General features: G+C 43.9%; 2 protein-coding genes across 2 annotated transcripts; one reads left to right on the forward strand and one right to left on the reverse strand.

Annotated features, from left to right (window-relative positions):
* Nucleotides 1-21,107: 21,107 nt before the first annotated feature.
* On the forward strand, nt 21,108-31,173 carry CLEC3B (C-type lectin domain family 3 member B). The gene is made up of 3 exons (XM_045007864.1): nt 21,108-21,344; nt 25,660-25,758; nt 29,147-31,173. Exons 1-3 carry the CDS (start codon nt 21,239-21,241, stop codon nt 29,545-29,547), a joined length of 606 nt encoding a protein of 201 aa, XP_044863799.1. The 5' UTR covers nt 21,108-21,238; the 3' UTR covers nt 29,548-31,173.
* A 26,943-nt stretch (nt 31,174-58,116) lies between these two features.
* On the reverse strand, nt 58,117-107,290 carry CDCP1 (CUB domain containing protein 1). Its single transcript, XM_045007800.1, has 9 exons — nt 107,161-107,290; nt 84,760-84,969; nt 81,531-81,887; nt 79,559-79,927; nt 69,521-69,748; nt 68,316-68,696; nt 67,497-67,862; nt 63,253-63,337; nt 58,117-62,153 (listed from the first exon to the last, which is right to left on the reverse strand). Exons 1-9 carry the CDS (start codon nt 107,231-107,233, stop codon nt 61,691-61,693), a joined length of 2,532 nt encoding a protein of 843 aa, XP_044863735.1. The 5' UTR covers nt 107,234-107,290; the 3' UTR covers nt 58,117-61,690.
* Nucleotides 107,291-134,620: the final 27,330 nt, after the last annotated feature.

Below are 134,620 nucleotides of genomic sequence, written 5' to 3' on the forward strand. Positions count from 1 at the left end.
CTCACCCAGTTTTGTGAGATCACTTTAACTTGCTACAGTCTTCTTATCTTGACTAACTTTGTATAGTGTGAAAACTTTGCATTTTACTCTTCACTTGACATCTAACATTCCTTGTCCCTACATGATGATCTCATAAAGCAGAATCTGCTCCAAAGTAGGTTTTGCAGGAAGTTAAGACATCAGTTCATAAGTTTTGAGTTCACTCCTTAGCTGAAGTTCTCAAAACTCAGATGCATATAGGAGAGTAGATGCAGGATAAAATTGTACAGTACAACATAAGCCTTTAAGTCACAGTAGTTTGGACAATGTATGTGCAGCTTCTGTTGGCAGACATAGCTACAAGAATGAAATGTGCTGCATTCAACAGAGAGGAGAAAGAGAAGGCTGGAGGGAGAAGTTTAAATAAATAGTTTGAAGAAGCTGATTCTTTCAGCCAAAAGCATACAGATGTTTGGAATGATCCTTTTGCATAAACATTGAGGCAAAGCCACTGCTATCTGCCAAAAAGCAATTAACATGCTTTGGGGCATGTAATCAAAGTTTGTTTTTTTTCCAGTTTCCATTATTTAAGCTTCCTAACATTTTTAGCTTGACATCTCACAACTCAGAATTAAGAACTGAAAGAGAGGTTTCTTTCCGTGGGGGTGGGCTGTAGGATCTTTTGCAGACCACTGTGTTTTGGGTTAAATCAGAAATCTTATCCATGTTTTCTAAATGATTAGAAAAAACATACTTTCAAATCTCCATGAATCCTTTTCCTACCCCCTCTCCCACCCCCATTGTTGGATAAGAGTTCATCTTAAAATAAATATAAATGCAGCCCTATCACCCATGCTGCCTCTTTGGTCCTCTGACATTCAGCTGTAAGAGAAGTTCTGGGAAGGTAAAAATTGAGGCCACCCAATGGGCTGAAGAACACAGGTTCAGTATAACATTCAGGCTTTCAGTACCTGATAGCAGAAGATTATAATAAGAAAAGTGACTTCTGCCAACACAAGACAAATATTTCATCTCATTGCTTTTCCTTGTACTACAAAATTGACACATCATTAATGAAGTCTGTTGACATAGAACAATTCAGTTGCAGGTTTATTTTGTGCAAAGACTTATTTGATGTGACTAGCGACTATAGCAGGGGTGGCCAATTTGTGGCTCTGGAGCCACATGTGGCTTTTCAGAAGTTAATATGCGGCTCCTTGTATAGGCACCGTCTCCGGGGATGGAGCTACAGGTGCCAACTTTCCAATGTGCCGAGGGGTGCTCACTGCTCAATCCCTGGCTCTCTCACAGGTCCTGCCCCCACCCCACCCCTTCCTGCCCCCTCCCCTGAGCCTACCATGCCCTCGCTCCTCCCCCCTCCAAGCCTCCTACACACCACAAAACAGCTGATCAGGAGGCGTGGGGAGGGAGGGGGAGGCACTGATCGGCAGGGGTGGGAGGTTCTGGGAGTGGAGGAGGGCTGCTGACATATTACTGTGGCTCTCTGGAAATGTACATTGGTAAATTCTGGTTCCTTTTCAGGCTCAGGTTGGCCACCCCTGAGCTATAGTGTGTTCCTTAGCCTGCAAGCTGCAGGGTAGGATGAGTGTGGTGGTGGGGGGAAACCAATTAGCTCATGTTTGTATTTCATAATAGGTTTCAAAAACAAAAAACATGCTGTACACATGACAGCAAGCATCTAAATCTAGCTGCAAACCTTTCAAGCCATGGAGCCACCAGCATGACAGCAGCAATTGGTCTGACTGGCCCATTATGCTATCGATTAATAGTGAGGTACCAAAAGTTGCCCACAGGTATTTTCAGAGTGAATTTTGTAATCTGGTGGTGATAGTCTGCAGTTAGATAGCATCTCAACATGCTTTACAGGCATTAATGGATCGATGCAGCAGGTCACTCGTGTACAAGGATCCACAGTTGTCAGTTCCTTGCATCTTTGAACAGTATGTACTGGAGAAGACAAAGTTTCTATACATGGTACTGTTCAGAATCTTAGCAATAGAAACTTTAGGCACCCACTCATGGAAAAATTTTGGCTAAAAGTTAGATACCTAAATCCATGTTTACTTCAATGGGAATGACAGGAGCTCAGCACTTTTGACCATCAGGCCACTTATTCAGGTGCATTTTTAAACAAAAACAAACAAACAAAAATCCCACACCTCCTCCCAGATGTTGTTGCCCAAGTTTGAAATTGTATTAAAAATAAAGGCCAACATAGTATTTTGAGGTGCTGCTATGATAAAAGATTTGCTTTTGTGAATAAGGCACTGAATACTGTGTACAGATGTGGTCTCCTCACCTCAGAAAAGATATTCTAGCACTAGAAAAGGTTCAGAAAAGAGCAACTAAAATGATTAGGGGTTTAGAGAGGGTCCCATATGAGGAAAGATTAAAGAGGCTAGGACTCTTCAGTTTGGAAAAGAGAAGACTAAGGGGGGGACATGATAGAGGTATATAAAATCATGAGTGATGTTGAGAAAGTGGATAAGGAAAAGTTGTTTACTTATTCCCATAATACAAGAACTAGGGGTCACCAAATGAAATTAATAGGCAGCAGGTTTAAAACAAATAAAAGGAAGTTCTTCTTCACGCAGCGCACAGTCAACTTGTGGAACTCCTTACCTGAGGAGGTTGTGAAGGCTAGGACTATAACAATGTTTAAAAGGGGACTGGATAAATTCATGGTGGCTAAGTCCATAAATGGCTATTAGCCAGGATGGGTAAGAATGGTGTCCCTAGCCTCTGTTCATCAGAGGATGGAGATGGATGGCAGGAGAGAGATCACTTGATCATTGCCTGTTAGGTTCACTCCCTCAGGGGCACCTGGCATTGGCCACTGTCGGTAGACAGATACTGGGCTAGATGGACCTTTGGTCTGACCTGGTACGGCCTTTCTTATGTTCTTATTATCCAGTCACACCCCACACAGAAGAATTGTTCATTCACATTCATTTGAAGCAGTGCACAGGCGACACATCCTTACCTACAAAAATAAGGGGTGCAAGTGACTATAGCTAAAAGCATTACAAACAGCTGTCAGTTGTCCTTGCTGCCCTTGGAGATTTGCTGATGTGAAGTCATATCCCAAATGGACCATCAAATCTCCTACTTACTGGGGAGAGTCAGAAGGACATATTTAGCCTATGTCACTCCAATGGATCTTTATGGCGCTGTTCTCACACACCCTGCAGAGATTTGGCTCTCCTACCAACTTCTGTTTTTGAGGCATGTATTTAACAACAAAAACAAAGCACCACTCTAACCCAACTAGCACTCATTTTCTTCATACAAACTCCTGTTGCCTTTTGGGTTGATGGAAAGTTCCATATGTTGCTGTGCAGATATTGCCACGTTTTCATTGACAGGAATCCAGTAGAACTAAAAGGAAACATCTGTGGCGCAGGCGAGCTTAGTGTTTGTCCCAGAAAGTTTTAATTGCCGTTGCTCAGAGTGTAGATAGTCCATAAGCTGCACATTAGAACGGAGGATTCTAACAGCACCTGATAGGTTGGGCCAAAAATAAATGAGTAAAATAAAAACAAAATGATCTCTCCCCTCGTAAATAGCTTACCCTTGTTTTTCTGCTGCTGCGTATTCCAGCCTAGTGCCCATCTCCGAGCACAGTGTTGGGGCTTGTCTACACAGCATACCACTTAGGGCTGCCAGTTTTGTTTGGATGTAGTCCTGGAGGTTTCATTACATGACATAATTAAAGATTAATCTTTAATTCCAGGACAACCCTAATACTACTGCACACTAGAGAGGTATCGTTTCTAAAGCATGTTGATGTGCTGGACACGTGCTGGACACTAGCTGGCCAGTGTGGACCCTGCTGGTGCACACTAAAAATTCCCTAGTGCTCGTTAACATAGGGCTATTTGCAGTAGGGACTTTTAGTGCATGCTAGCAAGCCCTGCATGTGCCGGTTAGCATCCAGCATGTTGGTGTGCTTTAGAAATCACACCCCTCTTGTGTGGATTTTCAGGCCATTGGGCTATCCCTTTGAAGCAGAGAAGAGGGGCTGAATGTAGGTCAATAATGCTGTGGAAGGTGGTTTTTGTTTTGGCTTGGTGGAACAGGGTTTGGTTTGATATTTCCAGGCTTCTATGTGTATGCATACACAGATTTAAAGTACTTATAGAGCAGACTCACCTAGCACAGAAATCTTTCCTTTCCTTAGCTTTTCAGCTAGAGTAGCAGCTCCAGGGTCATGAACCCTTTTTGTGGTGGCTCATGGCAGAGTTAGGTTTTGTTAAAAGCTGTTTCTATATCCCTAGCACAATAGGGTCCTAAACTTGGTTAGGGCCTCTAAACCCTTAATTTATTACAAAATAGAGACAGCACCTAGGTGGCCTGGGTTGCTTTAGGGCTTCATCCTGAAATCCTTCTGTATTAACATTAACGGGAGTTTTGTCTGCAGAAGTTTTCCAAGCTCTGAGAGTATTTTAGGCCCAGGTCCTCAAAGGTATTCAGGTACCGAATTCTCATTGAAGTCTGTGAGAGATGCCTAAATACCTTTGAGGATCTGGGCCTTAATAGACTACTTCACCAGTTCTTTTAACCAGGTGATGTCCTCACCCACTACCTGACACCACTTAAAGTACCACATAGTTAAGAACTATAGGGGAGAGAACTGTTGTGGGAGCTCAGGAACTGGAGCACCAAAACTTTGACCCTGATTCAGCATGGTGCTTTTTCACATGCCTGACTTTAAGTATACAGATAGTCCCATTGAAATTAATGGCCTTTCATGTGCTTGAAGTTAGGCATGTGCTTAAACACCATCAGGGTTTCTCTGATACCAACTTCAGAATAACGGCTCCAGAAAAATCCATAGATAGGTAGGTATACTCCATGTAAATCCTCAAAATAACTAGGCAGACTGCATATTAAATCATGGATATAGATATGCCATAGTATACATTTTTTGTCACCCTTATGGAGAAATAGAGCCTATAGGGAAAGGAAAATTTGTTTTCCCAGCTGTCCTTTTATTAACATTGATGATCCATCTGGACCTACTGTTAAACAATCAGAGCTGTGGATAATGAGACTCCTACTCTTTGAGACCATGGGTACTGTGACATGCTATACCTTGGGGGAGTGCCCTATAACCCTTATATTCCTCATTTATATATCATTGTGATCTTGCATATAAAGCAGGCCATGTGAGGTATCGGGGAAAGGTTATGATCTGCTGAAAATCATTTTTCTATCCATATATGTGTACCATTAATGCATATGAAGTTATGAGAATTGTGTTTTATGGTGGTCACTAAAACATGCTGTAAGTTGGGGAATCAGTCAGATATTAGTTCCCCAGAGACAACAGCAAGGAAAGTAACCAATGCCCCGGTGGGGTGTCAAACAACCCATCAACAGTCATTGTCCAACAAGAGAACTACAATGCAGTGACTCACTTGCATGAGGACACACCAGAGGAATTGCTCAACCTTACCTGGAGACTCAGCAATGCCCCCCAGACATGCCGGGACTTCTGTTCCCCAAGCACATGGGACTGAGGGTATAAAACAGACACAGTGGTCACATGCTTGGCCTTTCGCCTGCCCCCATCTATGCTGCAAGAAACAAGGACACTGAGAAGACTTAAGACTCAAACAGAGGAGACTGGCCCAGGTTTCAAGGGTGAAATTTGTGTACTATGAACTGCAATATCCAGTGGGGTGAGAAAAACTGCTCAATCTAGATGTTGCCCGGTCTAATAGGGTTGAGAGTTTAGACTACATGTTTATATTTTATTTTGGTAACTAACTCTGACTTTTTGCCTAGCACTTAAAATCTATTTTTGTAGTCAACAAATTTGTTTAACTGTTTATCTTTACCTGTGAGTTCGTATGAAGTGTGGGGCAAATCTGCTCAGGTTTGCAAAGGCTGATGTATATCCACTTTCCATTGATGAAGTGGTGAACCAATTCATAAATTTGCACTGCTCAAGATGAGCAGTGCAAGACGGTATATTCCTGAGGTGGTGCTGGGAGCTGGGGGGATTTGGCTGGTGCCTTTCCCTGTGTGATTCATGAGTGGCTCTGGGAGCATTCATGCAATCCACTGGGCGTGGGGCTCCACACGCAGTTGTACTGAGTGATAACGGCGCCTGGAGAGGTTTGCTGCTTGTCACTATCAAGGCATTGTGAAAGACAGCCCAGGTTGGAGACAGTTAAGTGGCTACAGTGGTCCCACAGTCCCAAGCTGCACCTTGGGAATCCTGCCACAGGTACCCTGCAGACCGGGACACCAGATCAGCTAGTGCATGCACACATTTCTTATTGCTAGCTAGTAGCTATGCTGGTAGCGCTATCTGTTTCTGAAAACAAAATCAGGATTAAATCTGTATTCTGCAGAGAATCACCACTTGGGTAACTGAAGCCAAATGGAGGAACTAGACATGGGTCTAGGTCTTTATGGCCTAATGAAAGACACAGTGCACCCACAACTCTCATTAAACTAAAGTCATCAAGAGGCCTGTCACCTATGCTAAACAACCTGGGAGTTAAGCTAGATCGAGTTCAAATCCCTCAGTGACAGACCACAATTGTCTGTAACTACTGACTGGCTCTTATCTTCAAGGCAGAATTGGAAACGTTGAAGGGCTGGTCCAGACCCACTAACAAAGTCCCTTATTCACTGAAGCAACAACCTTGACTAGTTGGTCCTAATGTCAAAGGAAATCTGGAGCCTAGACTGCAATTTTCTTAAGATGTCACTGAGTCCTACTGCACCTATTAAATCACACCACACACTTTCCCTCTTAGGGGCACCACACCCACAGTAAGGGGCTCATTTGGTTACCTCAGAGAATGAGGTAATTAACTAATTGATCCCATTTAAAAAAAATAGGAATTCATGTTCCAGGGCTGGTAAAATGGGGACCATTTTAAGGCTGCAGAGGCTAAAGTTAGGTCCCTGAATCCATATTTAGGTAACTGGTTTTCAGAAGCAACCAGTTACTTCTGATTTCAAGGGGATTTGATAGGGAGACCACTTGCAGCTAGGTACCCAGATCTGAACCTTTGGAAATTTAGGCTCTGTCTATTTTTGTTAGTCAACAGTGCTTCTGGATATTGAGTAACAAGGAAATCCTTGCTGTCCTTGCAAAAAGATGCCAACGCTCAACTATCCGGCTGTTTAATGATTCCCAAATGACATTTTTCAACCACAGTTCCATCCACTGGAACATTTTAATAAGTACAGGGTTATCTTCTGAGCTCTATGCACACCTCTAATTGACAGCTCCCATCATCCTGCTTCAAAAAGAGAAGAGATGGACCATATGGACTTCCAAAAGATTTCATGTCATATTTACATTTGTGCAAATAAATTGATTCTATCTAAGTTTTGATGTTCTTGCCTGAGGCACAACAAGTTTTATTAGAAAAGCTTCAAATGCCACAGCTTGAAAACAAAACAAAAAAACTTAGCCTTTTGCTGATGTCAAATAGAGACCCCTTTTGCTGGGTCTCTATTTGATCAAAAAGTAGTGACTGTTCTTTCATCAGGCTAGTTCTGTGTGGGTGTAAGGTACAGCCCATGAACATCAGACCTTGTTAAAATAAAGTGTCTATCTCTAAATTTTGGAGAATGTTTTGTTTGATAGTCCCATCATTGCCAAGCCCAACAGTTCAAAACTAAATTGGGATTCAGCCCCCTTTAGCTCCAAAATCGCGAGCTTTTTTTAACTACATTTTTGGGAGGGGGTTTTAAGTTTGTTTTCCTTCTGGTTTCTGAGCCTATCAGGGGGAACTTGGTCACATTTTCAAGCTTTACCTTGTAATCACAAGGGCTGGAAACTTACTTTTATTTGTAATTGAAAGCTGGGCTTCTCCTGCCATCTTCTAAGTCCAACAGCTGGGGCTTTAAGCAGAGACTCACAAGTATTGAGAGACTCGTACTAAGATGGAGAGTTGGCAATGGTGTGGTCCACTTCTCTGCTTCAGGTGTCGATTTTTGTTTAGATAACGACTTGGCTGTGCTGATGTTAAGACAGAATGTTATTATAGTCCTGGCTAACTGTTCCAGTGGTGCCTCAAACCTACAAGCTTCCACAGGGTTTTAGAGTTGGACTAAAAAATCTGACTGCAGCTTTCTGTTGGCTTTAGGACGTGGTGAGCTGGCGTACAAGAGAGAGGAAGGACAATGCAGAAAGAACAAACTTGCTTCCTCACCACAGGAATGGGCGGGGGATTCCATCAGCTGAGCTCCTTTGGAAGCAAGGAGAACTGAGAGGCTGCAGAGCTCTTGCACTTTGCGGATTTCAGCTCTTGGTAGGATCCCTGTGGGCAGTGTATGGGTGGGTCCAGTTTAGGAACTGAGGCTTCCCCTCTGCCCAGATCCTTCTGACTTTTGCCTGTTTGAGAATGGAGGTAGGTAGGCTATAGAAACTGCTCCAACCATTAGCTGAAATAGAAGCCCCAGAATGGCTCCACTGCTTGCTCCAGGATTTGTAGAGAAGGATTCCTTTCCTCTTGCAGAGCTCCCCTGCACCAAGGCAGATCCTTCAGACTGGGGATAGAGTTTTGGACTATGTACCAGAACTTCAGATCTTCCACCGTCATTCACAGACACCATCCATTTACCTTAACATTGTTGCATTCATACTTCTTTTTAAGATGTCTTCTCCCATTGGGGTAGCACTTATGAGTTCAACTCTTCTTCAGATTTATTCCTCTCTCCACCCCTTGCTTTAAGTTCTACATTTGTATAATTAGCCAGCTGCCCTATTTTCCAAGCCGCTGTCTTTGGGCTTGATCTTACTTGCAGCAGTATAAATCAGGAGTTCCGCTGATTGGAACACAACAGTATTAGCTTAGCTCAGACAATGGTCGAGTCTCGTGATTTTCTTCTAACCTATTTCTTCACTGTCTGGTTTGGAATGTCTGCTGCTACTTCTCTCTCCTTTGACAGCAATGTTGTGCTGTTGAGACAGAAATCCTGTTTATCCACAGAGCAGATTTGAAGTGCAGGCTTCCTCACACTGGCCCGGCAGTGTGCCTCAGCCCTGCACTGAAAGGACTGTCTCTCTCTCCTTCCCCTTGGCTCCACACCCATTCAGTTCTTTCCGTTTTGGTTTAGATCACCAGCAACTGTGCTAATTAACTCCATACCTGGTCACCAATCTTTGACTCATCTAGTTCACCTTACTGCTTTTCAGCCAGAGGCATTCTATACCTGCTCATTTCCTAGGACTAAGCTCAAAATAGCCTCCGATCTCACTGCCCATTTCCTGACCTGGCTGGGCATGAAATCACTGGTGTCTCCCATCACCAGAACTCGTTAACCTCCTTTCATTCGTCTTATTCCAGTCATTATCTTGCTATCCCTCCACATTCAGCATCCTGATCTATTTATTGAGTCCTTTCTCACCCACCCACACTCTCTCCCAATTGCTTTATTCATTTCATCCTGCCCTGGAACACTTTCTACACAGACATTTTATTTGTCACTTAATTCCATCTTTCATCTCAGACTGCACTTTCTCCGCTGTTGTTGGTCACCGTGTATTTGACCAGCAGACTTGGCACTATGTCTCTGGAAAGGGCTCACCTATTAAAGTGTGGATCATAATGATCTCACTGACATTATATCTGGACCAAAGAATCAGCTAATCCCATAAGACGTCATTGGTCTACATATTATTAAAATTGAATTGCAACCTATTATGTTTTGTTAGAAACATAGATTGTGAGCTCTGTGAGGCAGGCACTGTCTTTGTTCCACTTGTTTGTACAAAGTAGGGTGACCAGACAGCAAATGTGAAAAATCAGGACAGGGGGTGGGGAGTAATAGGAACCTATATAAGAAAAAGCACCAAATATCGGGACTGTCCCTATAAAATCAGGACATCTGGTCACCCTAGTACAAAGTTGCATATAGGTACCTAATGGATTTTCAAAAGCACCTTTAAAAATCTGGCCATGAAGCCCGTTTGAAGTTTTTTAGCCCTTATGTGCAGTGTTTTGCTAGACACAGAGAGCACCCCTAAATGTTCAGTCTAAAGTGACTTTTATTATAGAATAAGAAAAACAAAACCAAAATTAAGGCTTCATCAGAGAGCACAGATCATGCTCCTCTCTCTGCTGTAACAGGCTGCAGCATCTCTAAGAATAAGATGGGTGCAGTCTCTGCAGACCAGCTGAGCCCTTCAAAGCTGAAAGCTGCAGTACACAAAAAACAAGCACATCACTTTCATAGCTGTGCACACCATGGTATGGAGTCACCTGTGTGTAAACCAAACTGTTCTATTTGCTGATTTTAAGAGATATGCTTATTATTGTCATGAACAACACTATCCTCGGGAGGAAAGCAGTTTCAGTGCCATTCTGGGAATTTAATATATGTGGAATGGAGGTATAACAGCATCCTCTTAGAGAGAGAGAGAGAGAAAAGAACATTTTCTAGGCTTTTTTCATTGTTAGACTTTGTCTTGGATGTTCTTGCCACTGATGTAGTAACATAAAGGTCAAGGCAACATACAATGGTCAGAAGAGTGTTAAAGGGACAAACATGGGTTTTCATAAAACATTTCATTTTTGTTTTGTTTAGCAGTGTGGTTCTTTATGGCCTACTGGCTGCTTCTCTAATCATTTCTTAAGCCAAGACATAGATACAGGAGATGAAGGCAAGATTTTTTACTTCCTGCTCTTGGGCAGTGTGAGCCAGAGTGCAACATTTCTAGCCTCAACCCAAGGCAATGGAAAGGGTTAATCGGTTGTTCTCTCCAATTTCCTGCACTAAATGTTGTATTTCAGTGAATGACTTTGTGTTAATTATAGAATGCAGAGCTATTGTTTGATTTCTGATCCTCTGGAACAGAGCAGCAGATCTGCAAACGTGCAGAAGCAAATTACATTTCAAATAAACAATTCCTGCTGGTGTGGGCCTTGGGCCTGTTCAAAGCTGAATAGAGATGACTGCATGTCCCGGTTTTGCCCGAGAGCTTGATTGAATCATTGAGCTGTGATGGATTTTGGACAGGTGGCTTCTTTCATGATTGATTTAATTTCTGCACTAAATGCAGCCAGCAGACAAAATGACTTGGACTAAGGAATCAACATAAGGAATTAACAATAAGACAAATACAAATGTTAATACATTTCCAATGCCTTTTAGCTCTTTATGAACACTTTTTGCTGGCTTTAAAGCAATCAGGAAAAAAAAGTCTTGAAAGGAAACGGTAGGGTTCCTTGTAAAATTCTCATCAAAAGCTATATCCTGGTTATAATTTTCAGTCTAGCTAGAGTCCTTCTCTCTCTTTGGCCATGTCTACACCCAATCCAGTGGGTAGTAATTGATCTATCGGGGATCGATTTATCGTGTCTACATGAGACGCAATAACTCAATCTCTAGACGAGACACGATAAATTGATCCCCGAATTGATGCCTGTACTCCACCTTGGCAGGAGGAGTAAGCGGAGTCGACGGGGGAACCGCGGCGGTCGACTTGCCGCCGTGAGGACAGCTAGGTAAATCGAACTAAGATACTTCGACTTCACCTACGCAAATAGCGTAGCTGAAGTTGCGTATCTTAGATCGATCCCCCACAAGTGTAGACCAGCTCTTTCTGTACCTTAGTTTCCATAAGATGGGGGTAACATTAATTACCTATTTTTGTAATAAGCTCTGAGATCATCAGAGGTACAATATAATCACAAGGGATCACATGATTCAGATCCCTGTGATACTTGTAAGATATTGTAAGTCTGTCTGGGACATTGACAGTTACCATATAGTCTAGAGGTGTTGGGAGAGTTGAGCCTTTGAGTCTATACAGAAAAAGTCTTGTTCCTCTGGCAGGTATCAGACTGACAGCCTTGAAGACTGATGTCACCTGTGCACAGAAAGGGAACAGAATTAGCAGCACCAGCGAAAACTCCACCCACGCTGCCCTACAAAGATGCCTCAAGCCTGCCTTAGAAAAATCACCCCGTAAGTAGTCAGGCTCAGCAGAGACAAGACTAACCAGCACCAGTGCTGATCATGACATTAGTTTGGGGCAATTTTAGCACTTGTCTGCTAAGAACTGCGCTGAGACTCATGTTCACAGGACTGACGGTCTCAAACATTTTATTTACTGTGGGCTACTTTGTAAATACAGCTATTTCTAGACCACATTCCTTCCTACTGCTACACCTTTCCTGCCAGCACCTGTGGAAACATTATTAAAGAGACAAGACCAAAACAAGCTCACCTTTTCCACAAAGCTTTGCCTGGGGGATTACATTCCTCCACTTTGAATGTGTACTGTTGATAGCCTGTTCCTTCCTTTAAGCCCTGGTCTACACTATGAGGTTAGGTCGAATTTAGCCACGTTAGGTCGATTTTATAAGCAATGCGTCTACACAACCAACCCCATTCCATCGACCCAAAGGGCTCTTAAAATCGAGTGCTGTGCTCCTGCCCGGCGAGGGGAGTAGTGCTGAAATTGACCTTGCTGGGTCGAATTTGGGGTAGTGCAGACACAATTCGACGGTATTGGCTCCAATGTGATGGCTCTGGACAGCACTTTCAACTCCGATGCACTAGCCAGGTACACAGGAAAAGCCCCAGGAAATTTTGAATTTCATTTCCTGTTTGGTGAGCATGGCAAGCTCAGCAGCACAGGTGACCATACAGTGCCCCCAGAATCGCAAACAAGCTCCAGCATGGGGAGAATGGGAGACACTGCATCTGATCGCTGTATGGGAAGATGAATCTGTGCAGGCTGAGCTCTGATCAAAAAGAAGAAATGCTGATATATATACCAAAATCGCACAGGGCATGGTGGAGATAGGCTACAACAGGGACACACAGCAGTGCCACGTGAAAGTTAAGGCGCTCAGGCAAGCCTACCAAAAGACAAAGGAGGCAAACGGTCACTCCGGGTCAGAGCCCCATATGTGCCGCTTCTATGATCAGCTGCATGGCATTCCAGGGGGGATCCTACCACTACCCCACCACTGTCCGTGGTCACCTGCAAGGGGAGAGTCTCACGCAACACGGAGGAGGATTTTGTGGCTGAGGACGAGGAGGAGGAGAATGTGCAGCAGGCAAGCAGAGAATCCATTCTCCCTAGCAGCTAGGACCTTTTAATCACCCTGGAGCCAATACCCTCCCGGACCCTGAAGCCGAAGAAGGCACCTCTGGTGATTGCACATTTGTAACTACACTACAGGGTTTAAAAGCAATTGTGTTTAATGTCTGATTTTCCCTGAAGACTTGGGATGCATTCGCGGCCAGTACAGCTACTGGAAAAATCTGTTAACTTGTCTGGGGATGGAGCAGGAATCCTCCAGGGGCATCTCCATGAAGCTCTCCTGGAGGTACTCTGAAAGCCTTTGCAGAAAGTTTCTGGGGAGGACTGCCACCTGCCTTATTTCATCCTCCCTGGTAGGATACTACCACGCCAAGCCAGTAGCAAGTAGTCTGGAATCATTGCGGCACAAAGCATGGCAGCGAATGGTCTTGGGTTTTGGTCGCATTCAAACAACATTCGGTCTATATCTTTCTGTGTTAGCCTCAGGAGAGTGATATCATTCATGATCACCTGGTTGAAATAGGGGAATTTTTGTAAGGGAACAGTAAAAGGACCCCGGTCATGCTGGGCTGTTTGCGCTTGGCTAAAAGGGATCATCCTTGAGAATAGCCACGCAGTGGAGGGAGGGGTGAAGGAATCATCCCAGAGAATAGCCACGCGGCGGGGTGGGGGGGAGTTGTGTGCTGCCCATCCACCTGAAAACCACAGCCCCTCCTTTTAAATGGCAAACCCAACCAGCATTGCTTGCTATGGGAAAGGAGGATGCTGCAGTTTGAAACCATTCCCACATGTTATGAAAGTGGAAGAAGCCAACCCCGCATACTCTTTGGCTACCATGGCTGCCTGGAAACTGAATTCTGTTGCCCAGCCATGTGTGATGTGTCACCATACCAGCAGGTGCTCCATATAAAAGGCAAAATGCGACCTTGTACCTAAAGCACGTATACTGTCTGCTGTGAATTGCTTGATTCACTGTGAAAGAGTCTCCCTTTTGTTCTCTTCTTAAAAACTATTCTCCCTTTTTATCCCCCCCACAGGTGCAAATGTTTCTATGCTCCCCCTATCATCTCCATCCCAGAGGTTATCGCGGATTAGAAGGCGAAAAAATGCACTCGTGATGACGTTTTTCCGAGCTCATACAGTCCTCCTGCACTGACAGGGCACAGCTGAATGCATGGAGGCAAACAGTGACAGAGTCCAGTAAAGCATACAGGGAGCGTGATGAGAAGATGCAGGAGGCGATGCTGAGGCTACTGGGGGAGCAAACGGACATGTTCAGGCATCTGGTGGAGCTGCAGGAAAGGCAACACGAGCATAGAGCGCCGCTGCATCCTCTGTATAACCGCCTACCCTCCTCCGCAAGTTCCATATCCTCCTCATCCAGATGCCCAAGAATGTGGGGTGAGGGAGGCTCCAGGCACCCAGCCACTCCACTCCAGAGGATGGCCCAAGCAACAGCAGGCTGTCATTCAAACAGTTTTGATTTGTAGTGTGGCTACAATAAGCAATGTGGCCTTGTCCTTCCCTCCTCCCCCACCCCACCCAGGCTATCTTGCTAGTTATCTCACTTTTTTTTAATTAATAAAGAATGCAGGGTTTCAAAACAATAGTGACTTTATTTCCTTTGCCAGCTGTGAGTGAAGGGGGGAGGGTGGTTGGCTTACAGGGAATTAAAATCAACAAAGGGGGCGGGTTTGCATTGAGGAGAAACACACACAACTGTCACTCCATAGCCTGGCCAGTCATGAAACTGGTTTTCAAAGCCTCTCTAATGCGCAGAGTGCCTACCTGTGCTCTTCTAATCGCCCTGGTGTCTGGCTGCTCAAAATCAGCTGCCAGGAGATTTGTCTCAACCTCCCACCTCACTATAAATGTCTCCCCCTTACTCTCACAGCTATTATGGAGCACACAGCAAGCAGCAATAACAATGGGAATATTGATTGCACTGAGGTCTAACCTAGTCAGCAAACAGCACCAGTGAGCTTTTAAACGTCCAAATGCACATTCTACCACCATTCTGCACTTGCTCAGCCTATAGTTGAACTGCTCCTTACTACTGTCCAGGCTTCCTGTGTATGGCTTCATGAGCCATGGGCACAAGGGGTAGATTGGGGTCTCATAGGATAACTATTGGCATTTCAACATCCCCAACAGTAATTTTCTGGTCTGGGAAGTAAGTCCCTTCTTGCAGCTGTTCAAACAGCCCGGAGTTCCTAAAGATGCAAGCGTCATGCACCTTTCCCGGCCATCCCACGTCGATGTCGGTGAAACGTCTCTTGTGATCTACCAGTGCTTGCAGCACCATTGAGAAGTACTCCTTGTGGTTTACGTCCCCTTGCGGTTTACGTACTGGTTGGCAAGGTGGCCCAGTGCCAAGATAGGTGTCATAAACAGTTAGTTAAGGGTTAAGGTTTTTGTCTACCTGTAAAGGGTTAACAAGCAGTACCTGTGGACACCTGACTAGAGGACCAATGAGGGACAAGATATTTTCAAATCCCTGTGGAGGGAAGTTTTTTTTCCTGTTCTTTGTTTTTAGAGAGTCTCTCTTGGGAATTAAGAGAGTCCAGACATCTTAATCAAGTCCTCCCAGGTTTCTGCAATAAATTCTTCTATTCAAGCTAGTGAGTATTAGCAAGGAACTAGTATTCTTATACTTTTATTTCTGTATTTGCAATTCTGTGTTTTGCTATAGAATTTCTTTAAGTCTGTACTGTTATTGGTTTTACTGAGAAAGAAAGGAGGGGGAATTCTCTCCAGAGATTGATAAGTTTAGACCCTGTATATTGTTCCATCTTGGTTACAGAGACAGTGACTTTCTTTTTATTCTTTAATAAATTCTTTTCTATTAAGGACTTGGTTGACCTTTCCTTGGGTGGATTCTCAGGGAAAGGAGAAGGGGAGGCATTCCTCTGTAGTTAGATCCCGGTATCTCTCCTAGGAAAAGGGAGGGGGGAGAAAGCAGGGGAGAATGGTTTATTTCTCCTGGGTGTAAGAACTCCATAGATTTGGGGCTCTTGGGATCCCCAAGGATTTTGGGGAAGGACTGTGTCCCAATCCACGTACCTGATTGGGTGGTGGCAGCTTTTACCAGATCTAAACTAGGATTTTTAGTTTAGAGGGAAACCAGTGCAGGTCCCCATTTTGGAACCCAACAGCTCTAAGTGGGGGTGAGACCTATGACAATAGGGATATGTGTTCTGTCTATCACCCCACCACAGTTAGGGAACCCCATTGCAGCAAAGCCATCCACTATGACTTGCACATTTCCCAGAGTCACTCCCCTTGCTAGCAGAAGGTTAGTGATTGCATTGGCTACTTGTATCACAGCAGCTCCCACAGTAGATTTGCCCACTCCAAATTGATTCCCGACTGACCGGTAGCAGTCAGGCATTGCAAGCTTCCACAGGGCTATCGCCACTCGCTTCTCAACTGTCAGGGCAGGTCTCATTTTGGTATTCCTGCACTTCGGGGCAAGGGAAAGCAACTCTCAAAGTTCCAGGAAAGTGGCCTTACGCATGTGAAAGTTTCTCAGCCACTGGGAATCATCCCATACCTACAACACTATGCGGTCCTACCAGTCTGTGCTTGTTTGCCAGGCCCAGAATCAGCATTGCATTGTATCAACCTGCCCCACTGCTGCCATGATGTCCCAATTGCCACATCCCATGCTTTCAGGAATGTCTGTGTCCATGTCCTCCTCACAATCAGCCTCGTGCTGGTAGCTCCTAGCCAGGTTCTGCACATACTGCAGGATTATGTGCGAGGTGTTTACTATGCTCACAACAGCAGCGATGAGCTGAGCGGGCTCCATGCTTGCCGGGCTATGGCGTCTGCATGGGTAACCAGGGCCAGCTCTAGGCACCAGCATCCCAAGCAAGTGCTTGGGGCGGCAATCTGTGTGTTTTTGCCCCAAGCAGCGTGCCGAATTGCTGCCGCCGATGGCGGGAGCAGTCCGTGTGCCGTTAGGGCGGCTCGCATGTTTCCATGGCGGAGGCTATTCGGCAGCAGCTTCTATGTTCATCTGTCCGTGGCAGCACAGCTTCTGTCTTCCGTCTGAAGACAGAAGCTGCCGCCGAATTGCCGCCGCCACGGAAACGCGCGAGCCACCCTAACGGCACATGAACTGCCCCCGCCATCCGCGGCAGCAATTCGGCGCACTGCTTGGGGTGGCAAAAACAGTAGAGCTGCCCTGTAGGTAACCCAGGAAAAAAGACGTGAAATGATTGCAGTTGCTTTCACATAGGGAGTGAGGGAGGGGAGACTGATGACGTACCCAAAACCACCCCCGACAATGTTTTTGCAACAGCAGGCATTGGGAGCTTAACCCAGAATTCCAATGGGCAGCGGAGACTGCGGGGACTGTGGGATAGCTACCCACAGTGCACTGCTCCATGAGTCGATGCTAGCCATGGTATTGAGGCTGCACTCCGCCGACTTAATGTGCTTAGTGGGGACATACACAGTCGACTGTATAAAATCGCTTTCTAAAGATTGACTTCTATAAAATTGACCTAATTTCATAGTGTAGACATACCCTCAGGCTTTATATTTATTAGCAGCTAATTTCCTCATTCTCTGCAGCTGCAATTGCTCCAGTCTGCTAGCCACTTTGCAGGTAGGTTCTGTCCTCTGTGTGTGCGCCTCACTTGTTTAATGTTAAGGGCTCACAATGAAATACCTGACACAAAAAGACCCAAAGCAGCCACACAGAATGCTGAGAGGCACTTTTGTTTTAGTTTTATTTGGTCAAGGAAACCTTCTGACATCATAGGAGGCCTGACCTAGGCTACAATTGACTGTAGAGTGACAGCTACTCCACAGATCACCTGTGTATGATCTACACTGCAGCTGGAGACAGACCAAACAGCCACTGGATTTTCCTCCACTAAACAATATGGGCTGGATTAGGACTAAAACCTAGAAACGAAAGGCTCACTATCCCATAGCCAATCCCACGAGCCTTCTGCCCTCATCACTCAGGGAAGTTGTTTTTCCTTATACAGAAGAGTATTTGTGTGACTTTTTTCCCCTTTTATCACTTGAAAAACAGGTACCAATGCTATAATGCCTGGGCAAAGTGAAAAGGCCAACCCGTAGCTTGGGATCAGTATCTGTTCTGGAGTACAGAAGCTAGACAATTGTGAGGATCCAGAGAAGTGCACTAGGAGGCTGCTGTTTACAACACTGATCTGTCTTTTTGGTCGGTGAAATGCATAGGACCAATCCTGATGCCTTTGATGTCACTGGCAAAAACTCCAGTTGAATTCAGGAGGTGTAAGGTTGGGCCCTGGACTAGCAATTATTTAAGAAACAAACAGAGGAAAGGCATTACCAATGTACAAGCTAGAAAATGGTTGTCTTCGGTCAGGCAGCAGCATAACAGTGCTGTACAATGCAAAGAGCACCGAGCCACAAAGAATGCTTGGCATTACACTTCCTTTGATGCTAGGAAGTATGGTAAGAGATCACCCTGGCTTAACCAAGAGACCCTCAATGACCCGAAACTCAAAAGAGAGTCATACAAAAAGTGGAGACTAGGTCAAATTACAAAGGATCAATAGAGGGACAAGCATGGAGGGACAAAATTAGAAAGGCCAAGGCACAAAATGAGATTAAACTAGCTAGGGACATGATGAGCAACAAGAAAACATTTTACAAATACACTAGAAGCAAGAGGAAGACCAAGCAGCGTATTCCTATTACTCAATGAGGAGGGAAAGACAATGTGTTAAATGCCATTTTTGTTTCTGTTTTCACCAAAAAAAAAAAGTTAGAAGTGATCAGACAACTAACATAGTGAACATCAGTGTAAATGGGACAAGATCTGAAGCTAAAATAGGGAAACAACAAGTTAAGAATTACTTAAACAAGTTAGATGTCTTCAAGTTGGCAGGGCCTGCGAAATGCATCCTAGAATACTTGAGAAACTGGCTGAAGAGATCTAATGTCCTCCTTTGACAAGCCCTGTGGATAGGGGGAAGCAGTAGATGCGATATACCTTGACTTTAGTAAGGCTTTTGATACTATCTCACCTGAGCTTCTCATAACCAAACTAGGGAAATATAGTCTAGACAAACCTACTACAAGGTGGTGCTCAACTGGTTGGAAAATCCATACTCAGAGAGTACCGGTAGTTATCAATTGCTTACAATCAAGTTGGAAGGGCATATTGAGTGGGGCCTCATAGGGATCTGTCCTGGGTCTGGTTCTATTCAATATTTTCATAAATGATTATGGATAATGGCAGAGAGAGTACACTTTTAAAGTTTTCAGAGGACACCAAGCTGGGAGGGGTTGCAAGTGCTTTGAGGGCAGGATTACAATTAAAAATGATCTAGACAAACTGGGAAAATTGTCTGAAATAAATAGGATGAAATTCAATAAGGACAAATTTAAAGTACTACACTTAGGAAGGAACAATCAATTGCACAAATACAAAATGGGAAATGACTGCCTAGGAGGGAGCACTGCAGAAAAGGATCTGGGGTTTTTCATGGATCACAAACTAAATATGAGTCAACAACGTAACACATGTTTGCAAACAAAGTGAACATCATTCTGTGATATATTTGCAGGAGTGTTGTAAGCAAGACACGAGAAGTAAGTCTTCCACTCTAATCAGCACTGATAAGGCCTCTTTCAGAAAGACCTAGACAAATTGGAGAAAGTCCAGATAAAAGCAACAGATATGATTAAAGGGCTAGAAAACATGACCTGTCAGGACAGATTTAATAAAATTGGGGTTGTTTAGTTTGGAAAAGAGAAGACTGAGAGGGGGGACATAAAAGGTTGTTATAAAGAGGAGGGTGATAATTGTTCTCCTTATGCACTGAGGATAGGACAAGAAGCAATGGGCTTAAATTGCAGCAAGGGAGATTTAGATTAAACATTAGGAAAAGTTTTCTACCTGTCAGGGTACTTCAGCTCTGGAACAAATTACCTAGGGAGGTTGATGAAATCTGTGTCATTGGAGGTTTTTAAAAATAGTTAGAAAAACACCTGTCAGGAATGGTCTAGAATAATACTTAGTCCTGCTTCAGTGCAGGGGACTGGAACATATGACCTATTGAGGTCCATTCCAGAGCTACATTTCTATGATTTTATCATTTACCAATACAAAACTATGTTGAAAATTACACTAAATGCCCTAGAGCCAGATCAAGCCTTGTGCAGCTGCAGGCTCCACTGGCCCAAACGAAGGGGAAAAGGGACCAGCCCCCTTCATGGCATTATCTCCTATTCTTCCTGGACATAGTGAGCCAGCACATGTGAGGGGGTGGGATTGGGAGAGGAAAGGATGATGGAAACACACTGTTCCTCCCCTCAACCCCCTGGGGAATCCCACCCCTCAACCCCCTGGTCCAACTATATGAATTTCTGAGATGGTTCCCTAGGCACCTAGGAGATGGAACAATACTTGTTCTCCACTCTTCTCCTCCAACTCCCACTTCTCATGGCAACCAAGGGTTGCTGCCTGCAGAGAAAGCCATGGTGGAGAGTTGGAGAGAGCTGAAAGGGGGCAGATGGACAACATGGAGGCATGGGGTTTCCGTATGAATGGCCCTGGCTTCTAGTATCAGAGAATCTGCAATGTCTGGGGTCCAAAGCCCTCACTTTGTTGCAGGCAAGGAGCAGCCCATGCCAAACAATTTGGGGGAAATACCATGATGAGACCCTCCCAATGTTTTCCTGCTGAAAGGAGCCCTGTGGGGGGATTGTCATGGGAGGGGACAATCTGGGGTCCCAGCTATAGCCTTAAGAGCCAAATTTACACTGATTTTGCACTCCGAACTCCCAGTGATTCCAGTGGGAGTTTGGGATGTATAAGGAACACAGGATCGATCCCTTAGAGCTTTACTGGAATCCACAGGAAATAATTCAGGACACAATAAACATCTATATTTTTAAATCACTAACCAGGGTTAATTTGCCTCACAATCTGACATGCTTAAAAAAAACCATCCTAAGAAATAAAAGAATCATCCCTTTTTATCTGTGTCCACTGGAATTCTTTGAACTTTCTCTAAGCCCAGGATACTGTATTTGTCCCAGCCCTCAGTGGAATTCTTTCTCCCTCTCACCCCTGGAATGCTGTGAGTCTGGAAGGATTTCTTGGACAGACATTTTTGATTAAAGCCTGTGTTAAGAAGGCTGGCTCAGGGCAGATCAACGCCACTCCAAATCCACTCGGTCAGGAGCAGCAGCAGAATGGAGTTTCGAGGCGCCTGCTTGCTTCTGTGCCTCTTTTGCCTTGTGCAGGTTACAGTCCAGCAAGCTTCCACATTCAAGCAAAAGCCAACGAGCTCCAAGAAAGGTAGGGAGTTGGGATGGTTCATTTGGTGGGCCTGTATTTAACAGCATTTTATCAAAATTATTCTAAAAATGTGTACAGACTTTAATAGACCATCAGCTTTTTTTTTCTACAGGATTTTTGACCTATCCTGCAGAATTCTATAGCAAGGAAATTTAAATTCTATTGCTTGGTTAAAAAAAAATCTTCCCAAAGTTATTGTCTTCTATTAAATTCTACAGGATGTCCCCATAGTGAACCATTTGTTCTAAAATTCAGATAGCAACATACTATATATATTATCTCTCTGTTTCTACATTCTTTGTTTTTTCCTGCATAAAAATCTCATTTTAATGATCCTTAATCTCCCTCATTCCTTTTTAAGAGGAAAATAAAATGACAGAAGGAAAAGAATTGATGTAAATTCAGAGGCAGACTAGACAGACTATTTACTCCAAGAAATAGAGAAAGTACAGAATTTCGATGATTATATAACTTTAGTAACAAATACCAGCAGTGGTCTCCAAATCCTATTTTAAAACATTTGCCTCAAGTTCTTAACCATTTTTTTATGTGATTAACAAAAATTATACTTCCATGGCATCTTCCATTCTAGATCCTCAAAACTCTTTAGAAACATTAATGAATTTAGGGCATGTCTGCACTTGAAAATTCATTTGGATTAAGGTCGGGTGTGAATTTAAAGTCCACCAGCTGTTCCTGAAAAACTCTGCAATAAGAGTACCGTGCTGCTGTTTAGCTTAATCTACTTTCAAGCGTCCTAAATGCCTTTGCAGTACCTTAACTACACAACCTTAAACTAACCTAGAACAAGGCACTTTTATTTCGGCTTAAATCCCCACACAGAGCTTGATTGGGGAATTATGCCCTGTGCAGAGGAGCCCTAAGCCTCACAACACCCTCTGAGGGAGAATTGCTGTCACCCTTTGCAGATGGGGGAAGTGAGGCATAGAGGGGTTAAGACAAGTAACTTCCCCAAGAACCACACATAGTGTTTGTGGCAGAGCCAGGAATAGATGCCAGAACTCCTATGCTTTAGCCATAAAACCATCCTTCCTCTTTTCGTGATCATATGTTGGGTTAAAGCTACTAGCCATTACATTGCTAGGGAGGCTCCCTTACAAAAGCAGCTGTATTAATGGGAAGTTTCCCACGATGTGTTTTCCTCAAAGGTACCAAAATAATAACTAATGCTTCAGTGTTAATGGAACCCATTAAAGTTAATTGAGCAATGATTAAAGCAGCTCAATAAACTCCTCTTGATGCTTTTGTTTCCTATTCATGACACATGATAATCTCCACTGCTCGTCTTTTATAGGGCTTTCAGTGTTGCTTTCCAACTGATCTCATGTAGTAACTCTGCTTACTTAATCAATTCACCATAGCTGGCATTTCCAGGAGAGACCTGGCCTATGGTCTGCATGCACAGATTGTCACATTTGCTTTTACCACATCAGGGTCCCCCATAAAAACACCACCACATTTATGGCAGGAGAGGTATAGAAATAGTTTCTTGGAAGCAACTGTGTAGATACAGTGAATACCACCCCCTTATTGTCCTGTTTGCTGCAACATCAAAGGGATAAAAGCTCAATTATTTCTAAATGAGAGTAACCAGAGTACCAATTAGTAGCTGGTTACAGCAGTTGCAATTACTCTAACTAAGCCATAGATCAGTGACATTAGTGATAATGGCACATTTAATTACATGGGAAATGGCTTCATTAGAGTGGTAGGAGAGTACCAAAGAAGAACTAAATATTGTTTTATAATCTTATCACTCCTAAAGGCTAGATCACCCCCACACCCAGAAAACCCCACGTAGGGTACAGAAAATCAGGAGGGAAATCTCATGGAGTCTCCAGTGGATCACTTCTTTGGTGAGAGTGAGGTATGAAATCCCCATAGATGGACCAAATGATCTGGTCCCCAGAAAGAGACTTCCCATTTTTAACAGTGAGGGTCAATACCCATCTGGAACAGAGATCAGACCAGCTGTTCGTCACAGTCCCTTCTGGTCTTAAAATCCATGAAACTCATGGATCGCTATGGGGCCACTGAAGACAGTGGCCATCCCTGTGGAGACCCTGTAGCTTCTTGCTCCCTCCAACTGCTCTGGCAGGCCAGCTTCTGCAGAGCCAACACTACTAGAAAATTCCCCTTCTCTGGGTACGTTCACACGGCAGCTGAAGGTGAGATTTGCAGCTTGGGGCAGCATATTCCAGCTAGCTTTAATCTAGCTCACATTCTAAAAACAGCAGCAAAGACACAATGACCCAGGCTTCCTACTGAATACGGAGTCCAGTTCATGGTCTCTTTCATGACATTCAAAGCCCTCTATGGGACTAGCCCTAGCTACCAGTGAGACCTCTCTCCCAGCATGACCCTGGCCTATCATGAGAACTGCGCTCCACTGGAGCAACGGAAGTGTCATCCAATGGGGTGTGAGGTGACGCATGCTCATGGGAGACAAGGGAGACTTTCCCAGGAGCTGGACCAAAGATCTCAAGAGACAACAGCCATTACAGGCCTCAGTCTCTTCAGGACTAAATGCAAAACTCATCTCTCTGATTTGCCTCTCTCAAAAAGTTCTTCACACCCCACTTCAAGAAAATGAACTAAGCCATTGTCCCTATGGGAAAAAAGCAAGAGCACAAGATTTGGAGGGGAAGGAAGGGTACAGTAGTTTGGAGGGGCTCAGGAAGTATGTAGATAGGGATCATTAGATAAACCAAACTAGTTGGCCGAGGGTGGTGGTGGAGAAAGAGAAAGAGAGAGAGGATCTAACCTTGCTCAGGGCTCCTAGGAAACCTTTGGGAACTGGTTTAAAGTTTTCTCTGAGGTGACTTTCAATAAAAAAGTGGTTGAATATGGAGTAACAGGAAAAACAAAATTAAAAACCCTCAGGCTAGTCGGTCTGTAAAGATTGTAAGAGATATGTTCTCCAAAATAGAAATTCTGGGCTAGAGCCTCAGCTGGTGACAATCACCATGGCGCCGCTAATTTCAATACAACTATGTTGATTTACGCCATCTGAATATGTTTTGCTTGAGTTGCCATTAGTTGCAGTGCAATGTTGTTTGATCTTGTGCTGACTGTGCATATTTTAAATGGAAAACATCAGGCAATAATAAAAAGAATAAATTGGGCCAGCCCTGTGAGCATGCCAAATCTACCATGTTTGTGTCCTGATCTTCTAAGCCAGCAGGGGCTAGGAGTGCTGCAGGGAAATTGCACTTGACTCCAGAAGTGGGGTGCAGTGGGACTTAGTGCTTCATATTCTTCTGTACTGTCCACCTAGAATGGAAGCCGAGAACAGTGCTGATGGCCTCTGCTGAGCGTCCAGTACTCCATCAACAGTGGAAGAAAAATGGATCCTTGAGCATAGATAAGACTATTTCAGGGACTCTACTGAACACAGTGACTGCTTCCAAAATCCATTCTTCCCCTAAGAATCTTTGCTGTGTGGAATACACTACCTGAAAGTTTTGTTCATTCTCACTCATTGGCAAACTTTGTGAATTCTACAGTTTCTTTAACTACATGTCTAACCATGGTTTCTCTCTCAAACTTCAGTATGACCTTACTATTCCCCTATTAGAATTGTAGTGTATGGAGTAAACAGTCTTTAAGAGTCTGAAGAGTGAAACACATAACAGAATACATGAGTTTTAGGAATAGATTCAACTCAACCACACACACAGGAACCAGTGTTTTCTAAGCAGGAGAAACCCATTCCAGGCAGTTCCACCAAGGATACCGAAGCTTGATATGCTCTACTAACAAAGCCATACTTGAGAAGCATTACACCATTAGAACATGCTGTCAGCGGGCAGAGAACACTTGCTCAGAAGCTTCTGAGAACATATTAATCCTTTAAATTCTTTAAAGTGTATGGACAGAGCCAGAAGAACTCTGTTAAGGACTTCTTCGACAATTCCCTTCTGTTTGTATTATTGATCCAGGAAATTCATTCAAAGCTAATTGAAATCAATGGAAGGATTCTTATTGACTTCAGTGGGCTTTGGATCGGATCCATAGTTCCACACACTGCCCCTTTACTGTCCCAGAGTAGTAACACAATCAATGCCCCAGTGGGCAAATGCTGTACAGGCAACAGGTGGTAGTGTATAGGCCTCTATAATACAAATTCAGTGGCAGGTGGTCATCCTGCAATAGAATGCATTGTGGAACCAGTGTCTTTTAAGGAGTCTTTTGAAGGAGGAGAGAGAAGGAGCTCTGGTTACACAAATAACCTCAATTGCATTCATTATATGTACATGAGATGTTTGCGTTCATCTCTTGATTTGTTCCACAGATGGTGTGAGCCTCAAAATGATAGAAGATCTTAAGGCTCTGATTGACAACATCTCTCAGGAGGTGGCTTTACTGAAAGAAAAGCAAGCACTTCAGACAGGTAAAGAGCTCATTGATGAATACACAGTTATTGCTTTGAGATTGGTGCTAATTAAAATGTGGTTACAATCTCTCTGTACATGTTGACACGGGTGTTAAGAGAGGTCCTGGTGTATTTGGGCTAGAATTCCATCATTAATGATGCATTCATGATTAGATTAATGCTATGTGTGGTATTTTTACAACATTTCCAGACAGATGCAGCTGCTCAGACTTTTAATTGCATTAATTGTACAGTATATGGCTCAATACTTCTCATTAAAAATATTGAGAATTTTACAGTGGCACTAAATCAGATGGACAAGATCGGTGAGGTAATATTGTTTATTGGCTCAACTTCTGTTGGTGAGAGAGACAAGCTTTTGAACTTCACAGAGCTCTTCTTCAGGTCTGTGTAGCTCGAAAGCTTGTCTCTCTCACCAACAGAAGCTGGTCCAATAAAAGATACTACCTCCCCCACCTTGTCTCTCTAAATATCCAGGGACCAACACGGCTACAACAACACAGAAAGCTAAACCAGATGGTCATTTTTCCTTCATCAGTCAGAGGGATAGAATATAGGGGATCCGGTTGTGATGTTTTACTCCATATGTTTATGGAAATATGTTTATAAGTATGAATATGATGTAACTGGAATATGCTTCATGCAAAAGGTCTCTTGTAAGGTCTCTTGTAAGGTCTCATTATAAAGCTTATGATCTACTGAGTGTGCTCATCCTATTTGTTTGCATGTATTATTTCTATGTCTGGAGTTAGGATAATAAGATATAAACTTGTATTACTGACGTAAACATGTTAATTGGAAGCCATTAAGAATCAATGAACTGTGAATGGGTTTGTTTACCTGCAAGCCTTCCTATGTATGTGTCTTCCAGCTACTAGGTAATGAAGAAGGAGGCTTACTGTGACATGTGATCACGTCACCTGAACTGGAATCCATCTTAAACCTCATGCTTTTCCATTTAGAAGGAAGGGTGGAGAATCCAGAGAGACAAAAGGTTCCTGCCTTGTGCAAAAGCTATAAAAGGGGGTGGAACCAAACAAAGGGGGCTGCCAGTCATGAGAAATTCCCTAGTTACCACCTGAGTTGAAACTAACAAGTACTGTACCAGGGAAAGGATTGGGCCCAGACTAGGAAGAAGTCTAGTCTGTGAATAGGGTGACCAGATGTCCTGATTTTATAGGGATAGTCCCGATATTTGGAGCTTTTTCTTATATAGGCACCTATTACACCCCACCCCCTGTCCCGATTTTTCACACTTGCTGTCTGGTCACCCTATCTGTGAAAGAAGCTTATTGGAACATCTCTGAGGCTGAGATTTACCTGTATTCAGTGTCTTAATATATTAGGCTTAAACTTGCGTGTTTTGTTATATTTTGCTTGGTAACTTACTTTGCTCTGTCTGTTATTACTTAAAACAACTTAAATCCTACTTTTTATACTTATTAAAATTACTTTGGTTTATTAATTAACCCAGAGTAAGTGATTAATATTGGGGGAGCAAACAGCTGTGCATAGCTCTCTATCAGTGTTATAGAGGGTGGACAATTTATGAGTTTACCCTGCATAAGCTTTATATAGAGTAAAGCAGATTTATTTGGGGTTTGGATCCCACTGGGAGCTGGGTGTCTGGGTGCTGGAGACAGGAGTACTTGCTGAGCTGTTTTCAGTTAAGTTTGCAGCTTTGAATGTGTGTTTCAGACCCTGGTCTGTGTTGCAGCAGGCTAACGTGTCTGGCTCAACAAGACAGGGTTCTGGAGTCTCAAGCTGGCAAAGAAAACATGCTCAGAGATAGTTTCATCACATCAGGTGACAGTTCCAAGGGGGTCTCTGTGACTGAACCCGTCACACCTGTACTTTAATATTTCCCACCGTTTTCTCTTTGCTGTGCAGCCAGCCATCACCTTTTTGTCTGACCCACATTGCAATCAGGTCACTATAGCATATTCTATTATTATGGTTTGTAATACATTATTGCCTAGGGACCCAAATCAGGGATCACAGTCCTGGTGTGCTAGGCAGCGTACAGACACATAGCAAAAGATGGTCCCTGTTCCAAGTGTTTACAATGTAAGTATTCCACACTAATATCATGTGAAAAACTTCCATCAACATCAGTGGAAGGTGTGTTGGCAGAACATGCAATAGACTTGAGACCCACAGTGTGGCTTAAAGAGGATAATTTTGTCCCATATCTTCTCTGAAAAAGAATGTGGGTTAGATTTAGGTTTCAGACACAAGTCCAGGTTCAATGGGACTTTAAAAAACAGTTTGAATATTCATATACGGCTCCTATTAGGGTTTTTTTTAATAAGGTGCCCAGAGGCTTTTAGTGCTTAAAACTTTAAAAATGTGTAATTTCTACTAACAACTATATCATTGTGAGAGAGTAGAAAGCTTAAAAGTTCTTAGCAATGGGGCAAGGAGGAAATTTTTCTGAAGAGCTTAAGTTATACAAGTGCAACATTTCTGATCAAAACCTGTGAAAAAGGGAGTCAAACAGCTGCATCAAATATGCACAAGTTTTCCAGAACTCTGCAATATTGGGTCGAGACCAAGCACGAAAAAGTTCAGCCCATGAGGAATTTGTTTGGGAAAGTTTAGGAGCAACTTAAAACAAAGAGAAATGGGGATTTGAGTTCTTGCTTTCTATGCAAATTTGGAAGGCGCAGGGACACAGCTGGGGTTCCACATAACCATGTTTACTAATTATATTCAACCATACAATGCCTCGCAACATCTATACCCTGGCAGAGCAGCAGTGTGTGTAAGACAAAGTGGCGCATTATAGGACTTCCAAATTATTTAAAGGGCTACTGTAACCCACACCTACTTGGTGTAGCACCCTGTGCCCCTCTAGTGGTACCTAGGCCATCTAGAGCAGTGGTTCTCAACCTTTTGTACTGGTGACCCCTTTCACATAGCAAGCCTCTGAGTGCGACCCCCCCCCTTTATAAATTAAGAACACTTTTTAATATATTTAACACCATTATAAATGCTGGAGGCAAAGTGGGGTTTGGGGTGGAGGTTGGCAGCTCATGACTCCCCATGTAATAACCTCGTGACCCCCTGAGGGATCCTGACCCCCAGTTTGAGAACCCCTGATCTAGAGATTAATGAGTCTGCTACAGCCTTAGCTAAAGAGCCAGGTGGTTTTTAGCTCATGCAGTAGAGACTCATGCATTTAACTCCAGAGGTCCCAGGTTCAATCCCCACCTGCTGATGACCGGGGGCTATCAGTGATACACTACTAACCAATTCCTATACAGGGTGTCAGAATGAAATTTTGAATTCGACTGTAACATTTGTTATTGATGACCCCTCTCAGGAACTGTCTTTACAACATGTTCTTTTTCTATTTGTACTTTGTCTTTTTCTCATTTCTTAGTGTGTTTGAAGGGCACTAAAATTCACCTCAAGTGCTTCCTTGCGTTTTCTGACACCAAGACCTATCACGAGGCCAGTGAAGACTGCATCTCCCAGGGCGGCACCCTCAGCACCCCCCAGAACGGGGATGAAAACGACGCGCTCTATGAGTATATGAGGAAGAGCATTGGGTCAGAAGCAGATGTCTGGCTCGGCATCAATGACCTGGCAGCTGAGGGCAAATGGGTGGACATGACAGGCAGCATCATCCGCTACCGGAACTGGGAGACTGAGATCACCACCCAGCCAGATGGCGGAAAACTGGAGAACTGTGCAGCCTTGTCAGGGGTTGCCATTGGCAAGTGGTTTGACAAGAAATGCAAGGATAAATTGCCGTATGTGTGTCAGTTCATGATTGTGTAACAGCAGGGCTCCTACTGCTGATGTGTAGGCCAGGTTATTCTGTTTGGCATCAGGAATATATATAAATAGCTTATCTATTTGCACATATATACATTATATATATACAAATAGATAAACTATTTGCAAATAAAGTCATCATGGCCTGGTAATGCATTAGAGCACATTAGATCTATGCTGCATTTTAATTGGCTAAAAGCTACTTCCAACTCCATAGCAGCTGCATTGTTCTTACTAAGGCATGATTTATAGATATATTTTTTTACATCAGAAACGTACTAGGATGGCTTATGTGATTTAATAAAGAATCAGTGCAACACTCCAACTTTGCAACCCATAGAGTAGGTTACATGAGCCGCATTAAATTGTTGCTGTAGATACTTTTCCTGCAATTCCCTTTCCATCATTGCTGATTTTATCAAGCTATCCATGAACTAATCAAATATTTTCCTCCTGCCAATTCATGGCCCAGTTCTGCTCCCCTTGCTCTGGGAGTTTGGAGTCAGGAGAGACGGACTGAGCTTTCATTCAGTGAAATCAGAATTCAGCGAGATCAGAATCAGTTTCATGCTGATGAACATGTTGTTCCAAACAGTAGGGCAAGTTCTTTTCCCCTGACTTTGACTTTTAAAATGGAGACTACTTGCAGAGTAAAGTACTGCTGTGATGTTGGCAGGGTTGGGCCCTCTGGACATCCTCATGCGAATTAGAAAGAAGTAGACTGATCTATACAGAAGAAGGGTGGGATTTTCAGAAGAACTCAGGGTTGGCCTAAAGTAAATTGATTTCAGTGAGAGTGGTTAGTCCAGGTGCTTCTGAAAAATCCCACCGGGAAGCTTTATTTTGGAAAAAGTACTGATCATTTACTAACTCATTAATTATAATATAGTTTGTTTCTATGGCCATTGGCTGGGCTCTTTGGGAACTGTAGAGGTATAAAAGATCATTGAATCCCAAGAAAATCAGATTTAGCCACTTTAAGGCTCATATGATCTATTTTAGCAATGGACTGTGTTACCCTAGCTGACTCTTGTCATCTGATTGCATAACTGAAATGCTCTCATATCTGTTGCTTTGGCTTAATGGCCTCACCACGCAGGGCCAGCGTTTCAGCTGGTGTCAATCAGTGTAGCTTTGTTCACTCCCTGGCTACAATGGAGCTATAATGATTGACATCAGCTGAAAATCTGGTCTCGGTATTTGTTTGCTAGGAAGAGGATTACATTTCAATAAAAACATTTGTTTTTAAAGAAGCAATGATGGAAACATAATGGCAGGCCTGGACCATGACAGTTTAATGAGGCTTTGATAAAGTTGTTTTTCTTAAAGTTTGCTGAAATGTATCATTGGTTCTTTAAGTCTGCTGTGCTTGATGATAACCCATTTAGTTGAGGTTACTTATTCCTTGCACTGTCATGCAAAGACCTCAGATGTAACATGTTCTTCTAAAGCCCATTGGAATAACATTTCAAGTCACTGCTTTGTTTATAAACAACATGAGCTGGGTGTCTTTCAGAATTGATAGTAGGAGGGCCAAACAGGAAGACAGTGCATACTTCTGAGCATACTACTGCCAAACTCTCCGCTGTTCACACGACTATAAAATAAATCTATATAGCTTTGCTCAGAGAATGAAGTCATGCTTTCTTCTTCAGCTGCTAGCATTTCCTTTCAGAGCCACTCCCCAGACCAGTGTGAGGATCAGAGGCATTAAAGATTGAAAAAAACCTATTACATGGTATGGTTTGCAGGATTCTCCCTTATGTTATCAGGCTATATACACATACTATATATCCCACATGGACAAAGACAAGGATACATTCAGTGAACCCTTTTATAACAAACTGGGATTTCCTTCCCTCACCATAAGGGAAGTTTTACTACAATAGAATGGCTTGCTGGCAAAAGACCCATCTCTGATCCCCTCACCCACCCACAGGAGTGGTGGCAGGGCCTCTGGTCACAAAGGGCACTGGTGGCTTTGGCTGGGGGCTTCTGGAAGGCTATGTCTTCACTCTCAAGAGGGAGCAGCCCTATCAAGGCCAACTCCTCCTCTTTCCACACTGGGAGTAGCTGCAGCAAACAACGGGAACCAACAATTCCTCCTCCTAGGGCAGTGCCTGCTTCCTTCTCCCCTTCCTCCAGCTGAGTAGAGAAGAGACAACATTCTGCCTTAGAATGCAGAACTGAACACCTGCCTGGTGGGCAACAATTGCTGCACTGCCAAAGGGATTAGCACGTGTCACTGTTCAGGGCACTGCATCTGTACTCCCCCTCCACGGTCCGTTGAGGGCATCCACTTGGGCTCCTAGCTCCTCGGCCGTCACCTCTCCTGGGCAGAGATCCATGTCTCTCTCCCTCCTGACTGGGGTTTTTCCAGGCTTCACAGCTCCCTGCCTACGCTGTGCTATCCCCAGCAAGCCAGACTGACTTAAAGGCCAGAGTCGGCGCTTTTCTTTCTCTCTAAAAGCTATGAACAGCTTAACCTGTGACTGCTGGCATCACACAGCTCTTTATAAGCAAGCACATTTATTGTTAAGATGAAAATATTAATATTGTTAATATGAGGGGAAAAAAGTTCCTATACACTTCCTAAAAGCTTCCCAGAGGTCACCCCTCAGTCTGATGGGGCCTCAGTAGGCCACGGTCCTTCCAATCCTTCCCAGGAAGGATTGAGACCCTCCTTGGACAGAAGGTCCTGTCTGTTTCCTGGATCAGAAAGCAGGTCCTGAGTCAGCTTAAACTCAAGTTATTTATCTCTGTTCCTCTCCGAAGACCCCAGTCTGAACCAGTAAATGTGAGCCTCTCCAGGTGGCAGTATTTCTCTGGAGATGTTACAGCTTAAGTGAATTTGCTTAATTGTCCTTCACTGTTCTTAGTTCCTGAAGGAGCTATGGTCACCCTCCCCCATGGCATTACATACAATTCCTGGACCACAATGATACATAACTACTTAACAGAGTAGTTGCAAAGACATTGCAGAAAAATGCCGTATCGGTCACAGCATGGTGATGTAAAACTTCACTAAAAATAGAGTTACGTCCATTTAGTGAAAGAGGCGTGAAAGTCTACCAAGAGCACTGAAGCGGTCTAGAACTTAATTATGGGCAAGATCCCGAGAACCCTCCCTCACCATGGCTCAAGCTCAAGCCCTATAAAGCAGCTTCAGTATGTGTGACCTCACTGTATACAGTCTGACACTCTATGCTAAGGGCTGGCTCCCTTGATATTGGGACATGTGCACCCACAAATACTGTCCATGTTTTGAAGGCTAACTTACTTGATCACTGACTGTATGCAAGTGACAAGTCTTGAGGCCCAGATTTATGATCAGGGAAATTAATTTAGGTCTTTTAAAAAGGAGCCTTGGAACTGGACATGGAAAAAATGAAACCCCCAGATGCAAACAACTCCAAGCTCTGGGAAAGTTCTGAACTTTATGGCTTGGAGCATCTGTCTGCTTGGAGGGCAAAGGTTAAAAAATTGCCATGGGAGATGCCAAAAGAAAATAGTGTGAGCATAGGAGATAGAGAAGTGAAAATCTACAGGATAATGAGCTGCTCTCAGTAGATTCACTGCCTCTCTCTCTATAAAAATACATATGTATGCACACATGCTATACTAGCATAAAGAAATCATACTTCATAAATATATTGCCGTTTGAAAGTCAAAAATATTTCTCTCTTCCCATATTTGGGTGTAAGATGCCAGGACCGGTTCTGGGTTTTGATAGCTCTATTTGAGGCTTTATTATTTTTCTAACCTTTATTACTTGTTGAAGGTGCTGAACTGTGAGCTTTAAAACTGCCCAGGCAAGCCCTTTACATAACAAATTGAAAGGCTGTTTGTCATTGATCGCTAAGAGGTGGACGTGTGGACATTTCTGAGGTTCCCAACCATCTTTGGCCCGCTCTCTCCTCTTCTCCTTTAGATGATTTGTGTTAGCACAGCCTACAGAGCTTCCACCAGTGTCTCCAAATGCAATGGAAAACTGATAGAGGGAAAGAGCGAGGATGAGAAGCAACATAGCACTGATGGCACTTTGGTCCTGATCCACAAAGGTATTTAGGTGCCGAAATCTGGGGTTTGTCATCGCACAAAACTCCTGCCAAATCCTGTAGGTGCCTAAATCTACTTAGCGACGAAATTATCAGGGTAAAAGGTCCCTAGGCACCTATGTTTCTGCCTGTGGACATCCTACTGCCTTCCTCTAGGTATCCAGATGCCTCTCTCTTGCCTAAGCCCCGGAGCAATTCACACAGCCTGGGACGACAAGCATTCAGCCCTTTCGTTGCGTGCAGGACCCAAGCTGGTAGGATCAGGACCTGTTCAAAATTTGACCACTGCTAGAAGAAGCCACCTTATAGCTTTTTAGCCCAGTGGTTAGAGCAGTCAGCTGGGGGTGTGGCAGATGCCGGTTCAATTTTCCTCTCTGCCTGTGGGGGCAGGGAAGGATGTGAACAGGGGTCTCCTGCCTCCCAGGTGAGTGCTCTAACCACTGGGTTAAAGGGTGGGTACCACCACCTCCACCAGCCATTTTATACGGCGTAAGGGAGGTGCCTAATTCATTCCCCCAAGAAACAACTTAGATGCCTAAGTTGCCTCATTCCAGACAGCTGGTTCTCATTCGTGGATCACTAGCAGAGATGGGCACCTACCTCTGAGACAGGGGAGGAGCTACCTCCCCCTCCTCCTCTGCATAGGTGGCACGTATGTCTTCCATTGAGGGAGGCTTATATGCGAGTGCCAAAAGCTCCTGTAACCCCCAAAGAGATTACATAGATTCCTGGAGCTCAGTCTGCTGGCAGCTCAGGGAGGAGGAGCCAAGGCAAACTCAGAGTCTGCCCAGCTACCAATAGGGAGTGGAGATGCCCCTCCCAGGGAGTTGAGGAGAGAGAGAAGCCATTTTTTTGAGAAGAGGCTAGAGGCAGCCAGGGTAAAGGCCAAACTGGCTGTGTGGGGAGCTGGTGAGTCCCAGGCCTGCAAGCAGGGTTCCCCCTGAGAACTGGCCTCTAGGGACCTGACACCAGATTCCCCAGCTGGGTTTTTCTTCCTCACGGATGATTCCCAATTGTTACGTTTGCTGAAAAATTTCCCCAGCCAGGCTGGGTTCGCCTCCAGCTCCCCTGGTGAGACCAGTCCCCACATGGTCAGCGCTGCTAGTCCAGGGCTGATTCCTGCCTGAGGAGGATCCCTGCCAACGGACAGCAGCCCCTGGAATCGTCCAGCATCATCCTCAACCCTGAAGATCATTTGTGGAGTTCGTGAGTGCCTTGTCTTTAGTTAGTTAGTTAGTCAGGGAATTTGTTTTGGGGACCCTCTACTCCCTGAACTGTGTCCTCAAGCCAGGGAGTGAGGGTTTGAGGATTTTATAATTTACCGCTTATTACACCTGTGGAGGGATTCACCACCTCCTCCCACTTGTGGGTCTTTTGGGCTGTACTGAACCCAGTCAGCCACACTGCTACACCTCTGCAGAGAATTGTATAGGTCATCAAGGGCCCCAGCAAAGTACGCGTACCAACAGGACACTAGTTTTGCATTTGTTACATCCAGACACGGGTATTTTAAGTGTGGGCACCGGTGACCCTAAAAATAGTGTTTCCCCTGTTATGTTGTATTTGTTGCCTGTTTAATATAATTGTTGTGTTGAATATATTTTTATGTGTTGTGTTATTTCTTGGAAGTCTCCAACTATCTGGCAAATAAGTGGGGATTCCTCTGTAGTTAGAATTTTCCGCCCAAGCTGCCCTGGTGACTCTGCCAGGAAGGAGCGAGGGGGGTGGAGGCACCGCCAACTAATTTCATAACCAAAAAAGATTCACCCTACTGAGTGGGTGGCGGGATGCAAAAGAACCCAGACCTGTCCATCAGAACCTGTAAGTAGATTGCCAGTAAAGGAGGTAATCAGGTGGAGAGGGGCGCTACACTCCCTAGAAGTGGGGGGCCCACCCATGCCTAGATCATGACTCTGCTTCCCCAAGGGCCTGCCCCCATTCTGCCTCGTCCCCTGAGAGGAAGCAGAGGAGCAGCAGAGAGGAGCAAGTAGCGGGCAGGCTGCACCTAGAGGAAAGAGGCAGAACAGGGGCAGGGCAGTTTATGGGTAGGGCCACGGTCCGGGCACTGGTGCCCTGCCCGCACTTCTCAGGAGCTTCGCTTCCAGCACTCCCAAAGTGGTGGGCCGGCACGCTGCCAAAGGGAAGTGACCCGCGCTGCATCCATAGCATTTGCCTGTCTGCATTGCCAACCTCTTTCGAGGAGCCTCCCCAAGCCTCATCTGTACCGCCCATGCCCCTCTGGTTGGCAGATAGCTGAGCTGCCTCCCACCCAGCCTGCTGGCTTTTGTGGATCGCACTGTAAGGTGCCTCTCTCCCCCCATTCAGCGGGCAGGGAGCCCAGCTGCCTAACGCAGCCTTCGTGAATCACAGTGCTGTTCCTGTGATTTTGCTGTCATGCTGAGAGTTGCAACACCTATATCCCTTTGTGGAGCTGGGCCTTTGTCACTCATTTCTGAGGCCAGCCCAGGATTCTGTGCCTCCATTAAATACATCAAGATCACTTTAAAGCATGAAGCCTGGCTGCACTGAGGATTGCTTAACGGCAACTGTCCAAAACAGAGGTATCCCAGCTGCTGGGAGTCGATGCATACATCACCTTTTGATCTTTCCTCAGCTGTGTGACAGTACTAACACTCAGACAGATAGAAGACAGCTGTTCACCACGCTCAGTTTTAACCAAAGGTACACTAGCTAACAGACACACATTTCTGCTCTTTCCTAGTAAAATCATTATGGAAGTTACATTTCAACTAAGAGCTTTGGACTTTAGTAACATTTATGGCAGCACCTGCTATTAAAACAATATGCAGACGTCATGCCAGACTTTGGGCCGCTGAGTACGCTGCTCTGCTGGCTGTGGGCTTGTAAGGGGTTGATGGGAAGGTGAAGCCTGAGGTGTATGTATATGCAATAGATGAAGTTACATGGCCAGATCCTCAACAGGGATGAACAGTTGTAGTGCCACTGACTTCTGATTTCTTGAGTTTGGCTACTGACTTCAGTGGAGTTATGCTGGTTTGCCCCGGCTGCAGATCTGGCCCACAAAAGTCTTAGGGTATGTCTACACTGCAGCTGGGAGCGAGCCTCTCAGCCCAGGTAGACAGCTAGGGTGATCAGATGTCCCAATTTTATAGGAACAGTCCTGATTTTTGGGTCTTTTTCTTATATAGGCTCCTATTACCCCCCACCCCCATCCCGATTTTTCAGATTTGCTGTCTGGCCACCATATAGACAGCTAGCAGGGCTCACACTTGTACACTAAAAATAGTTGCAGCACTAGCTGAGGTTTGGGCTAACCATTGAGTTTGGACAAAGGGGGTAGGGTGGGTCTGAGCTCAGGTGGCTGGCCTGAGCCTCCACCAGTGCCACAATGTTGTCCATGCTGCTATTTGTACCAGGCTAGCGTGAGCCCAGCTATCACAAGTTGGGCTTAGAGTGCCCGGTGCTGGGTGGGGTTGGTGACCTGTGATATAGAGAAGGTCAGACTAGAACAGTGGTTCTCAAAGCCAGTCTGCTGCTTGTTCAGGGAAAGGCTCTCTGGCAGGCCGGGCTGGTTTGTTTACCTGCTGCATCCGCAGGTTCAGCCGATCCTGGCTCCCAGTGGCCGCGGTTCGCCGCTCCAGGCCAATGCAGGGCTGCGGGAAGTGGCACGGGCCAAGGGATATGCTGGCTGCCACTTCCTGCAGCCCTCATTGGCCTGGAGCAGCAAACCGCGGCCACTGGGAGCTGCGATTGGCCGAACCTGCGGACACGGCAGGTAAACACGCCGGCCTGGCCCGGCAGAGGCTTTCTCTGAAGAAGCAGAGGACTGGCTTTGAGAGCCACTGCACTAGATGATCTAATGATCCCTTCTGGGCTACGACAAATCTGCCTACCCCCGCAGGAAGACTCACTTGGAGAGAATTCCTTCACCACCATCTTCCCCGATCTCCGTGCCCCAGACTCAGATATCTTTGATGCTACAGTCAGTTGCTTCAGGCTCCAGGGCTGAACGCTGTATGGAATTTTTTCCAGAAAGATCTAGGATCCAGCTGTTCACTGAGAAATACATCCGTTACGCTTGCGTGGGAATCATATCCTGTTGGCTCTATTTGTGTCATGTTTGGCAGTTCCCACATTGCTGCCTCAGCAGCATTTCTGGGACACGTAGCAAGTGGGGGTATTTATTTTCGGTTTGGATGATGGGCGTGGATGCAGCACTGGGCTGTTAAGATAACACACACAAAGAGGCATTAGGTATTTCAAAGCCTCAAGTCAGCCTTGGTGCAGGAGTTTCAAATCTCACTTTTAAACACACAGTTCTTGAGGCATAAAAAATGGGCAAGTAATGTAGCCCTCAGGTAACTGATTTGTTCCTCTTCTTGTCCCTCTAAGGCCCATTTAACACTGCAGCTCCCAAGTGATTCACTCCTGAGTGATTCGCACCCCTTCTTGTAACTCCCCAGTGATTCACTCCTGCTTGTCGCTGACTGTTCTCACTAGAACCATAGGGAAAGTCCAGCCTGTTTTAGTCATTTCTAGTCCAACTCCTATCACTGTAACAAAGCTTAAACCTAAATGGAACCGTAAGCACCAACCAGCTCCCCTATCTCACCACTGGATGTCACTGTTTTCTCTCACAGCCAGAGCAGCACAGCATTTCAGCTGAAGAGAACTGCAATTCCAATCGGCTCTTGGGCTGTCGTTTTAGGGAGAACATCTCTTGGCTTCTCTCTGATAAGAGCTTTGTTGTTTTTTTTTTAAATGTGCCCATTGTCGTGGCATCTGGGCAAAGGACATGCATTTAAACCAGCCTTGCAAAGCTGGCATGAAAAATTTAAACAGCACCACTCCCCACCCTCCAAAGCTGCTCATCAGCCCTTTACCATGGCAACAATGAAAAGACACTAAAGCTGGTTTACTCATTGTCAAAAAAGTTGCACACCCCGTAAGAGTAATATTTTGAGAGGAGGTGTGTTAAATTTCAAGGGTCAAAAGACTTGAAGGTGTTATAAAAAAACAGTGATACAAGGGGTCTTGGGTTTATTGTAAAGTTTAAAGTTTATTGATTGAACACAAGAAAGAACAAGAAATTAAAACAAGTCTTTATACTGAAACTGAAATTGAATGATTGTTTGTTTGTTTTGCACAATCAAAACCTTTAAAGTCTCTCTCCTTTGGAGGCAAAATATTAGTCTCTTATTTTCAGAACAACCTTTCTTTGATATAAATGAAAGGATTAATTTTACTCAGTTGCTTACCTGATGTTTAAAGGTGTGACATTACCCAGGGTACAATCTGGACTGATGGACAGCTGTGTTGCCTCAATTCTCCAACCTGGGGTGCCTCTGGCGTTGCTTTGCTGTGAGAGCAACCACTGCTCTCACACAGCCTCTAGCATGTAAATCACTCACAGCTACATTGTATGAGTGCTATAGCTAGCCACTCTTAAAATGACACTGCAGGCAACACCAGAAAACTCCCAGTCCCAGACTTTCCCCCAGAAATGTGCATCTTATACTGCCCAGCTGTGAGATGCATTCTTGGGGTGCAACCTGGAACTGGGGTACCACTGAGCCCTTTGTCTAACCAACCTAGGCTCCCTCTCACACTGTGATTATGTGACAAGCTGCAAACCCCTCCAGGTCCTGCACTCACACAAACGTTCACAGTCAGGGATACACCCAGCTGTGTTATATGAATGTTTTTGCCAGCCACTCATGAACCAACAATAGAGAGGCTCCAGCCAGTTCCACCCCCAGCTCCCCAGCACTGTACTGTCTTGCTCTGGTCAGAGGCGGGAAATGAGGACTGTTGGCAGTCAAGCCTTGGACTGGCTGTTTGTGAAAATGTGTATTTGACTAGGCAGTGGTGGGGAAGGGACAGGGAGTGGCCACTTTCTGATCTGATTGGAAATTACTGTGATGTTTCCAAAGACACGTAGCATGGAGATTTGGGACTGACAGCACAGGTACCTTGTCCACTGAAGGAAAAGAAATATGTGCACTGCCAGGATTGCCAACATGGGGATTCTGGGGGACTCCTAGATCACGAGGTTGCAGAAGTTTGTGGAAGAGCAAGGAAGATGCCATGGCACGGGGATTGCTGACTACAGGCTGAGTTGGGTGGGGAGAGGTGGCCTGCACTGGCATCATGTTTTTTGCCCTCTCTGCAGCCTTTTACCAGTGACTTAAGAGGTTGTGATCTACCGGACATGGTGGTGGCTCATTGTGGCAGAAATGATGTGGGCTTTATTCCTGCTGTGCACCTCAGACAATGCATAGGAGCAAATTTGGACCACAGCCGAGATTTGTGTCCAGGAGCTGTGACAGTTTTCTCTGATTTGATGAGTGGCTGAATAATCGCTACAGCGACAATATGGAAGCTATTAGTAACTGTGGGAAGGACATTCATTGGGAAATTGGAGGGTTTCATGCCTGACCAGAAAATGTGTACAGTATGGCATAGAAACGCTACAATCTCTGACACCTCACTGTCCTCAGAGGTGGGGTGCATCTGACAGGGGTCAGAGGATCTGTGTCTCAAACCTAAAACTTTCAATAGTTTGGAACGGACACAGTCTATGGTTTCTGTCACTGGCCCTGCCACAAACTCCACCTTCTAACCATTGTGAAACACAGCTCCACTGTAACACAGATGTCCTGCACTCCAGGAACTCTGGATGAGTCATAGGAAGAGGGAAGTAACAGAAATACAAACATTTGTATACCAGGGAGTGAAGACTTCAGAGAGATGTGTTCCCTGCTTGCCGTGAGGGAGTCTGGGTTGAGTAGCGGGGATGGAGCCAGGTTGGGGGGAGGGGTAGTGAACGGGTCAGGGGCGATGGCAAGGGAGGCATACTGAAGCTCATATGTGGGGTGGGGGGGAATGAGGAGGGGCTTGCTGGCTTGGTATGCAAATTGCAAGAGATGCTATACAGCTGTGTAACTGACTACCAGCTCCTACCAACTCTCTTTTCCTGTTTAAAAGGCTAGGAAATTCAATGACAAAAAAGCTACATTAACGTTGCTTGGTGGCACGTCGTCTCCTTGCAGAACGGCGAGTGGAGCAAAACGGAAGCGTCTGAAACCCAGGAAATGCACAGGGAAGGGTGCCCATGCAACCTGAACTCCGCCCTCTTTCAGCAGTGCCCCAGTATGCCCAGCTAACACACACCCCTTTACTCTGCCAACCCTGCTGAAATGTACAAACTCTTCACCTCCTTTTATAGCCCCTTCACTCTCCTCTATAGGGTTCCATCTAGCACTATCACAGGATAAAGAGGGGAACAACAACAAAGATTGACCTGGCCCCTTTCCCTCCACCCTCTCTGAGCAATGTCTCAGTAGGCACACAGCAAAGACTCCCATGGGCTCTATCAGATTCAGGAGGTCCCTGATCCTGGCGTACATGTACACATTTAAGCCTACTTGCAGGATACCAGCTCAGCCTACCCTTTCACTTGCCCATCATTCAAATCCACTCACATTCCACCTCACTGACAACAATAGCCATTGTAATAAATGCCCTATGCCCTGCCACAGGCATAACTTACACAATTCTGCACAGAGGTGATGCGTACTGCACGCACCTCTCCCCTGTGCTCACACATCAGGAGCCACACAGATCTCCTCCTATCGCTGTCACAGTTCTGTCGCATACCGCCAACTAAACCACAGATCTCACACACACAGCTCTACCAAGTACCTCTGCTGTTCACTACAGGGTCATCCCTGGAGGGCATGAAGATGATAAATGCTTAGACTGCTGTCATATCCCAGCTCACCATTGTCATAAAGCCCTTGTGCCCAGCTCCTGACACCACCTACACAATACTGCACCAACATGATGCATGCCGGGTACTGAAGGGACCCAGGCACCTCTTTTCCTTTCCTCACACACGAGAAGGTGAAAAACATAGATCTCCTCATATCACAAACATCCTCCCCCACGCCCTAGGAATCCACACATGTCCTCGTATCCCAACACACCTTTACCAAGCAGGCCCAATTACTGCCTCCACCATTTCATATACGTACACCCAACACACTGATTGCACCTGGAGTGCAAATAAATTCCCCTTGGCCATGGCCAGCTCCACAGCAGCAGAGAGAAGGTGGCGTGGGCAACCTCTCACCTCCACTGTTGTCCTCCAATCGTGCTAGAGGGAATCCTGTGGAGGAGGTGAAGAGCTTGTACATGTCAGCAACCCCTCCTGACTGTTTTTGTACCATGAGCACAGGGTAGCTCGGTAAGTGCTACTGTCTCAGGACCACCACGAGAACAGACAAGTCAAAGTGTAAGCACCCGGGCACAATCACACATGCTCCCCCTGTATGGCCATCAACCCATCCTGAGAAAGTGATGTGTGTTTGAACCACTGCATGACTGAAAAGCTGTGCCTCATGCGTTGCTCTGAGTGTCGCAGGCGGGGCTCTGATTAACTGCCAAAGGGAGCCAATTCATCAGCAAGGAACCCCTGGATTATACAACCACAGTCCTCAGGGTTCAGTCCCAGTAGCACATTGGCTGAGCTCAGCTGCGGTGCATACAGTACTGAAGGGAAATGCAGGCTCTGAAAGAGAGTCGGACGGGGCTCATGGCCACAGCTGTCTAGCTGCAGTCCCTTAAGCTACAAAAAGCTACTAACAAAATGCCACCAAAAATGGGTTTAAAGTAAACTGCTGGCCATGAATTATAAATGTACAAACTACGCCATTATTTGGATGAGCAGTAAAAATGTGGCATTGTCTGAAACAGATGGCAAAACTCGGCCCTGTGGAAAGGACTGAATGGTTTGAATTAGGGTCTAGTGTCCAAGGCAACAAAGTTAGGAATATACGCTACCCTCAGTCCACAGTCGTTCTTCCACAGCTGTCTATAGTGTTGCCATGGTCTCAATGTACTAATTAAGGGCCTGATTTTCAGAGGTGCGGATGCTGACAACTGCGAGTGCTCCATACCCAGAAGCTGCTCAGGACAATCTGCTGCCATAGGCGACACTTCAATGTGCTGCCTTCCTCCTCCTAGGCCAAGGGCGGCAGATTTGGCCTGACCGCCCCGCTGTCATGGAGGGGCAGCTGGACCAAATCTGCCAGCCAAGGCTCCCTGGGTTGTTTTTCACATACACAAAGACCAATGGGGTCTTTTCAGGCAGCACCATCTCAATTCGAGTAGACTACAAACATCCCCCAGAGGAAGCACGCTGCCTGCGTCTTCTCCGGCAGTCGGCACTAACGTGACACACAGCAGCTGCTGTTCTCTGCAGCAGCCAGTGGGACTTCCCTCCATGTAAAGGAGAGGTGCAAATTAAAAACAAGTCATGGCAGATAAGTCCTGACTGCGCAGCACAGAGATATGCTGCCTGTATGAGCTGGCTCCAGAAGGCCTCGAGGCAGCATATTCAGCACCGAGCCTTTCTGATGCTTCAGAAAGGTGCAGCCCACACTCATCTGCGCCTCTAGCGAACAGCGGCCGACTGGTGTGGTTGAGCCAAGCCCTGAGACCAGCTAGCCCCTTCCCCCAATACCAAAGTGGCACATATTGAGGTGTATTAGAACAACATCAGCATCCTGCAGGGCTCCTGCAGGGCTGAGCAGGAAGGAGAGTGGAAAGGAACTGGTTCTTTGGGCCCTCTTCATTCATAGGATGTTCATGCAAGATAAGGGAAAACTTTGCCTAGATTTACAATGCCAAAAAAGGACAAATTTCTCTGAGAAAGGAAATGGGCTGCGTTTTACAATAAATCTGCACTGGATCTGAGCCATTGCCACCAGCACAAAACAAAAAACAACAAAAACAAAAACAAAAACACACACACACACACACACACACACACAGCCCAACGCTTGCAGCTTGTCACATTCAACAGCCAGTCGCCACTTGCCCTTTCTTTTTGCAGCACCTCTTTGAAGATTGGCTCCTTAAGTCTCTTGATCACACACTGCGGATAGCGCAGTTGGAATTATATGGAAGTTCAGCCCAACCAGAGAGTTGCCTTTCAAAGACAGGGTGGATTGTGCAGAGGGCGGGCACAAAGCCTATCCCACTTAAGCCCTCAAAATAGGGATTTAGTGAGATTTCACTTTGTACCAGGCCTCTGAACTAGACCAAATTTCACCCTTAATGAACAGAAGCTAAAACTGGTATCCCATCCACAATTTATAATACAGTCTACAGGGGGTAGGGGGACACACATTATAGTCTTCCTACTTTGAGCTGGAGCAGGCAGGGTAACCACAGTTTCAGTTTTGACCCACATTAACAGAAAGCATTAAGCCATCATCCCTGGATCTCAGTGAACGGTGCACATATTTTTCCTATTGTAAATTTCAACTAAGCCATGACAGTTTTTGTGAAACTCGTCCTGGATGTAGATAGGTTACAGGTAACAGAGTGATTCACACCACCACTTCATGAGCATGTGCTACTGTTCGTTACACTTCCGGCAGGTTTTGTGTTTCTAATTGGGCATTACTCATATAGGAGGCCACCCAGCTAAAGAGAAGTGAGAGCCACCGGAAGAATGTAAGTGTTAGAACTATATTAGTGCTTTCATAAAGAATTCTGCAGCCAGTTGAAATCAGTGTGAAGTTATTACTTAGAGCATTGTCATCACATTCAAGGTCTGAAGTCAATTGGTCACAGCAAGCTCGCACCAAGTTACCTGGAAAACTCACTGCTGAATTCGTCATCCAGTTCCTTTGATGTAGTCCCTCCAATGGGGAGGGGAAGCTGAATCAGCAAAGACATTTTAGATAGAAGTTACAGTAAAAGCAAACAGGTCCAGGCATGGCTATATGAAGAAGTGTGTGTCACAGCCAGAAGTTAAAACAGTTAGTGAGTTCTTACAGGCAGGAAGATTTCCCCACAATATTGCTAAGTAATGGAGGACCCCCATCACTATAGTATCAGAGTGTTTTGGGTATAAAGGAGCAATTCCACAAAGTACTCAAGACTGCTAGTCCCAAAAGTGGAAGCTGAAATATGTAGAACAATTCATATGTGGAATGTTTGCCAACGTTGTTGCCTCCAGCTGAAGGAGTGAGACCATTTAGGCTAGCAGCGAAGAGTCTCAGGTGCTGCATCTACAGCTTGTATGTGAACTATGCCCTAAAGGCAGTGGTTCCCAAACTTGTTCTGCTGCTTGTGCAAGGAAAGCCCCTGGTGGGCTGAGTCGGTTTGTTTACCTGCTGCGTCTGCAGGTTCGGCCGATCGCGGGTCCCACTGGCTGCGGTTCGCTGCTCCAGGGCAATGGGGGCTGCTAGAAGCGGCGTGGGCGGAGGGACTTACTGGCTGCCACTTCCAGCAGCTCCCATTGGCCTGGAGCAGCGAACCGCAGCCAGTGGGAGCCGTGATCGGCCGAACTTGTGGACCCAGCAGGTAAACAAACCCGTGCAGCCCACCAGGGGCTTTCCCTGCACAAGCGGTGGAACAAGTTTGGGAACCACTGCTATAAGGATCAGCTCACGAACTGAAGAGCAACACCCGCTAGTTGTTGAGCCTCATCAATTTCCATTCACCTCAGATAGGAACTTGATGTCCTGCAGGAGGCACTCGTTACCTTGCAGAATCAGGCCCATGAATTCTACGGATACCACCACTTGCAAAGCCTACCAGTTATAATTGTTTACATTTACACTACCTACTCAATCGCAATACATTTTATAAACATTACGTTTATAAATTATTATAACCATTTTGCAGATAGGTAAACAGAGGCACAGGTGTTAGATTACTTACTCTAAAGCTAGAGTGCCAGCAATATAGTGGGGAATTGAACTAATGATTCCTGACAATCATCTACTCTACATCCTAGACCACACTCTCATTCTTAATTTATAAGCATGTATTGCAGTTTGCATCCACACAACACAATATTAAGCTGTGCTACAAGTACATGAGCGTATTAATAGCAGAATGCCCCAAGGATCTGTTCTAGGACCTCTTATTTATTCATGAGCTGGGGGAGGCACACAGTGAGGTACCAGTGTTTGTGGATGACATTATTTATGTTAATTAAGGCTACAGGAATGAAGAATATTGGAAGGACTCGACCTAGCTTGGCAACTGGGTGACTGAAAATTCATTGCAGAAGCATGCAAGGTAAAGCACAGTGGTTGGAATGATTTGAACTATTTATGCATATTAATGGATTCTAAACTAACCACCTAGGAAAATGTGGGCTTCCTTGTGGACAGTCAATGCAAATATCTGCTAGGTGCCCAACAGTGGTCATTACATATTAGGTCCACAACTCTAGACGGCTGACATTTGTGCTGGATCATCCCATCAAACCCTAGAACTGGTGTCAACGTAGGAGGACCGGGGGCGGGGGCTGATCTAAATCTATATACAGGCCAAAGATCCCTGGGGCCCAAGGTGGAAGACATCTAAACATGCCTACACCCCTTCTCCAGCACCAGATGAGTTCAGTACTGTCCTTCCACAACCCCTTAGTTGTGATCACGACACTTCCAAAGTGGATCACGAAGATCAAAGAGTATTTTTGTCATCCATCGCATCCATAAAATCAGAGGGAAGACACCGTGTAGAGGCATTGTCCCTCTACTTGGTGCTGAGGGCCTGGCGAGCAGTATCAACGCACAGCTGTGTGAAATAATAGATAGCCATACTATCACATCTCCACCCCCAACCCTCGTTTGCCTCAGTTATATCCATCTGCTCCTCCGAGCACCGAGATGGAAGCGTGTAGGCCCCTATATCTGATTGTGCAGCATTAGCTAATCTCATTACAGTGACTCATCTCAGTCCCCATATCATGTAGTCATTTATGTAAGAAGAGTTTCATATCCTCCCACTTTCATATCCATTTAAACTTAGTGACCTTCATACTGATCTGGAACACAATTTGTTACAGTAATCTGAGACTGGTGTAATCATGTTGTCTGGCTGATATTCAATAAACTGTTCTATAGTTTTCATTGCAGGATTCTTTTGTACAAACAGACTCTCTAGAAATGAGATAGTTACAGCATTGCTACTGCCTTTCTGATTCAATCAATGTTTACGCTGCTGCTGCCTCAAAGATGCTGCTTTAATTTTCAGGAACAACAGTACATATAGAACAGGGGTTAACATTCACCAACATCTATGGCTTCGAAGCTGTGGGGCTGAGGCCTTTCAGTGAGAGAACAACTTTTCTCAAAGTCAGAACAGGGCAGAGAAAAGAACAGGCTGAGGGCTTGGCTACACTTACAAGTTGCAGCGCTGGGAGTTACAGCGCTGGTCATGCAGCTGTGTAGGGCCAGCGCTGGAGTGTGGCCACACTGACAGCTACCAGCGCTGCAGTGTGGCCACACTTGCAGCACTTTCCAGCGCTGTATTGAGAGGTGCATTGTGGGCAGCTATCCCACAGAGCACCTCGTCCCGTTTTGGCGCCGTTTTGGCGCTGAGTATTGTGGGAAGGGGAAGGAAGTGTGTGGGTCATTCCGCTTCCTGTTCCAACGCCCCGTGGTGCATCGCTTCACATCCCAGCATTCTGTCTTTCCGGCAACGTTTGGCGCCATTGTGAGTGTCTTTCTGCTCTGTGTGTGAATCGCGATTTCTGTGGGAAATGGAGCCCGAGCTGCTGAGGACTGTGCTGATGAGTGTCGCCAGCACAACACGTTTGGCAGTCGAGCTATTCCTTCAGCTCCAAAGTGACAGTGAGGAGTCCGACGATGATATCAATATGGATTTGCCTGCCGCGTGTGACACTACAGTGCTTGTGGCATTCACGGAAATGCTCAGCACTGTTGAACGCCGCTTTTGGGCTCGGGAAACAAGCACTGACTGGTGGGATCACATCATCATGGAAGTCTGGGATGACGAGCAGTGGCTACAGAACTTTCGTATGAGAAAAGCCACTTTCATGGGACTGTGTGCTGAGCTCGCCCCCACTCTGCGGCGCAAGGACACAAGATTGAGAGCTGCCCTGACGGTGGAAAAGCAGGTGGCTATTGCAATCTGGAAGCTGGCAACTCCAGACAGCTACCGGTCGGTCGGGAACCAGTTTGGAGTGGGAAAGTCGACCGTTGGAATCGTTTTGATGCAAGTTTGCAAGGCAATTAATCGCATCCTGCTAAGAAAGACCGTGACTCTGGGGAACGTGCAGGACATTGTGGATGGCTTTGCACAAATGGGTTTCCCTAACTGTGGAGGGGCGATAGATGGCACGCATATTCCTATTCTGCCCCCCCCCAACCTGGCATTAGAGTACGTTAATCGTAAGGGGTATTTCTCTATGGTTCTCCAGGCGCTTGTGGATCACCGTGGGCGTTTCATTGACATTTACACAGGCTGGCCTGGAAAGGTGCATGATGCACGCATCTTTCGGAACAGTGGCCTGTTCAGGAAGATGCAGGCAGGGACTTTTTTCCCAGACAGGAAGATCACAGTAGGGGACGTCGAAATGCCCATTGTGATCCTTGGAGACCCCGCTTACCCGTTACTGCCTTGGCTCATGAAACCCTATACAGGGAAGCTTGACAGGAGCAAGGACCGGTTCAACTACAGGCTGAGCCGGTGCCGAATGACTGTGGAGTGTGCTTTTGGGCGTTTAAAAGCCCGCTGGAGATCCTTGTATGGGAAGCTAGACTTGGGGGAAACCAGCATCCCCGCGGTTATATGCGCTTGCTGTACCCTCCATAATATTTGTGAAGGGAAGGGTGAAACATTCAGTCAGGCATGGACCACCGAGGTTCAAGTCCTGGAGGCTGAATATGCACAGCCAGAGAGCAGGGCTAATAGAGAGGTCCAGCACAGGGCTTCAAGGATTAGGGATGCCTTGAGGGAAGAATTTGAGGCTGAAAGCCAACAGTAATGTTGGCTGCCTTGCATGGGAGTGAAGTGCACTGTTTACACTGTTATTCTATTATCCCTAAAATGATTTGCAGTGCCTGTTCCTTTACTGGGCTAAGGTATCTTTCACTATCTGCTATAATAAAGACTGTTTTCAAAGCCAAGAATTGTTTTATTGAAAAGAAAAAAAACTTCCTTGACAGACAGACAGACACCCACAACATTTCATGAACACAAGAGGGCAGGGGTGTGGGTTGGTGAACTGCACAGTCACAAGTTTGCATACGTCCTGTCTGGAGCGCTGTGCAATGAATTCTGCACTTCAGGGTGCATAAACTGCATGGTGATGGGGGTTGAGTGCAGAGGGTAAGGGTTGTAGTTAGCAGGGCTGGTTGGTGAACGTACAGGTGTTGGAGGCAGCTGGTGGTGGTAAGAACCTGGATGCTGGGGAAGGGGGGTTTGAACTGACATTGGTGCACAAGGCAAAAAGCTTTGGGACGGGGTGGGGGGGTGGGGGAGTAGCACGGTAGTGCTCTGCTTGCATGGCAACGAGTGACTCGATAGAGTCCGCTTGGCGCGACAGGATGCTTAGTAGCTTCTCTGTGCTTTTCCTCTTGGCCACTGCATTTCTCTTGCGGATCCTGCTTTCCTTGTCTCTCCACTCCTGCAAGTTTTTACTCTCTCTAGCAGAGTGAGCAATAACAGTTCTCAGCATGTCTTCCTTGCCCTTTCGGGGATTTTTTCTCAAATTCTGCAGCTTCTGTGCTGTGGTACATCTGGTCAGTCCAGCAGTCAAGGTCACTTTAGAAAAAAATAATTGACAACATTTAACAGGGAAGCATTGTGTTCATTATCTCAAGACTGAAATTCCCACACACTGAAGGAGTTCTTAGTCCTCACTTTAGCATTCTTTTACCACACACACAACACAGCAGAAGCCACAAAATGGTGAGTGAGGGGTGCTTATAGAGGGAGAAGTGGGGCTTGAGTGATAGAGGGGTGCTGGTTGCTTTGGGTAAGCTTCAGTGATAGAGGGTTTGAGTGAAGATGCAGCTGCAGGGGTGATCTTCACTATCTCCCTATCTCTATCACTAGCTTCACTGAAGAGTCTCCCAACATTTTTCACAGGAGTTAATCCTGGAAGATATCTCCTTGCTGCGAGTCACTAGGGAACAGCGGGAGGCTCTTCTACAGCAATGTGGATTCCGCCCTGGACCCTATGCGGGTTTCCTGTGTTCAGCAATGGTCCCCCCACCCCTCGCGGCACAGTGGCGCGGACGCGTTAGCCTGACTGGGACAAAGACAACAGTGGCTCTCCCTATAAACCTGCGCAGGCATATTGCCCACGCTCTGGCTGAAACTTTTGCTGAGAACTGCAGACGATTACCGCGATGTGATAGACCACATCAATGGGCTATTCCACATCTAGGCTGGCATGCATACAGCCCTAACCCCCCTTCCTCTCCAGAAACATTTCCACCCAGAAAATAAAAGCCGCTTACCGGTAACCCGCTGCTCTGCTTGTCCTTCTGCAACTGCTGGCTGCTGCGATTGGGTACTTTCCTCCTGGCTTGAGAAGAGCTCCTGGCTGCATGCCTCAAGGGACTCTGGGGTGTCTTCTGGGGTGTCATTCGCGTTTTCCTCCCCCCCCCCGCCGCCGCCTCCGCCTCCTGTCCCCCACCCGGCTCAGAAGTGTCCATTGTGGTCCTGGGATTGGCAGTGGGGTCACCCCCAAGTATCGCGTCCATCTCCCTGTAAAAACGGCAGGTCGTGGGGGCAGCTCCAGATCGGCGATTACCCTCGCGGGCTTTGTAATAGGCACTCCGCAGCTCTTTAACTTTCACCCTGCATTGTAGTGCGTCCCGATCATGGCCCCTATCCAGCATGGACCTTGATATCTGCTCAAAGATATCGTAATTCCTACGGCTGGAGCGCAGCTGGGACTGCACAGCTTCCTCCCCCCAAACACTAATGAGGTCCTGCAATTCGCCAGTGCTCCATGCTGGGGCTCGTTTGCCACGTGGAGGCATGGTCACCTGTAAAGATTAACTGATTGCATGTTGCATCGCACTCGAGCAGGAACAGAGCCCAAGCAGAGAGAGAGAGAGAGAGAGCGTGTGTGTGTATGCATATGCTTCTTTATTCATTTCCCAGCATGCTCTTATATACAAGATGGTGGCTAATTGATTAATCAAATCAACACAGCTGCAGCTGTAACCCATAGGGTAATTATCCTACACACCTGTATCCTATTTACAATTAGCTGGCCAATGAGAACAAGCCCAAGGCCAGTCCTTCACACACAACTCCCAGCATAATCAGCTCAGTATCTCACATTCTAATCCCACATCTCCCCCCTCTATTCAAAATAAAGAAGAGGGAAAGGAAAAGAGGATAAAAAACATTCACAAAACATTTCCAACTTATAACAACATAACACCACAATCTATCTTAATCTTGTCCAAGAAGTTTAAATTATCATAATAAATATTATGGTAAAAAACTAAAGAACAATAATGTTTAAAACAGATAGGTGCAGGTCCTCAGCTGGTGTAAAATAACACCAGCTGAGGATCTGCCTCAGAGCCTTCAAATAAAATCACAATACACGACCACTAAATAATCTGTTCACAAGCCAAAAATTAAAACCTATATAACCATGCAATCATTAACATATAACCACAAAAACACCAAACAAACAAAGACAAAATACAACAAACAAGTGATGTGAATTTTACAGGATTCCCCCCTCTCTGTTTTACCAAAGCATTCCTCAGATGTCAGGCGATCAAACTGACACTGAGGATGGGGGGGGGTATTCCCCCTTCTCTGTTAAAAACACATCACTTAACAACAACAACAACAATTCTGGCCAGAAGACATCACAAGACAAAACAAAAAACACAAAACATAACTCTTAATAATAATAATTGCATGGTACACTAAACACAAAATTTCTTGAGCAAGTGATAGAATTATAAAAACTAAAAAACAGTTATAGCTTTAACTCTCCAATATAGCTTCTCTAACACAATTTTCAAAACAACATCTTGAGAAGCACAAATAAAGACAGTAAACAAGTTGGACATTCTGTAGTGAATGTGTCATAAGAATAAAATCTGTGAGGCAATTTCTATAAAAAACATCACATACTGATTTAAAGGCAGCTGCAAAGCAGTCTGAGTTAACTCCCAAGTCTTAAAAATTTAAAAACAAAACAAAAAACCTTTCCATTTAGCAACACTGTTCTCTTATCAAAACTAAGTTCTTATATATTTTAACATGCACTCAATGGCACAGAGATAGTGTTTTCTTTAGAAGGAAAGGCAGCTGTTCATGCTTGAAGAGAACTCCTACTAAAGTTCTGCAGCTGCCTGAGAGACCTTGATCTTCTCCACCCCCGCCTCCAGCTTGATTTCAAAGTTCCAAGCTCCTCCTTGTTTCACAGCATGGAGTCTAGAGGACTCTGGTAATTGTAGGGGAAGTAACCATCCCACATGATGATCTCCCGGGCAGTCTTAAGGATCTCAACACTTGCTGTGCTCAATGTCCTGGAAATCAACATCATTAACTGGTAAGACCTGGTCTCCCTCCTGCAGCCTGCCCTGCTCCGCGATGCATATCTTCCGCTTCCACAGCGGTTTCCATGGCAACTGCTCTGCCCTTTCTGCGACTTATAGCCGCTCTTCCCTGGGCTCAGCCTCCCTTTTAACTGCTCTGCCCTTCTTTCGCGACTTATAGCCGCCCTTCTTCTCCGCGACTTATAGCCGCCGCTTATCTCTGCGACTTATAGCCGCCCTTCTTCTCTGCGACTTATAGCCGCTCTTCCCTGGGCTCCCTTTTCAGACGCCCTGCAGCTTGCCGCTCACCACTGAGTTCAGGTGCGCCTCCTTTCTTTTTGGGACTTCCTGCGGCTCCTAGCCACGCAACACTGAACTCAGGTGCGCCTCTTTTCGGACGCCCTGCGGCCGCTGCTTCGACTCTGAGCTCAGGTGCGCCTCCTTTCTTATTGGGCTTTCTTGCGGCTCCTAGCCACGCAACACTGAGCTCAGGCACGTCTCCTTTTTCTCAGGCCATCGGCATCAATGCCCGCAGCTTCTCCGCCATTTGTTGCATCGCACTCGAGCAGGAACAGAGCCCAAGCAGAGAGAGAGAGAGAGACAGCGTGTGTGTGTATGCATATGCTTCTTTATTCATTTCCCAGCATGCTCTTATATACAAGATGGTGGCTAATTGATTAATCAAATCAACACAGCTGCAGCTGTAACCCATAGGGTAATTATCCTACACACCTGTATCCTATTTACAATTAGCTGGCCAATGAGAACAAGCCCAAGGCCAGTCCTTCACACACAACTCCCAGCATAATCAGCTCAGTATCTCACATTCTAATCCCACAATTGCACTCCACACACACCTGGCTGCAGCAAACAGGAAGGAGATTTTTAAAATTCCCAGGGCATTTAAAGGGCGGGTCACCTGAGACAAGAGCAGTAGAGTGCAAACTGATGAGCAGAGTGGCTGAACAGGAATTCTGGGATAACTCCTTATTCCCTGGAGGACAATTAAAGCGCTGGTGAGTGTCCACACCTGCTGAGCAGCGCTGGATCACCAGCGCTGCACTCCTTATACCCCAACCCTGACGGGTTTTCAGCCAGCGCTGCAACCAGGGAGTTGCAGCGCTGGTTGTGCCCTGCAAGTGTGGACGGGGTGTAATTGCAGCGCTGGAAAGCCTCCACCAGCGCTGCAACTTGTAAGTGTAGCCAAGCCCTTAGTAGCACAAACAGAAAGTCCCAAAATGTGGTGGTGTCTCATGTAAATGAACCCCAGCCTCATCTCCTCTCTTACCATAAAAGTTGGTGGTAGCATCAGAGAAATCCTGAATGGTTAATGTGACAGGAAAGGAAATTTGTTTAAATAGGGTAGAGAGACAGGAGGAACTGTATTCCTTTAAGCGGACCATGTTATTCTGGAATGCTGTGTCCTAGAGGTAAGTCTAAATGGGGCAAATAAACCAGAGTCCCAGCTTTTCTACAAAAACAGCCACATCAAGCAAACATGGTAACACTTTTCAATTTGTAGAGTAAACAGAACCGTAACCATCTACTATAAATGGGTCAAAGTCTTGGACATATCTACATTACCAGTGCCAACCATGGACCCCCATCTCCGTTGTATTTGTAGATGGCCTAAGCATAAAAAACAAAAAAACCAACCAGTTTTACAAGGGCCCTTGATTAGATTACACACTCAGGTCTGGGGCACAATGATGAGATTATCCATGGAGGTTTCACCTATGATTTCACACTACTAGTTGATTATTTATGTCACCATAGAATGGTGAAACGTCCTAATGGCTTGATTTTCAAAGGTGCTGCATTTCAAGCCATAGCTCATTATAGGGGCCACAAAAACCTACGTTAATAACGTTTGAGTTTGGTGCAAATGTTCTTTTTGATCAAACCAAAATTAATTTAAAAGCAACCTCATAAAATTCTACCACCCACTCCATTTGATAGGCAAGGAGTAAATTTATGCTTGCACTGGTAAAGTTTCATGACAATTTTTCAAGGCTGATTTAAGGTATTTGAAATTTTGTTCTTCATTAACAAGCAGAACAGAGAATAGACGGTGAATTGTAATGATCCATCTTTTTAATTTTTGATTTTGTTTGAAGAGACTAACTTAGATGTAAATACTTGCTAATGGGGCAATTACAGTAAAGGGTTTCATTATATCTTTGCATATCTTAAGAATAGCTTGCCACTTTTTAAACCACTACCCCCCACTCATTATTTTGAAAAAAATGAATGAAGGGAAAAAGAACCTTTTCAAGCTCTTGAACAGATAAGGCATCAAGCTGAAAAAATAATTACCAAATTTCTAAACAGATTTGATTTAAGAGAGTGCCTTTCTTAATTTACATCAGAAATGCAATTCCCTCAAGATGCAAGCTCTTGGGTTTGTGAAAATTATAATGAGGTGTTTATTTTTATACCAAAGAAAATTAGAAAGTAGCTTTCAACTTTTTATTTTTAAAGAGATCCAGCATTGAGTTATTCTTCTAAACAGCAAAGAACTTCAAAGTTTCTAAATATCCCTTGCCATGTCACGTAATAATGAACTGGTGCAGATAGCAGCTCTTTGACGTTAGAAGATAATACGCCATCAGACCCTGAAGCATAAATGTACATTTTGTTTTGAACAAAACTCTATTCATCATCTTGAGTGTACCGCAATCAGTTTTCTCCAGACAGAAAATGACTAGTTGGATATACAGTAAACTGCAGTGTGATGGGGTGTCTGTTCCACACAAGATTAGAAGGGGTTAAAATGGTCTGGCAGGCAATTAACTCCTTAACTTAGGCTGTATGTGGAAGGGAAGCCAGAGAGCAGGCAACTGATTGAAAACGGGCTTAGCTGGGCAGGAATAGGTTGGGCCTATAAAGCCAGGGAGCTGGTAACAGACACAGGTGGCTGGGAAAGGCTGCAGTCACTCCCTAGGAAGAGGGAGTTGGAAGTTGGAGCTGGTATGCCCAGAGACAGGTGTGGGAACCAAGAAGAGCAGGAAGCAGTCCAGGGGAAGAGCAGTGAGGGCTGGAAGAGGAAAGCCCAGAACTGCTGGGTTGAGGGTCCCTGGACTGGAACCCCGAGTAATGGGTGAGGCCATGTTCCCTGCTGGGCACTGGGGAAGTGGCACCATCAGAGCAGCACCAGAGAAGACTGCCTGAGATTGTTCACATGGAAGGTCTTTGCGTAACCCCCCGGAAGGGAAAACCATGTAGTGACCCCGCTGGAGGGCCGAGTCACGAAGAGGAGGCTGCGGTTCCTGCAATGGAAGGGGCTGCAGGGCGAGACAGGATGGGTGAACACACCGCCAGAGGAGGGTGCTGCCTCTGGCAGAGCTAATCCCTAGGACAGCCAGGAGGAGGCGCCACTAACAATGAGTGAACCCCGTGACATGCACATTACAGCAGATGACAGAAAAACTATGGATATTTGGTTTTAGATTTTAATTTAAAAAAACAATCATACAAATATTGCTTTAAAAAGCTGGACTTTAATTGGTTCTGCTTTCATAAGGGAACAGCTTTAACGTTTAAAAACTGGTGTGGTGATGGACTAGGACCTGGATTTAAAACAAATTGTGGTCAGGGGTCTGCAGTTCATAGTCTGTGACTATTAGGTGAATTTAAGATCAAGTACTTTAATATAAACATTAGACTCTAAAACCCTAATCCTGTGCCCAGGTACTGTCCCACTAATTTAAATTAAACAGAGATCTGTCCACATGGTTCCCTCTGTAAGATCAGGGTCTAAGACCTTAAACAGAGATAGTAGTAAGGGTACCAGTCCCTTCAATACTGGTGAATCCCTTATGCAGGGCCGGCTCCAGACCCAAGCGCGCGCTTGGGGCGGCATTTTGCCGTCAGGGCGGCTCCGGCGGACCTTCCGCAGTCATGCCTGCGGGAGGTCCACCGGAGCCGCGGGACCAGCGAACCTCCCGCAGGCATGACTGCGGAGGATGCACTGGTCCCGCGGCTCGGGTGGACCTCCCGCAGGCGTGCCTGCGAATGCTCCACCGGAGCCGCGGGACCAGCGCACCCTCCGCAGGCACGTCTGCAAGAGGTCCCCCAGAGCCGCGGGACCGGCAACAGGCAGCGCGCCCCCTGTGCCGTGCCGCCCTGCTTGGGGCGGCCAAATTCCTAGAGCCGCCCCTGCCCTTATGTCAGGTGTTTGAGACATCCATAAGGGACAGGTTAAGATATGTCCCTTGTCCCCCTTCTAGGGTCACTTTCTAACATTGAACCCAATCTTGCTCCCATTGAAGTCAAAGGGACATCCTGAATAAAACAGCCATGGGCCCCCATCAAGGAGACTCTTACCCAAAAGTGAATAGGACACAGCTGAACGTTTTGGTATTTCCCATCTCAGCAAGAGCTCGGGATGGAGTCACTCTGGGAACAGAGTTGTGCAGAGAACAGAAATTCCATTCCCTGAAGAATTTCAAGATTTCAAAATTTGGCTTTGTTCCTAATCAGAAGAACTGCCCTTACCCCCATTTCAAAATTCTTCAGGAAGGAAAATTCCACATTTTTTTCCATTTTAGGTGAATCAAAATGTTTTTCGATTTTGACTACAATATATAGCAACAAATTTTTAAAAAACCCTGAAAAAAGTTATTTCAAAACAAAAAATATCAAAGTGTTCAGTTCTGACAGTGTCAAAACAGGACATTTCCACATTGTCAGAACTTTTTCCTCTGGTTTCCTTCCAAAAAGAAGTTTTGGCAAAATTTACTTAATTCTGTTTTTGAACAGAACAAAAACAATTCTGATTCTGACAAAAAGGCACATGATTCTGTCGGTGTTTCTCTGACCAGTTCCACCAGGGAACTGTTTCTCCACTGCTGTGAGTGGCTGGGTAAGTGAGCACCAGGGAAACACATACCAAGTTTTCCCTTGTACCTATCCAAAAATGGTGTAAAGCCTGAGCTGTATAGGGCAGGGTGACGGTATCCTAAGGTGACCAGATGTCCTGATTTTATAGGGACAGTCCTGATATTTGGGGCTTTGACTTATATAGGTGCCTATTATCCCCCACCCCCATCCCGATTTTTCATACTTACTATCTGGTCACCCTACTGTATTGTAACAGGAGAGCATCAGTCAGACAAGAATGAGATGACTCCAGCCTGATCAAGGAGTAAGAGGTTTTGTTATGGCTGCCTAGTGGGGCAGAGGAACATTTGCTGGCTGACAAGCCTTGCAGTGGCTCATCAATGTCACTTGGATAGGACCATGCCTCTCAACCATCCCTCACTCACCCCAGAGTCCCCTGTGTTCCAAACAAAATGGTGTGCCTTCCCCTTTAATTTTTTTAAGTTGTTTACATCAAAAATAAAGACTCACTGGGCTAGAAGTACAGAACAGTTATTTATATTAAATGAAGTAATCCCACAGCCTTTTACATTTCCTGCATGAGTAGTTTCTGGGTCTTGGTACGCATGGCATCCCACATTTGGTCTCAGCAGGTTGAGGTATGCCCAGGACTAGATTTTTAAATCTTCACTTTTCCTCCTCCCATCTATGCAATATCCACAGTCTATAGTTTATTCTCTGTCAGACACACCACCATCCCAGTGAAGTTTCTGCTTCACAATGATGTGGACTAATTGCACTGTTGCCCTTTTAAAAATCCTCAACAGCAGTTTAAGCTCAACAAAAAGACTCATTCCTACAAGGTACTGGGCTATGGGGGCCCTGATCCAAATCACAGCACTTAAGCACTTGCTTCACTTTGAAATCAACAGGACTATTCACATGCTTAAAGTTAAGCATGTTCTTAGGTGCTTTGCTGTATTGGGGCCTGAGTATTAAGCACCTAGCAGCATCTAGATAAGGGAGATTATTCATCTAGGTCCTCTGCTCTTAGAGACAGAAGCTTCTGCTTAGCTGTACTCTCTAAAACAGTGGTTCGCAACCAGGGGTATGCATACCCCTGAGGGTACACAGAGGTCTTTCAGGGGTACATCAACTCATTTAGATATTTGACTAATTTTACAACAGGCTACATAAAATGCACTAGCGAAGTCAGTAAAAAATTAAAATTTCATACAATGACTTTATACTGCTCTATATACTATACATTGAAATGCAAGTACTGTACAATATTTATATTCCAATTGATTTTATAATTATATGGTAAACATGAGAAAGTAGCAATTTTTCAGTAATAGTGTGGCTGTGACTCTTGTATTTTTAGGACTTGATTTTGTAAGTAAGCAGTTTTTAAGTGAGGTGACACTTGGGGCACCCAAGACAAATCACACTCCTGAAAGGGGTACAGTAGTCTGGAAGGGTTGAGAGCCACTGGTCTAAAAGAACGCTAGATTTGGCTTAGAGCCACATAACTATCTCAGGGGACTAAATAACAGAATTCATGGTTAACAGAATTCAGAAAGTTTCAGATCTCAAATCTGGCACAGATAAATAGAGACCAGGTGTCATTACTGCACAGAAAGTTTGCTTCATCTCATGTGAGCCACCAATCTCCATCCAGTTCCTAGTGGACAAGTGTCCGCATTTTAATTAATAATAATTTGCAATCTCAGAGGGGTTAAGGACTGACTGGACATGTCAGCTTAACTTCCTTCTCATCACTAGAGATGATCTGACGAGGTCATGGTTGAGGCCAATTGTTAAGGTGAGGCGAGGAAGCTTGAATTGCTATCGTCTACCCTGTAGTAGTTCTGCAGATAAAAACAAATATTTCAGTCTCCAGGGATTTCAAGCAGGCTCTTTAATGAGCACAAAGTGCACTTACCATTAAAACAAGAAAGCGGCTACGGATACAGACTCCATAAAATGTATTGTAATCAAAACTACAAATTTCATACATTTTAATAAGGCTCTCTTTGGGATCAGATGCTTGCAACAAGGTGAACTTTTGCACTATTTCCCCCAAAAATGATTCCACTGGAACCCAACGCCTGTCTCAATTTGGCTTAAATAATTACAAACATTATGATCCTACTAAGGCACTGTTGGATCATGTATTCCATTGCATACAAACATTTTACAAAAGTAATACCTAAAATATGAAAATACATATCTAAAACACATTTCTTTCTTAAAAAAGGAAATTAACAGTATACCACCACAGCTGTAAAACAAAATAGATATATACATTCAGTGAATAAGTTATTATCATGGTAAACTTTGTTCTCCAGAAATACATTCTTATTGCCTGGGATTCTCTTTACTATAAGCTGTCAGATACAAAAAATACACAAGGCTGATCTAGCATTCCTTGAATAGACGAGACTGTCATTAAAGTCAATGGGAGTTTTGCCAGCATAAGGTCTGCAGGATTTAATCTTTATATGTTAGTTGATAGAATTCTTCCTCCCCTCTCCCTGGGAAAGTAAACTTATCCCAGAAATCATCTTACAGGAGAACTATTGGTTTCATGTAACTTAAGTACAGTATTGGCATACACTAAAATGTCAAATCCCTACCAGATTTCCTTGATCACTCCTGTGTGGTTCATATGAACAGAGCTAATGCCACAGGATAGAAGAGCTGCAGAGGTACTGTTCTGACCTGCCCAAGTGATCATTCCAGCTTGCTCATGAGAAAAGATTCTTAGGCTCTCATTTAGCGCCACTCTAGCTACTTCAAAACCCAATTTACAAAAGAAAGAAGAAACATAAAAAGGGATGAAATTGCCCTGGTAACTACTCCAGTTTGTGCTCACAGTTTAGTTCTACTTATTGTAATATTTTTTTTTAAACTGCAATTTTTCCTAACAAAAAGGAAACTGTAGCCAATGTTACAATTCCTGTACTTAATGCAGTGAAGTCCAAACTTGGCAAAGAGAATTGCAAACCATGATAAACACATTGTAACTTTGATTTCGTACCAACCAAAAAGTTAAACCATATCTAATAAAAACCATACAGCCACCAGAAGAGTTGGATAAATTGACCGTCACATTCTTCCCTCAAAATCAAGACATGGCAATAGAGAAAGTTTGGCCTATGTCATATGCTTTGCAGTTTGTTAGCCAGAATAAGAACTAAAGGCTCTTGCCTAATAAATTGCAAAGAACAACACAGATGGATAACAGGGTTTGCTTCTACGGAGCCCCCCAGCCCTTTCCCCAAAGAGATGGAAATTAAGTAACATTGACCAGCTGGAGACAGAATTTTATTGCCCCAAGAAAAATATATTGTGGAAGTTATTTGCCTGAGAAAAATAACTATAGTTATTGCAGGAATCAAGGCAGAATAGCATAATTTAAGTTCTCACATGGCATTTAAATGTTCTACTATACATTGACATATGTGATCCCAACAACAAAGAGGAGATGGATATAAGAATACACGTCTCCATTCAAGTGCAACATATAACCACTTAATTTCCCTAAGACACAATTAAAAGTACTCTCAGATGACAGGGATCTCACAATATGCTAACAGAAATTCTATGATGAAACTGCTTCACATGCAACGTAAGTATGAAACTGATATTGAATCAAGGAAAATGTATTGTTCGTGTTTAGTTATGATAAAATATTTAGCACAGAAAGTGAAAATCCTTGCCCTGTTGATGTCAACAGAAAAATCCCCATTAACTGTAGCTGGACCAAGATTTCAGCCATAGATGGTTACAGTTGCTTGAAGTCTCCAGTTACTGTACATAAGTCATATAGTTTCTTCTATAAGTTATGTTGCCCTTCAAATATTGTTAAGCAAGAGATTTTTCATAGTGTGACGAGCAGAGCCAGATCTCCAAGTAGTCAGCTTTAGTTCCATATGCAAAAGCGTGTGTGCAATCATAGTGATTGTACATATACATAAATCAGGCACTTGTACACACAAGTGGATAGGCCTCTGACCATTTCTGTAGAAATACCCACAAGACTTGTGCTCCTGTAAATCCAACACTAAAACTGTAATAAATACCGAGGCCTGCTTTGTGGATTAATTCATACATTTTGCACAGGAGTCTGACAGAGTAATTGCATGTTGGAAGTGGAACACATTTTTCCACTTCAATATTTGTCTTCCTTCAATAAACAAATCTCTCTTGCAGGTCAAGTGCAAAGCATTAGTAGCAGATGGGATGCCATTATTATTTCTTTAGAACACCTTCTGTCATTACTGGAACAAGAAAGCACAGTGGAATAAGAGATGTGAACTCTATAGACATCAGAGCGGGAGAGCAAGTTTTTTTAAGTTCTCAAAAATGATAATTTTTTAAAACAAATACACAAGAGTATTATGCTTGCTGCTAAACTAGGAGATGCAGGGAGAAGAACTGGCATACAATACGGCTTCCTATGCTCTGACTTTAGGGAAAAAATCCAGCTTCTAGTAAAAACATTCCATAGATTTCAGGGCTGCTTTAAGACAGTGGTGTGGGATACATCCTCAGTCAACACCCAGCAATCTTCAGGAGAAGGAGGAATTACTTGGAAGAGAGAAACTGTTGAGCAAATATTCTCCCAGTTATGTTCAGTTCCTGAGCTTTTAAAAAATCCATTTTCCCTCTGGCTTTATGATAAAAGTGGAAGCATATCTTTGCTTCCATTTCCAAAAGAGAAGCACTTGCATTCATGGATGGTACATGAACTGTTGATACGTTTCCTAAAGGTTCATTCTAAAATTTGAAAACATCAGCAGTTGCGATTAAAAACAACCCATGTCTATGCATGCTTAAAAAAATAAATCTCCTCTTCTGATTTTTCTACAGTACATGAGAGCACTTTTCTTTAGTGTCACCCTCATTTCCAAACCAAAGTCATTCCTTTGGCATAAGTTGTACCACCAAGCCTTCTTGTTCCTTACTTTCCAACAAGGACATACCCACATCTCCAGTACTGTTCACACTTGTGTCTCCGTTGCTCGTGGTCTCCTCTGGTTTGCGATGTGCAAAAGTGTATGGCTCACTATCCCTCTCTGGGCAGAATGGGAGTTCCTCAGAGTTTGATATTTTAGTGGCTTTTTTGAAAGAGATGGGAGGTGGAGTAGGTGGTGTGTCACCCATAGGCCCATCAAAAGGCCGGTACACATCTACCTCTGGATTGACTGATCCATTGTATTCCTTCAGCAAATCTCCATAGACCATGGCATCATCAATGACTGCATAGACATGGGAGTCATTGTCCTGCCTCCTCTTTTTGAATAAGCCGTGTCTTCCAGGCATCTGGGTATTGATGTTGGCATTGTATGTACCCACGTTAGGATTCTGGCTTTCCTTCTTCCTGTTATAAAACAAAAATTAACAAGTGAGAACCACTGTAAATCCATATGTTACTTGTGTATTCAAACTCTGTAAGGCAACATTCACTTATATTTAATTATATTTCCATCAAGCCTATGCCTCAAGTATTTTCTTTGCAGGGCAGCAGAGCTTGTTCTCAAGTAGTAAAGGTGTTTACAGTTAGAAACATTGTCCTAGGACCAAGTGCCCCAACTTTTTACATCCAAGCTAGTGAAAAGTCCTACAATTTTCTAGTTTGTTTCAAGGGAGATGATTTTGCAGAGCTCTAGTTACCACCTAGAATATCTTCATTACAGTTTACAAATGAGGGCCCAAATCCTGCAAACGCTTAATGTGCACAAGTATCCTCATTGGCTTCATCTGAGTAAAGTTATGAGTACTAGCAGGATTGGGTTCCTTCTTTCAGGGCTCAAATTTAATTAAAACTACTCCTCCCAGGCCATGAAAACCAAGAGAGAATTTTCTAGGGCTAGAAGCTGGATGGATCTGATTGATTTTGGCCTTTTTCTATCCCACTCTCTGGCAAATATGTAGTAAAGCGGTTTTCAGTTTGTATCATTTGTAGACAGTAGCTACCTATAACCATGAGAAACATTACTGACTCATAGTAATGTGACTTCCTTAAATTACCCAGAATTAGGAAATCAAATCTGCTCCTGACTGAGTGCTGTGCAACGCATTGATGCATAAACTGACCTGTTTTATGAGGTATCTATCGGTAACAGGAGGGGGACACTTGTCTGAATAGCGACTATACAGCGCATTCAGGAAAAGCAGCCAAATTAACTTGGAAACCTTTATTAAAGTTCAGGTGATATCTACCTTAATACATTCAAACAAACACCAGAAGTCTATGCTAGTGCAAAGTGCATTAGTAAAGTGATCTACAATATTATTGCAAGAGTCTTAAGCTTTTTAGCTGCAACTCGTTGTGCCTCTCTATCCTACACCTTCCATTGCACACTCCAGACCCTTCTTCAAGGGCTAACTATTCAATATGTTAAATAAGCGGAATGGAACGCCCTGGCAAAACTACTACTAAATCTGCCTAAAATCAGCATCTTGAGTAATGAACATACTTCTTCCTAGTGCAGCATATGATGATTCCGATAATTGAGAGCGCTCCAGCCACACCAACTACCACAGCAATTATCAGTGACAGATCTATAAAAAAAAATAGATACAACAACGAGAAATAAAGTCATTCAAGAATATGCAACCACAGTTAACCTATTGAAATCTAGCTGCCATACTTGACTTGCATCATTGCTGCTTAACATACCAGGTCTACGCAGAGAATCAGCCAGTTCTTTTGCCTCTACACTTACCTCCTACATCTCACTTACTTGCATCTGATTGACTGATTGAACACAAGTGTGAAGAGGAAGGGAAAAGGATCCAACAGCAAAGACATGAAATAGCAGGATCATTTCGTTAACTCTCCCTTCAACCTATTTAAAGATGTAAAAACCAAGCAAACAGAAAGCCACCTGACAGATCTTTAAGGTGCCATAAATGAAAGCCTCACAAAAATCAAGCAAGCAAGCAGGTCAATGTACCCATAGTGCAGGAGTTTATAGGAATGGAGCTATAGAAGTTTTACTGAATTAAAACAAAACGAAAAGTTTAAAAAAGAAAAAAACATTTAAAGAAATAAGTTTACAGGCAATGAAGAGTGAACTAAAGAGGAAAAGAATTAGAGGTTCATTAGGTGATGTAATCTGTTCTAATCTGCATTGCCAACTCTTGCTCTAGGCCTCAATTCTGTAGGCACATGCACAGCTATGAATGCAAGTACTTCCATTGAGCTGAACGGGACTACTTGCAGACATATGGGTTTTGCATGATTGGGGCCTTGAAGCTGAAGAATAAGGTGCACTAAATTTTATTCTGACAGGCAGGATGTTCTTGTAGATTGGACACAGGAGTTGGAGCAAGGAACTCCCAAATCCTAATCCTAGTTCTGACATTGAATGAATCTCAGCGGAGAGGCACTCCTTAGGCTATGTCTATACTACACAGCTTTTAGCGACATGGCTGTTGTGCCACAGCCGTGCTGCTAAAATTCACACAGTGTAGCTGCATTTTGTTGGTTCTCCTGCCGACAATGCGCTGTTCACACTGGCACTTGTCGCAGCAAAACTTTTGTCTTTCCGGGGGTGGGAGGTTTAACACCTCTGAAAGACAAAAGTTTTGTCGTTCAATTGCCAGTGTAGACATAGCCTTAGAAGTGAGCATGACAGAGAACGTGCATTTGAACCACACAATATGCACTATCTGAGGGTGCATAGGAAGAGTCATTATTGATCTCAGTTTGCCAGATGACTGAAAATTCAATGGCGACTTTTTAAATCAGCTACCACAGAACTGACACTTGGCAAGCAGACCATATGATAGCAGGATTTAATTTTGTTTCTATATGAGTATACAGAGTCAGAGGTAATGCTTTAACTATTGTACACTCTGAAAATAAGTCCCAGACTCTTAAGTGAGTCTCTTTCTAAACCTACCTTTCAGTATAGAACATTGCCTGTTCATTAATGTGGAGAGTAGCTTAAAACCCCCCCACAACATTTGTTTTTCTACATGGTATTTAAGTTTTTGTTGTTGTTGTTTTTAATAAACATACCCAGAAGGCACACAAAAGGTCAAGCAACATTTTAATTCCCAAGATCACAGATCTAGGTTTGGTATACACTACCAACGTATGTCAATAGAATTGTCGCTCAGAGGTGTGGAAAATCCACCCCCCTGAGCAATGCAGTTATACCAACCTAATTCCCGATGTAGACAGAGCTATGTCAACAGGGGACATAGCACTGTCTATATCGGGAGTTAGGTTGGTATAACTATTGCCTTTCAGGGAGGTGGAGTACCTACACCTACACCAACACCAATGGGAGAAGCCCTCCCTTTGGCGTAGTACATTGTGTGTCTTTCATTTAGAAAGATGCTTCTTTACAAACCTATTTTCCCAGCAATTAGTTCCTGTGTCTGCACACACACACAAAACCTCTGGTAGATGTATGTCATTACTGTGTACAACAATATAGACAGATGGATGTGACTCTCAAATTTGCTACCACCAGGGGCAGCTCCAGGAACCAACGCACCAAGTGCATGCCTGGGGCATCAAGCCACAGGGGATGGCCTGCTGGTCGCCGTGAGGGCAGCAGGCAGGCTGCCTTCAGCGGCATGCCTGCGGTAGGTCTGCTGGTAACACGGATTTGGTGGCATGCCTGTGGGAGGTCCACCGGTCCCACGCCTTCGGCGTACCCGCCGCCAAATTGCCGCCAATACCACAGGACCAGCAGACCTCCCGCAGGCATGCTGCCAAATCCGCGTTACCAGCGGACCTCCCACAGGCATGCCGCCGAAAGCAGCCTGACTGCTCTGCTTGGGGCATCAAAATACATAGAGCCGCCCCTGGCTACCACTGGTACTTACCCATACATGATAAATACCAGAGTTTGCAGCAGAGCTTTGAAAATGGGAAGCACAATATATTATAATGATGATCTTCTGATTTCAAGGAATAATACTAATCAGAAAGCAGTGTGATCTAGTCTGAGGAGAGGGCAGGGCACCAGGATCTCCTGAGTTCTAATCCTAGCTGAAATATTCCTTCTGCAGCTTTGGGCAAAACACCCAGTCTCTCTGCCTGAGTTTCCCAATCCTTAAAAATGAGAATAATTCAAAATAGTTATTATTTACCTCATAGCACCATTGCAACCATTAGTTAATGTCAGTAAAGTGATTTGAAGATTAAGAATACTACATGAGTGCTAATGATCTTCATTGTACAAAATATCAGAGACAGAAGTCAATCACATACTTTGTTTCTAGAGGAAGGAAGGTTCTCCAAATTCATAAGCAAATTTTAATTTATGTGGATGGACTGGGGAGAATTAGGACAATAAGAACAAAACACTAGATGTACACAATTACTGATGTCTAGGGGAAATTTTTTTTTCTAAAGTACATGTTTATGGCTCTCAAAGATTTTTGAAGTTCAGGTATTTCAAAGTGCAGGGATTTTATGATTAATATTAATTAGGCGTAATATTAGTAGCCATTAAAGAAAAAAATCTGTGCCACATGTTCTCATCCATGCTTGTTAAAAAGCAGACAGAGACACACTGTGCATTTAATATGTACCTTCATTATTTACACAGTGCCAAAGCAGGCCAGGTCTTTTACAGACACACAAGATAAGTTTCTATACCAGGTAACGTACAGATTAAGGCCCCACTTCTGCAATCAGATCCATGTGACTGTAAGGATCCACTAGTCCTGACCAGATCAGCTTGCTGGATTTGTGCCTAACTAGACATCCTACAAAGAGGAAAGGCAGTTGGAGGAAAGGATACAATGAGATTTTAAGAAGTCCTTACCCATGTGTCACTCTGTGGGTTGTTTGCCAATCTTAAACATGTGCGTTGTTTTGCTTTTCAGTTATTAAATACACACTGCGACTTCAGGATTTCAGTATTATTTCAGACCTCTCCCAATGCTTAAAATGATTACCAAACTTAGGTAGCAAAGACTGACTTAATAAAAAGCTCCAAGATTCAGGGAACTGATTCTAGGTATAGTCCTTAATTTTATTTGATTTTTTTTATGACTGTACAGTGGATTATTTGCTCTAGGCCCTGATCTCTTAGGTCCGATAGTGACGATCTGTGTGCAGCCCCATTGAAATTAGCACATCCAAATACCAATGTTCAGACTTGAAGTCTAATCCCACAGGAGGCTGCAGCTCTTTTGTCCATCTTCAATTAAGAAGAGAACATCCTCCCCTTACTTACTTTCAGCTAAATATAGCAAAGAAGAAACTGAAAAACAAGACTGATAATGCAATTGAAAACATCTAAACATTAATTTTATATATATATATATATATATATATTCCTAAATGTTCTCGAATATGGTGTCTGAAATACAGATTGGTCCTTAAATATCTTGGAATTTATACATCAAGTTTTACATTCTCTGTTTCAACTAAATTCAGAATCATCTGACAATTCTGCTACTTCAATCTCTTCAGCATTTTAACACTTTCTACTTCTTTTGATTGTTTCCTAAGACAATACATCCAAAAAAGAGAGAGGATCCTGATAGAGTTTAGGCATCTGATGCAGTATTCTACAAAATGTAGAAAAAGCTGCAGTTTTGTAAAGCTGCTGAGAAGCATCTCTCTGCACAACAAATTGATGAAGCAAATAGTCTACTAGCACATCCACACCTGTGTACAGAAAACACCAGAGCATCCATACTACAGAGCATTATCCTCCCTCAGTATAGAAAGACAGCGACAACTCACCTGTCTTTTGTGAGACAAATGTCACCCAGAACTGCAAGCTCAGCTGTTTCTTAGTCACTGGTTTACAGTTAGAGATGTTTACCCAGAAGTGGTGATACATATGTAGGGGCTCAGGAAGCAGCTCATCTTCACGGCGCACAGTTTCTTCAGCCTTTGGTTTCTGTTCCTTTATGTTGACATAGGCACGGCCTGTTTCACAAGTAATGTCCATCCGCTCCTTCAAGAACGCTAAGCGAGCAACTTGCTTCCTGGGGACTGTGATGTTCCAGGACACGGAGACATAAGGAGGCAAACCCTCGAACCAGTTAGGGGTCTGTAGGTAAACTTGAGCTTTTGGGTCTGGGGTCACAGTAAAGATACATTCCTCTGTAGTACAGGAAGAGAGAGATTGTATGCATAGCCAAGAACATTGGCAATACTTTCTCTTTAAATACATTACTTAGCCACTCTTTTCTAAAATAAAACACGCATCACTTACAATGGTGACTAGGGATTCACACAGAAAAAAATCACAATATCTCATTAGTAGTAACACATCACTTATCACCATTTTTGTGTAACAGTTATAACATGGTTTACCTGCAAGATTTCCCTCATAACTACCCACCCACAACTCCAAGCCTGAAGTTTTTATTCCCTCCTTACAGAGGCAAAACTCCCCATTGATTCAAAGAAAGGTTTGCTCAAGTAATGACATCGCAATTGGACGCTAAGAAATGTAACTACTGTTATGGTAGTATCTGACGTACAATGGTTATTAGTTAATGGATATATTGAAGGAGTTGGGGAATGGAGTGAGGGAACAGACCTCCACCTTACCTTTAATAAATGGCACAAAAGACATTTTCAGATCCTGATTAAGAGAATCATTGAGGAATCCTCTGCCATATGTTTTTAGGGATATGGTGATATTGTCTCTCATTTGAATCTTTTCAATGGATCCACCAGGACAGAATATACCAAGCTTTAACTCCTTTCCCTGGGTGGTGCTGACAATGTCGTAGCTGTAACTTTTATTGCACATCTGGTCTTGGATGTGTTGTTGTAACTTCAAGGATGGAGAAATTATTTCCACATTGATCTCTTCTGGAGCCAACAGCTTCCAAGTAAACTTATCCAGCCGAACTGGGAGCTGGGAAATAGCCCTGGGCACAGTGAGGTCATAGATCTTCTTTTGGCAGTGTCTGAGATCCCAACAGGCTGCAGTCACAGAGACACAGATTATAGCTATACTTTTCACATTGAGCAGAGCTATTACAATGAGGTTTTACTATGTGCTAGAGTGGTTAGGTCTGTACAAACACAAAACAACAGAATTCTATTGTTTGGTATTGGGTACGTGCTGAAAGATGGAAATAACTCAAATTCCCCATTAGCTCTGGTCCTGTGGGGATGCACTATAGAGTACATCCATATAGTCACCTTTCCCACTATATTTTCCATAGTAACCATTAATAAAATGAGTGTGTATCTCATGTACTTCAAAAGCTTTTCTCCTGACTGTTACAGGATATTAAGGGAAACCAAGAAATACAAATGCACAGAGTTCACCTGATGGCACTTGGTCAGCACACAGGATATTATCTTCCCTTCACCATTTGTCTACACACTTCATGGAATTTTCCATAGAACTGCGTAGACATCTGGTATAAGCAGCATGGATGCCACCTGCCCCATGTTTGAAGGAGAGCTTTACTACAGCTCTGTCCTAAGACAGGTCCCAGTGCTAAGCAAGAAGCTTCCCTCACTTGCTTGTCTTCCATGTGCTAGGATTGAATTTTTCCAGAAACTAGCTATGCTGTTCTTTTCTGTTACCAAACCCCTACATCTTAAACACAAACTGGTTTATTTACTGACTTACTGTACCCACCACCTATTTGTTCAGCACCTGTCTGCAAGCCAAACCACACTTAAGCACAAATGAAAGACAGGATTTACAAGCCTGAACCTTCAGTAGAATACTGCGGAAATGAGAACACGTAGACCCCTTCTGTAGGTAACAAAATACAAGGCTCTTGTCATACCTATGGTTTTTTCAGCTGTGATCCTCAGACGCTCCAAATCATAACACTGGAAGAAAATCTCGTACATGTTGCCTGATGTTAAAGTTACATTACGTTCACAGATTCTAAGATCTTTACAGATCAAACATTCTGGCTCAAACTGCAACGGACGCCCACTGTGTGGTGATTTTGGCTGTATGGTTATACTTATGTCTCTTTCTTTGCGTAAGTCAATCAAGTATGTTACATCTGAAATGGGAAAAAAAAAGAATTAGATCAACACAGCAATTAAATAAATGTGGTGAACTGGAACCTCATCCCATTCCTCTCCTCTCCAAAAATCAGATGTTGGACTTATCTTTACATTAGCTAGGAAAGCATTATTTACTTTTTACACTATTGGAATTAATACAAGTAACTGTTCTTCTGAGTTAGGAGTTAGCCTTCATAACAAAGTCCAATTACACTTTCTATCTTTTCCAGCTTCAGAAGGATCATATGTACTGCTGAGCAAACAGCTGATATTTAGTTTTGATTCTGGAAAAATAAAATCAGATCATTTTGAAACGAAACCGAATCTTTCCAGTTTCAGTCACCGAAACATAAAACACACACAAAAAAAGTGTTCGACCCACAGGACAAGAAATGTCGTTTTGAAACATTTCATTTTGGTAATGTCAATATGGTTCATTCTGAAAGTGTCAAATGTTTCAATATTTCCAAAGATTTTTCTTTTTGGATGAAACTTTCAGGGGACTTTGATATGAATTTGTGAATAGTTTTGATGCCCCCCCCACCAGTGCATTTTTAGCAAATTTATTATTTGCCAAATTCCCACATAATCTCATGTATGCTAGTCCCTTCTGAAAAGGCTATGCAAGATTATAAGGAGCTTGCTATAGAAAATTCTTAAGCTCACAACTATAGTATTCACAGTAGGAGCTATAGAATGGTCATAAGAGACCAGTGGATAGGGCACCAGCCTGAGTCAGAAGTTCTGCGTCCTATTGCCAGCTCTGTCAGACTTGTTGTGTGACCTTGAGCAAGTAAAGTCACCTTTCTGTGTCTCAGTTTCCCCACCTGTAAAATGGAGGTAATGCTTTCTCACCCATGCAAAGTGGTTTGAGATCCGTGGATGAAACTTGCTGAGTAAGTATGGAGTACTGGTACTATGTAGCTAATTAATTTCATTTCTCTATATTACATACCATAAACTACAGCAATACTGTTCTGATGTTACTTTCGCAAAGGACTAAAGTACTTTTCTGTGATGTTTACATTTTGGGTTTGTTTGTTTTTATTTTAAGCCTTAAAAAACAAAATTGAGAATGAAGAACTGGGGAGATAGTGGTACATTTTTTTCTGACTACTATGTGACCCTCTGTTTGATGGTTAAGATGCTGCTTGTTAAAGGATAACTAGGGATTAAGTCAGCCAGGTGGTTTTGCATTATTGCAGGAATTAAAGTCAATGGGTCCAGACAGCCAATCACCTGTACTTAAACAATACTGGTGTCAATTCCTTTGAAGTTTTACCCCCTCTGATCAACATGGCAGCTGGTAACGGGGCCAGGGGAGATGGGAATCCAAATGGGGAAAATGAAATGGTTTGAGAGCGCTTAAAAGAAAGCCTCAGTCCAAAAGCTGAGAGAGGCAAGATCTGCAGGAATGCAGATGGAACCCTGATCCCCAGAAGTGGAGGAATGGTGGGTGGTGAATTTAGGATAAGTGGGTCTGCCTAAATTGAGGGAATTGCTAAGTTTTAGGTAAGAGTCATACATGTAGGACTTTTGTTGTTTTAGCCCTTTTCTCTGAATGATGTATTCCTATGGATAAAAGGTACTTTGTTTTCAAGAAGCTAATTGGAGCCATTGCTTTTTCATACTGATCACAGCTTCTGAAGAGTTCTCCCTCCTCCCACCCCCCCCCCCGAACCAAAACCAGCTGGACCTACCAGGAAACATGGTTGGCAAACAGTGGTGTTGTAGTCTCAAAAGCCAGGCAGAAAATTGGGTGAATCATGGGATTCCACCCTGAGAGAAGTGCAGGCACTAGGCCTGTCACCTGAAAGGGGTCCCAGGGAAGGACAGAGAGATGGGTCCAAAAGTACTGTTCATGCTGAGCCACAACCGAGAACTAATGGCCATTAGAACTGAGGATTGTTTTGAAATGTTGAAAAATTGAAATGAAACTTTTGCAAAAAACAGTTTGCTAAAGGTTTTCTACATTTTTTGACCAGCTTTACTGGTCACACACACTAGTGATTTAAAATGGAAGAGTTCTCATTTCTCAGATTTACATCGATTGCAAGGTTGTCTTCACCCCCCATTTACAAGCATATCAGACAATTTAAATTTCTTCAGCTTAGCTGTGAACAAAGTTGCCTGGTTGCTCAGAGTCTATTCAGAATCAAGCTCAGCCAACAAAGTCCAAAGAGGAGGGGAAGCTGCCAAATATGGTAAATTTGCAAAAGAGTTAGTTTATTGAGATCATATAGTTTAAAAGAGGGCCTCCCAATACTTATTTCTTTAGATCGGACATTTAAAATGCACACATGTACAAAAGCTGTGAGCAACTAACTATAATTTAATTTACAATAACCACTGAGCACGATCAATATTAGAGCTCTGTGAGCACTGGAATGAGTATTTTTGAAGTCTTTTTGTTCTGAATCAGAAAAGAGTTGGAAATGTCAATTTTTCTATGGAACAAAAAGTTTTAGAAAATTCTCTTTTGAGAGCACCGAAATAGAGAGTTTTTCAAAAAAACTCCAGGCAGAGAACATGGGGAGTCCTCCAAGCAGGCAGCTGGCTAGCTGGGGAGCCTGTAAGCTGGACATCCTGCTTGGTTTCCATCAAAAGTGCGGATGGACCTGACATGTTCACATAGAACATTTCGATTCTGTAGAATCATTTTCTGACAAAACTGTTTCACTGGAAAATTTACAGCCAGTTGCAATAAATACAAATATATTGACAACACCAACTATCAGCCTTCAATAATCAAAAGTTGGTATTTAACAATCTGCCTCAGCCAGCAGACAGCAAACATGAAAAAAAAAATCCAGAAAAATTGTCTGTCAGCCCCCACAACAGACCTTTATCCTTCCCCGAAAACCCTATCACACACAAGATTTCTGCAGAATGCCTGGTCATCAAATATGGGCTATTTTGGGGGGTGGGGAGCAAGCTCCAGAGTCCCTGGGCCCTTGCAAAGAATGCTCTGCCAATAGCCCCCCTCTCTTTTATAAAGAGCGCAATCCTGCTCAAACAGCTCTGCTGGCTGTAGCTGTGTTACTATGGCATTGGGAGTTAAGCAGTCTCTCAGGTAAGTAGGATCCCAGGCCATTTGTCTTTGCAGGTCTATGGCGCACACAGGGACTATGGGCTTTTTGTAAGAGACCTGTGCTTGTTTTTAAACCCAGAGAACATTGTTCCTTTTCAGAATGTCAATCATCTGAATGCTCTAGGGATGTGTCTGTGTGTGCCTCCAGTGGGAGTAAAAAAAAAAAAAAAAAAAGGCTTTCTCTCATTGCTCAGGAAGTTTCAGAGTAGCAGCCGTGTTAGTCTGTATCCGCAAAAAAAACAGGAGTACTTGTGGCACCTTAAAGACTAACAAATTTATTTTAGCATGAGCTTTCGTGAGCTAAAGCTCACTTCTTCGGATGCATAGAATGGAACACACAGACAGGAGATATTTATACATACAGAGAACATGAGAAGGTGGAAGTATGCATACCAACAGGCAGAGTCTAATCAATTGAGATGAGCTATCGTTAAATGATAGATAGAGCTAGGGAGGTGTGACTAACTGAAGAGGACTGGGACCTACTTAGTCCTACTGCACCTATTTTGGGGCCTCTTCCATTAACTGCAAGATAAGAGCCTCAGTTTGTAAGGTCCCACACAATGTTTTCTAAATGGAAATCAAAGGGGAAGAGGATTCTGTTAAATGTGGCTTTTTGCTGCATTTGCCCTGACAGACAGCAACTACTTTCTGTTCAATTCAGACAAGTTTTTGAAAAGCTATTATTCAGTCACAGAAAGCTTGTAAGGTTCTGCTCCATTAAAGGTATGAGCTACTAGACTGGTTTAGTAGTAAAGCAATCAATTAAACTCCTCTCAAGGGATAGAAGCACTGGGTAAGCGACTCCTCTGGCCAATTGAGTGATACCACTGACAGACTCCAAAGGTTGTCCTCAACCAGAAGGATAAGTGGCAGGGCATTGAGGATGTGCATATATGAGCTGAGCACCTACATCAAGTATGGACTGAGAAGCCTGCATTTTCAGAGGCACTGCACAACCACAAGACCCACGTAAGATAGCTGTGAGCATTTAGTACTTAACAATCAGGCAGCTTACTTAGGTGCTCAACATTGTGTAGGCAAAATCTGAAAATTTTAGTCATTGTGCATAAAAATGGGGCCATTACAAAAGGTGGGTGAGCAGCATTATCCCCATTTTATATATGGGAAACTGAGGCACAAAGATAGAGACACGCCCAAGGTCACACAGTAAGTCAATGCCTCAACAGGAAGAGAATCCAGGTCTCAACTCCCAGTCCAGTGCCCTAACCACCAGGTCATGCTTCCTCCATGATTTGTATCAGCTATATGTGGTACCACAGATAGGATATTTGTTTTTAATCGAGAACAGCTATATATGTTTCCCTGGCACTCAACGGTAAGCACTGCAGACAGGAGTAAAACTTATCTAAGTGTTTGGGATGCCTTTAGAACATGCAGATATCAATTCTCTTTTTAATCTGGAAGTTAAATGTGGTTCTAATTAGTTCCTCATTACAGAGACAAAAAAAATCAACACAGTTTCAATAGATCCGATGCATAAGAGCCTTTGAAAGAAAAAAATTATATAAGACTACTCATGAAATCCACTAAAATCCCCAGAGAAACCACTGTTCTTATTTAAACCCAGGAGATTATTTGCATTTTATAAAATACAACAGCCAACAAGGATTTTTAGGATAACATCTGGTTTGCAGGACATAATGCATTAAAGTTCCACGTTACTGTCTAAAACAGAAGAGATGGATTAACTGAACAACACTTTTACTCAATTAGGTTTCAAGACACATTGTACACTGAATATAAGCAAACATGCTTTGTCAAACATGCACTTACTCTGAGGATTTGAGGAATTTGCTGCTCACGAATGGAGCCAGATCAAAGGTTAAATCATACTCCAGAAACAAAAAAGGGTCACTGCTGATGTGTCACAATCACTACCTAGATTGATCACCTCTAGGGTGAATCCATTTCAGCTTAGTTCCCTGCAGAGATGGCCTGCTAAATTAGCAGCAGCTGCAGTGATGGTTTTGCAAAGTGGACTTCTATCCACTAGCATTTGTTCTTAACTCACCAACTCATTTTAGCCAGACAACTGTCATATGTAAATTTTTTTAGTCTCTGCCAACAGGTGCTGAAGCCAGACCACCTACAGATAAATAACTTTATAGCTCATTATTACTTGCACCATCTAGTCTCCCGTTACAGGATTATTATTTTTAATACAGACAACAGTATTATAAGTTATTTCCTCTATCAAGTGGTTCCACAGGGCTGCACTTTACCCAGAAGTATCAACTTACATTAACTTGTGATTTTGAAGTTAAGAGTAATTTAGCTCTGTTTAAAAAAAAAAGGGGGACATTCCTACATATATAGGTATCTATATGTCTAGCTTTGCAAGTGGCTTCCTCTGACCAGTTAATATAACACCTGGATTGAACTTCATGTCATCTTGCTCTCATTCATGCCCCTATCTTGGCAAGGTATCATGTACCCAGAGGCCCTCTACAACCTGGATCTAGTTTAAAAAAACAAGGAAGCATCATCAACATGCTGACAGCACTACAGCCAATACACTTCGCTGTCTCCTACAGGAGCTCTTGGTTCACAAAGCAGTCTGGGTGACAAGAGAGCTCTACAAGAACCCTGTGCTAGATTATAGGTGCTGACTCCGTGGGTGCTCCAGGGCTGGAGCACCCACAAGGAAAAAATGGTGGGTGCTGCACATCCACCAGCTGCTGATAGAATTAAAAGAATCAGCATCTACACCTCCTAGCAATGGACAAAGGTAAGATCAGCCAAACAAGACCAGTACAGTAACCATATGATATCCTGGCTGAAATCCGTATTTGCCAGAATTTAAGGAAATCAGAGACCTCCACACCTTTCCCACCACCTTTTTGACACCACCCCCAAGCCAGAAAGTTAGAGACAGGGATGTAATTGGAAAAACCACCACCAACAAACAATGGGCTCTTTAGCAAGGGTGAGAATTTCTCTCTTGAGTAATCCTAGCACCAACTACTTAAGGAGTTACTGATCTCTCCCAATAATGGTCTCTAAACCTCATACTTTCTTTAAAAAGCAAGACGACGACATGGATCCTTTTTGGAGGTTATAAACTGCAGCACTCCAAGCCCCAAAATACCTCCATAATAAACTCACTCAAAAAATGTTGTTTGCGCTACCTACAAGTACGCCCTCCTATCATGGATGCAAATCACATCCAATCAATTAGTCTTATCCATAAAGTAGTTGGAAAATTCTTCACAGTGAATAACGATGGGCCCTATTTTTAAGTAAAGGCATCTCATATTAGCTAACTTGCTTGCTACCAGTAATAGTTCCACTGATCCGTTCCTCAAAGCAGGGATTTTATCTTATTGTCTTGAGCTATATTCTGTACATTGCCATGCACGTGTTGAATTAGGACAATCACCACAACCTCATGGATGGTGGAGAACATGGAAGTTTTCTTAGCCTTCCCTATTGCATGGCTCTTCCAGAAATTCTCTATTATAAATCAGTCAGACTCCAAATGCAGTTTCCACACCACTGGTGTGGTAAGTGCTTCCCCACATGCTTTGAAAGACATACATCATATCAAAATGACCCATGAGGATGTCATAAAGGGAGAGGAAATTTAGGAGACCTATTGATAGTCACATATAAGAGATAGTTATGATGTCCTACAAGGCCTGACAGAATGGCCCACTATCTGTGTTCCACCTCACAGAATTCTGAAATTAAATAGGCCAATGAAGTAGGTACACCACCATGATGTACTTGGCCTCTGTCTGAAGTAGGCAATAATGCCATGACAACAACAGTTCCCTCCAATATGCCTTTGAATTGGGACTCGAAGAACCAGAATTTGCCCACCTCTGTACATTGAGACACAAATCAACAGGTCAGTACTATTCTTATCATGGAGACCATGAGATCCTAAACTAAACTAACAGTCATCTACATAAGAACAGCCATATTGGGTCAGACCAAAGGTCCATTTAGCCCAGTATCCTGTCTTCCGACAGCAGCCAATGCCAGGTGCCCCAGAGGGAATGATCAGAACAGTAATCATTAACGTTGATATCAGCAAGGACAAGGTGTGCTGACTCTAACATGATAGACAAGAAATTGGTCTATACCAGTGGTCCCCAACCTTTTCATCTGGCAGGCGCCAGACAAAGGACCGTGGCAGCGGTGGAGCACCCACTGAAATGCCGCCGAATTTCTGTGGCATTTGGGCGGTGGCAAGCGGCGTCATCGAGAGGCGTCCCCGCTGAAATGCCGCTGAAATTCGGCGGCATTTCAGCGGGTGCTCCACCGGGGGCCAAGATGCGGGCACATTTAGATGCGCCTGCGGGCACCGCGTTGGGGATCCCTGGTCTATACCAAGAGGAACTGTGAGGTAGAATGGGGCACCCCATATCCCCATCACATTTTCTGTAATAACCCTAATTTGGGACTCACAAGAGGGCACACTCTTGGATACAAGTATGGAGTGGGAAAAGGTCCTTTGTACAAAGTCAGATGACAACAGAATGGTTATACCATCTCTCTAACTCTTCCTTGGTTAATATTGAACCAGCAACCATCTAGAGACAAATAGAATAAAACAAATTCAAACACATACACCCTCCATCCCCACCCCCATCATCATCATCCAGTCAGGGCACCTCCTCTATTCTGAAATCATGGATGTTGATAAGCCTTGTTAGCTACAGATCTTGCATTCATTTGTTCACTCATAAATAGACAGAACCACAAAATCCCTGTAAATGTACTCTAGAAAGCAGTCAACACACCTAATCTAAAAGTCTCGGACCCTTAATGTCTCTGGTACTTTCAGAAACAATTATAGTCACAATAAAACAAGAAAAGAAAATTTAAATTCCATGCAAAGAATATGAAGCATCAGACAAATTAAAAAAAATAGGAATTATCTTTAACACAGTTCATTATATTGTCTGAATATTATAGTATTCTCCAAAATGTTGAATGTTGATCCTATACGTTATATGGACAGCACAGTTTTTTGGGTTTTTTTTTTAAGTTACACCTTTAATGTTATCGGAACATATTCTCTGTAACTAAGTACACATACAAAGCAGACTTTTTTTTCCTAGTGAGGTTAGTTTAGATTAGTAGGCATACAGTACAATAAAAATAGGATTTGGATTTTTAAAAGCACTTCATATTGGCCTAACAGGGTTTCCACTGAATTCAAGGATTCCAGTGAAAGCAGAATTCAGCCAACACGGAATACTTTTGAAAATCACAGCTGATCTCTTCAAGTATTTGAGTTTCAGAAACTGATTCTACTTCTTCCAAAAAAGAGCAAAGATTTCGCAAAGTTGTTAAAGTCTCTTGTGTTTTGCAGACAAGGACAGGTTTCCCTCTAAAATCATTCACTGTGAAAAGGCCATGTGCTCCTCTGTGATAAGAAATTTCAATCAGTGTTTTAAATGGAGTTCTTTATATTGACTTTACAGTGACCACTAAAACCATTAAAGATAGTCTGTTTGATATCCGGTAGTATGGTCCACAACCCCATAGATTTTAGCAACAGTTGGTCAAACAACTTATTCTGTTTTAGATGCTAACAGCTGATGTATGTGTTATTCCAATCACAGCTGGAGATTAGAAGATACAAAATGACCTCGTTAACCTATTCTGAGTGACAAATGGCATGATATAGGAGATTGCCCTACACATTCAAATAGTCCTACTAGTAGAAGGACAACATCCAGATAAAAGTAATCTGGCTTATTACCTTACTGGAAGGTTCTCAGATATCATGGCAATGGGCACTGTATGAGGACTTGCACAGAATAGTAAAAAAAAGTCCTTATTTATATTACTAATACCACATCTAGGATTAAAGGTGAAATAATTTTTAATATCCAATTTACTTTCAATGCTCTTGCCATTGGTTTTCATTGTATTGAGCTTGATCAGTTAAACTGGTCGGTTTATGCTGTAGGGAGCTCCCATCTCTGGCTCTCATGTACTACCACAGCGCTGCTGTGTTTGGCTTTCCAACCCTGCAGCAAGTTATGAAAGTGTTTGAGTCAAATAAGGAAAAATAAAATGGCATGACTATGTCGAAATAGGACCTTGATTTCTATACTGAAACACATTGCAGGACTAACCAGTTCAGTTAAGCAAACGGGAGTCATTCCACTGACTTCAGTGAGAACTGGATCAAGTCCCAAGAGAGGGGATGTACTGATTACTGAAAAGCTACCTCCTGCGTAGTTACTGTGTACAGAATGCAAGATATGACATTACAGACAATTTAAAAGAAAGATTTCAGTTACTCAATGCACGTAACACAGACCATGTTGAAACAGAAGCAGGGGGTCTTAATTTGCTTTTGTTTTTAAAAAAAATGCCATGTAAATTTGTAGTACCTTTTACCTCTCCTTGCAGATTAGGGAATATCGTTCACCTTGCTGTAATGAAACCCCCCTGGCACCCAACACAGTACCACAGACCTCTCAATGTTGCTTAGCAACCTACTTGCTTAAACTCTTGTTGGTCCAAAGTTCAAAGATTCCAACAGCAGCCAGTCAGAAGTAATATTCTCTACCAAAATCACTCTGTGTGTAGCTGAACCCCAATGTTTATAAACAAAAGCAGGAAGCCTACTTTCATGTGATCTTTTTGCCCAGTTTACATTAACAAAAGAATTGAGAAAATGAAATAATCAGCATAAAGAGGGAATAATGGATAAGTGGCTACTTACTCTCTTCATTTTGAGGATATTGAACTACAATCCGAAAAAGCAGACTGAGGATCCCAGGGTTCTGATCATCATGATCGCAGCCCTGCAGGGACAAGTTGAAATTGCCAGGAATGTTGGCAGGTTGTTTGTCACTCAGTTTAAACACCTCAGGGCTACTGTACAATGCAGGTAAGTAATACTCCACTCTTTCCTCTTTCCTTTCACAGTTGGAAAGGCTATAGTTGCGGAAGATGACACTGGATCTAAGGTTAGAAGGAACAACAAACTGCCATGTCATGAGCTCATCTTGTGGGAATCCCAGTGGGTAGTTGGCAGACATTAGGGTTGCTGATGTCTCTCCTTTAAAAGTAGATTCAATAATACACAACCCTATTACAGAAAAAAATAAGGTGCCATTAAAGAAGATACATATTCACATGCACAGTACAGTACAACAACAATGGAAAAACAGTACCTTCAAATAAAAAAAAGCCTTTAATATACATCTCAGCAATAGGCTAAATTATAGAAGAAAACAAGAGTGCATATATTGGAGTTGGTGATGTCATCCTCAAATGGTTGATCCGCAGAGAAGGTAAAGAATCTGCTCTTGTTGTTGACTTAGAGTTAAGCTCCAAAAACACAGGCCCGTCTACCACATGAGTGAAGGATCCGACTTTCAGCTTGGCTCCACAGAAGAATGTGTGTGACTTGTATAATTGTGTTTACTTACCCTGCCTCTCTGAATTCCATGTACAATATCACAAGTGAGAGGACATTCAAATCACTGGAGAACTTAAGTGTAGCAGTTTGAGTCCAAGGATTTAAGAGCTCTATAAAGAGTGCACAAGGCAAAAGTCTCAAATATGTAAGGCGGTAGCTGAATCCCGCCTTGTAACATGCCTGACCTGTGAATTAAAAACTAACTCTCTGACTAAGCAGGCATCAGTGCAGAAAGCAAAATGCAGGAGAACTACTAATATATTCAGGATTCATTGCTGACCAGCAGCAGTAAGGAGGACAACACTCTGTCTACTCAATAGCTAAAACTAGTGGTACTGCACTGGTGATGAATTACATATCTGATTTTTGCCTGTGTGGATGCACCTATGTTGTGTCTCTGAAGCAGTTTCCAACCACAACTAATACTGACTGAGGCATTCAGGTAAAAGGTGGGAACGTCTCACAACCAAAAGGTATTTGTTTGAGCAAGGCATGGAAGGCTCCATCCTTTGCCATGGCTCCTACAGATGAAAAATCCAATTGTGCAAGTTTCACATTACGGAATGGGCTGAAACAGACTATTATGCATATGCAAACATGAGCAGGCAGGCTGATGTACCTTCCAGGCATCCTTCTTCCAATTTCCTAAACTGCAATGTAAGCCTGAGGAGTTCAGCAAGTTATGAAGAAAGAAGCTGTTAAAATAGACTCAATAGCAGTCTTCATCCATTCTCACCATTTTGTTATTCATATGTTTTTTACTGTTTTGCAGATACTTTTGGTTTGTTTTTAAAATCCTATAAAGTCTCAATTTAAGAAGAGTTTGGATAGTACTGTTTGAGTCACAAATAGAAACGGCACTTTTCATAATTATTAGGTGAACTGATTGAACTAAAAGTCATGAAAGTAAGAGGACAGTCTAAAAACCTTTTTTAAAAATAGGATAACTAGAAGAAGGGAGAGGGAAGTAAGTAAATTAGAGTAATTACAAAACTAAAAGTTGATAGCAAGGATCTCTGAAGCAAGGAACATGACTGAGTACTGGAAATATTTCACTTGATTTTAATAAGATGGGCTAAGGTGTGAGGATGTAGAGAAAATAGGAAAGTACTAATGATTAGACCTATATTGCCTGTGATTTTTAGTTTTTTGATTTTTTCCTGTTTCAAGTTAACCAAGTACAAAGATTAAAAAAAAACAACAAACTTTTGCAAACTACAGGAGCTAATTATAACTGCAAATAAATAAGTAAATAGTATACTATACCTACTTTTTATGGAAGATCTGTTTGCTATGTTAAAGCCAGAGGTGGTGAGATCTGAATTCCACGGGAGTTGTAAGGCCAGGACAACTCCCCCCTGCACCTTGATCCGAGACACTGAGCCATTTCTGCAGAAGGTTCCAATGCTGACTCTGGTAGTGTCAATACAACTGCTGATACTGTAAGTGATTAAATCTGGACAAGTATCTGTGGGCCTAATCTGCCTTAACCATGGCGTAGAAAATTTCAGTTCAAGTCCAACCTTCTTATTGGCTTTCACATCCCAGATGTAGGTCCTGTTAAGGCGAGGCAGTCCTGATGGCTGAAGATGAACATCTCCAAAGGGGCACGGGCCTGACATACAATCTAAAATAGACACACACAAAGCAGGTGCACAAACCATGAACAGTTGAGGAACTTGCTGTTCCCCCCACTCCCTCCCACTGTGTTCAGATTTTTCTATTAAATTATACCTAAATCCCCACCACCACTTAAATTACAGAGTGCAACATACCCTCGCTGTTTTAACAGCTAGCAAATCAAAGCAACCAGTTTTAAGACATGAAATTACATACACTGTACACTTCCCTACAGGCCTCTTGAGAAAGCTGGAACAGTATTGACAAGCTTGGGTGTTCAAAAACCATAAGTCAGGCCCCCCATAATAAAGCGATTCATTATCTTTTAAGTCAGATTTTGAAAAACAAGTACATTTTGGGTTCTTCTGAGCCTTTATAGTTCATGTTTTCAATCTCTTTCCTCCACATACATGAGGGCAAAAAATAGTCTTTTTAAATGAAAGCTGAGATTCGTGACTCCAGGAACTGGGATGTTTAAGAAAAACCATCAAAAATAGCAAGACTCTTGACACAATCATAAGAGTTGGCAACACTGCTTGAGCGTTTGAAGCACGTACAAGACTTGCCTCTGAAATTGTGCTGCAGAGTGCGCTACCAGGCATCCAGAAGGGCCTGGTGTACCAGGCTTTGAATAACTGCAGTTTGGGCATGCTCGATAGAGACTTGCTAGATCTTAAAAGCTACAGTCTGCAAAGATTCTGTCCTCACTGAGCATGCGCCAACCCCTCACAACTCCTAGTGCTGACGGACTGTGCACACGTCCTCCCCACAGAATAAATGAGCTTGTGCCAGCCCAGGACCACCAGGCCACAGAAGGGCTTTCTCTGAAGTAATTGCTCCAGATCAGGGTGGGGCTGGGCATTGTGCTCTCAATGACCCATTGTCTGGAAACATTCACTGTCTCTTGTTTGAATGCAGAGGGGAGTGAAAGGAGTATATTGGGACTAAGGGTCTGGTGAGATTGGGACTGGAGGGAGTGGGGAGGAGAGAAATGGGGACTGGGGGATGACTGGCTGGGCAAAGAGACTGAGCTGGTGCAGGAGGGCAGGCTGGGACTGGGAGCTAGTGAGAGAAAAGCGGGGAGGACAATGAAGCCAGATAAGGCGCTGTGGAGACTGGGACTAGGAACTGGGAGAAAGAGACAGATCTGACAAGGACATGGAGTGCGAGGGAGAGGGGGTGTAGGACTAGATGGGCAGAGTTGTCTGTAGGAACCCTACCTCATTTGCTGAAGAAGTTGGCAGTAAATGAGGCAGGAGATTACAGGAAGGCAGGAGGGGTGCAGTGGTTAAGCCAGTTGAATGATGCCCTGCAGAACTGGATTCTTTCCCTGACTCTCCCACAGAGTTCCTATATAATGCTAAGCAAGCCACTTAAACGAAATTTTTCACAGGTGTGAATCACTAATTGTGTGTTGCTCATGTTCTGGATGTGCAACTTGAGATGCTGGGGTCAGATTTGTACAAGTGCTAAACATTCAAAACTTCAACTGTAAGTCAGTGGGAGCTATAAAGTGCTAGGTACTCTCAAAAATCAGGTCCTTGGAGTCTCAAATTGGGCACCCAAAATTAGTGGATACCTTTGACCTTACCTGCTGTGCCTCAGCTACCCAACTGTAAAATGGGGATAATATCGCACGCTCACCTCACAAGGGTGTTGTGACGATACATCCATTAATGTTTGTAAAGCTCTCAGATACGATAGGGGTGAGTACCACAAAAAAGCCCAGAGGGAAATGAATAATTCTGTCCTCAGCGTTAGGTTTAATAGTGAGCAGTAAATAAGGTCTAGGACCACACATTGCACAGTGAGCACAAACCAGAGCATTGAATAGCTACTCATTAAGTGCACACCATCCATTCTGTGCACTGAATGAGGCAGGGGTCCTGTAGAAAAAACAGTACGATTCTGTAATTAAAGATTGTATCGTAATGTACATGCACAATGGGGACAAATTCAAGTGAATGGGCAACCTTCATTCTGGCATTTCTTAGCTTTTAACTGCTTTGAGCGTGTGTGTGTGTGTGTGTGTGTGTGTGTGTCCCTCTGTTGAGCTGAATCAAATATGCATCAGAGGTCCTATACTGCTAATAGCCAAGGATTAGTTCCGATTTCCCAATGTTGGATAGGGGCCTGTGTTTTGGAATACGAGGATGAGAGTATCTCCACTGTCAGATCATCATACTGAGAGGCTCAGATGTGCAGCGTGGTGATAACCATGAAGTCCTAGGTAGCTATCAATTTGTTATACTATGCAGAAGTCCTACTGTACATGGTTGTTAACTTTAATGACCATATACAAACTGTGTGTGTGCAATGTGGAAAAGATATATAATCACTCTGTTATGAGCCAACATGCATGGATGAATGCTTATGCATTACAATCAACACACGGTGACTCATCCCAGTAACTCAGTCTACACCATACCTACAAAGGCCGCCCCTACCGCTACCAGATCTGCTAGCACAAGCCTCTGCTCTCATGCAAAAGCCTGTTAAAGTCAAAGGAGATGTTCTGAGGTCTGTGCTAGGAGATTCAGTTGCAGTGGGCCTGTAAATTAATAAGAACAATAAGGAATTGTATATAATATTTTCATTTATTCAGAACTATTTCTGCAACAACTTGGTTTCAAAGGTGGCAAGTCCGTATTTCACATTCTGAGCTACAAACATTCAAAGTTCAGTAAACAGCTTCTGCAGTTCCCACACATAAGCAGCTGTATATCAACTTGCCACCCTGAATGATTTCTCCCTAGCTCTGCCTGTAGTAGATAGCATAATGAACAAGATATTCCTGTTGTTATGAACCAGACACTAAACGAGAACGTAAGGGGGATTCAGAAATTCTAATAGGGGAAATTTTTAAACACACATCTTACCAATGTTCTTCTGGATTTCCATAACTAAATATTTCTCTGGTGTCTTACACTTGAAAGCAATATCTTCTTTTACCGGAGCAGTTATCCTGAGTTCAGATTTGCACATTTGTTTTATACAGATTTCACAGTATTTTAGTGGTGGAACAGAAGACCCAGGTTTAATAGTCACAGTGATGTTGTCTGCAGCACGAAGGTGTATTGCAAAAGAACCTGAAAAGAAAAAATAAATATGCTTCAAAGTAATTCATATGTGAATATCAGATAATTTCCCCCACACAGCCAAGGATGCTACATTTTTAAAGAGTAACATTTTAACCATGTCCTTAAAATTTGAAATGTTGAGCCTACAAAACACTCTTTATACCTAGTTGAAACAGCTGCAAAAAATCTGCCTGTCGCATCTGTCAAATTTTTTGGTTATGCTAAATGAGAAAAGAAAGATGTTGAATGTCACATAAGAACAGTCATACTGGGTCAGATCAATGGTCCACCTAGCCCAGTATCCTGTCTTCTGCCATGGCCAATGCCAGATGCTTCAGAGGGAATGAAGAGAACAGGTAATCATAAAGTGATCCAACCCCTGTCGCCCATTCCCAGCTTCTGGCAAAGAGAGGCCAGGGACACCATCCCTGCCCATTCTGGCTAATTGCCATTGATGGACCTATCCTGTGTCACACACAGTATCACTCCTGAGTCAGTTCACTTGTATTGTCATTGTTTTAGTCCACTCACAATTGAGATACTGACAATGTTTGGGCCCAGATCCCTATGGGAGTTAGATGCCTAAATACCTTTGAGGATCTGGGCCTTACTACTCACAGTTGCTAGTGTCCAGATTTTGTCTTCGGCCCGGTTATCTCTACCACACAATATACAATCAGTTTCCATGTCTGCAGGCACAGATGAGATTATGATTCAATTCAAGAAGTGTATATTGCAGTCAGATTATAAAGTGAGCCTTAATTGGAACAACTGTACATAGCTGGAAGCACTCATATCAGTAAGAGTGCAGTGACAGTGCTATACACCTACTCACCACTATTAGTGACAATACATATGGGCAGGGCACTATGTTGATGTTGAGAAACAAAGGTAGAAGGGAGTAACACAACCTAATACGCATTTTTAAAATATGAAAATATTCTGGATTCTAAATGTGAGCTTCACCTGTTTTGTTCACAAGGAGTGAAGTGAATGCATGTTAAATTGAACAACAGAATTTTATTAAACCCAGTGAACTGCTCTGTCCATGTGGCTGAATTTACGCTTAGTCTAACTCCCTGCATTCCCTGTTCCACTGACATCCTCTCAATAACAGCCCCTCCAAGGAACATGGGCCCTCTGACTACAGTTCCACTGATACATTGCTCTCATCACAATTCAGTGTGCTTAAGGACAAATCCTCATTCCAGGCCACAACCTAAGTAGGAGACATTTTTAAGGAACAATCCCTCTGTTAGGCCTCTGAGGATATGGTGGCCCCATTTCCTCCATGAGTGGGAGGGTTGGCTGAAGGAGCCACATAGATACGGCTTCACCTTCCCCACCCTTCACAATCCATCCCAAAGGTTTGGGTGCAAGGAGCTCCACACCAGAGTCCTGCAATATGAGGATTCAGACACCTGCAGGGCTCTCTGTGTATCCCTTTTGCTGACCCTTACTTGTCATATGACTCGGCTCTTGGGAAATACAACAGAAGTCTAAGCAATCTGTATAATGAAATTGCACTGCCAGCAAGAGTTCAATCTTCAGATGATTGTACACTGGGTATAGTGCTAGTGTAAAACACTAAAAATCACAGAATCAGTTGGCTGGTAGGGTAAGAATATTCAATGAACAGGTAGCCATTTGCCAACAACTGAATCTATGAGCCAAATTTGACAGTGCTGTGGGTGATGGCATAAATGACATGGAGTGTAAAAAGCAAAGTAGCATAACTTTGCATTGATCTGGCATTCAGAGGGAATATGAGTGTAGTAACTGTCACCACTTTGGTATTCTGCAAAATTCAATTTCAGCCCTGGGGTAACTGAGTGAAATCTGCAAAGAAGTCAGTGGGACTTGGCCATGGCTGAATATAGCCCCAGAAACGTTGGGGACAGTAAGAGTACTTTGTTTTTACAATCACCTATTAGTTGCTTATATTACCATCCGTTCCTTCCTACCTGCGGCTCTACTACCGCAGTGGGCAGTGTTGCCAATTCTCATGATTTTATTATGAGTCATAAAGCTCCAGACCCTGGAGTCATGTGTCTATGCTAGAATTCCAGCTTTCATTTTTAAAAAGAAAAAAAAAAAGGAAAAAAATTAAGTTTCTAGCCTTCATGGGTACAGAACTAAGCCTGAAAATACGAACCCTAGAGGCTCAAGAGCCACAGGTAAATAAAAGGAATTCCAATTGTATTATTTTTTAGTCTAATTTTTAAGACAATTTCATGATTTTCTTAGAACCTGACAACACTGCATTTACTTTACACAACTTCCAAAAGCTAAATCTGCCCAAACTATTCTGTGCCACTTACACATTCCATGTAACTTACAGCATGCCATCCCCACAGGTTCAAAAATGACAATCTATACTCAGTTTCCCCACCCCTACATTGTTTTCATGGGCTATCAAAAAAATTCAAATATTTGAGATTTTAAATGTTTGCTTACAACAATGCTTTCAATTGTGCTGTATTGAATATAAGTCACAAGTACTTTCCTGGGAAACTTAAAAGACTTTTCAGGTTAAATAATACCAGAGTGGGTTGAACAGGCCAGTTCATGTTTATGAAGAAAAATCTGTTTTGCCGCATGGATTTAATGAAACAATCTTGTCTTCTTAACTCTTAAAGAGAATGATGTGCATAATTTTGTTATGAAATGTCTGAGAATAGGGAGCTTGATTCACCAACACAGAGGGACTGAAATGTACCTTTGTGCTATTGAGGGCTGCTGTGCCTCATGTGCCACCTCCAGGAGCGCTACTGCTCTTATGGGGGAAGAAGGGGTCACATCAGGGAATAGAGGGAAACCTTCCCATTCCAGGAGCCCTACATCCAGGTTTCATCAATATCAGTGCAACATGTTTGATGGGAAGAGGGAGCAAATTTGCACACTCCAGAAGCAACAGAAGGCTGACTTAATGCAGTGTTATCACTGCCATCACTTCAATTCATCCCAGCAGTGACATCCTAATTCATCCATTTGTTCCTCTTCATTTCTAAAACTGCTGAAGAACCAGTATTATAAATGGCTACTAACAAAAATTCCTGACCCTGTTCTTCCCTCATATCAATGCAATAAAAATATTCTTACTCAGTTTAGCAAAGAAGTGAAGACTAACATTGTAATTCCTTGCTTGGGCCAAATCCTAGTCTCACTGAAGACAACGTGAACTGCTCATGCCTGCTATCTTCTCTTTAGGGCACTGGTTCTCCAAACACATTGAGACCACCACACAGGAAGTTAGGCGAGTGCATTGGTGAGCCACAAGCAGGGCTGGCTCCAGGCACCAGTTTAGCAAGCAGGTGCTTGGGGCAGCCACTCTGGAGAGGGGAAGCAGGTCCAGCTATTCGGCGGCAAGTCCCTCACTCCTGGTCGGAGCGAAGGACCTCCCGCTGCATTGCCGCAGATCGCGAGCGGGGCTTTTTTTTTTGGCTGCTTGGGGCGGCAAAACTCCTGGAGCCGGCCCTGGCCACAAGAGAGTTTCTCTTCTCCGCTTCCTATTCTCCCACACAAAGCAGTTCTCATAGTGGAAATTTGATAAACTATTCTTAGGTTAATCCCTATTTTACTTTTTCATTTGGCTTTGTGCTATTCCATATACTTGATGTACAAAAGAATATACTTTCACCATGACAGTTCTTAATTTCTCTGATATTTATTAATATGGTAGCTGGATACAGAGGGAGTTAACAGGGCATGATTGTTTGTGTGTATCTAAAGACTTCTTCCTTGCTTAAAAGTAATTTTCATGTTCAACTCTTGTTTAGAAATAAAAAAAGCCTATTTTCCAAGGACAATGGTCCTAGCTTTCACTTTTCTCTTTATAGCCTCTGGAAACCCTGAAATAGCATAATTATTCTTGCAACAAACCAGGACAGAGCACAGACACTGTGGTCTTTAACTGAGATCAAGCACCAAGCTCTATGATTCAGGAAAGCACATTCATGTACATTGCTGTTCACCACATCCCAATAGGACTAAAGCACATCCTTAACTTTAAACACATGATTACTTAATGATAACTTTAAAAATGCATTCCTGAATCAGCCCCAAAGCAGGAGTCTTTACCATCTTGAGATAGAAAGAGCTAATGCTATTGACCATGACAAAGTAACAGGCTCGTATCTTTGCTGGGGCCAGCTACTAAAAATCTTCATAGAGAGACACCTTAAGCCAGATCATTGCATAAACACCTCCCTAAGATAAAACTTTGAAGATATGTTTACTGTCCAAAATGATTGAGAGCACAGTACAGGAACATTAGCAATATCTTTATTGCAAACATTAGATTAGTGTAATTTACTGAATCAAATGTCATCTTCTTTAGGACCTTAAAAAAAAACAAAACTCATACACAAACAAAAATGCATCCAGTGATCCCAGAGTCACTTAACATTTTGGACCGACTAGCTTAGAAAATATACTACAGAGCAGGCAGACAAGAGTATATAAATTACTTCTATTGTGGTGCTTTGTAAGCACCATGATCATGACTCATACTGATCTGTCTTTGTCTATGCTTTTCTCCACACGTCTCCTTATAAGGATACCAAGAATTGTATATACTGTTTGTAAGGATGGAATTTCCATGTACCTTAATGCTGCTCGGTATGATGACTCACAGGATATTTAAGAAGCAAAAAGAAATAAAACGACAGTTACTCTTCATCTGCACAATGTCATACAGATTTTGAGATAGAGGGAGCCCTTAGCAGACCACCCAGTCCTGCCCTTGCATTGTGGAAGGATTGATTTAAGTGACTTCCTAAATCATCTCTGACAGAGAGGTGTCTAATCTAGCCCAGGCTTCCTCAAACGATGGCAATTCTGCAGCTACCATTGACAGTTTGTTCCACTGCCTAATTTTAACCCTAAATTTTTCCCACTGCCACTTAAGCTCATTACTTTTTGTTCTGGCCTGGGCTCCTCATTAATAACTGATCCTTGTTCTTTTGGTAATATCCCTTTATTTCTCAGTAATGCCTTCCCTCAGTAGGGTGACCAGACATTCCGATAAAAATCGAGAGATTGTCCCAATATTGAGCAGTTTGTCCCACGCATTTCTCATGATATTTTGTTTCAGGCACAGTGGCCAGGTTTTTTTTTTTTTTTTTTTTTAACGTAGGTGGCAGTGAGAGGCAGGGGGAGTGCCTTTTCAATTGTTACACTCACCTGGCACATCCGTGTCTTCAGTGGCGGGTCCTTCACTCGCTGATGGTCTTCGGTGGCATTTTGGCGGCGGGTACTTCTTTGTTTGGCGGCAAGATTTATTACCCACCGCTGAAATGCCGCCAAAGACCGTCAGTGACTGAAGGACCCACTGCTGGAGTGCCACGAAGACCCAGATGTGGTGAGTGTAACAATTAAAAAGGCGCTCCCCCTACAGTGGTCCTGATATTTTGAAGCTATTATCTGGTCACCCTATCCCTCAGTCTGAACAATCTAACTGAGAAATCTCCGCCAGCCTTCCACTGTCAGTCTTATTTTTCCAGAACTTTCATCAATTTCATTGCTCTGAACACTCTCCGATTTGTGTTATAATATACAATTTATTAAAGACACAACCTCAACAGCAGCCCAACTACCAGTAACAGCTATGGAATTATCTCACTTGATTTACAATGCAGTCTCCTTGTACTACATCCCAATGTAGCATTTGTTTATATTTGCAATAATAATGGGTAATGTTGTTGTGGAGAATAAATTGATACTGAAATAATAACTCTAAAATCTTTTTGTAGTACGTTATTGATTAGCCTTTATTTCACAAAGGTTTATTTCATTATACTTTCCTTAACAAACCTCTTCTACATTTGCCTATTGAAGCTTGTTTTCTTGATTTTAAAACTTTTATCGAGTTTATCTGTAGTCTCTAATGAAATCTGCAATCCCTCCCAATTCCATCCGCAAGGCTGATTAGCATTGCTGATGACTTGAAGGATATAGCAGGGGGGAGGGATAGCTCAGTGGTTTGAGCATTGGCCTGCTAAACCCAGGGTTGTGAGCTAAATCCTTGAGGGGCCCATTTAGGGATCTGGGGTAAAAATCTGTCAGGGGATTGGTCCTGCTTGGAGCAGGGGGTTGGACTAGATGACCTCCTGAGGTCCCTTCCAACCCCGATATTCTATGATACTGAAGATACGAGCCACTTAACCAGATTTGTTTTGTTTAGAATCCTTAACCTGCGGAGCAAGATGTTAGTGACTTGACAACACACTATAGAACTAATGGGCCATTTGAAAATGATCGCTTGACAAAAATCAAACTAAACAAACCAAGATTGAGGGAAGTAGTACAAACAAGGATTCAGATCCCCATTGTCACAATCATTGGCAGCTAAAACTGATTTTATCTTTTTGCCACAAATACAGCAAAGAGCAGGATCAGTCTGAAGTATTCACTTACAAAGCAAACAGGCTGTTGTTTACACTTACAATCTAAACATCCTACAGTACTTGTTTATTTTTCTGGTGGCAATCTTGTTCCTTTGGTAACTCAGTGGCCTTTTTCAGTTTGGGCCTAATTTTAGCATCTAGTTTATTAGGGTTAGAGGGTTCATACTGCAGGATGGAAAGCAGATTGTCTTCAGGAGGTCAGTGTGACAATTAAGGCCCCAATCCTGAAAAGATTTATTGAGTCCAGTGGGACTACTCACATCCTTAACTTTCAGCACAAGCACATGGCTTTGCAGAATAGGGTCTACGTAGTTAAGATTTGTAAAGTACTTTGCGCGTTTCTTTAATTGCATAGGTTTCAGCACCTGACTTTGAGAAATGAATGCTTTTTCAGAATGAGGATTATTAAAAATTTTAAGACACATTTTGGGTCTGTCAAGATTAATTGTTATTACAGAAGTTCTCCTTTTACTCCAGGAAAACACTAAATTTTGTTACATGTATAAAAAGGTAGGAAGTAGAGCCCTGCAGCAGGACTAGGATCCCGCAGGTCCTGCAGGACCCACTGCCATAAGAGCAGGAGCGGGTAAAATGTACTTTGTAGCATGCAGGATTGGGTGTGCAAAAAACCCAGACTGCAGTAATTTGCAGGAAAACACTAAATCTCTCGTCAGTTTACCACATAAAAATTGTGCCTGAATTCCATTTATCTATGTAATATATTAACAAACCCGCTCTCCCTCCCCTTTTTAAAAAGTAGCATGGGGGACTCTGTTTCTTGAGGGATTAGCAGGATCTATGGTTTTTGCGGGTGAGAGCAGAATAAAAAGGCAAAAAGCAGTGCAGGAGCAGGTGGGAGTGGAAGTAGGTATTGCAGAGTGGGATGGGAGTGGGATTAAAAAAAAAAAAATAGTCCCACATAGGCCTCTCATAGGAAGTGGTAGTTTAGTCACCATGCTAGTTCTGTGCTGGCTACTAATTTTGTAAAGTATGCAGCACAAGACAAAAAAAATTGAGTACACAGCAACAGGATAAGGAAGTGTCAGACTGGCCCAATGAAAGGAATGCAACAAAGACATGTTTACTCTGGTATCTATAAAATTTACAAACATTAAGCCACCACATCAAACCTATTTTGTAATAAAACTACCCATGACTGAGCTTTCTTACTCAATGTATCCCTAGCCGAGTCTACATGACGATGAGAAGCTGCATCCCAGAGAGAACTCAGAACTGGAATTTCAAGGTTGGCATTAGTCTAACTGGGCTCTCTATTTCCATGCACAGTCCTTCTACTCTCCCACTCTGTTCTTTGGATTCCAATATAGTGAATTTATAATTAGCAGAGCCTTGTCCTTTCTGGCTGGTGAAAATTACTACAGAAATACTGGGACTTTTGTTGGCTGAGATTATCAGTGCTTGGCTACAGGGATGAGGGAAGGGTACAAGTGGTTCTCAAAAGAAGCAATTGTGAGATCACCGCTCAAGGAACCAACTTCTGGAACTGACAGTCTGGCTATCAATGTGTGTGCAATTCCCATTTTTGGGAGAGTAATGGAGGATCTTTTGGCAAGGCAGTTCAAGTGGATACCTGAGTCTTTGGATTTCCTTTACAAGGAGAATCTGTCTATAGGCTTATTTATAAGGTGGAAAGCTGTGGCATCTCTTCCAAGTAATGGATGAGGTGTCCATGATGCTTCTTTTAGATCAGTGAGCAGCTGTTTGTATTGTTGTTTAAAAGGCTTTCTTGACTTGCTTGCAAACTCTAGCAGAAGCAGACTGAGTTGCTCAAATGGTTCTATTCTGGTTTTTTTTTTTAAACCAAGAGAGCCCAAATGGTAGCTGTGGGCAATTGACCCTCTGGTTTGAGCATTCTCTCGTGCAGGATAACATAGTAGTCTGTATTGTCATCCCATGTGTACATGGGGCCCCTGGGAGGATTAGTGACAAGACATGGACTGTCATATGCTCAGAATGCTATTGACAGCTGGTTCTATTTCCATCATGCCTACTGGGCCAGAGCAGTGGAACAAATCCTTATGTCTTTATGAACTTGGGGCCTGGATAAGGGCTAAATGGCTGCAACTTAATCCAGACAAGACACATTGTGATGGGTTCGGTCACGGAAACCCCCTTGGGACTGTCACCTGATGTGCTGAGATTACCTCTGAGCTTGTTTTCCCTGCCAGCTTGGAAGTCCATAACCCTGAGTTGTTGAGCCAAACACGCTAGTCTGCTGCAACAGAGACCCAGGTCTGGTCCACGCCCCCAAAGTGGCAGACTAACTAAAAACTGCTCAGCACATTTCCTATCTCCAGCACCCAGACACCCAGTTCCCAATGGGATCCAAACCCCAAATAAATCTGTTTTACTCTGTATAAAGCGTATACAGGGTAAACTCATAAATTGTCCACCCTCTAACACCGATAGAGAGATATGCACAGCTGTTTGCTCCCCCAGGTATTAATCACTTCCTCTGGGTTCATTAATAAACAAAAGAGATTTTTATTAAGTATAAAAATGGTATTTACGTGGTTTCAAGTAATAACAGACAGAACAAAGTAAATTACCAAGTAAAATAAAGCAAAAACACGCAAGTCTAAGCCTAATAAATTAAGAAACTGATACAGGTAAATCTCCCCCTCAGAGATGGTCCAATAAGCTTCTTTCACAGACTAGACTCCTTCCTAGTCTGTGCCCAATCCTTTCCCCTGGTACAATCCTTGTTGGTTCCAGCAGACATCTTAGGTGGAAAGCAGGGGTGGTCTCATGACGGGCAGCCCCCCCTTTGTTCTGTTCCACTCTCTTTTATGGCTTTGGCACAAGGCGGGAATCTTTTGTCTCTCTGGGTCCCCACCCCTCCTTCTAAATGGAAAAGCACAAGATTTAAGATGGATTCCAGTATCAGCTGACATGTTCACATCCTGTGAGACCCCAGCCTCCATTCTTCCAGGCTGGCCCGCAGGTACCCAGGAAGGTTTGCAAGTAACCAGAGCCATTTACAGATCATTGATTCTGAAGCACCCTTAATGGCTTCCACTTAATATGTTTACATCAGTAATACACGTTTATATCTTATTCTCCTCACTCCAGACATAAAAATAATACATACAAACAAATAAGATGAACACACTCAGTAGATCATAAGCTTTGTAACGATACCTTACAAGAGACCTTTTGCATGAAGCATATTCCAGTTACACCCTATTCACTCTCATAAGCATATTTCCATAAAACATTATGGAGTGCAACGTCACACACATAATATTGGTGTAAGCAGATGGAAGAGCTAGCAGAAGTTATATAGGTGCCTCCAATTCAGGAATTGGACCATAACCTCTAACACAGATATGCTTCTAAATTCTTGGTTGTTTCTGAATGCTCAGATAGCATAGCAATGGCCAACTGCTCTTTTCCACCCATGCCTGATGAGAAAAGTGTGACTTTTTCCCCAATCTGTACCTTATTACAATTATCTACACCGTGTCACCTCAAGATTAGATTGCCATAATGCACTCTACATCAGGCCACATGTTGAGGCCATGTGGAAAATGAAGTTACTAATCAAGTAGCTACATTCTGTAGTAAGTGGAGTTTCATTCTGGGAGCACAATTACACCAGTGCTCTGGAATCTATATTGGTTGCCAGTTGGTCTCTGCATGGAGTTTAGTTCAAGATGCTGGTTAACTGAGATGTTATCTGCCTCAGGGTACGTCTACACTACCCGCTGGATTGGCGGGCAGCGATTGATCCAGCGGGGGTGGATTTATCGCGTCCAATAAATTCATAGATTCATAGATTGTAGGGCTGGAAGGGACCTCGAGAGGTCATCCAGTCCAGTCCCCTGCCCTCATGGCAGGACCAAATACTGTCTAGACCATCCCCGATAGACATTTATATAGCCTAATCTTAAATATCTCCAGAGATGGAGATTCAGCAACCTCCCTAGGCAATTTATTTCAGTGTTTAACCACCCTGACAGTTAGGAACTTTTTCCTAATGTCCAACCTAAACCTCCCTTGCATCTTAGAGGCTAAGATGAACAAGTTTTCTCCCTCCTCCTTATGACACCCTTTTAGATACCTGAAGACTGCTATCATGTCCCCTCTCAGTCTTCTTTTTTTCAAACTAAACAAACCCAATTCTTTCAGCCTTCCTTCATGTTCTCTAGACCTTTCATCATTCTTGTTGCTCTTCTCTGGACCCTCTCCAATTTCTCCATACCTTTCTTGAAATGCGGTGCCCAGAACTGGACACAATATTCCAGTTGAGGCCTAATCAGCGCAGAATAGACCAGAAGAATGACTTCTTGTGTCTTGCTCACAACACACCTGTTAATGCAGCCAGGGGCGGCTCTACAAATTTGGCCGCCCCAAGCAGTCATGCCCGGGAGGCGCCCCGGAGCCGCGGGAGCAGCGGACCTCCCGCGGGCATGACTGCGGAGGGTCCGCTGGTCGTGCGGCTCGGCTGGACCTCCCGCAGCTGCGGGCGGTTCGCAGGTCCGGCGGCTCCGGTTGAGCTGCCGCAGTCATGCCTGCGGGAGGTCCAGCCGAGCCGCGGGACCAGCGAACCGTCCGCAGTCATGCCTGCGGGAGGTCCACTGGAGCCGCCGGCCGAGCGTCCCCTCCGCAGTCATGCCTGCGGCAGGTCCGCTGCTCCCGGGGCTCCGGTGGACCTCCCGCAGGCATGACTGCGGCAGGTCCAACGGCCCAGCCTGCCGCCCCCCCGGGAAAGGGCCGCCCCAGGCGGGTGCTTGCCCCGCTGGGCTCTGGAGCCGGCCCTGAATGCAGCCTCTCCTGTTGACTCCTGTACTCTACCGCCATGAGAGGCGCAGGCGGTGTCAACAGGGGAGTGGCAGCAGTCGACTCACCGCAGTGAAGACACCGCAGTAAGTAGGTCTAAGTATGTCAACTTCAGCTACGAAGTTGTGTAACTTAGATCGATCCCCCCACAGTGTAGACCAGGCCTCAGTGTGCTACACTGCCACGAGTGAGATCAGCTGAAGCGCTTAAGCAGAAGTTCCCTAGATATAGAAATGGGAGCAGCTGGCAGGGTGTTCCCAAGGGGTCCTTAACTTAGGAATGTACTCTCCCATCCCCATTTCACCACAGCCAAGATTAGCCTGTTTTCTGGGCACACTGCATAGCCCATCTTTTCCCCCCTCAAGCTTTTGGATGGAGTTTATTTTTTATCCTTGTGTTTGTGGGCAGTATCAAAATGGGATGAGCAACTCCTTTATATTATATCATTTGTACAGTATATTTAATTTGTGTAACTGGTGTCTAGAGCATTACATTTACAAACACCTCCAGCACAAGTCTTAAGAAATAAATTCAAATGGTGTAAAGGCAGTTAATGCCTTTGGAGATCTCAGAATAATCTGGTCTATGAAATCCACAAGAGATTATCAAAGGAAGCTTCTAAAGGTTTCCCCAAGAGAGGAAGCCTTCCTGCTGCACACAGTTTCTAAGTGTTCAGGTAGCAAATGCCCAATTTTCCTTTTATTCCCTCAAGTGTTCCTTTAAGAAGGGCACACAAATTGCCTCCTATTGATCTGCTTCATCAGTTTAGGTTTTCTGCATACATTTTTATGTTACATGTATCCCACAGACTTAGCATGAGATCCAGACTACTGCTCCTACCCCTTTACACCATGTAAGAGGTCCATAATGATGTAAAGGTGCCCAGAAGCCCCATTCCCCAACAAGGGAGGATTCCCTCAGTGCAGGAACTGAGAAAGACAGCTGTAAGGCTGCTTTCCAAGGACCCCTTCATAAGTCCTGGAGATGGGAATGTTCTGGGAGTGGGGATGAGGGCAGGCCACGGCCTGTGGCAATGCTGAAATACTAGGCAGTCCAAGTAGGCTGCTGTAAACATAGGCCTTATCTATACTTGAAAAGGTTTGCTGGTACCGTTATACCATCCCCTGTAGAGAAGCAGTTTATACCAAATGGAGTAACCTGTGCTGGCAAAAGTACTAAAATAACTGCATCTACACTAGGGCTTTTGCTGGCACTGTTATGTTGGTCTGGGACCAACTTTTAACTATAGACCAGGCCTTAGAGAGGTCCTCAGGACTCCCCAAGTTATGCCAAGGATCTCTCCAGCCCCTGGAGCAGACCAGGATTGGGAGGGCACAATGGAGCTAAAACCACTTTAGTCCCCCCACTCTCAGCCCCTCCTGGAAGGTCTCAGCGCTAATTTTGCACTGAATTATACATTATCAGTCCTAAACAGAATCATTAGGGATATACAAGCTGCAATACAAGCTACACTGGACTTGTTAAAAAATGAAAAGATGCAGCGCACACATGCACACACACCACCCTCCCCTCACCAATCTAAGGTTCTCTCATTTCTCAGTAACCTGAAGAAGCAGGTTAATTGTTGGCATTTTGGCATTACTCACTTCAAGAAGCAAATATTTACTTTTCTGTATTTCTTCTCTTATTTCCTCTCCTCTCTCTGTACTATTTATAGATGCAGCAGTAGTTATCTGCTGAAATCATTAAAATTCAAATCTATACACAGGTACACTGATGTGAACTACATTTGCCAGCAGCTAGGTCAAAGGTCTTCTACCATATGCAAAATTCCTGCTAACAATACATCTGACAGTGTCTGGTTTGACATGATCTGCACGCATACCCTTTGGTTGTCATATAGTGGCTGTGACGGCGCCCCCCATAAGGCTTTATCGAAATATGCTTATTAATAGATATGACATAACTGGAATATGTTCTGTGCTACATATGCCACGTAACTGATCTATGTAAAGGTTATGATCTACTATTAATCCTATCTGTATGCATGTATCATTTTTGTATTCAAAGTTATGAATATTGGCCGTGTACTGGCTTGATTTCTAAATAACCATAGTAGAGCATTTGGTCAGTTCCTGGAGAAAGGAATTTGCAAAGTTAAGTGCCCAAACAAGAAGCACTTAAGGAACAATGCATCTTGGAATGCTCCAATCCACATAAGAAATTTTCCTGGAGACATTCAAGTTACCATGTGGGCAATGGCTTCTGCCTGTAAAAACTGTGAGTCATGCATGGACATGTCACTTGCCCAGATGACTCCAGAACTCGATCTTGGAGTTGGACTTTGCATAGGAGAGAGGAGGGGGGTTTCAATCCAAAAGAGAAAGTCTATTTAAGCCTGTGGGAGACCCCTCCATTTGGTTGTCAGCTGCCTAAAGAGAGAGCCTCTCCACCCCAAGGATACCTGAAAGAAACTGGAACAAAGGACAATAACCACAGGGGGTGTGAGTGATTGCTGGGCCCAGACTAGAAGGAGACTAGTCTGTAAAAGGAAGCTTACTGGTGAGGTTTTTATCCGTACTCAGTTGTATTACTGTATTAGATTTAGATTTGCATGTTTTATTTTATTTTACTTGGTAATTCACTTTGCTCTGTCTGTTACTACTTGAAACCACTTAAATCCTACTTTCTGTATTTAATAAAATCACTTTTTACTGATTAATTAACCCAGAGTATGTATTAATACCAGGGGGTGGGGGACAGCTGTGCGTATCTCTCTATCACTGTTTTAGAGGGTGAACAATTTATGAGTTTTCCCTGTACAAGCTTTATACAGGGTAAAACAGATTTATTTGGGTTTAGATCCTATTGGGAGTTGGGCATCTGAGTGTTAAAAATAAGAACACTTCCGTAAGCTGCTTTCAGTCAAGCCTACAGCTGCTGGGGACATGGTTCAGACCTGGGTCTGGGTTTGCAGCAGGCTAGCGAGTGTGGCTCAAACCAGGCAGGGCACTGAAGTCCTAAGCTGCCAGGGCAGGAAAGCAGGGGCAGAAGTAGTCTTGGCAGATCAGTTGGCAGCTCCCAAGAGGGTTTCTGTGATCTAACCCGTCACAGTGGAAACAGTCTGTCCACCTCTAGACAAACATAGCTCCAAAAAAACATTACATTTAGTAGTGTTTCCAAGGCATGTTGACTTTAACAAGACCTTACATGAAAAGAAAAAGTAGGTTTCTGCATTCTCTGATTTTTTTTTAAATTGAGTCATTGAGGAGAGGAAAAAAACCTATTTCCTGGTAGTATTTTTTTCAAATTTTATTATTTTACTTAGATCTGCCAAAAGTGTTTATGAATTTTGACACCAAAAGGACCACCCAACTATAACATTCTTGCCCCCTTAATGGATAGAGGTCTGTAGTTATGACTACTAACTCATGTATACTAGTGTTGGAGGAGTTGAATTGGTAAAACAAAGCAGAGTTTGGTTCCAAGGGTCCCAGCAAAGAGTCGTTCCTCAGGTTGTGAATCCAACATTTCACATTGGAGACAAACTAAGGTAAAGTTGTTCAACTCTCTCTAGGATGAAGTGGTGTTTTGTTTTGTTTTGTTTCTTCTTTTAAAGACACACACACACACTCACTCATTCTTCTACTAAAAATCAAAAAGCAAGCCAAGTTCATGAAAGCCAGCCTTGATAAAGCATGTTTTCTGTTGTTTCTTAACTATGTCATAGTTCTGGGGTAAAATCCACTTCTTCCCCCTCTGTTGTCTGTTCAAGGGCATCCCTTTAGGTCTTGGGCCTCCAGTGGTCACCTCTTTATGGGTGAGAACCCACTTCCCTCTTTCTCCAGATAGGGGATTTAGGCTGCAGTCCTCCTCTTATTCAAAGATACACATAACATTTATGGATATGTAAATTTATGAATATTCTCTAGGCCCATAGTATCATAGTTCCATGCTCCCAAGATCTCACTCTATCACACCTTACACAAAAAATACCTATAAGTTATGACAAAAATTAAAATAGAGGAGTTTTCCAGTTTAGACAGCCTTCTCCCCTCTCCTCTTTTCCCCAATCACGCAGAAGAATCCCACACAATTTACAAGCTGTAAAATCCTACTTACTGCAGTGTGTTCTCCTGCACACAGCCACTTTCCTCCTAACACTACTGTCAACAGTTTGAAACTGACTAGAATTGTGAATGAGGTACCACTCATAAGAAAAGGAAGTATTAGAATATTTTTGCGGCAACATCATCAAGCACTGGACTACTCCCATTGTAGAAAAAACTTGTTTGTTAATTCATAATGTGAGGGAAATGCTCTGTTGATGTTCTCTTATGAGGTCAAAAAAACCTGAATTTCTCTGCTGTGAGATACACACTGCCAAAGCTGTCTATAAAGTTTAGAGTATTAATACACACTTTCATGAACCTTTCACAGCCTCCTTCCTCATTTTATCCTTCCAACTGTCTCCACATTATTGACACCTCCCAGACAGAAAAGGGTTTAGTAAAGAAAACACAATCTAGAAGTCAGAAAAAAAATGCACAATTCCTGGTGATACGTTGTGAGGGAAAAAATTAAGGTACATGAGTCATAGATTATTAGGCCAGAAAGACCATTGTGATCATCCAGTCTGACCTCCTGCATAACAGAGGCTGTAACACTTCCATGAATTATTTCCTGTCTGAACTACAGCAATCTTTTAGAAAAAGATCTAATCTCAATTTTTTTAAAGTAAAACTATTCCCTAAACCCACCCTAATTTCTGAAGAGAAAAACTAAATATTCTAGACTGACTATAGTATGTAGCACGCACGCACGCACAAGAGCGGCGCCAGGGTTTCTGGCGCCCTAGGCAGAATTCGGGGGGCAGCATTTTGTGCACTCCCCATGGGGCGCGCGGGAGCTTCCGGTTCCACTCCCATTGCGCCGCTGAAGAAGGACCCTCCGCCAAAATGCCGCAGGCGACAGTGGCAGTCATTGAGCTGCTCAATTGCCTGCCGCTGTGTTCCACAGCACATTGGTAGAAGGTCCTTCTTCGGCAGCGCGACGGGAGTGGAACCAGAAGCTCCCGTGCGCCCCGTGGGGAGCGCACAAAATGCGGCCCCCCGAATCCTGGCGCCCATGGCAACCGCCTAGGGTCGCCTAATGAAAGAGCTGGCCCTGCGCACACACATATACACCATTTATGCTCTTAGAAAGAAAGATCTCTATCAGGGAAGAAAATGTTTTTTCAAACTGGAAACAATCCAGCTCCCACTGACTTTAATAGGAGCAGAAACAAGGCTATTATTTATATCCTGTCACTGATAAAGAAGAACAAGAAAGCCTATAAGCTAGTATCTTCTTTTCTGAAGGGAAAAAGTACATATAGCAGTTTTGGCATCCTCAGTTTCATAGATATCACTCAGATCAGTCAACTGAGGAGAAAAAATTAATTGCCGCGTACGGATGAGGGGAGGAGAACTATACCAGCAATATTTCTGAGTCCACTTAATATAACAGTGAAATTTTAAAGACCAAAATTACAAATTCAGATTAAGTCCCAAAAGGATTTAAGACCTGTTTTAATGCCATTCATTCATACTTTGACGACTGCACAAAATTATGCTTAACTATATTATTAGTGCTTCAAAGTAAATGTTCCTAAATTTGGACTCAAGAAGTTAGGGGCCTGATTTTCAAACTAGATTCTCATTTTTGTGGATATCTGTATTTTTCCCATTTATGATTCATTCATACTTTTTCCTGGTAATTTACTGTGAGTGCAAAACTGCATCTGAAAAACATGGAGGCTGCTTTGAAAATAATTAGAATAATGCATGTTAAATGAATGAGTGGTACAGGATCCTGATAGGAAGACCAAAAAAGGTGTAATTGAATAGGGGGACCCTTTAGCATGATATATGTTGCGGGGACAAGAGAATCTTTTGAAGGTGGCAAAAAATAATTTTAAACATGGGTAGCAACAAAATCCATAGCTCTTCCAGGGGAGTTTTAGCAGCAAGAGCTTGATCCAGGAGACACAGAGAGAGAGAGAGAGAGAGAGAGAGACTCCTTCTAATTAAATCCATGAATGGTGCTGATGGCACCCCAGATGAATTTGTAATCAGCCATACTTGACTGGAATGAGCATAACCATGATGTAGAGACCATTGCTTCTTGATTTATACTTCAGTTTAGTTTTATAAAACAATTTAGCTAACAGAAATGATGTGACTGTAATTCCAGACATATATCAGTGCAGATTCCATGAGAATGCCCACTTTGCAACTTTTCCCTCTGTACAAAATACTGTGGCCTCCCAATTGTAGTTTGATGAGGCCTGGCCTACACTAAAAAGTTAGGTCAAACTAGTGACATCACTCAGGAGTGTGAAAAATCCACACTCTTGAGCAACAAACTGACCTGACACCTGCTGTAGATAGTGCTAGGTTGACAGAAGACTTTTTCAATCGACCTAACTACTGCCTCTAGGGAGGTGCCTCCCAGCAGCAGCACGACTGTAAAGTTTCAAGTGTAGACAGGCCCATGGAGGAAAAGACAGGTTGAAGTGATGGGGATGGGTGGGTGTCAGAAGGCAAAGCATTAAGAAGTGTTTTGAAATATGCAGTTATTTGTATGAAAGATTCCTTGTATTGAGTGTTCTGAATCACAAAAAGAAAATTCCCTTAAAAAATGACTCATTCACATGAACACGTAACAATAGGGGAAAGAATAACATTCCAGCTGTGGTGATTTTAAGGCAAAGAGAGGGAAATACAAACACGAAGAAAAAGAATGTTCTATTCTATTTTCAATGCCCAAGACCAGGCAAGAATTTCTTAAAGGTGAAGAATCCCTTTCCTACTTAGTAACCCTCTTCTGGATTGAAGAGTCATTCCATATAACTACAGACTGTAAATCCAAAACTGAAGTTAATATTAAAGCTGGTCAGAAAGTGTTTTATTTTTACTCCCCATGGAAAGTTTTGATTTTTTTTTTTTACTGAAGTATTTCATCCAGAAACAGAAATATTTCAATTCAGAAATGCTGTAATGATCCTTCTGAGAAATTTTAGTTTGGGTGTGCCATGTTCCCATTCCCCTCCATAGGCTGAGTTTCCTGGCTGGACTACATCTCCTATGACGCACCAGGGACACAAAGCCCTGGCTGTGGTGCATCATGGGAAATGTAGTCCAATAGGCAGTACAGTCCATACAGAAGAATGAGAACATGAAACAACCAAACTAACACTCCCATGAAGCCCTACAGTAGCATATCCAAATTGAAATATTTCAGTTTTGGGCATTCAGTTTTTACATCATTTAAAAAAAATAATCCACAAAAGGCAGACAATTTTCTTAGAATGTTGTTTAATCAAAAACCCCGTTTTCCCTCAAACTGTTTCGATAGAAAATTTTCAACCAGTCAGAATAAATATACTTTGTACTATCTAGCGAAGGATCTCCAAGAAACATACAACCATTACTGATCTTCATTACATCCCTGTGAAGTAGATAACTATCATCATCCTCATTTTACAGACTGAGGAACACAGTGGTTCCATGAGTTGTCCAAGGTCATACCGTCAGCGGCAGTCAAGAAAAAGAACCTATATTTCTTGACTTCCAGACCTGCACTCCAAGCACTAGACTATGCCTCTGTACAAACAACAAAACATATTTTGTGAAATCAAAAATAGACTAGTTGTCCTTTTCCCTACCTCGCCCTCCAGTCTCTAATTTATCCTGCCCCAACAATTCTGCATATGTACAATTTTACTCTGGAATTTTGTTTGCTACCACCCTAAGACAATTGTATACTATGCACATGTTATTTTATATTCTAATTTCAGAAAAGGCTTTTAGAATTCAAAGATCAAATTACATTGGGGATAGAGGCAGCAACCAGAACTCCCATTTCAGATAACAAGCCAGTTTTCTGTCTATTCCAGCGCTGGTGCTGCAGTGCTGGTCATCAAGTGTGGCCACACACCAGCGCTGTGATTGGCCTCCAGGGAATAAGGTGTATCCCAGAATGCTTTTATAAATTACTCTCTTTGTGTTATGCAGCCTTTCTTTGTTTTGTTGTGAACGAGCTCCGAGGATGACCAGCGCTGCAAACTACCAGCGCTGCAAACCGTAAGTGTAGCCATACCCACAGCTTGGTTCTGCTAATCACCAAACATACTTGGAGGACTCCATTCCCCACTGCCTTGCAATCTAAGTAGTCATTTACTCCTGCATAAAATAGGTGTAAAAAAATAAAAGCAGGGCTAGTGAATGGTTAATTCTGATCTGGATGTTTTTTACCCACTCTGTACAGGCACATAAAGGGTATAAGGGAAGAGGAGGTGACAACAGAGGAAATATGAGACGTAGGCTAGGATGTAGTTGAGTGGGGTCTTGAAAGCAAAGACAAGAAGTTTAAATGTTATGTGGTGTGTAAGCGAGAACTAGAGGAAAGACACAAAGGGGGTGGTAGCACAGCCAAATCAGTAGGTGAGAGACAGTTTGAATAGCCACATTTTGGCTGGATCAGAGGGAGCAACATGTGTGCCAGGGAGACCAGAAAGGAGGAAGTTTGTTTTCCCAGAAGGTTAACAGAGTGCTCTACACCTCAATGAAGATCTAGATCCATAGTGTCATGTGCCAAAAATATACCATGATTTTAAAGTTTATTAGCTATTGAGGTTATGAGAGATGCTTGGGTTTTCTCCCTTTTATAAAGAAATATAAGAAACTGAGCTCTGTTTCTTTTCTAAAGAAGGGGTGCCCTATAGATGTATTGCTTCATCATCCTTTGAAGAGACTTGGGAGTATAGTTATAATTTGATACTTAGGGGCTATGCTCACAAATCCTTCCACAGATGAAAATATATCATTTGGAAATTTTAGACTAGACAGTTTAAAAGCTTAATCACAATGCTGTCTGGTTATTTAGTCAACATTTAGCTATGCTTACCTGGCGCAAAGCCATGATTATCCTGAATAATATGGCCTATCCCTCCTCAAGGTAGTGAAAGTACTGAATAGGCATGAATTTCAGGTCACACTGTACGGACACTGTGTTTTTTCCATATTCAAACTTTGCAATTATCAAGGCTGATAATACTAGAAGTAAGCTTCAAAGCTTTTATTTAGGTTTGTGGATGTGCATGCAGATCATGTATCTCTGCTCTGCCTACTCCAGTCCTACCAGCAGACAGTTTTTGGAAATTTACAAAAATCAAGTCTGAATTTCTTCAGTGTTATACGACAGAATTTAATAAAATTTGTAATGAGAGATAATTGGTGGTGCTGGGTAATATCAAGCATCCCAGTAATGCAATACAACTTTTGGGCACAAATCTGCAACCCTAACTTATGGTGGCAATTCCCTTTCCTTTCCCTCTATCTGTTTGGAAGGCTACAGTGAGACTTCTTGTGAGAGTAAGGGTTGCAGGATCAGATAATGTCTCTCTCTTCCTATACTTAAGAAATCAAAACATTTTCAGGTAAGATTAAAAACAACATGTTCTCCTTTCCATACATTATTGTTGAAATTATATCCCAAAATGCCAGAACACAATTGAAGGCACGTAAGGAACTTGTTTCTCTCAAAACTCAAAGTCACCCTAAATAGAAATGCACCACGCTAATTCTGGCAGCTGAATGCCAATACTAGTGCACATCAAACTCTCATAGGGTTTATTAGTATTTACACACATCAGGGGAAATATATCTTCCATTGTGGGGTAGTACAAAGAAAGCTAAGAAAAGATGAGAACTGTATGCAGTTAAAGCTCTAAATTACAAAAGCTTTTTGAAAAGTGGAAGTATTAAAATACTTCTCATTTTTAAAAGTAGCACCGAGTTCAAATTACCTCAGATTTAGAATATCTGAAAGAGTTTTTAAGAGAGAAGCATGAACGTTTATGGGATTCTAGATATGAAGGCAACAGTTTAAAATTAAGATACTATGCAGTTATTCAATTATGAACATAGTTTTAAAGTATTCCAAGCTAAAACTAACTTTACTCTTATTTTACACCACTGTGTCTACAATTTTCACTGTATCTTGACAGGTTTAAAGCCAGCAGCTTTTCTCAGCTCACTGCAACACATTAGCACAGCCACATGAAATAAGGGCAAAGCAGGGAGCAACCATCTTTGGCAAACAAATTACTGGCGTAGGTCATTAGCATCTAAATGAGATCTTAATGTATTATTTTTAAAATGAGCATGCAATGAATAGCTTTTCTGTCTGCATGAAACACACACACGCACGAGTCAGATTTTAACAGGATGGACAATTTCATCAAGGCACCAAGAGCTGCCCACTTTAAAAAAGTTGGCTCTGCCTCTTAGCCACGAAAAACAAAACATTTGCAAAGGGATATACAAATAAAAGCAACTCGTGACTCTCCTTTCAAAACACTCTTGTAAATTATGTGCAAGGCGGACACACCGAAACTAACTGAGCTGTCTTTCCTCCACTGAAGTGTTAAGAACAGACAGACTCCGGAGAGGGAAAAGCAAGAACGGGGGGCGGGGGAGGGGGGGACAAATTCATGCATGGTGTAAGCCCATCCCCGCACCCATCGGTGATGGCTCTTCAGAATAGTTACAAGGCCAAGTGGCAAGCTGGGAGCTGCACTCTCTTTTATTGGACCAACTTTCGCTGGGGAGAGAGCAGCTCTGGAGCCGCACAGAGCTCTTCGTCGGGTCCAGGCCAGAGCTCTGGGACACGCGTCTCTCCCACCGACAGAAGCTGGTCCCGCACCGTGGCTCGGGAGTCGCCTGGGACCCACAGCACGGCCAGCAGCCAGGCGGTTCTAGCCTCCTCGGGCCGGGGAGAAAAGGCGTGTGGGGGCCCCCAGGCTGAAGCCCCGAGGCGCCCTCCCGGGCACGCTCTGCAGCGGTGCCTGCGCCAGGGGCTCGCTGCGCCCCGCGCCCCGGCCCCCCACGGAGGCTGCCCTGGAACCTCCCAGCCCAGCCCAGCCCGCGCCGCCTCTCCCGCCCCGGCTGGGGGCACCCGCGGGCCCGCGCCCCTCGCCGCTTACCTGCCAGCTGCAGGAGCTGAGCCGCGGCCAGGAGGAGCCCGGCCGCCAGCGCCACGGACCGGCCACCCGCCATCTCCCAGCATCAGCAGCCCCAGCCGGGCACGGGCCTCCGCGGCGCGCAGGCTGCTCCTCCTCAGGTGCGGGCGGGGGGGGCTCCCTGCTGCCACGGGCGCCCGCGGCTTCCTGCTCCGCCCTGTACCTGCGAGACAGCAGCGGCCCCAGCTCCTCCCCGCGGGCTCCAGGTGAAACTCCGCCCCTTCCTCCTTGGCTGCGGAGAAGCCGCCGCTGACCAGCCGGGAGCGGGCACCGCGGCAGACATTCGTCACTGCTCCGTCCCACGGGCTCCACGCGCCGCCCCACCCTGCCCCGCCCAGCACTGGGGGGCAGCCACCTCTGGGGGGCGACAGCGGTTGGACAGCGCCCAGCCCCTGCACCCCCTACTATAGGGCGGGAAGCGGGGAAGGGTACCGAGACCCGCTGAAACGATGGAAGGAGGGGGGTTAGTTTGGCGGAAGAGAGTTACCCCGGCTGGAACTGGGCCAGGCGTGAGGCTCCCCATTTGAATGACAGCTGCCACTGGATACCTCAGGACATCGCTGAAATCTGGGCAGCACCTTGGACTCCCTCCACTTTGAGGTGCCCCCGCCCCCGAAAGTCTCCCTCCAGGGAGACTTCCCTTCTGCCCTCTCCCCCTGCATTGTAAATCTGTGTTCTAGGGAAAGGAGAAGGGCATCACACTGAAGTTTAGCCCAGGGTGCGGATTGTCTTGTACAGCCTCTGTATGTTAGTAATTATTCTTGGCACTTATCTAGCCCTTTTCATTTTCGAATGATTTGCAAACATTAATTAATTAATCTTCGTGGCACCCCCCTTAGAAGTAGCTAAGCATTACCCCTATTTGACCGATGGGGGACTGAGGCACAGAGTTTTAGATACTTGCCCAGTGCTGCCCGGCTAGCCATTGGCAGAACCAAACAATTTGCTGGCTCCCCTAGACCTGTGCTCAGACTTACTAGAAGTTACATGCCTTTTCCCCAGAGGACTGTATACTGTAAGAGCCTTGAGATCATCTCAAAGTTCTTTGGAGTTCCTGATGAATTCTGGAGGATCATTGGGCTGATGTGCTAGTATCTAGGCTTGTTTTTATTTTTCTGAAGGTTCAAAGGGAAGCTTTGAGTATTGCTTTGCTCCTTTAAATCTATCAGTTTTGCCAATTTACCTTTTAATATTCCCTGAATAATGAGGGAAGATGGATTAAGCTGCCTAAAAGATTTGAAATGTGAAAGCTCCATAAAATGTCATGTTTAGGGTGGGCAAAGGGGGCTGTGTCTAGAAGTAATGGGATGAAACTGAAAATGAATAATGTAGGTGAAACATCAAGAACAATTACCTCATTGTGAGATGTACTAGACTGTACTGTATAGTGGTTTCTTAAGGAAACAAGTGAAAACACCATTGCTTGAATCATGTAAAACTGGACTCTGAAAAGCACTGAAGAATATACTATAAAGAATAATCCTTTACTGTTAGGAGATAGTAATTAGAGATGGGAATAAAACATGATTCTGTGAAGTTAATTAATTGCACTTTTTTCCAAAGTTGATGCAAAAGGGATCAATCCTGCTGCTATTGATGTCAGTGGCAAAAAGTCAATTAACATTAAATAGAGCTGGATCAGGCCCATGATAAATAAAAATTAATAGAAGAAAACTTATATGTATATGTGTATACATTTTTTCATGTACTCCCTCAGTCCATTGTGTATTACAGTGGCAAATTTACAAAACAAATCTAAATTGTATTCAAAGTAAGAGATTAAGCAGACAAGAGAGGGAGGAATGGAGGCCAAGAGATTCAAAAATTGGGCTTCAAAAATATTTTCTGGAGTTGGGATCCTTAATTTCTCTGTGGGCACCTCTGAATGGCAGCCCTTTTTGAAAATCAGCCTCTTATTTAGGATAAACCTTGATTAGCTCAATCGGTGCATGCAAAGCCCTGGCTTGCCCTTGTTGAGGGGTCAGCACTGGTGCAACTACTCTGATTGCTGAACTGGAGCTATTCCTGAGCAAAGGCAAGGCCCTACTGTGGCAGTCAGTTGGTGGGTAACTAATACTGTTCTCTTCCCAAAGCTTACGGAAATGCTGAGTTCAGTTTACTGTTACAGTATCCAGTCAGCATTGTGGTCACCTTAATTGTTTCATCTTATTTTTTTAAATGAAGAAATAAGAAAAAAGGCAGGGGAGAAGAAACGGAAAACAAGGGTTTTTTTGCACAATGTATTCTATTAAAGTCACCAGTATACCATGTCAGTGCAGAGAGCAGGGGAAGCACTCGTCACCAATGATTGACTAACACTTGGATGTGATCCATCAGACTTTCAAGCTGCTGCTTGCCAGCCTCTGCAGAAAAACCTCTCCCTTTTACGTGTCCTGTTACAGGGCTTTGCTAGGAAATACAGCCATTACTTTAGCTTAAGAATGACTTGCTGAAAGGATGAACATTCTTGTGATTTTTGTTTGTTTAAGGAACTTTAAAGAAAATCCCTTCTGAAAAGGAGCTCGTTGGAGATGGTAGGGCCAAATGTGTCTCTCAGGATCTCTGCTTGACTTCAGTGCAGTTGTATGTGTATAACTGAGAGCAGAATTTGTCCTTGTGTCTACTTTTCCTAATGCAATTGACAAATCATTCCCTAAATTCACAATAACTACAATATATCTGACACAACAACCCACATGCTTATTTACTGCATTAGCCTGACCTAGGAAGAAGAAATGGTGTTGATTCTTTTGTTTATCTGCAGTGAATTCTTGTAGAATATTGATTTTCAAACTGTGGTCATGAAGAACAGGCGGGTTACATGGCACTAGCTCCTCCTACTTGCATCTGGTCTAAACTAAAAACTAGAGCTGACTGGAGGATGGCAGTTCTGTTTCGCTGCAACTTTCAAGGTTTTGTTCCACCCTGGTAGACAATCTAAACCTCTAGAACGTTTTCATTAAAACAGAATTGGGTCAAAATATCCGCTTTTGGATCGAAACCTGAGCTTTTTGATTTGGGAAGGTGGGTGGGTGTGTGGTGGTGTGAGGACGCTGTGTAGGATATGAGAAACCCAGATTCAAGTCTCTGCTTTGCCTGATTCAGAGCAGAATTTTTCATCCCTGATCATGCTGAATCAGTGAAGGGGAGCCAAGATGCTCAATACCCTGGGAGCCTTAGTTAAGATGGGAACCTCAGAGCTCGGAAGTTGGGGCTTTCAGGCTCCCAGTTCCATGGCAGGAAGCTCGGAAGCCCTGAGTGCCCCAACTCAAGAAGGGGTTCTTAGGGCTTCCAAGGCTTCATGCTGTGGAGCCAGGAGCTAAGCCCCAGCTAGAACTAGGGCTTTCAGGCCCCTTGCCATCAGAGGCTTCCTGCGTCCATCGCTCTATGCCAGTCCCACCATGTTGTCTAGAAGCCAAGGCCCCAGGGCAGTCCACGTGGCAGTCCCCCTGGATTCCCCAACTCTAAGGCAGATCATGTGGTGGGAGTGCCCCAGAGCTATAGACCCTAGAAACTCTGGGGTCCCTGGCCCCAAAGCAGTCCACATAACAGGGTTACCCTGGAAGCCTGGGCTCCCCAGCTGCTCACCAGACAAGCTGGTAGGAAGCCAGGATGGTTAATTAGAAGATCATCAAAACCAGTACTTTTTCACAAAACATTTAGGTTTTGATGAATCAGCAGTTTCTGATGAAAATCTGTTTTGTTGGGAAGTTCTCAAACAGCTGTTTTCTCTCATCTGGGCCACAAGATTGAAGGAAGGAGTGTTGCAAGAAGCCAGGGGGTTGGCTATAGCTATACTGAGCCTCACCATTACAGATCACTGTCCAGCAAGAGACTCGTCCTTTCCACCCCCTTGTGTCTGATCAGTAGCCATAAAAATACAGCTGAGTCAGTAACTGCGTTGCTATCAGCTATCACCCTATCATTTCCCTCCATGACCCCTCATGGAGATGCATTTTTCAGAGGTTGCAGCGGCAGCTAATGCTTCTGTAATATAATATTCCAAAATGTTTCCTGCAGTTCCTGTGCTGTGCTTTATGGGGCACATACCATTTGGGGCAGCTCCTTCCCTCATCCTTTCTTCATACTACATAGTTTTGAGGAAAGGAGAAAGTCAGCTTTTTTGAGGGGTAATAGAAATATTGAAAAATTATAAATGGAGCTTAAAAAAACCCCATAAATCAGAATTTTTGAGAGGGTAAAAAAATTTCTTTCAACTTTTTTACCACCATAAAAAAAATGCAGGACAAGCAAACAAGCCAGTAATGAACCAATGGTTCCTGCCAACTGAGATACTAATGTGAGATTCCATTTCCCTCTTTTTTCATTTATAATGAGACTCATTAAAGCAATAACTATATGAACGTAGGCCTACTCCCACGGTCTCCGGGGAGAAAATTCTGCTAATAAAATATGCTACTAAACCACTGGTGAGAGAGTCACAATTAAATTTTCTCACTGCCCTAATGAGAAAAAGTTCATTTGATTAATTTTCAAGCCAGTAGTTATCACAGTGCTCTTAATCCAGATAGATAGATAAACAAAAACAAGCTTAAAGAGACATGGAGAGTATTTAATGAATCTTTCTGTGAGAAAAATTAGAGAACCTGGGGAGGCCAGCCTAAGGGTATGTCTACACTGGCAGAGTTACAGCGCAGGCAGTTACGACGCTGCTCAGAGAGTTCTGAAGGGAAACTACTGTTGTGAGTTCACACTGTCAGCTGCCTGCACAATAGCGTATTCATACTTGTGGCACTTGCAGCGGTTTTTGGAGCGGTGCACTCTGGGCAGCTATCCTACAGAGCATCTCTTCCTCTTCTGCCACTAAGAGTTGTGGGAAGGTGGAGGGGGTCGTGGGGCATCCTGGGTTCTGTCCCAATGCCCTGTGATGCATTGCTTTGCATCCCAGCAATCCCTGTGCTTCCGTCTGCATTTGGCACCATCTTTCAACAGTTTGTGTACAGCGCGCTCTGCCTCTTCGGTCTGCAGGAATGGATCCCGAACTGTTAACTAGTATGCTGCTCGCTCTGACTAACACGTCACGAGTGACAGTGGAGTTATTCCTTAAACTACAAAGGCAAGAGGAGTGTGACATTGATCTCGCCACACCTACTAGCTACGACACGAGACTGCTTGTGACATTCACGGAGGTGTTGATCATAGTTGAATGCCGCGTTTGGGCTCGGGAAACAAGCACTGAGTGTTGGGATCACATCATCATGCACGAAAAGCAGTGGCTGCAGAACTTTCGGCTGAGGAAAGCCACATAAATGGGACTATGTAATGAGCTCGCCCCAGCCCTGCGGCACAAGGACACGAGAATGAGAGCTGCCCTGCCATTGGAGAAGCGCATGGTGATTGCACTGTGGAAGCTCGCTACTCCAGACTGCTACTGATCGATTGCTAACCAGTTTGGAGTGGGAAAGTTGATCATTGGACTCATGTTGACAGAAGTGTGCATGGCCATTAATCGCATCCTGCTCCAAAAGACCGTGACTCTGGGCAACGTGCATAACATTGTGGATGGCTTTGCACAAATGGACTTCCCTAATTGCGAAGGGGCAATAGATGGCATGCATATTCCAATTCTGGCACCAGACCACCTAGCTATCAAGTCCATTAATCAGAAGGGGTATTTCTCTATGATTCTCCAGGTGCTTGTGGATCACTGTGGGCATTTCACGGACATTAACGCAAGCTGGTCCGGTAAGGTGCATGATGCATGAATCTTTCGGAATACTGGCCTGTTCAGGAAGCTGCAAGCAGGCACTTTCTTCTCAGACCAGAAGATCACCATAGGGGAAGTCAAAAGGCCCATTGTGATCCTGGGAGACCCTGCCTCCCCCTTAATTCCGCGGCTTATGAAGCAATACATGGGACACCTTGACAGCAGCAAGGAGAGGTTCAACAATAGGCTGAACAAGTGCAGAATGACTGTTGAGTGTGTTTTTGGCCATTTAAAGGCCCACTGGCGCTGCCTATTTGGGAAGCTGAACCTGGCCGATGACAATATTCCTATGCTTATAGCCGTGTGCTGTACATGCCATAATATTTGTGAAGGGAAGGGTGAAAGCTTCACTCAGGGCTGGACCACTTCACTCAGGGCTCAGCACCTGGAGGCTGAATTTGAACAGCCAGAGACCAGGGCTATTACAGGAGCACAGTGTGGGGCCATAAGGATCAGGGATGCCTTGAGGCAGCAGTTTGAAGCTGAAAGCCACTAATATTTGTTGCTATGTTCAGGAGTGCAGTGCTTGTAATGCTAGGAGATGATTGTGATTGGTGCAGACGATGCACTATGAAGGTTTAAGATAATTGCCTGTTGCTTTGCAGGGCTCTGTTTGCTTTCAATCAATAGAATAAAGATTGCTTTCAAACCAACACAATTCTTTTATTAAAAAACAACTGGAGGAGAGAGACAAACAAAAACACATCAGCACTGAGGGAGATGGGGGAAGGGATGGTCCCAGGAGGAGGTGGAGTCCTGGGACAGGTTAAAGATTTGTGTATGTCCAGGGATCATATCCAACCTTCTCCTTTGGAGTACAGTGCAGCAGATACTGTACTTCAACAGGGCTAAACTGCAGAGGGACAGGTGTTGAGTGCAGTGAGTAGTGAGAGTTCGCAGTGCTGGACTGTGAGTGGGGAGGAGTGGAATGCCACGGGTACAGACTAGAACCAGGAGGTTGATAAGAGTGTGTTGGCAGTGTCTGGGGGGGTGCATGGGAAAGAGTTTTGCAACAATGGCTGCAGGGGACAGCGGGCATGGAGCTGCTCGGTTTGCAGTGCTAGTATCACCTGGAGCGTGTCCGCTTGGCTCTCCAGAATGTTTAAGAGCTGCTCTGTGCCTTCATTCTGGCATGCCACGTTCTCCTTTCGGCCTGTTTTTCAGCCGCGGAATTCATCATAACCTCACGCAGGAGGTCCTCCTTAGTTCTTCATGGCCTCTTTCTAATTCTATGCAGCCGTTCAGCCGGCGATAACAAAGAGGGAGGCTGGGCTCCCAAGGTCATCTCTGTGAAGCCAAAACGCAACATTTTACAGAAGCAGTATTGTTTGCAACACACAGACCACTGATTCAGTGATTTAAAACACAGCCACTATTCACATACCTGTCACTAACTGGCTGACCCCAGGCCATGAGCCATAAGACCCCCTGTCATAAATAGATAGTTAAGGGTTAATGCCGCTTTTACCTGCAAAGGGTTAAGAAGTTAACCTAGCCTAGCTGACACCTGACCAGAGGAACCAATGGGGGAACAAGATGTTTCAAAAGGAAGGAGGGAAGTTTTCCTTTGTTTAGACTCTCAGTTTCAGCCGGAATGAAAAAGATCAAGGAACCAGCCTCTTATCAGAGTAGTAAGTTTTAGAAAGGAATAAATAGGTTTATGTTTATTTCTTTGTAACCTGTCTTGTGCAATTTGAGGTAGAATCAAGTTGGGTATTGGGGTATTTTCATTGGTGTACTAAGTTTTGCCCAGGGGAACATCCTCTGTGTTTTGAATCTGTTGTCTGTGAGAGTAGCTGGTATGCTAATCTCTCCCAGAGGGTTTTCTTTTACCTTTTTTTTCTTTAATTAAAAGCCTTTTTTCTTAATACCTGATTGATTTTTCCTTGTTTTTAGATCCAAGGGGGTTGGATGTGGATCCACCAGGAGCTGGTGGGAGAAAGGAGGGGAGATGGTTAATTTCTCCTTGTTTTAAGATCCAAGGGGTTTGGATCGGTGTTCACCAGGAAATTGGTGAAGTTTCTCAAGGCTACCCAAAGAAGGGAGTGCTTGTGAATGGTGGCAGCGATACCAGATCTAAGCTGGTAATTGAGCTTAGAGCTTCTCATGCAGGTCCCCCACATCTGTACCCTAAAGTTCAGAGTGGGGAAGGAACCTTGACACCCCCAAAATGGTGAGTAGCCACAGGGGCAGGGTAAATCAGTGTTCTCGGACCCTATTGTACACTGGACATGTGGTTCTTGCGGAGAGCTAGCACTGCAGGTGGGACCTGATGATCATTCCTTGTCCCACATTTTCCACAGGCTGTGTTCGTTATGGAAGATATCTCACTGCTGAGGGTGAGCAGGAAATCAAGGGAGGGTCTTCTCCAAGACTGCAGCTTCTGCCCTGGCCCTTATGCGGATTGCCTGTATGCAGCAATGGTCCCCACCCCATGATGGCACAGTGGTGTGGGAAAGTTACCGTTAATGAGGCAAGAAACAAAGCAGCTCTGCCAAAGAACCTGCAGCAATGGATTACCCAGTATCTCCATGAGAGTTTCATGGAGATCTGAGGCAGATTCCCGTGAAGTGAGTCAATCAACAGCCTGTTCCGCTGCTCAGATTAGGCATGTGTTGTACGCGCATCATACAGACACAAGCCTGCTTTCTGCAACCCTCCTGCCCAGGGCCATCCCTAGCTATTCTGGGGCACTATGCAGCCCCCCCGTGGGGTGGGGTAGGGCCCCAGTCCTCTGCATGGTGGAGCAGGGGGGCTGGCCCCAGGCCTCTGCAGGGTGGGCCCTGGGCATCCACAGGGGAGGAGCAGGATGGCTCACCCCAGGCCTCCACGGGAGGGGGATGGGCCCCAGGGATCTGCAGGGGGGCGGGGCTGGCTTGGGGGGCAGAGGGGAACCACTCTCCAGCACTCACTAGTGGCGCAGCTGGGGCTGGGTCGCTGCACTTCCCGCCACTGGTGAATGCAGCCCTGGCCCTGCTGCAGAGCTCAGGGGAATGGGGGCAGGGCTGGGCTGGGGCAGAGGCCCTAGGGAAGAGCCTGAGCAGGGGTTGGAGCAGCACGCAGCTGCGCCGGGCACCAAATTTCCTGGTACTCTACGCAGCTGCGTACTTTGCGTATGGGTAAGGACAGCCCTGCTCCTGCCCCCAACAACTCGCTTCAGCAATTCCCAAAATCAAATCCACTTACCAGGGGCCTCTTCTCCTGTTTGTGCTTCACCAAGCTCCGACCGCTGTGACTGGCTGGCCTTCTCTGGGGTAGAGAAGAGCTCCTGGCTGCATGCATCTCTGATCTCTGAGTCGTCCTCTGCCTCTGGGTCCCCCTCCCTCTCCACATCCTTGCCCAAGATTTCCTCCTCCTGGCTCAGTCCACTCTCGAGTGGCCCACGAGCCATCGAAGTATCCACAGTGGTCTTCGCAGGGGAGATGGGGTCGCCACCGAGTATCGTGTCCAGCTCTTTGTAGAACCAGCGGCTCGGGGACGCAGCACTGGAGCAGTAGTTTGCTTCCCGCACCTTGTGGTAGGCATTCCACAGCTCCTTCACTTTGACCCTGCACTGCAGTGTGTCCAAGTCATGGCCCTTTTCCGTCATGCATTGTGAAATCTGTCCATAGGTGGTATAATTCCTACGGCTGGAGCACAGCTGGGACTAGACAGCCTCCTCTCCCCAAATGCTGATGAGGTCCAGTAGCTTGGCATTGCTCCAAGCGGGGGATCGCCTGGTGCGTAGAGCAGGGTTGGCCACCTGGAAAGATGCGTGCAGTGGTTTCAGCGCATCACCGAGGAAACAGGAAGGAGACTTTCAAAATTCCAAAGGAATTTACAGGGTGGGGATGATGGTTGGTCACTTGAGGGCAGGGCAGTGGAGTTCAAACCAATAACCAGAGAGGCAAGAACAATAATTTTGGGACACCTCTCGGAGGCCAATTGCAGCGCTGTAATTGACCAGGGTGTCTACACTGGCACTGCGGTGCTGTAGCCCCAGTGCAGAAAGCTGTACGCCTCTCATTGGCAGGGGCGGCTCCAAACACCAGCACGCCAAGCGCGTGCTTGGGGCGGCAAGCCACGGGGGGGCGCTCTGCTGGTCGCCGCGAGGGCGGCAGGCAGGCTGCATTCAGTGGCATGCCTGCGGAGGGTCCGCTGTCCCGCAGCTTTGGCGGACCTCCCACAGGCTGCAGCCGAATTCGCGGGACCGGGGACCTCCCGCAGGCAAGCCGCCGAAGGCAGTCTGCCTGCCATGCTTGGGGCAGCAAAATGCCTAGAGCCGCCCCTGCTCGTTGGGGTGGTTTGTTTGTTTTTTTGGGTTTTTTTACAGCGCTGCAACTGCGCAGGTTCTGTGCACTACGTGGCTTGGCAGTGTGTACAACTCGAGAGTTACAATGCAGAAAGCTGCTTTACTGCGCAGAAACTTGCCAGTGTAGACAAGGCTTAACCTCAAAATTGAGAATTGGATATGTAATACCCATGATGAATAGTGATAGCAGAATTGGGCCCAATAATAATAATGATACTTATTTTTGTAACAATTTGGAATCATTAGATAGTTAATCACCTTCTTTCATAGGCTGATGGCATATGGTATGCCATTTTTTGGTCAAAAACCCAACCACAGTTAATCCTAAAACCATTCCTGGTGACCGAGAGTTCCTTATAAAGGTAGGGACAATTTGCAGTTTGGATCCAGATTCTGATTAGATTTTGAGTAGCTGCAAAGATTAAGGGTGCACGGATCCGGGGCTTTGGTTCAGGTGTGTTTCATCAAAAAAAAAAAATCACACAAATCAATTCAGTTTATGCTTTTAAAAGAGGTTATCCTGGCCAAAATGTTTAATACTCTCTTGACGATATCTCCAATCTAACTTAGCAGGTATGTTATGCAGTAAATTTAGGAAACATTTGTTGTAATTTGTTAAATGATTTTATGCTGCAAAAAAATACACAGCAGAGTAAATTTACTTTTGGATCAATTAGCTTGTTTGCTTAATCAGGTGGATAGTTTGCAATTTTCCTGTGAAAATGAGTGTGTGAAATATGCCCTAAGGTTATAGTAGCACAGGAGATAATTGCTGCCTCTAGTCACTTCCCTTCCCTTATGTTTATACCTTTTATCTCCTTCTTACTAACACAAACAGCCATACTGGGTCAGACCAAAGATCCATCTAGCCCAGTATGCTGGACAGGATACCCTGAGGGAATGCCAGGTACCATAGAGGGAATGAACAGGTAATCATCAAGTGATCCATGCCCTGTTGCTCAGTCCCACTTTTAAGGTGACCTACAGAGAAAACCAATAATTTGAGCCTTTTTTGCTTCTTTAATGTATAGAGAAGGCATATTTCCCCTGATTCAGGACAGCACTTAAGCACATGCTTAAGTCCTTTCCTATAAGTATGTATTTACATGCTGTCCTGAAAAAAGAATGCTTTCCTAAATCAGGGCTGCAATGATTTTTTTTCCCCACTAACAAAAACAAAGAAACAAGAGATAGGGAATGTGTGGTAACAGGAGTCTCTTTGCAGTGTAGTTGTAGTCGTATCGGTCCTAGGGGTCTCTTTGGTTTTTAGAGTAGAAATTCAGGTATTGTCTATTCCAGTAGTTCCCAGACTTGTTTCCCTGACTGTGCAGGGAAAGCCCCTGGCAGACCGGGCCGGTTTGTTTACCTGCCGTGTCCTCTGGGTCGGCCGATCGCGGCTCCCAGTGGCCGCGGTTTGCTGCTCCAGGCCAATGGGAGCTGCTGGAAGCAGCAGCCAATACGTCCCTTGGCCCGCGCCGCTTCCAGCAGCTCCCATTCGCCTGGAGCAGCGAACTGCGGCTACTGGGAGCCGCAATCGGCCGAACCTGTGGACATGGCAGGTAAACAAAGTGGCCCGGCTCGCCAGGTGTTTTCCCTGCACAAGCGGCGGAACAAGTTTGGGAACCACTGGTATACTCTATTTTTCCTGCAAGACCCTATTGACAATGGAGAAACTGACAGTTTACACATCTTTATTTCCTTTAACACTATTTTTAAATTAAATATTTAGTGTGTAAGAACAGATACTGTCCAATTTTCCCATGCGTCCATTGAAATGGATGAGCCTGTTTTTCCAGTCCTTCTGCAGGCAAAACCCCCATTTTTTATCAGATGCTAAAAAAGAGTTCCTACCCAAAGACACAATTTAGTCCAGGTTTGTAACTGTAATATTTTCATTGAACAGACACTTCATAACCAATCATGCTAGGATACTTGCTGTACATCCTTGGTCTGTGCTGCCAAAGTTGCCATTCCTTAGGTACAAATTGTGCAATCCTTGATTTGAATATGTTACAGATTTTATTTCTCACATTGACAAGGACATTCTGACATACTGTAAGTAGTCAAGGAATAAGTCAGTTCAGCATGTGGAAAGATTACTGAACTCACTGTGTATATATTTTTAAATGTCTGTTTTCTCAAGAGAGCCAGAGAGGCTTTGTTTTACATACAGACAAAGAGTGCTTTAACAGAGAATGGACTTTGCTTACTTTTGGCAAATTCCAGACTTTTTTGCAGTTAATTCCATGCAGAATTGCAGCCTGGTTAGAAACCCAGATCAGCTACACCTGTTATATCTTTAAAAACAGCCATGTTGGAAAGAGAGAGCTGCTTAAAATGATCCAGTTCAAGAAGACACAGTTAGAGCTTAACATGGTCTTTCCTTCCCAGGTTCAGAACCCCCAGATGAGTTTTAACTCCCACATTTCCTGCTGTCATTTGAATCCAATCAGACCCTGGTAAAATACTTGCAGTCCCAGCTGAATGTGTCTTAACAGCAAAATGAATAATTAAAGATACTACTGTGCTCGCACAGAAATTTGTGTTGATGTATAATCAAGGAAAAGTTAAGGCAGGTTGTCTAGGAGACCAGAGCTAGAGATGTTACTCCCCATCTGAAACTGCCAAGACTTCTTTGGAAATAGTTGCTTTGACTATAGGAAAGATGTGAGCAAATGCTGAAACTATTCTGAGCAATATGGAAAGTGGCAAGAAAGTGAGGATCCCCCAAACACATTATTTTATAAAATCTGAGAGGTTTGGAGCTGGATCCAGACTTCACTAAAATCCAAGGGGAGTTGGATCAGGTGTTCTTATTTGGTTGCATTTTAGGCCCCAGTCTTGCAAAGAAATCCATGGATCCCTGTACCTTTACAGAACCTAGGGTGACCAGATGTCTCGATTTTATAGGGACATAAGACAAAGACCCGATTTTTGGGTCTTTTTCTTATATAGGCTCTTATTACCCCCCACCTCCTGTCCTGATTTTTCACACTTGCTGCCTGGTCACCCTAACAGAACCCCCAGTGGAACTCCACAGGAGTTTGGGTGTCTCCCTTTACAGATCTTCATGTAAAATCAGGGCCTTAAAGAGATGGATGCAGAGCCGAGAAGATCTCATCTGGATACAAATTCATGATTCCCCTAAGTCTGTGGGAATTCAGCTCTAGTGTACTGGCTCAGGTCTGTCAGGATGGATTACTGTATTACAAAGCCTCTTTAGGAATGTGACCACACTAGTACCCTCTTAGAATTGACAGAACTAAGGCCTGGTCTACACTACAAACTTAGGTCAATGGAGCCACCTTACGTTGACCTAATAATGTATGCGTCTACACTACCAGGTCCTTTCTGCCAGCATAACTTGTCTGCTATGTCAACTTAATTACCCCACCTCCGTGAGAGGCATAGCGCTTAATTCAATGTTGATAAGTCAACAGAGAGGCAGTGTAGACGCAGCATAGTTTAAGTAAACTGAATTGGTCTCGAGGAGGTGTCCCACAATGCTCTACTGTGACCGCTCTGGTGATAGTTTTCAACTCCACTGCACAGCAGCCAGGTACACAGGAAACAGCCCCTCCCCTGCTAAAGCCCTGGGAAGTTTTGAATTCCCATTTCCTGTTTGATCAGGTTGGAGACCTCACCAGCCCAGCTGATCATGGCAGTTGAATGCCCCAAACGCACTCCAGCCTGCAAAACGATGCGATCCCACCAGTCAGTGCTTGTTTCTCAGGACCAGAAACGGCGCTCCATCGTGTTCAGTTGTGCGTGACTGACAGCAGCAACCGAGAATTATTTCGTTCTATGGCTTACAGCAGGGCTGGTTGAAGGACATTGCAATGTTCCACACAACAGCTCCTGTCTTGGCTCTGGAAATACTGCAAGATAAAGCATGAGGTGTTTGTAATGCTCACAACAAGAGTGGACAGCTGAGCAGAGTTCACGCTTCTCAGGCTATGGCCTACACACAGCTAAGCCAGACTTTTGAAATACGGCACAGAAGAGTATGGGTTGTTTGCCATTGATATCAGGGGAGGGAAGGAGGGAGGAAGGAAGAAAGGAAACTGCATTGTGGGGGATTTAAGCCATTTTCCGCTTTCCCCCCCGCAATAATGTTTTGGTTCCATGAGGCATTGCAAGCCCTTCCCCAAATCTTCTGCAGCTAGTTGCACTGTGGGATAGCTACCCACGGTGCACTGTTCTGTGCATCGATGCATGCGCTGCTAATGAGGACACACTCCACTGACACAATGAGAATGGTGTGGACATGCATGACCAACTTCATTACTGCAGCGGTTGGATGTCGACTTACAGTAAGTTGACAACTTTGTAGTGTCGACATGCCCTTAGATGCAATACTTCTGGTCATCATCAGTAGCATTTGTTTATGTATCAAATACACTTCTGCGTTACCTATTGGATAGCTTTTGTGGTCGGTGTCAGTGGATTTTTTTTCTGTCATTGAGGAAGGAAAGTCACAACAATATTTTTATAAAACTAAAACCTTTATGTGGACATTTGTGCTTGTTTCAGCTGTTGCCACCATCACATAATTGTGGACAGAGTTGCAAAGTGATCTCATTTTATGTCTACTAACATGACAGGACTGGCTCAGTTCTTCTCTTTAGGCACCACTAGTTATTCCATGTAATAACAGCAAATCATGATTCAAAATGAAACCTAGCTGTAGATTTTGAATGGGGCTGAAGGCAGGGCCAACAACCAATCATCCAGGACACAGCACAAGCTAACTCTGTTTTTCTTATACATTAAAGTTTTTCATTGGGGGCTAAGACTTATTTGAGAGTCAGTGGGACTCCTTTGGGGCACTTTGAAAGTCCTAGCCCAACAATGTAATCCCCACTATATAAGAATACTCACGTGCTTATGTGATCTGTTTTACTGGCAAGATTCAAGATAACTTGAGCTGAGCGCTCGGAAATTTCCAAAAGTAAAGAAAACTTCCCTAGTAGTCCTTTAATTTTAAAACACCAAGTGAGTAGGCTGATGGGAAGCCATTTTTCTCTATTGAGGCAGAGGGTTAGAATTTGGCCTCAGCCAGTGCCTCTACAGTGATGGCTGTTTCAAAAATACGTAGAAGCAATTCCTGCTGTTAGAGGAATGATAGTCCAGCGGTTAGGGTGCTGGGGTCAATTCCCTACTTCATCACAGCCTTCCTATGGGACCTTAGGCAAGTTACCTTGCCTTTCATTTTTCTGTCTGTCAAATGAGGATGATAGCACTGTCCCTACCTCCCAGGGATGTTTTGAGGATGAATACACTAAAGGTTGTGAGTCGCTCAGATTCTATGGGAATGAGAGCCATATAAGAACCACAGATAGTTATGGATTCCATTCTGTCTTTTGTTTTCAAAACCAGCTAGATAACAGAGCTACTTTGTCTTTTGGTGGGAGGAGGCAGGGACCCCCAAAAAAGGCTCCACTACAGAAACAACAATGGCCTCTCTCTCAGGAGAGGGGAGGGGAGAGGAAGAGCAGCAAAATAACATGGAGATTGAAAATATCTATGTGGAAGGCAAACACAGTAGAGGAAACTAAGACTGCAGAATCTAGTACTACTGAGACAGTAAACTCTTTGAGGCAAGGACTTGTTTTATTATATGTCTGCAGAGCACATACCACTCTTTTGGGCATTATGCAAAGAAGAAACAACATTATCCCTTTTTGACCCCACCTCCAGTCAACTTTCAGGGCTCTAGGAATGTTCCAGTTAGAAGGAGAAATTGATGGAGTCTGGTATTCTCTTTGATGCTATCTTGTTTATTTACAAGGAATTTACAGTGTCCTGCTTCTCTGAACACAGCAGGAACTATGAACAAATGAGCAGTTTCTCAGCTTACAGGCCCAGCCCTCCTTAGCCAGTAGACCTAAAAGTTCTCTCTATGGCTTTTCCCAGGATCACACTGTTCTCACAGGCTACTGCTTGGCTTCCCTGCTTTTTTTCCCCCCACTCTGCCTCTCTTTCTGTTCTCAGTTGCTATGTGTTCTCTCACACTCCCACAACTGGTCACAATATTGAAATCCTCCACCCACCTAGTTTGTTGGCAGATTCTGTTAGGCCTTGTTTTAGGTGTGGTCCCTTAACTGTCTCTTACAGCTATCTTAAATGAAGGGTGCATTTACACATCAGTTTGAATGAGGTTTTAACTCAGCCCATAACTAGGTTTCACCCAGCTCATAACAATAATTTATAATAACTGTACTACTGCCATTAAGACAACAAACTACTTAATACACAAACTGATATGGCTGCAAATCAAATTCAGGTCAAAACATACAACTGATAGGAGTACACTGGTCATTTCTAGAAAGTTAATGTTTGCTAACAGATACCATGTAGTTCCTATTCTAATGGGGGGGGGGGAGAATTACAGAGATTTTTATGCTGGTAACTGTTGCCAGATGCTGACTTGCCAATAGCAACCAATGTTCCCAAAAGGGAGTAAAGAGAATTTCACCGCCTTTTTAGAGAACTGTGATCCTAAGATTTTAAAAAGTTAGACCTTGCTGAACATTTATTTTATATGAAGGCGGCTTATCAAACTCCTGGAAGATTTATTTTAAGAAATTGAGTCATTGTGAACAATTTTACATATAAATTTGGGGAACCAGGAGATAGTGCTGGCTAGGGTGAGAAAATGTAAACACTCTCATGTACAAAAAGACTTTTTTCTTTCCTTTTTCAAGCCACTTCAGCAGAGGGTACTGATCTCTCTCTGACAAGCATTTACAGAGTGAGCCTGCTACATTTTCCCTAGCAAAGCTATATATAAGACCTGAAGAGAGAAAATATATTTTTTAGAACATTGCCTCAGCAGAAAAGTTCCATGGGTAAAAAAATCACTGAAATCTTCTTCCAAATGCAAATTTTCCCGATAACTGGCAGAAGCATGTTGAAAAAGAGAGAAGCAGAATTTTGGCTTCTTGCTGACTAGTTGGATATGTTATAAGTGTCTAGTCTATGTCTGAAAATTATTTTCTTAAGCTGTGTTGATATCTTGGCTTTCCCCTCTGCGCTATGAGGCAATCCTGCTGGACTTGCTCTATTAAGTCTCCCAGCATGAAATTCACCCCCGCACAGAGATCCTTTGATAGAGTATCTATATGCCATTTAGATACCACTTTAGCCCTCAAACTAGGATTTAAGTGAGACTAAGCCCTGGTCTACACTACGAGTTTAGGTTGAAGTTAGAGCTTGTTTCCCCATGTTTATTTCCCCCCCACACACAGAGTTCCTCACACCTTCTTGTCAACTGCTAGAAACGGGCCATTTTGATTACCACTAGAAAAAGTATTTTTCTCTCCTGCTGGTAATAGCTCACCGTAACTGATCACTCTGATTACAGTGTGGGAAACTCCATTTGGGATAATAAAGCTGGTGCATATTTCATTTTCCTCTGATGAAATGATGGACTTTCTGTGAGTTTGTATTGTTCAGTAGTGTGCTGGACAGTACAAGACGCACATTTCTTGGGGAACAAGGCTGGGACTAGAGACCATGTGTGTCTTGCCCTGTATGTAATTCATGAATGACTGGTTAGAGTGCCCTTGTATTTATCTGGGAGTGAATTTACATGCTGAGGGCTGTGTGAGCAGGCCAAGAGTGGCTGTTCTGACAGCAAAGCAGTATAAAAGGCACCCCAGGCTAGAGAGTTAAGGTGACACATCTGTTCAACAGTCCAGATTGTACCCTGGGTAATATCAAAGTGCCCCCATCAGCTTGCTTAGTGAGGAAACACAGCACAGAAATCTGGAGACACCTCAGATCATTTTAGCATTGAAGCTAACATATAAAAATGTGGCTCATTAATTGTAATGAAACAATATCCTAAATTGAGGTTTAAAAGTTATTTTGGATTATATCTCTGTGTTTAATAGAGGTGGTTGAGGAAATGATTGACTAATGACCTCAGTGATTTCTTTTCTTGCTGTGAAGCTGAATAGACCTGGATGTTTTGTATAAATTAATAGTATATATGCAATTGGGGGTACATGGGTCTCTCACCTACCAAAAAGGCAAGAGAAGCTGAAAGCCTGTATCATGGGACCTCTCCCAGGAATGAGGTGAAAGTCTTATATAGTAGGAGATACTCAAAATATATCACATGGTATTAATTTATTATATGATAGGCAGGCCTCGTAGCGCCACCTATTATTAAGATTGCCTGGCAGGTCCCATTGTAAGACCCTGTTTTCAGTTGCTTGTAACTTTGCCAAACTTGATCCATTTGGGTTGAAATATTCCATGCCATGTGCTTCAGGCTGAATTTTTCTGGAAAATGTCAGCAAAAATGGTTCAGCTGTTTCCAAAAATGAGACTAGGGAAAAATACATTGATTTGCCATTTAAAAAAAATTCCGATGACCTCTTTGAAAAGCTGTGGTACCTCTTCGTGTTGGAGTAGGTCTTGAAATTTGGCAGGGGAGTGGCCTTTGTCAGGATGTGCCTTTTGCCATCCACATGAAAATCTGCCCAAACTTGGCCACATTAAAATCCTTTGAAAAATTACAGTTCGTGCATGCTTAATAGAGACTTCAACTAATGGGCCACATTTTGAAAAGATAGCCTCTAGCGCACCAGTTCAGGAAAACATCCTTATTTAGGAAAGGTTTTTAAGCACCTCTAAGTACTTTCCCAAACGGGGCCCTAAGTTTGTAGACACAATTTTGTGACCTCAACTAACTCTGGATGAAAATTGAAGGTACAATTAATTGTGTGTGCAAATTATAGTATTTAGATATCTGTCGACTGTATTTAAGTTTGCAAATAAGGCTATTAGATATCTAAATGCTAGGAAGGAAGGAAATAATTACTAGTTAACTTATTTCTACATCAGGATTTCCAACATGATTATAAGTCGATTACACACTTGGTGGTACTAACCATTTATACCATGAAATGAATGAGTTCCTCGGAGCTATTTTGGCTCCAAATCACTCTTTTCTGGTGGAAAAGCTCTTTATTTCATTCATTGGTGTAGTGTCTTGTTGGAGACAACCAAATTTGGGAGTGTCCTTCACTAACTTAATAGATTTTGTTCAAAATAAAAATTGTGCTGGTTAAAGTGAGAGGTAGAGCTAAAGAGTGTTGTCCACATGACTCCTCTAAAAGTGAACTAATGCCACTGGGCAGCAACTACCCTTCATTGTCCTGTTGAAAAGGATTCCCTTCAAGTAGCAAGAAGGAATTCTGTGAATTACTGACTTTCAAGGAATTCCTTATGCTTCAGAGCTTTCACTTTCAGCTCTCCAAGTATTGAGAGCTCCTCAAATTTCTCGCTGCCTACAGTGCTTCTATCTTGAAATTTTATAATAGCCAGGCATTGTACACAGTCACAGTGATGACGACAACCATGGTGCTTCCTTCTGGTAAATATAATGGATGTGATTTTCAAGAAAACAAGTGCCATCAAAATTTGAAATACTAAGATTAATTCTGGTTGCCAGCAAACTTCATTTGTAAATGTGTTATTTGTAGGGTGACCAGACAGCAAATGTGAAAAATCGGGACAGGGGGTGGGGGGTAATAGGAGCCTATATAAGAAAAAGACCCAAAAATCGTGACTGTCCCTATAAAAATCGAGACATCTGGTCACCCTAATTTGTGCTAACTGTAACAGTTTAGAGGTAGCACCGAAAGAACTCCATTGTGCTTGATACACATACACTGCCCTGAAGAGTTTACAATCGAAATAGACAAGGGGATTGAAATAGACAGCAGATTCCTTAGCCTCGTTTTACTAATGGGGAACAGAGAGGCTAAGGAATCTGCTGTAGAGCTGGGATTTGAACCAGATCTCCTAGGGCCCAGTCCAGTGCCTTAATCACAAACCAGCCTTTTTCACTGCCTCTGAAGTCTTATTCTTGCATTCACTCCTATCTTTCATCTTTTCTCCACTCTAGAAAGCTCTCACTGAACTTGCACTCTCAGCAGCTATTTACCTTGAAACAACTATTATGCATCTGTTTGCTCTTTGTTTTCCTTTCTATTACTAATGTACACAAAGATATGCCTATTCAAGTGTTTTCCCCGAATCCACCTCCTTCAGCTACCGTATTTATCGGCGTATAACACGCACTTTTTTCCCCTGAAAATAGGGGGCAAATGATGTGTGCGTGTTATACGCCGATATAACCGGGGCCGGCTCTAGGATTTCTGCCCCAGGCAGAAAAGAAAAGCGCCGCCCCCCCCCCCAGCGGCGCGGAGCGGCGCCCTAGCCCCTGCCCCACTCCCGAGCAGCGCGGCCCTAGCCCCCCCCCCAGTGGCGCGGAGCGGCGCCCTAGCCCCTGCCCCACTCCCGAGCAGCGCGGCCCTAGCCCCCCCCCCAGCGGCGCGGAGCGGCGCCCTAGCCCCTGCCCCACTCCCGAGCAGCGCGGCCCTAGCCCCCCCCAGCGGCGCGGAGCGGCGCCCTAGCCCCTGCCCCACTCCCGAGCAGCGCGGCCCTAGCCCCCCCCCCAGCGGCGCGGAGCGGCGCCCTAGCCCCTGCCCCACTCCCGAGCAGTGCGGCCCTAGCCCCCCCCCAGCGGCGCGGAGCGGCGCCCTAGCCCCTGCCCCACTCCCGAGCAGCGCGGCCCTAGCCCCCCCCCCAGCGGCCCGAGCCCCCGCCCTCTCCCCCCCCCCCAGCGGCGGGGCCTGAGCCCCGAGCCCCGGCCTGCGCGAGCCCCCACCTCCCGAGCGGCGCGGCCCGGCCCTAGCCCCCTCCCGAGCGGCCCGGCCCGAGCTGCCTTAGCCCCCGCGCCCCTCCAGAGCGGCCCGAGACCCCGTCGCCCCTCCCCCCCGAGCGGCCCTAGCCCCTGCCCCCCTCCCGAGCGGCGTGGCCCGACCCGGCCCGAGCCCCCGTCCCCCTCCCGAGCGGCCCGGCCCGAGCCCCCCTCCCCGCGAACGGCCAATCACGCAGCCTGCCTGCTCCTGCACGCTTCGCGGCGCCTTCCAGGGCTCATAGATGTACTCAGCGGGGAACTTCCGGAGGAAAGGGAGGTACTTCCTGCAGGAGGGTCAGGCCCCAAAGGAACAGGCAGGGTGGGTCAGTCAGCCCCAAAAGAAACAAGCCGACATGGGAATTCAGGGCCGAGCCACAGGTCCCTCAGGGCCAACCGCCTTCGCCAGTGTGTCCTAGCCAGCCCAGGCTGAGGGGGCTGGAGCATGGTACGGGATCTTTGGCCCACTCATTTCCTTATAAGTGGTAATAATATTAATAAAACAAGTTCTGAGCTACCCTTATTTTGCTTCAAAGTCCTTTATTTGAAATTTAAGTTTTTTTCCTGAAATTTCCCCCTTAAAATGAAGGTGCGTGTTATACGCCTGTGCGTGTTATACGCCGATAAATACGGTAATACTCAGACTCTCCCTAGCTCTGTATCACATGCAGTATCTCACCTTGTTCTGTTCAGTTTAATTGTCGTGTCTCTAAAAATTAATCCTGTTAGATAAAAGGAGACTTGCAGGCAAAAATATATTGTGCTGCTTATTATATGCTTTTTAAGTGTTAATTTTCAATTGTTCTTTTTGCACTGCTGTTTTCTGTTAGCATAGCTCCAAAACCTTGTCAGGAAAGCCTAAAAAACCATTGAAATAGAAAAATGAAATGAGATTTCTTTGGTAACATTCAGGTATCATTTCAATGCTTTCCTTCTTCATGAGCTGCAATAAAGTCTGAAGAGGGATTCCCCTGGTATTGGACTGGTTGATAGAGGAGGAAGGGGTTCTGTCCCCCAGCTCCTACAGAGAAACCCTGGCCAAAGTCTGTTCACTAAGGGTTTGCAAAGAGAAGCAGGATTTGGCCTGAATGTATCTAATCACTCCATTATGCAAGCAAGTGCTCAAGAAAAATCACTGCATAATAGACAGATGCTTCTTAAAATTCCACATAACCATAGTTTTTCTTGATTTTAGTAAACAATTGTGCGAAGGAAACTACTAATAAAAAGCAACAAAGAGTCCTGTGGCACCTGAAAGACTAACAGGACTCTTTGTTGCTTTTTACAGATCCAGACTAACACAGCTACCCCTCTGATACTAATAAAAACCACACTGAGGCATAAGAAAGGAAACAAAACCAAAGCTCTCGGGATGCTCAGGTAATTAATACAAAATCAATGAAGTTAGAGTAATGAATAAATGAACACCTGGAACCTGAGGGAGTTTGGCTGGCTGGCGAACATTTCAAAGGGCAGATCAGAAATGCACAGCTGAGCTGAATCTGCCAATGTTCTTTTTATTATTTGCCGAATGGATTTGGCCAAACAGCTACAAATGTTTACAAATAATTTGCAGAGAGAGAGAGAGAGAGGTTTCTGCTGTTTATAAAGCGTAGAACTTCTAGTCAGGGTATAGAAACACCGTGTGACCTAGGGTACCAGGCTTAAAATGCACATGGCAGTCATCATAGCAACCATTTTGTGACCAAACCATAGGCTACAATGAATTCACATAACCTGTCCCTCCAACAGTTCGGAGTAATGAATAAATTCATAAAAAATCACAACTTGCCTGTGCTCATGGACAATTTGCGAACACTAAAATGGGGAGAGTTCATCAGATAAGTTACTACAAGGAGTAATTTGACCAGCTCTAAGAAAAATTGTGTCTGAAAAGCTGCAGGTAGTTCTTGTGTCTGTGTTAAAATAGGTAACCCTTCCAGCTTCAAAAAGAAATTGCACAACTCATCATTGATAATGCATTAAGATTGTATGAAAATGTAATAGTTGCTCTGTAGCTTTGTACAAATTGGGTATATTCATTCACTTATACTTCAGATGTGCACTCTGAGGAAACTGAGGCCTTGTCTATACTTAAAAGGGTTTATATACATACCAGTATAGCTATATTGGCCCTCCTGCACACTGCCCACCAGTGGAGATGCCAGATTCTGGAATGGAATAAGCTATACTGGCAAACACCTGGATTTTCTTGGTTTTTTGGCAATGTAATTGCATCTACACTGTGGCTTTTGCTGGCACAGCTATGTTTGTCACGAGACTGATCCCCCCCCCCCCCCACCACACACACACACACACTCCTAACTGACAGCTATATTGTCAAAACTTTCTAGTGTAGATCAGGACTTAAACTTGGAACTGAATTGGATGAAACCATGTCCTTCAGCTTGTTAAAAAGTTATCACCCAGGCCATTTTATGCATAAACCCCAATCTCCCGCCGTGAGGTTTCCAGACAAGAAGGATTTGCACGATGAGGAATCCCCATGCATGAAGCTCAGACTGCATTTTGTCAATTTGAGATTCTGAAAAACTTTGCATTCGGGTGAGAATTTGCATACATCAGAGTAATGCACAGGAGGGTTAGTCTGCAATAAGAATTAGAAGTAGAACTTTTTTTTTTTTAAATAAAGAGTGAACTTATACTGAGGGGTAAAAATTACAGGGCTGTGTCTCAAAGTAATGGGCTTGAAGGAAGCTTTTAGCAGCGTAAATTTTTCTGTAATTGTAACACTCCTTTCTACTTTTTAATTGCGCTTGGTAGATCCAGGACTTCCCAGTATTTAGTGTTCAGATTGCTCTGTTAAACAAAGCATCACTCATGTTAATGTTTATTGTAAAGCAAGAAGAAAATGCAGCCCTAGTTTAATTTAAACTGGGGCTTAGAGGTGGCTGCTGATTACAGAGTGAGTATAGCCATCACCACAAGCCCAATTGCCTGATTAGAGAACAAGCAGTGATGTATCTGCTGCACTCTGGGAAATAAGCACTGCCCACATTGCATGCTGGGAATCTCAGTGCTATTATTTCAGCTTTTAACAATTATCCCCCAATAATGTGCACTGTGTGTTTCCTTGTCCAATTACCTGGAGGCGACAAGAAAGGTAATTGAAGTTAAAATGTGAGCGCTAGAATGAGTCGCTGTTTCTGAAACAGTCACTGTAAACTGTGGTTTAACTGTTAATTTCCCAGAGCCAGGTCTCGCTCTAGCTGTGAAAAAAGCTTACATTGTTCTGAGGGAGTTGGACGTTGGAAGAAAAGGATTGGGGGGAGGGGCAGCAGGAGCAGTGGGGAAGCAGCAGTCTGGAGGAAGGGAAAGCTGGGGCAAGGACAAGGCAGGCTGGGGGGAGAAGCCGGAGAAGCCATTATGTGGGGGAGCAGCATTGATTTCAGTGAGAACTTACAACAATAAGCACCTCAGAGGAGCATGACTCATGCTTACTTTATCAAACCTGGTATGGGTAGTAGTAAAAATGTATTATCAACTGTTCAGTGGCTTGTGAACAAGGACAGTGCTGTTTATCCCCATTTTACAGATGGGGAATTGAGGCCGAAGGAGACTAAGTGACTTGCCCAAGGTCAGACAAAGTCTGTGGCAGAGCAGGACCTTGAACCCAAGTCTCAGGTTAGTGTCCTAACCACTGGACAATCCTTCCTTTCAGCCTTCTGGGTCTGGGCTGAGGCATGTTGGTGGGGCAGTGTGAATGAAGCCTGGAGAGTATTGTCCACACCATACCTGTTCTGTGAGTATGTCAAAGCCCTCAGTTGATAGGTGTCAGACTGACACCTTTCACTTGCACTATATTCAACATGCAAATGAAAAAAAATCATGTTTTTCTTACTAGAAGATAAAATTGATTGAACATATATCACCTGCCCCGAGGGCCTTTTTTGGATCAAGGGCCTCCACAGTCACTGATTTTTGTGGGTGTCTAAAGCTAGTGCTGTGTATTAAACTGAAGTGTGTGTCTTCAGTCAAGCTACAGGCTGGTGTGTGCTCTGCCTCTTTGGAAGCAGCAACTTTGATAACTTCCGTGAGGGTCCAGTGAGAGGGATTAAACACTAAGGGAGACAGGTGGGGGCGGGGGAGAAGATGTGGGACTGGAAGGGTTGTTGGTGTCATGCTGCAAAGAGTAACCAGGCTGGTGGAAGCCAGGATGAGGTCACTGTGCTGCTGATGGCAGGGCTCTGAGCCAAAGCAGCACAGCATGGAAGCACCTATGGTTTCAGGGCAGACAGTTACACAATCCCATACTAGACTGACTGAAACCCCAAACACCTCAACCACTTTCTGTATTAAGGTTTTGTTGTTTTTTTTTAAAGTGATGCGTGTGACTTTTTAATGTCTTTGTGGGTCAGACAAATGAAGATTGAAATCTAGAGTCCATTACCTAGATATTTTCCTAATGTAATTCATCTGGAATTTCCATTGTCCCCAGTTCATCTTTTTTAATCAGTCAAGATGAGGTGAGCACCAGGATCTCAGGAAACAATTTTATATCAAAAGGTACCTCTTATTTTTAAGAGTTTATTTTATCACTATATTGCTGTACTAGAGCAGGAAAGCAGCGATTTGGCCACTTAAGTCAATTATTTTTTGTTAAGTACTTAGAAGATCAAAAGTTCAGTAGTCTAAAGGCCTAATTCTGATCTCATACCGGTTTCACACTGATGTAGTTCTGCTGACTTTAATGGTGTTTACTTCTGAATGACACCAGAAAAATCATTAAGCATTATAGCAGGTGATACACTGTGGCTGTGCCTACAGTGCACAAAAACCCCAGCAGCAGCGAGTTGCAGAGTCCAGGTCTACAGACTTGGGCTCACAGGGCTTGTGCTCCACCACTAAAAACAACAATGGAGATGTTTCCATTCAGGCTCTGAAGCCCAGAAAAGTGGGGGATAATGTCTACACTGCTATTTTTAGTGCCATAGCATGAGCCCTGGGAACCCAATTCTGTAGACCTGAGCTCTGAGACTAGCTGCCATGTTTTTGGGGTCGTCCCCCCAATGTAGAGGTACCTGAAATCTCTTAAAATTATTATAAGTACAGCTGCCACTAGAGGGGAGTAAATTTCAATCTCTTCAATTTAACAAAGAGAAAACTAAGAGGTGACTTGATGATTGTCTATAAGTATCTACATGGCAAACAAATATACAATAAGGGGCTCTTCAATCTAGCAGGCAAAGGTATGAAAAGCTCTAATGGCTGGAAGCTGAAACTAGACAAATTTAGACTGGAACTAAGGTGTACATTTTTAACAGCGAGGATAATTAACCCTTGGAACAGTTTACCAAGGGTTATGGTGGATTCTTCATTACTGGCAATTTTTAAATCAAGATTAGTTTCATTTTTTTTAAAAAATGATCTGCTCTAGTTCAAAAGGAATTATTTTGGGGAAGTTCTATGGCCTGTGTTATACAGGAGGTCAGGCTAGATAATTACAGTGATCCCTTCTGGCCATGAACTCTGAATAGCTTGATAATTTCTGCTATATTTGGGGGGGTTGACTTTTGATTTCATATCAAGTGAGATGCAGAGGGCCTGATTCTTTTACACTAAGGCCCCTTTAGACTGCCAGAGCAGTGTAGAAGGTCTTGAAGGTATAAATGACTATCAAACCCAATGTAGAGGCCAGAGCAATGCCCACTGAAATTGATGAGAGTCTTTCCATTGACTTAAATGGGCATTGGACTAGACCCATACTACACAGTAGTTCATTATGGTACTGACATACAATGGGCTAGATGGAGCCTTTTGGAGCAAAACATAACAGGTGTTCTTCCTGGGGCAACACAGCTAGGAACACCACACATTTTAAGTGGTATATTTTCTTGTATTATTTTATTTATTATTTGAGCACCACCACAAATTTGCTTGGCACTGTACATAAAGGAAGGCACAGTCCTATCCTAGAGACCCTAGGCTCAGCTTCTCAAAAATATTTAGGCACCTAATTCCCATTGATTTCAATGGGAGTTAGGCATCGAAATACTTTGAGGATCTGGGTTTTACAATCTAAAAGGTCAGATGAACAAAAGTAGGGTAAAGGGTACAACATATAAGTAAAGTGGTCAAGGTCTTGATAGTTTACACCTTGATAATACAATTATTGCTATAGCTTTATATTAGCTACATAGACCATCCCAAACTGCCCCTCAACCTTGCTATTAGTTAGCTAATTTACTGTAATAGTAAATTTTGGTTAGTTGCATAAACTGTCCTCTCAAGGAACAGAAACAAAAGCCATGAGAGTTTGACAACTTTAACCAACACAGTGTGAATCATATATTGCACAATTGTATAAACTCTTTCATCAGATATGTGATCTAAAATTCTCATGAGTATGTGTGTCAGTAAAGCTTGACTGCTCAAAGGTTCACAAACACAACTGCATTGAAATTTGCTTTCAAATTACAGCTCATTTGCAGAAGATATCTTCCACTATTCACTCAGCTCCAATTATAGTTATTCCAGACGTATTCATGTTTAGGTGATACAGGACTCTTGTTTTGGGAGTCCATGAAACTAAAGTCCTCAAATTCATGGACTTAAATTCTGCCCCCAGTTACCCTAGCATATATCTAGAGTAATTCTGTTGATGTCATTGGAGTTATGCCTGACTTACACAGGTGTAACAGAATAAAGTTTGGATGCAAGACTTTAA

Source organism: Mauremys mutica, chromosome 2 (genome assembly GCF_020497125.1).
Source record: "Mauremys mutica isolate MM-2020 ecotype Southern chromosome 2, ASM2049712v1, whole genome shotgun sequence".
Lineage (NCBI taxonomy): Eukaryota > Metazoa > Chordata > Testudines > Geoemydidae > Mauremys > Mauremys mutica.

Excerpts from the sequence above, each read along its gene's own strand:
- CDCP1 (XM_045007800.1), bottom strand. The coding sequence starts at position 107,233 with ATGGCGGGTGGCCGGTCCGTGGCGCTGGCGGCCGGGCTCCTCCTGGCC. Across the intron at positions 81,888-84,759 it reads GGAAATCCAGAAGAACATTG|ATTGTATGTCAGGCCCGTGC; the intron begins GTAAGATGTGTG and ends TGTCTATTTTAG. Across the intron at positions 69,749-79,558 it reads ATATCCTCAAAATGAAGAGA|ATGTAACATACTTGATTGAC; the intron begins GTAAGTAGCCAC and ends TTCCCATTTCAG.
- CLEC3B (XM_045007864.1), top strand. The coding sequence starts at position 21,239 with ATGGAGTTTCGAGGCGCCTGCTTGCTTCTGTGCCTCTTTTGCCTTGTG. Across the intron at positions 21,345-25,659 it reads GCCAACGAGCTCCAAGAAAG|ATGGTGTGAGCCTCAAAATG; the intron begins GTAGGGAGTTGG and ends TTTGTTCCACAG. Across the intron at positions 25,759-29,146 it reads AAAGCAAGCACTTCAGACAG|TGTGTTTGAAGGGCACTAAA; the intron begins GTAAAGAGCTCA and ends CTCATTTCTTAG.